We start from the raw sequence: 104,341 nt of genomic DNA on the forward strand, positions 1-104,341 counted from the left end.
AGAGAGTAAAAGTTGAAGGGCTGTGACATAAAAGTTGACAAGAGTTGAGATTCTGTTTAGTTCCCAAATTTTTTCCTTTTCGTCCCATCATATCAAATCTTTGGTCACATGCATAGAGCATTAAATATAGATAAAAAATAACTAATTATACAATTTGTATGTAATTTTCGAGACAAATCTTTTGAGCTTAACTAATCCATGATTGGACAGTAATTGTCAAAATAAAACAAAAATACTATAGTAGCCAAATAAAAAAAAATTACAAACTAAACAAGGCCTGAATCGGTAGAGCAGATTGGTTGAGAGTAATAAAGGGCCCATACAAAAAAATTGTATTGTAAGGCATGGACATGTGGTTTCTACAGGTAGTTTCCTAGGCTATGCAAACTATCACGTAGTTATGGCCCTGTTTAGATTGTAGATGAAATTTTTTTGGATGTCACATCGGATGTGTCGGAAGGATGTCGGGAGGGGTTTTTAGAAACTAATAAAAAAATAAATTACATAGCTCGTTAGGAAACTGCAAGACAAATCTATTAAGTATAATTAATCTATCATTAGCATATGTGGGTTACTGTAGCACTTAAGGCTAATCATGAAGTAACTAGGCTTAAAAGATCCGTCTCGCGATTTTTAACCAAACTGTGTAATTAGTTTATTTTTTATATACATTTAATGTTCCATGCATGTGTCCAAAGATTCGATGGGATGGATGAAAAAATTTTAGGTGGAAAACTAAACAGGGCCTAAATTGAGGCAACCCTAACCTCCTATACAACCTATATTAGAAGTAGAGGATTATATTAAATACATATACATGCCTATTGGTGTTAGAATAGGATGGGAAATAGATAGGCAAAATGGAGAAGCGTCGTACAACACTTAGGGGCCATGAATTACACTCGCTTGTCTAAAAAATCATAGCTGAAAGTACTATTTGCTGATTTGTTGTGAAAGAAAAACACTATTGAATGGGTGATAGATTTGACAGATAAGCTTAAAAGACATGACGTTTTACCCATTATACTTTTCTGATCACAAAATAAATAACTTTATGAAAATTTTTAGATAGATTAAGGAGATTGGCAAAAGATAGATTTGATAAACATTGTCCAATCATGGAGTAACTAGGCTTAAAAGATTCGTCTCGTAATTTACAGATAAAATGTGCAATTAATTATTTTTTTTATCTATATTTAATGCTCCATACATGTACCACAAAATTTGATGCGATGGAAAATCTTGTAAAATTTTGGGTTTTTGAGTGTATCTAAAGATATTATCGTTTGCACGCACCGTTATTTATTTTCATAAAGTTCCGGGCGCTAATGCAGAACCCACCTGCCAGTGGCTAAGTATGAGTTCCACGGGAATCTAATGACCCAAGTTCTTTTCTCACGCAAAATGTGGAAAACAAAAGGAAAAAAAAAATGGAGAGGGAATATTATGGGGGGAGAGGCCAAGGCCATGCGCAGGCGAGCACGAGGAGATAAAGGGCCCAGAGGAAAAGGCGAGAGCAAATCCAAACCAACCAATCCCAATATCCGCAGGCCTCCCTCTCCACTGGACCACATCCTCGCCTCTCCCACAACCCAGACTCGCATAGCTCCCCCTCTGCCAATCTCTGCAACATCATCGATTCCCCAGGCGAATAATTTACTCTGGACTTTTTGTCTTCAATCAGAGGAGGAGGGTAGATTGGATTGGTCAGATTATTCAATCTCCACTGCAGTCTCTCGGAAGAGAAGAGGCCAATCCAGCCCAGCCTTTCCGCAATTCCTGGAGAAATCCTCACTCAGTGCGTGAAGCAGCTTGATTCGCCTGCGCAACTCATAGAAGAGAGCCAGGAGCCCAGGAGCTTGTTCTTGGCTGCTTGACCGATTCTTGTGCTGCTGCGGATCTCGCCGGAGGGCCAAGAGCTTGTTCTTGTGTCGGGGAATTCTTGGTCAGCCGTGCCGGATAAGGGTGAGGGTGCCATGTCAGCATCGCAGTCCTCGATGAGCGGCGCCGCCGGGGAGCCGGGGATGCGGACGGTGGTCTGGTTCAGGCGAGACCTGCGCGTGGAGGACAACCCGGCGCTGGCGGCAGCCGCTCGGACGGCCGGAGAGGTCGTGCCGGCGTACGTGTGGGCGCCCGAGGAGGACGGGCCCTACTACCCCGGCAGGGTGTCCCGGTGGTGGCTCAGCCAAAGCCTCAAGCACCTGGACGCCTCGCTCCGCCGGCTCGGCGCCGGCCGCCTCGTCACCCGCCGCTCCAACGACGCTGTCGTCGCGCTGCTCGACCTCGTCCGCAGCACCGGCGCCACCCACCTCTTTTTCAACCACCTCTACGGTTCGATCCCTCTCACTCTGGATGTTGTTACGCCTTGCTACGTGTTGCAGCTGTTCTTGGCTTCTTGGTGCCACAGAGTATATGCAGATCTTCAGCTTGACTTCGTGTCAAAAATCGATTTTTATCCTGGTTTTCTAGCCTTGCTCTGTCTGGTTGAAGGGGATCCGGTCCTTCACGATCCAAATAGTAAAGCAGAGGATATATGTTTTCCTTTTAGAGAGAGGAGGATCTTTTCATGAACAGTTTTGCTTGTGTATATCTGCCATTAATGGATGTTTCATACCTTAACACCCTTACTCCACACGTAACCAACTCCAAGTTTAGCAATTAGCATCCTGCCTTACTAACTTTGGTCGCCGTCGCCCTCTTTAATTCCAAAAAGTCCTTGCACCCAGCCACTGGTATTTCACCAAACAACCTGCATCTTTCTTCTTTTGAGTTTTCTCCCAAGAACCATCGTAAAAAAAATAAAAAACTTGCTTTTAGCACCTTATCAACTGGGCCGGCTGAGACGAACGGTCTTGCGTTGCTCACCGATCGCTGTCTCGTGCCCGCCGTGCAGACCCGCTGTCGCTGGTCCGGGACCACCGCGTGAAGGAGCAGCTGACGGCCGAGGGCATCACTGTGCAGTCCTTCAACGCGGATCTGCTGTACGAGCCGTGGGAGGTCCTCGACGACGACGGCTGCCCCTTCACCATGTTCGCGCCATTCTGGAACAGGTGCCTGTGCATGCCGGACCCCGCCGCACCACTGCTGCCGCCCAAGAGGATCAATTCAGGTATCCCAAACGCATAGTAACCTACAGGATTCTGATGCTCATACTGTAGGGGACCCAGTCCTTGCAGATCAATCATTGCTTCGTTTGTTGAGCTTCACAGGTGACCTGTCGAGGTGTCCGTGGGACGAGCTGATCTTTGAAGACGAGTCCGAGAGGGGCAGCAACGCGCTGCTTGCGCGGGCGTGGTCACCAGGGTGGCAGAATGCTGACAAGGCACTGACGGCCTTCCTCAATGGTCCGCTGATGGACTACTCCGTGAACCGCAAGAAGGCCGACAGTGCCAGCACGTCCCTGTTGTCTCCGTACCTGCACTTCGGCGAGCTCAGCGTCCGCAAGGTCTTCCACCAGGTCCGGATGAAGCAGCTGATGTGGAGCAACGACGGTAACCACGCTGGCGAGGAGAGCTGCACCCTGTTCCTGCGCTCCATCGGCCTGCGGGAGTACTCGAGGTACCTCACCTTCAACCACCCCTGCAGCCACGAGAAGCCCCTTCTGTCGCACCTCAGGTTCTTCCCCTGGGTCGTCAATGAGGTGTACTTCAAGGTTTGGAGACAAGGGAGGACTGGCTACCCTCTCGTCGACGCTGGCATGAGGGAGCTCTGGGCCACCGGGTGGGTCCATGACCGGATACGTGTCGTCGTCTCTAGCTTCTTTGTCAAGGTACTCCAGCTGCCATGGCGCTGGGGGATGAAGTACTTCTGGGACACCTTGCTGGATGCTGACCTTGAGAGTGATGCACTAGGCTGGCAGTACATTTCTGGGTCTCTCCCTGATGGCCGTGAGCTTGACCGCATCGACAACCCTCAGGTACTTTAGGCCTTTCCTCTATTCAATCTTTTCACGGGTAATAAAGCAGCACCTTGATGAATTATATCAACTGAATTTTGCAATGTGTTCAGTTTGAAGGGTACAAGTTTGATCCGCACGGGGAGTACGTACGGCGATGGCTACCGGAGTTGGCGAGGCTGCCAACAGAATGGATACACCACCCCTGGGATGCACCTGAGTCTGTGCTTCAGGCTGCAGGAGTTGAGCTAGGCTCCAACTATCCACGCCCCATTGTTGAGTTAGATGCTGCCAATTCCAGGTTGCAGGATGCCCTGTCAGAGATGTGGGAGCTTGAGGCAGCCTCTCGTGCTGCGATGGAGAATGGAATGGAAGAAGGCCTTGGCGATTCCACAGATGAGCCGCTGATCGACTTCCCTCAGGAATTACGGATGGAAGTGGACCGACAACCGGCTCAACCTGCTATCCACACACCGGCAGTGGCTGGTCGGAGACGAGAAGATCAGATGGTGCCTAGCATGACTTCCTCATTCATTAGAGCTGAAACCGAACTCACTGCAGATTTTGGCAACACCAGTGAGGACAGTAGGCCAGAAGTCCCGTCAAACATTCATTTGCAGGCTCGGGCGGAGAGGGAAGAAACAGTTGACGGTGGCACTGGCAATACTGTCAGGATGAATGGCAACCATCAGCAGCAGAATCTTCAGAACAACATGCACCGTGTGCTAGGTATTGCTCCATCAGTTTCAGAGGCATCGAGCAGCTGGACGGGCAGGGAAGGTGGAGTGGTACCGGTCTGGTCACCTCCGGCAGCTTCGGGACATTCTGATCCTTATGCTGCCGATGAGGCTGACATTTCCAGTAGGAGTTATTTGGACAGGCATCCACAATCACATACGATGATGAACTGGAGTCAACTCTCTCAGTCATTGTGAGTTCAGTTGCACGGTAACTTACTTTTTCAGGAAAAAAGTGCATTGTCATAAATTTAAAATTTGCAGCTTATAGCAAAAAGTAGACAGTAGTTGTCTAAAGTCATTGTTAATGTGGCAGTTAAAATTAACTGACAACTTGAATTTGATGTGTAGTAGCTGAGTAGAACATTCCAAAGGCCTACTAATGATCCCTTTGTTACGAATCTCTTAATGCAGGACAACAGGGTGGGAAGTGGATAATTAGTGCTGTGAGTCCGGATTTTAATTGGTTAGGAGTTCAGCAGAGAGAATTATTTATATACATATGTAAACTATCGCATTTTGTTTGTCTATAGCCTTTCCTTGGTGTGCATGCAAGTCATCAATCATGCAGCTTCCTGGATGCAATAATGGTTATGTGAAGCTAGTTGTATAGAACCTTGTGGTATAGATTGCTAGGTGTCCACGAGATATGTATTATTCGTCAGATAAGAGTTTTCTAGCATCAGGTTCATTTTGTATTTGTATCTGGTTGTTGTCATATTGCAGTTTTTGGTGATGGGATAGTCAACATAGAGGTGTGTTCTCAGTTTGGTAGACATAGAACTTACCTGCTATCTGTGAGGACTCAAAGGGAACATCTTGGCAGTGAGATTGTGTGCCACTCTTGCCTGCTGCTACTTTGCCTCAATAAAGAAGTTACCTGAAACTTTTTCACAATGCACCGTGGTGAATTAATCAGGTGATATGAAAGACAATGTTAGTTTAGGATGACAAACAATGAGATTTACTAGAGGTAACATAAATGATTTACAAGGATTGCTGATAAGTAGAAAAACTACCAGATATACTACCGGAGGCAACATAGATAATTAAGCAATCGCATGGCAACCCCTCTACTCTACCATAAGCTGGGACAACGAGCAGATCATGGCATCATGCACATGATAGCTTTACCCTGGCCGGGTGGGAACCGTAGCAATCACAATTGACAAGCAAAACCATCTGAATTAGACGAGTCATTGCAGGATAAAACCAAAAACTAACATAGTGCAGGTTCTCAATGAGAAGGATTGAGCACACAATAATTGGTTTTTAGTTTCTGTCATCATAAAAATATATATTCAAAAGTCAGTCTAAATAACAATCCATGGAAGATACAACAGGTTCATCATGCTGTGCAAATACAGATAGCTGCACATGTAAATACTTCGTTAATACGAAACCTCCTTCAAGAAGTTACATGCAAGCATGTCAACTGCCTGCTGAAACTGATTCGAGGCTAGTGTCCTACTAATTTAATTCTATATATAGATCAGTAGATAATTGAAATATAGCTTCACAAACAGGCAACTCTTCAAGAATCACATCTGGCCCACTTGACGGTGCAAATTCCAGCCTTGTGGACAAGATGAGGTTAGCATTACATCCTGCTGATGATATTTCCCATCTCTGACAATTATGCACATCAATCTTTCTTCTTCCTATCAACATATGGATACTTCTGGTAGATGAATATGCTTGTTGCGACAAGTGGTAAAGCCATCAGGCAGTAGAGTGATGGTGGCTTCCCATCAAACACAAATTGTAGCAGTGCAGTTACAAGGAGAGCTGAGACTATAACAAAACCCTGTAAAAAAAAGTCCAGTTCCCAGATGTTAATGAAAGGCATGGCTGTTTTTCATTTAATGTAAGTTTAGGCACTTGCCTTTCTAACGCCACCTGCGTAAGTTGTGACAAGACCAACAAGAATTCCACCCACGGCATTCATTAATACCGGTACCTGAGGTAAAGAATGGTGATTAGAGACCCACACATCAATTGGCCTTGTTTAGTTCAACCCAAAAACCAAAAACTTTTCAAGATTTCCCGTCGCATCGAATCTTGTGTCACATGCATGGAGCATTAAATATAGACGAAAACAAAAACTAATTGCACAGTTTGCCTGTAAATCGTAATTAAGATGAATCTTTTGAGCCTAGTTAGTCTATAATTGTACAATAATTGCCAATTAAGAACAAAAGTGCTACAGTACCCAAAATCAACCCACACATCAATTGGCCTTGTTTAGTTCAACCCAAAAACCAAAAACTTTTCAAGATTTTCCGTCACATCGAATCTTGTGAGACATGCATGGGGCATTAAATATAGACGAAAACAAAAACTAATTGCACAGTTTGCCTGTAAATCGCAAGATGAATCTTTTGAGCCTAGTTAGTCTATAATTGGACAATAATTGACAAATAAAAACAAAGTGCTACAGTACCTAAAATAAAAAAAAATATCGGAACTAAACAAGGCCGAAGATCTATTACAGCTTTTGCTTCCATTTGTGTCGGATGTTACAGATGTACTTTTCAGTCAATGCAGGACATATCAGTGCCTTCAAAAGATTGGAATTAAAAATTGAAGCATATAGGGAGGCAATACCTATTTCAATAATTTGGTCCTTGAGAAAAAGTTAACTTGCACTACCTACTTGGCTATTTTAGACCAGTCAAGCAACAAATGCAAACATCAATATGGAAAAGCCTAATTATCAAGGCAAATGGCAAGGGTGCAATGCCAGGATATTATCCTGTCTTAACCATGAGCCATCAATAAAAAAATTGGAATGCCTAGATTAACTGCTAGCCTGCTAGACTGATGTGCTACCTTAACAACTCATTAATGTTCTAGGTTCTACATTAACAAAAAAAACTGAAAATTTATCTTATAGAGTTAATTACACAAAGCAGAAGATTGGAATTGCATACTGGAAATATTGTAACCAAGGTGTCCGGTGTTTTTCTCCATTTCAGTAATAGCATGTCATTGCAAATAGAAGTAGTTTGTTGCAAAGAACACTCGTTTTTTAGGTTACATTCCCGCCTGTTATATACATACATATATGAAAACACGACTGGCCAAAGGAACTACCCTACAATAACAGAAAGGTAATAAGACCCTTTGCCCCTGAGAGGATCCATTGATGGACCTCAGTCCCTACCATTTGCAGCAAGCACTCCATGGAAGGTGACCGGTGCTGAAGACAGCCATTCCTGTGGTTACGAATCGTCCATGCACCCAGGATGACCAGCGAGTTGAAGCTCATGTGTTTCTCGTTGCATACAAGGAGCTCTGATCAACGCCACAACTCTACAAAGTTGTCCATCGGCACAGCTGGCTGGTCTGGGAGGCTGAAGCAACTAAAGATGCAATGCCAGGCCTCAAGGGCAAGAACACACAGGTCATAAGTGCTAGACGTCCTCATCAACCTGATCACACATTGTGCAGCTTAATGGGTGTGGCATTCCTCTTCTGGTCTGCCTGTATGCAGTCAGGCACTCAAGCACCGGTCTAAGATGGCTACAAGAGGAAGAGCTTGCAGCGCGCAGGTGCCCAAGATTTCCAGACTTTTGGCAGGTTCAAAGAATGAGCCGTGGAAGAATGCCCAACATGTATTAAGACATAATCTGCTGCTCCCCAATTCTCTCTTTGCTGCAGATTAAGAGATTGAGCTGGTCAGCTCCGCTGTCCAGTCTCTGCTGCTGTAGCAGTAAGGCAATAGGCCACCTCTAGTGCATTAGTTGGTAGCTAATACATCAGCCATGTCTTGGTAGTGGGCTGATCTAAGCATTGTACTGCTAGTACTAGGAGTAGTTGCAGCTGTACTCAGCCATACCTTAGTGTACCTGGTAGAGGTACATGTAGTGTATATATACTATCTCAGTGCAATGGAAAAAGGCAGTTCAGTTGCCACATTCTGCAACTTTTACAGTGTGTGTGAGAGCTGAGCTCAACCCCTTCTTCTTGTTAGATAAGCCTAGTGCTAAAGCACTTGTATCTTACTTTTGCTGCATTTTACTTTCCTTGGCTTCCAAACCTAGTTGTAGGAATATGCTCAGCATCCCCTTTAGTGGTTAGAATATGCTGCAGCAAGTGGGGAAGCCCTCTGCCTATAAAAGCAGGGGCAGTGTCATTGTAACAAACCAAGTCATTGCATTTTCCTTTCAATCCAAGCGGCCAAGGGCCAAGCTGCCCTCTGGTAGTTCTAGATCTGAATCTGAGATCCAATCGGGCTAACAATCTGATACTGGAGCCATGAGAATTCTTGAGTGAGAGCTCTGTCCACCGCCAGTCAAGTCGAGAGGCAGCGCACCACCGCCACTGCTGCCGACGCGGTGATCAACTCCGGCAAAGGTGCAGGAGCCGGTGACCACGCGACACGCCTTGCCGCCGCTGCAGAGGCTGCACGAGGAGATGGAGCGGGAGCCGGAGCCAGCTGGAGGATCGCGTAGCCCGGCCGGGCACCACTGCCAGTCGCCATCACCAGATCGGTGTCATGGTCGGCGCGGCCGCTCCCTGGTGCTACAGACGGTCTACCGCGACTTCAGAGCGGCAACGCCGTGGTCGATGCTCACCAAGTCGAACTACCACGAGTGAAGCCTGCTAATCAAGGTCAAGTTGCAAGCTCGTCGGCTGTGGGAGGCGGTTCATGTCGGCGGTGTCGACTTTGATGACGATCGCCAGGCGCTAGAGGCATTGTGTGCCGCGTACCAACCAAGCTCACGGAGGAGATGGGCACGCAACGGCAACACCGACCTCATGGAGGAGAGCAGTGGAGAAATTCCTCTGTTGCGTGCCAAAGAGGTGCACAGATCGTCAATTCGATCGAGACGCTCCTCGACTTCGAGCAACTCACCGTCAAGGACGTCACCAGATGGCTCAAGGCGGTGGAAGACCGCAAGCAGGCACCGGACCCTAAGCAAGGCGCCGTCGAAGGCAAGCTTGAAAGCCCAGTTTTGGTAATTAATGACACCAAGTTGCTAATGCCTTGTGTTTAAGTGATTCGAGTTAGGCATAGCAACACATGTGATGAAGGTGCATGGTGGCATGGAAAGGTGGCCACATGATCACAAAGGGATGAAGCATGAGTGAAGATCATGGTGATAGACGAGGAGCAAAGTTATCAAGGCAAAGGTATAAACATAGGGTTTTACTTTTGCCGGTCTAAGATGAGTAGAGAAGTGATTGACCGGGTTTAGGATAGATAGCCGACTATCAAGAGGAAAAATCACGGTCATCTCTCGAATCAAGTGCTACTAGGTCCATATCTTGAGCATATGCATTAGGATCTAGTAAAGTGCTAACTTAACTCCTTTGGTGAAAATGTTTGTGAAATGCTAACACACGTGCACATGGTGGTTCACACTTGGTGGTGTATATTTTCTATTGCGCCGATGGGAAATTTGGAGAAGTCGCGGGAGTGTTTTCTCACTGAGAAACACTCACCGGACGCTGAGTGCGAAGGCACCGGACGCTGGCCTCAGCGTCCGGTGTGCTTGACCCTGCTAGGGTTGAGCACCGGACGCACTCTGAGAGCGTCCGGTGGTTAGCGTCCGGTGTGAGGGGTTTTTGCAACCCTCTCTGCGCACGAGTCCGGTGAGCACCGGACCGTCCGGTGCCCAGCGTCCGGTGAGGTCGCGAGTTTGACAAACTCTCTGCGCATGAGTCCGGTGTGCACCGGACGCGTCCGGTGTGGACTTGCAGAGCGTCCGGTGTGTTGCAGGTAGCCGTTAGGATCTGACACGCGAGATTCAAAGAGGACTCGTGGCCAACTCCAGTGCACCGGACGCAGGGGGTCGAGCGTCCGGTGCTCACTTAGTAGCGTCCGGTGACCTCGTTTTCAGCCCAGTGAAAACAACCAACGGCTAGTTTCTTTGAGGGGCTTATAAATAGAAGGTGGCCGGCTTTGGGAGGCTCTCTCTTGCACATTTGAATACTTGAGGCATACATTGAGCTAGAGAACACTCCCTCCACTCATCTCCTTGCTTGATTGCTCATCCTAGTGAGATTGAGTGAGATTCAAGTGCATTGCTTTGAGAGTTGCATTTAGTGGCACTTGATTCTTGAGTTTGCTGCGGATTTCTTGTTACTCTTGGGTGTTTCCCGACGCCCTAGACGGCTTGGAGCAGCGGTGGTGTTGAGCTCGTGCTTGGAGATTGTTTTGAGCCTCACCAAGTGATTTGTGAGGGGTTCTTGAGCCTTCCCCGCGGGAGATCGCAATTGGCTACTCTAGTGGATTGCTCGTGGCTTGGAGGATCCCCATCTTGTGAGTGGATGTGCGGCACCCGCTGAGGGTTTGGCTTTGGATTGCCAATTAGCTCGTGATCCATCAAGTGGGTGTATCGCCACAACGAGGACTAGCTTGCCGGGAGGCAAGTGAACCTCGGTAAAAAATCTTGTGTCATCTCTTGCCGAGAATTCTCTTATAATTGTGATTGATTGATTGGCTATATTTCTACTCTACAACGTCGGTATAACAATCACTCACCTCTCCTTTACTCTTGTGCATACCTTGCTAGTTGTTGTGCTTTAGTGTTTAGCCTTGTACTAGTTTTGTATAGGTGGCCTGCTTAGCTTAGTTAAGCTAGTGCTAGAATTGCTTCGCCATTTGTTTTATTAACTCACTTGCTTAGTGAAGTTTGTAGAAATTTTAAATAGGCTATTCACCCCCCCCTCTAGCCATTTGGACCTTTCAAAGCTGCTATACACGATGGAGCGGCTCCCATGTAGCATCACCAGAAAGTAGGGCCATCCGGAGCCTCCTGGAGGGCCTCCTTGGCACCGTCGTTGTCCACAACCGCCTCAGCGGGGAAATCATCAGCTTCGAGGAAGAAAAGCCGCTGGCAATGATGGCCGCGTACGTACGGCTCATCGCAGTTGAAGCACAGCCCCTGACGACGACGCTCAAGCATCTCGGTCAGTTTCAAGCGGTGAAACGGCTGCTGGGGTGCCAGCGCCGGAGCTTGCGGCAGGGCACGCAGCGTAGGCATGGCTGCGGCCAGGTCAGGAGCACACGCCTATGCATCCGGTGCAGGTAGTGCCAATGGCAGGCGCTGAGGAGGCCAAGCGGCTTGCTGGACATGGCGGCGAGATAGGACTGGATCCCAGCCAAAGAGGTTTGCGTCCCAGCGAAGGCATTGCTGACGATCACCGCAATCATCTATTCCAGCGTGAACACCGAGGACGAGGAAACTGCCGGCACAGTGGTGGAAGGAAGAGAACCTGACATTGATAGGACGAGGGGTCCTACCGGAGTTGCTGCGGAGGTTGTCGGGATGGAAAAGGGGAGGACGTGTTCTGTACTCTCGATGCCGGCGAGGAGCCGTAGCGGCGAGAACACTGCTGCTGCTGCTGCAGCCATAGTGCTCACGTGAGAGAGAGAGAGAGAGAGGGCAAGGACGGCTGGCTCCCAAGGGAAGCCAGCAACTTAATTGTTGCTTCTTGCTTAATTGTATCAATAGAGTTTACAGATATTTATGTCCCTTCTACTCCATCTATTTTGCTAAATAACCTATCTGGAACTAATATAAATTGCAAATACAAAGATAACTGAGCTAACAAAGATAACTGGGTTGGGCTATCAGCCCATTAATCATGGCGTCGTCTATCCTAGGCACTACCTAGCCATCTGTTGTACGTCGGCCATAACAGATCCCACCGATGATCAGTGCCCATGGTCCCCTCAAAGTAGACATAAACCACCTGGTGTTTTCCTCCTGGTTGGTCACCATCCGCCCGTCGGTGATCAGTTTGGCAATAAAGTTCTTCCTCTTGTGATACTGAGAATGCAATGGAAGAAGGCCATGTTCGCATCCCCTTCCCACAGGTTCGAGAGGTGTGACTGTAGCCATGTTATGGCACATCCCCAGCGAGTGCTGCTTGAGTTTTCGCCTAAGCCACTGCTCATCCAAGGATAAAGCGTCCTGGGCAATCGCTAGGTGTGGTACAGGATTTTTCTCACCATGCCAGCTGCAACTTGGGGCGTGCTTGGTTCCCAGGAGAGTTAGCTCGCCTCACCAGCGTTAGCCACGAGGAGCTTACCTGGCCAGGTGAGCCAATTTGGCTCGCTTGAGCTAGCAAGGGTTACAGCTTCCAAACCTCGCTGGCACAAGCTCCGAGAAAAGTTAGCTCGACATCCAAACGCATAGCTCGGTCGGTATCCTAGCTAGGCAAGGCGGCATAGTACTGAGCCAACAAACCAAGCATGCCCTTGATATTGCTCACTCAGCATTGACTCCAGCTCTGCAGCGCTCGTTCAGGCACTTGTATTTGATGAACGCTCAACCAGGCACAAACTATATGCTGGCTGTTCCCAAGAAGTCTTGATGGTGTCGATGAACCCATCAAGGCCAGTCCAGAAACTCTCCAAGTGGAACCAGCGTTTCATAGATAGGCTGTCGTGCAAGCCGAGTAGGTGATCTGACAACATTGTTGCCGCACTTTGTAAGAGACAGTTGGGGAAGATCACCTCCCAATCTGCCATGAAAAAATGCTCTGTCAAGGTGAACCGATGTCGGGGATGCACGCTTGTTGGACCAGGTATATCTTCTCCCAATGAGAGGAACCGCCTAAACCAGCCCATTGGACCAGGTATACACAGCATGCATGCTAGGGCTCCACAGAATCCAAATGATTTAACTGTTAAATCACATAACGGCATCCAATGTGTACATTTTAGCTATCCCAGTTCGTTTATTTTCTGAAACTAGATTTGTACAACTACAGTTAAGCACCAAATCTTTATGGGTCTTTAATGCACATAACAGACAACTTGGGTTATGTCCAGAGTTTACCCAACAGTGAGAGGGGTAAAAAACATAATGGAATAACAAAGAGTACTCACCACAGTCCAGAAAGTCCATTCATGGAAAAATCCATATTTCCTGATGGCCTCTCCATCTGGTGACCGATAGGTACTTGCTAACAAGCACATACTTCCAATAAATGACATCTCTATAGTCATCATGTAAGAGGTATGTTTTTTAACCTGAAGTATTAGTGAATATGTTAGCATTGACCATAAACTGCGTCCTGGAAAGTAAACATGGTACGAAAGTTTCCCTAAAAAAAAAAACAAGGTACGAAAGTCCAACCTGAGATGCCCACTGACACAATGAAGAAGCCAACCCAGACAGCATAGAAGCGACTGTAACTGGAATGATCCCATATAGCAAGATATAGTCAGAGCCACCACTCTTGGAACCTTTGCTAGTACTCTCCCCCACACTTAAAAGAACGGCAGCACCAATTAAGAGGGCCAATGCTAAAATTTGCCTGGAAGATTGCTTTTGCCTGCACGATGTTGCAATCAAACTAATGAGTGCTGGACTTACTATTACCAGACCTTTGTCTGTGATGTTGCAAAAGGAAAACAAACTACTGAGAGCTGGTAGTTGTTTAATCAGAGAGTAAATGGCGTGATATGGTGTGTGGAGAAGTTTTAAATGAACATAAAAGAGTCCCAACTTTCAGAGCAGGTACAATAATGGGCTTATAGCTAATGCTGATGTGGAGGAGAGAAGACAGGAGAGAGATGGTAGCTTGGCTCTCATGCAAGCACCAAATTGGGCACGGATACATAGGTAGTGGTGGGCCCAAATAGCAAGTGTTGTGAGGAGGAATAGGAAAGAGAAGGTGTCTTAGAGACAAGTATGAGACAACTTACTGTATAACTTGGCTCTAATCACTTGGCTTATAGTCAAGCACTTGGCTCTATTATTGACCTTGCTCTCATGTGGTAAGTGATCTGTAGTAGACTATAAGCGTAGCTCTGATTACTAACACGATCTACCCAAGAATTAGCTCCAAACCAAATCATTAGAAAACAGACTAAATAGACACAAAATTGACTACTTCCCTAATAGGCTAATTCTATATCATCCAGGCTCAAGGATGAAACTCCATACTGGGTTTTTTTTTTCACAACACATTAACCACTACTAGTTCTGCAAAATCCTTGAGGTCACCCCCCCCTCCCCCCCTCCCAGACACACACAATTTTTTATGGAAACTATGCTTATCTCTATTGAGCTAAAAAAAGGCATGTACGAGTAGGCTCATTGAATTATTAACCTTGTGGCTGATTTTTAAATATGTAGAGTTTTCATGTGGACTTCCACGTACTGAACAAATGTTGCAGGTAAATTTAAAGCACCAGACAAGTTTTAAGAAGTGCTGCTTTTCCATTAGGTGATTATCTTCTGGTCTCAGGCACAATATGGAAAGGATGAAATGGCTCCATAAGTATTCAATACTAAGGAAGTTCCAACTATAATACTTGCATTGATATTCTGGTAGTTATTTCTTCAGATGATCTTCAATCTGAATATTTTTAAGAAATTGAAATGCAAATAGGGACATACCCCAAAATAAGAAATGTGAAAAATGCTGTCCACAAAAGCTTAGTCTGGTTAAGGATTGAAAAGGTCAAGGAATCCAGATTCTTGTATGATACTTGCAGCAGACTATTTTGAAGGGCATAGATGGCAGCAGGCAGTCCAGACGCAGTCAGTGATCCAGTGAGAGTCCAGTTACTGAACTGTTTTCTTAGACTACCCTCTGCAATCAATAAAATGATTGCACAAATAACCTATACAGATGAAAAGGAAATCAGAAGCACCCAGGTGAAAAACATGTCATATTGATCATAATAAAAACTAGTACCAGACCTTTGCTGCTTCCGTTGCGAGAACTAGTGAGGTCACAATAGTATCTTGGCTGCAGTTGTAGAAACAACAAAGGGTTCAGTACATTCAAAATGGTACTTGATTCCCTTTCGTAATAGATAGCTGTGCAAAGAATGAAATTTCACAAAAAAAAAGATAACCTTGCATCTCAAAGGCATGATTGTGCATTGCTGAAAATTTTGGTATGAACTTATGCACTTTTCATGGGTTGGTTAAGGTATTACCAAAGCAGGGAACTATGTCCATCTGATTCATCTATACCATGGTCCAATCCAGTTCATCTATATCAGTGTCACATAGAGGAACCTATCTGCTTGATCTTAAAAAAGAAAATTTATTACCCTATCCAATTTATCAAGCAAATATCAAGTCTCAACTGACTAGAACAGTATAATATCCTAACAGAATAAACATTGATCAAATCTTTGTCCCTTTTTGGGGGGAACGAGGCAGGAGCTCTACCTATCAATCAAAAGGGGGCAAAGAAAACGTATACACCACTGTTGCAAACCTGATAAACATTCAGGTGAGAGCAGATAAACATCCAGGACCTGATGCTGAGAAAAGGAAGAAAATCGGAAACGTGCAATAGGGATTCTTAAGGTGCTACAGAAAGGGCGCTTCTACGTTTGTTAATGTTATCCACAGTGCGGAATGCCACTTCATCCGCATTGAGTGATGAATGTTCAAAGATGCATCTGTTTTTCTCTTTCCAAATATTCCACGTGATGTAGATTATGAACCCATTGATCTCATGACGTGAAGATTTTGGCGTGGCTTTGGAGGTTTCATGCAACCAACCTCCTGACGCGACGGTTTGCGAAGTCATCTGACATGATGTTCTGTGGGAGGTCCATGTAAGAATGGAGAGTACTCACACCCAAACAAAGTTTGAGAAAGGGCAGTTAAGGCAAAGGTGCAATGCCTTTTCTGGATCGGTGTGGCATACAGAACATGTGGGCTGGTGTGGCCAGCCCCTATTTGCAAGGTTGTCTGCTGTGAGAATTTTATTTTGGACTAGCGTCCAAGCAAAGAATTTGTACTTGTTTTTAGTCTTGGCCTTCCACACAAGGTTGGGATCAAACGGCAAGAAGGAACCCTTGAATTATGAAAGGTAGGCGTAAAATGATTTGGTCAATGTAGACTCCCTCGCAACTAACTGGGAGGATGGAGATTCTTTTGTAGGAGCGTGTCCAGGAGCCTGTCCAAAAGTGTCGAGGATGTTGTGAATGGTGTCCAATTCCAGCAGACTGGGTTGATGAAAATAGCTGCATCATCTGCGTATAGGGAAATGCGAAGATTGAGCTCTTGTGAGCCAATGGGAGTGGGCATAACTTGTTCTGAAGCTAGCTCAATCATGCGGTGAAGCGGATCAGCCGCTAGGATAAAGAGCCTCGGTGAGAGAGGGCTACCTTGTCGAATTCCCTTGCCAAGTGTAAAGCGTTCACTGGGGATGCCATTGAGGAGATCCCCGGAGGTTGCTGTTACGAAAAAAATAGAGATCCACTGCCACCATTTTAGGCCAAACCCGAGCCTTTGGAGAAGCTCAAGGAGATAACCCCAGTAAACTGAGTCGAAGGTTTTAGAGATGTCTAACTTTAGGAAGAGAGCAGGTGTTTTATGCGTGTATAGGCAACGGATTGCGTTCTGGACAAATAGAAAATTGTCCTGGATGCAATGCTTGTTTATGAAGGCACTTTGGCAGTTTGACACAACGTCCCGGAGGTGTGCTGCCAATCAGTTTGCAAGAAGTTTGGAGAAGATATTTGCAATGCTGTGCATAACAGCATAAGGCTAATGGGCAGTAATCTCCCTCATGCAGGGCGTCATTTTTATCCCCTGAAGGTGAACGGTGTGTGCTGTATTAACCATTCTGTCCTGAAGCTCCCAGGTCTCAGATTATGGAGGCAGCCAAAAGCTTCCGTGTCAAATCAAATGGATCCCAATTTCCCGTGAATAGCTGAAATGCTACTGCATAGGCTGCTCCCACACCTCCACAATGTGGATGTCTACAAAGGGGGCAACTAGAATTCGCTGTTCCGAGACACCAAAATTGTATCACATGCCTTGCTGAAATGAAAACAAATGGTCTGAAAAAAAAAGGAATCCGAGCACGAGCGGAAAAGCCGTCTACTGCTACAAATTCAACTAGGGAAGGCGCTCTGGCTGGCGCGTGCGAGGGATGGGTTTACCGGACAAAGCGCTTGGAGATGAGGGGCTGGGCGCCGTACTGCAGGGTGAGGAGCGCCAGGTAGAGCGCCACCTTGCGCCGGCTCGGCGCCGCCGCTGCCGCGGCCGCCGGAGTGGACGAGGAGCCCATCCGGACTCCGGCGCGCTCGCTCGGTCCCGATCCAAGCAACCAAAATGCGCCCGGCGCCCGGCGCCCGCTGCCCCTGTTTCGGAAACTTTTCCTTTCCTTGACCGAGCAGGCGAGCACGCTTTACTCGACCAAAAAATCCCGTGTTTCTGGTCTTGATTTGATTTTATGCGAAACAGGGAGGGGGGCAGGGAACCAGGACAGACGAGACGAGCAGACCGGCCAAGTCGCTCCCACGTTTGCGCGGCTGGGGGACAATGGGCTCCGTTGCATCGAAGGAGTTGGCTCGCGCGCAAAGGGTCTGTAGAAAATTTGGAAAGGAAACATAGATATAAATACCCAAATATTAGTTTTTTTTACAACATACTTACTCATCAAATATTAGTTGTACTCTCATCATCTTTTTAAAACTAAACTAACAAATGTGTCTACCTGTTCGGCTTGCTGAAAGTTGACTGATGCTAATGTATCGTGATATTCGCTCAAAAATAATGCTAAAGTAGTACTAAAAATATGACGTATATGTTTTTTGTTGCATAGTTACTGGAACGATTTAGGGCGTACAGTTTTATTCAAGATCGTTGTCTATTCCAAAAACACTCAAACTCATACCATCGTTTGACACATTTTAAATTTGACTTCATATCATCACTAGACGGTAGATACACATTGTTCTAACTCATATAAACACAAGTTATACAGAAGAGGGAGCAGTGTGAAAGCATTGTGAGAAGTAAAGAAAACGGATGGAAGAATCTTTTCATGGTTTAATACTCCCTCCAGGTTGGTGAAGGAAATCGTTTTGAACAAAATTTGAGTCAAGCATTGGGAATATAAATCATAAATAATTTTTGAGGTGTTGAGTTTGAAAATGTGAAACCATAAGAATAGATTTGTTTTGAAAAAAATACTTTCATAAAAATATACATGTATCATTTTTCAATAAATATTTTTATAAAAATTAGAAGTCAAATTATGCTTTGAAGATCGTGTTGTTGTCCAAAATAATTTTTTTACCAATATAGATATAGATATAGATATAGATATAGATATAGATATAGATATAGATATAGATATACCAAAACATTAACTTGTCTCTCACTAATTAGTTAGTTTGGTTGTCAAATTGCTTAATCTTCTAACGACACATAGATAGGTTAAAAAGACATGTGTGCATGTTATTGATTTTGGGTACACATTTGCGCAAGATGGTATACAGTTAAAAAAAGTAAGCATGAATAAATAGGGTTAAGTAATCCAAATTATATCTTATAATTTGAGATAGATTATAAACATTCAATACGTGTATCTTAGAACAGAGGGAGTACAATATTCATAACTCATTAGGTCCACAAAGCAGTAGGACAATAATAGAAAAGAGTTGGTCCCTAGCACCATGGATGCTGAAGATAGTTCATGGCCATGGTCCCGCAATTAGCACATTAGGGTTATCTAACCCTTAGGTAGATAAGTTTGACCGACCAACCAATGTTTAGTCTCATGCCAGACATTTGGTAGGATAGACTTATTCAATCCTCATTGGCTTGGTTTCCTACTAAATACTTCCATAACTACTTACATACCAGAGAAGCCTAGAGGGTGTTCCTCTCTCGGTCAATGTTGTTGGTATGGCAAAGACATAATAGTTGTGTCTAAACCTTAAGGGTAGCTCCGAGTATATAAGAGGAAAGAGTTAGCTAGCTTGGTAAGTGTAGGTGATGATATTAATGATCATTGTTAAAGTAATTGAATTGTGGTTATTGGAGATTGACAACAACAACTATTGGTTTCTTTGCAGACAGAGGGTAGAGCCACACCCATGGTTTTCTGTCGATGCGACATGGTCAAGGGCTTGGTGAGAATCGTTGCCAAAGCCCAAGAGCACTAGGATGGATTGGGAAGGGTGCTACGATTAACAAGATGAGTTGCTAGGCGTCCAACAAGGAGGAGAGTAGATAAGGTGTTGCCTTTTGAGAGAGAGAGAGAGAGGAAGGGATCTACAAAGTGGCTAGATGGGGCCTGGGTTCTCCATTGATCCTACCATCTCCTCCGTGTTGCCTCGCTCATCCACACTAAGTTTGGCTTTAAAGCTCAAGCGGTGAATGGAGGTTTGGTGGTGATGAACAACATTAGGTAGTAGGAAGCTTTTTAGAAGCATAGGGTCATGTTTTGGTGTAAAATGCACGTCAAGAAGACAAATCCACATACAAGACTATGACTTGATTGTGGCAATGACGACTAGCACAAGGTAGGCAGGTGAACAGGCAGCCTTTGAGGCAAAGTCTATGTCATGTGCAAGGGGGCAAACAAGCGAAGGAGCCAAATGTTGAGGATGGCAAAAATGACGATATCTCTATTGTATCTATGAGTTGATCTTGATCATTTGATGATCATAAAATCCAAAATGTCAGTAGAGTCCAGACCGTTCATAGGATATGTGTAGGAGAGGCTTGGACCCACTTATTGTTGGATGGAAGAGACAACGTTGTATCTATCATGTGTTTTGAATTAATCTAGCCCATTACATTTTTCCCAACATCAAAGAGCCTAACTTTCATCTTCCATCACTTCTAGAAGAGTCCTCGACATGTGTCCCCTTTCACCTAGAATTGTGACTAAGTCCATGTAAGATTCTTAATATTATTGGAATCCTACTCTGTGCAAGATCCACGTGTTGTTGCCTCTGGCTGGCTGCGCACTCGTGCGTGTGGGGGGGGGGCAAGAGAACAACCCCTGCTGTTGGCTTTTGGCCTTTGGCTGCGTAAGGTAGGGAGAGAGCTGACAAGGTGGTCCTCACCTTGGCTTTGGCGAGCACGCCACCGACAGAGAATGACGGAGCCAAACAAGGTTTGGGCGATGGTTGGGGGGAGGCGAGAGAACAAACCCTGTTGTTGGCTTTGGCTGCGTAAGGTAGAGAGAGAGCTTACAAGGTGGTCCTCCCCTTGGCTTTGGCGAGCACGCCACCGACGGAGAATGACGGAGCCAAACAAAATTTGGGCGATGGTAGGAGTGTAGCAGGAGAGAAGAAAGCTCTCTCTATTTCAAAATTATAAGTTATATTTTAGATACATAACTTTTATTAGAGCATCTACAAGAGACTCTTTGCATCCTCTTTCTAGGAATAGAGACTTTGATGAAAAATTACTCTTCAACAACTTATCTAAATGGTCATCTAAATATAGTCATATAAATATAGTCATCTTCTATTCCGAATTTTTCGCTAGCCAAATATAGAAGACGAGAATGACTAGAGTGAACATAAGATTTAGAAAAACTGTTGGAGAGTGAAAAGATAGAAAACGATTTTTACGCAAATAGCTCTCCAAATGATGATTTAGAGCATCTCCAAGAGATTAGCCAAAAATGCTAGCCAAATTTACTGATTTAGCTACTCTCTAAAATAGATTTGACAAAAAAATATTAGATTACTCCAACAGACTCTGCAAAAGGATGGCTAGTGAGGTAGGCTATCCAAAAGTAGAGAGCAAATATGGTGGGATAAAGAGCTACTAAATTTGAAGAGTCATTTACAAAGTCTGTTGGAGACGTTTTTCCTTCAATAATAGCCAAATATACCTTTAAAAAATGATTTGGCTAGTCTCTTGGAGATGCTTTTAGAGTGTGAAATTTAGAAAGGCCCTTGGAGACATTATGTTTGAATATACAGTGAAAACTATGTATTTAAAGAACTCGATAAACAACTTAAAGAGTTTGGAATGGAAGAAGTAGAAGTTATTAGGTCCCTCTATACGGCCTTTGGTAACTCAGACTAGATATACAATATAGACAATTAGCAGACTAACTTTTTCACATAAAACTAAGGCACAATATGAGGAAATGCGGTCCTATTGTCAAGTTAGAATCATGAAAACAAAATAAAATGATATATTGACCTGCCGACTAATCCTTTACAAGTAACTGCATCTAACAACAAACTAAATTTTTATATGTTTCTTTCCCACTTTCTTCCGAAAAAAGAAACTTTCATGTTGAAAATGTAAATCTACCTTATCAGTACGGAAAGCAAATCGCATGGACATCAAACCACCCAGGATCTCATGTCCACGCCATGGTCACACTCCATCGGAAGAGTCGGTCTTCTCATCTCCATTCCCACCAATGCGCTCGTAGAACAAGATGTAGCCATGATCCGTGTTGCCCGAATATTCACGAGAAGAGCCATAGAACGTCTGTAGGGTGGACTCCGGGATCATCTCGACATTGTCATCATCGAACGACAGCCAATGGTCATGGCTCTTGATCTTGGCTACGTAGTGCCCCTGGTTGGGGCCGCTACCCAGGTGGACCACCACGGCAAAGAGGGAGTACTCACAGTCAGCAACGGCATCACTGGAGCTGCTGCTGAGCTTAAGCTCCAAGGGGTACACTACTCGGTACGACAGCTTCTTGTTCCGGTTAAGCTGCTCGATGAACTTGAAGCGCTTTAGGTGGATCACCAATGTTTGTGGCACCTTTTTTATCTTCATTCTCTTCTCTGCTTCTTGCAAACTGCATGATGAGAAACCAAAATTTTGAATCACTTGTATTCCAATGTGACCATTACATATATTCTGTTGTGATCACGACAGAATAAATTCCTCAATATCATAGAAAAGGTGCAGGAAAAAAGTATAGAATAGCAGAAATTGCCAGATTACAAGGGATTGGCCTGTAATGCTTCTCTTCTAAGGAACAGAGTGGTTGCTTGGATGTTAGATCTGTTCTATAATTATCTGGATTTAAGTACTTGATGAACTTAATGAACAGAACAAGGATTGAAAATATTGACATGCCAATGAACCAAGGATTACACATTATCACAAGTTCACAACAAAGAGACACACCATTAGGAGACCAAAATGGCATCTAGCTTTGTTACCTGCAGCACTTGTCACAGAAGAACTTGTCATCCGCATTTAAAGTCTCAGTAGAAAAGAAATTCTTCAGGCAGCTTGTGAGTGAACTATTCTGTTCAATGTCAACGCTCAAGTCAAAAAATGTCTCATCCTTTGCGGTGATTGTCTCACACATTAAGCATCTGGTTTCATTGGTCAAAGTACCCTGCAAAGGCAAAAGGGTAACTGTGCGTGAAATCCTTATAACAAAAAGTGAGTGTGTGTGTGTGAAACTCGGCATCTTTTACAGTAAAGAAGAATGGCACCAGATTCAACTCAAACCTGGCTAGTCAGTTTAAAGCCACTTTTTTTCTAATTGAGTTAGATTCAGTTCTTTGTAAGAGTTACCTGAAAACTCTTATGTACCCATGTAACCAGTGGTTCTTTTCTAACTTCATCAACAGTTGCCCCATTTGAGACCTTTTCAGGAGACGTGGTCCCAGGAGAATCCTTTGCAGAACTAGACTCTTTTTCCAGAATATCAACAATTTCATTCAGTAAGAAATTCAAAAACTCATGGGCATCCTACAGAGTAGAACAGAAAAGCTACGTTACTTCTGGAAGGTTTATTCTTTTATCTCATCACAATATATGAAGAGAAGAGAATGTTTAGCCCTACAGTGAATTGGATCAAAGGAGATAATTTTTCAGTTAAGAACCATGTACCATGCAACAAGAGTAAAGCAGGTCACAATAATAGCTAGGGCCTGAGCTTGCATTACTGAATCATACTCCCTCCATTACCAATTATAGGTCGTTTGGCTTTTCTAGATACACAGTTTTTTAATATGTATATATCTAGGAGTATAGTAAAAGCTATGTGCCTAGAACTAGAAAAGCCAAAACAACCTATAGTTTGGGACAGAGTAAGTACTCCCTCCATCCCAAATTGTAAGTCATTCTAAGAATCTTGGAAAGTCAAATCATTTTCACGTTTGACCAAAATTATAGAGAGAAATACTAAGATTTATAACGTAAAGTGAGTATACTATGAAAATATAATTAAGGAAGAATCTAATGATATTTAGTTGGTATCATAATAATTATTATTTTATCATATAAATTTAGTCAAACTTAGAAAAGTTTGACTCTCCAAGATTCTTGAAATGACTTACAGTTTAGAATGGAGGGAGTACTAAATAAAACCTCAAGGCAGGAATAAGATAATCAGCATGAGCTTATGATGTGCTAATGTGATTGACCTGATGTGGGCCACTGTTAAACATCTGGAAGTTACCTGATGCATGTAGCCACGAAAATATTCATTTAGTTTCCTAACCATTTGAATGAAACGTTTTGGAGCAATAACACCAGTCTTTTTCTTTGATGCACTTATCTGCAAAAAATTATCAACCATTATTACTACAAAGAAGAATTGCAGAACTTTCATGTTAATGTGGCAAAATCATGCAGTACCAATCCGTACAATCATGCTCATGGATGCTTACGCTCTTGCTTTAGTTTCAATTTGCAACATTACAATGTAAAAATGTCCAGGTTTCTTTCTTTCTTCTAAGAACGCGCACGAGAGCTACGTGTCATTTGGTTGCAAAATATTCAGGTGCTCTAAACTAATCAGTTATAACTAATATACAAATGTAGCTTCAAGTGAGCTATTAAATAAGTTGAGTGAAGCAATGCAGAATTGTCAACAAGCGATACACAAAGTCAAGATCATGCAAACAACTAGTGTGTACTAACCATTTTGTACACTCTAAACTGTATGCAAGTCGTATCAATCATTTCTTAGAAATAGCAAGAAATCACAAATGGTTTATCAGTTATGGCTTGCAAAAATATTACACCACTTAACAATGCATGAACAACAGCAATGTACTGCAAATAACATTTTCTAGGTCCAAAGGAGAAAGAAGATTATCCAGAACCATTCTTATACAAACTCATTTCATAAAGCAACACTGCAACAGTACAACAAAGTAGTATATCAACTAAATGGGAGATTATATTTCTTCACCTGTGAAAAAAGATCTGCTAGGCAGGTCAACAAATTTTCTTCAGCATCTTCGAGATTTCTGTTTTTGCTATAGTATTCCAGCAACTGCTCCCGGAATGGAGCACAATAATACAGTGCCTGAAAAAAGTACATCAGTTATGCACCCCAAAATGTAGCACAAAGTCAGAATGAATGTGTAGTACCTAGAAGTTAAAACTAAATGGCAAAACAATTGTATGAATACTAATGCTTTGAAAAAAATAGACAATTTTTCTTTGGGTATAACTTTCTTAGTTTCATGAGCTAATCCTGCTCAGAAAATACCGAAGGTGATATCACGGTCTGCACAAAGTTAACAGCAGAAGGTCTGCATGCTGCCAAATAGCCAATACATGAACAGTCAACCATTGCTTTACTGCATCGTAATAATTTGCTTCTTCAAACTGTATTCAGATGACGCCATTTTTCTAAAACATCAGACAGCATCAATTGTATTCCTGAATATGTTTAATTCCCACTATATTTGGGAATATCACTAATCCACAAAAAGTAACATTTAACAGGCACGCGGTCTGACAAATAAAAAGCTGCCTGTGCCATTTCAAAACATGAGGGAGAAGACTTGAGGTGTTAGTTCATTGATCAATATGTCAGCAACATATATGATAATGTGGAGGACCACAAAAATGAATTGCAGCATTATTCGACTTTGATTTTTCGGAAGGTAGGTCAAAAACAATAATTACTTGCAACTTTAAAGGAATACCAGCTAGTCACACCTAAAACTTCAGAAGCATAACTAAAGTATGCCACCTATGATACCAAAATGCACTGGATTTGCTGTATATTTGCATCAAATTGCAGTAGCTCTTAATGCATAAGGCCTACCCATGATTCATCCATAAAGTAACTAACCAGGGCCCAGTTGCAGTATATACATTAGTCAATAGTAAGCATCCCATTGTTCCACTAAAAAAAATAAACATTACTAGTTTCCTTAACGAAGCATCCCAAACTTCTATAACGGTTTAGTTTGGCATATCCTCCCGTCTTCACACCTCATCAGTTCCAGATTCCATGGTTCCATGACACCATAAGATGAAAGCAATATTGTGAAAGAAACGACACAATCGTGAATGAACGAGGATCCTAAACTGTTGTTGTCTATTGAGGTACAGGCCATGAAGCTGATGAGTGACGACAATGACAAAATGCAACGCCAAAAATATAGCTGTTGTGAAACGCCCCTGTACACGTATTCGTGAGCATCATATAAGAAGCCACCAATCAGATTAAGCGCATAATACTGAATACGACAACACATGTCAATCATACCAGAATCCTGTTATCCACAATCCTATTACGAGATAAACACAAACATATTGATTGGCGTTGCCTCTGCTGGTCAGCCCCCAAGCGCCTAACGAATTCAATTCCACCTACTGGTCCCCTACATGCCACACTGCACCAAACTTTGGACAAACGGAATCATACACCTACCTCATCAAAAGCTAAAAAGAGGCCAGCACCCAAACGGTTCCTAAAACAACTACCAAACCAAAGATTCACCGAAATTCCAACCATAACAACAACGAAAACTAAACCGATTGCGACGGAGCACGCAGTGAACGAGTCAACACGACGACTAGCGCCTCCCCTCCCCTCCCCTCCCCTCCTATGCGGGGGATCAGTAGTCACCTCACCTGGAGGACGCTGTTGCAGTAGCAGGTGTTGCCGAAGTTCTCGAGCCCGAAGTAGCGCTCGCCCTCGGGGAACTGGTCGCCGAAGGCCCTTTCGAGCTTGGAGAGTCCGGAACCCATGACCGCCCACCGGTCAAACCACCCGGAGGCGGCGCTGGCGAGGGACCGGAGCCCCGACCCGGCCGCGGAGCGGTGCCTATCCGCGGCCGCCGCCGGCGGGGAGGCCGTTGGCGATCGCGCCAGCTTCGCCATGCTAGGGTTCCGCTTGCTTGGCCACGGGCGTGGAGATGGCGGTGGAGGAGCGGCGCTAGCTCTAGCGCGGGAGGCTGACTATGACTAGGCCAAAGCGGCAAAGCCCGACGGGGCGAAAGAGATCGAGATGGAGGGTGGGATGGACCGAAGGAGGGTGCTTCACTGCTTGAGGATGTCACTGCTGGGTCGCGAAGTCGCGATGGTTTTTTTTCCCCTGATGAGAGAAGGTTTGCTTCTGCGTGTGTATCTCTACCGTAGCTCATTTAAGGCTTGTTTGACTTGCAGATTGTGGTACCTCTTCTCTATCTTAGGTCGTGTTTAGGCCAGTCTCAATAGGGTTTCAGTAGAGTTTCATACACATTAAATGTGCTGATGTGGCGCTATATTAATGAAGAGAGATGATAAAAGTTTCATGGGAGTAGAGAGGGTTTCATCCCCATGAAACTCCTATGCATTGTTTCCAAAATATTGATGTGTTAGAAACTGTGTCATGAAACTCCCATTGAGGATGACCTAGTTCCTCAAGCAAAAAATTTTATGATACTGTAATACTTTCGTTTGTTTATGGTAATTATTGTCCAATCATATACTAACTAAGCTTAAAAAAATCGTCTCGTGAATTTCGACTAAACTGTGCAATTAGTTTTTATTTTCGTTTATATTTAATACATTATGCATGCGTCTAAAGATTCGATGTGATAGAGAATCTTAAAAAAATTTAGGTTTTGGGAGAGAAGTAAACAAGGCCTTATCACAATTCACAAGGAGTAAAAATTTGGATGGTTAGTTCTATGAAATTTTAAGGTGATATATGTGGATCCTTGAACTTGACTAACGACGTCCAGAAACTTGCAAAGTGGTCCCTGCGGTTTCTAAACTTGGCTAATTATGTTTCTCAACCTTAAACTTTATTTTGAGTCTTATCTGGGTCTAAACTATAAGCCACTCTACATGTTGATGTGGCAATGTTAACTGCAAGTTATACGTGGACCTAACACACAAAATATATCTATATTTTTTTGGAGGAGTTAAATTTACATGAATCCCTGAATTTGGCCAACAGTGTTACCACGATCCACAAATTGACTTATAGGTCCCACTAATATCCAATGGTTCCTTAGACTTTTGTCGAGATGATGGACATATGTAAAAGAAAATAGTCTACCTTTTCTCCTCAAACTTTCATGGCTTTTCCTTTCTCAACTTCAAAAAACGAGCAAACCGTCTCCCTCAACTTTTCAAATCACGCATTTTACCTCTTAGGGCAGTTTTGAAGGCGGTTTTACTATAGTGAATGGTGGTTTTGCTACTGTAATAGTGATTTTGCCTTTTTTTTCTTTTTTTATTTATTTTGACTAAAATTTTGAAATCACATAAAAATCATAAAATAGAAAATTTGTTGGACTTCACATGAGTAGATCTACACGGTGAACATATAATGTGGAATGCTTTAGTATAAATTTTTTGCTATGAAGGTTTTATCTTTTTCTTTTTTAAAAAAATTATTCCGGCTGAGTATTTGAAAAATCATAGTAAATAAAAAAACATAAAATGGAAAATATAATTTTGTTAGACTCCATATGAGCATATCTACAAAATGAACATATAATATCTACACTTCCCGAAATAATTAAAAAAAAGACAAAATCACTCTGTAATAAAACCACCATTCACTGTAGAAAACCGCTTTCGAAACTGTTTCAGGAAGTTAAAATGCACGGTTTAAAAAGTTAAAGAAAAGTGGTTTGCCTGATTTTTGATATTGATGGAAGAAAAGTAGAGTTTCATAAAAATTGAGGGAGGAAAAGTGGACTTTTTTCTATGTAAAATTGTCTTACACAACAAAGATCCAACAATACTTATAGGAGACGTTCCATGAAAGGGGAGTTGGGGCTGGGCCTAGTGTGTGCTACTGGGCTTGTTCTTGCTCTTTGCGAACGATGGACGGCTGGGCTGGGGCAATGCCGCGATGGACTGCTGGGCTGCCAGGGGTCGCACATAATTTTTGCCCGGTCCAAGCTGGCCAAAAATCACTGGGTACAACCGTACAAGAGGTCACGACAAAATAGTGGGTGTCCCGGGCCGATCCTGATGCGTACGTGATCGTAGCTTCGCCCCTGGTTAGTGGTTACTCCACCACATTATGGACCGGTGTAAGTTTTCATCCATCCCCACCCAAAAAATTTTTATCCATCCCATCAAATCTTTGGACACATACATGTAATATTAAATATAAATAAAAAATAAACTAATTACACAGTTTGGTTAAAAATCACAAGACAAATCTTTTAAGCCTACTTAGTCTATATTAGCCTTAAGTGCTACAGTAACCCACATATGCTAATGATAGATTAATTATGCTTAATAGGTTTGTCTTGCAGGTTCCAGACGAGTTATGTAATTTGTTTTTTTATTAGTGTCTAAAAACCTCTCACGACATCCTTCCGACATATCCGATGTGACACCCAAAATTTTTTCATCTCCAATCTAAACAGGCCCTTACAAAAAATTTTCAAAATTTGCTGTTACATCAAATCTTACGCTATATGTAAAAACTGTAATTTTTAGAGTTAGTCTAAGTGAAACTTTTAAAACTTTCACTAAATTTATAGAAAAAACATTAAGATTTATAGTACCAAATTAATATTATTAAATTTATCATAGAATATATTTTTATATAATACTCATTTTATGTTATAGATATTAGTACTCTTTTTTATAAAGTTGATCAAAGTTAAAAAATAGTTTGATCCACACGACTAGAACAAGGGGCTCGCATATTTTTTTCTCATAGGCACTAGAAAATCACTCGGTTCATGTGCATACATTAGGATGTGTCCGCCAAGTATTCTTGCCATGAAAACGTCGTTGGTAGTCCACATCAAAGGGTACACTTGTCAAGGGGTTCACGGCGCAATGGCAAAGACCATTGGTTGGGGGGCTCCCACCCAGGGTTCAAATCCTGGGTGCGGCACTTTATTCTGAATTTATTCTAAATTTATTCTAGGATTTTCCGGCGCTATGCATTAAGTGGTAGGCGACGTGCCCCTCGACAGCGAGGCGCCTGTGGTGACTTCGTGCAAACTCTTTTAAGTGGAGTATCAAGAGATAATAACAGTATGGATGTGAGTAGAACTGTACGAATTGGCCGATGTTAAGAAGACGACCTTTGTTACATGTACTCGTGGTACTTCCCGGTACTTAATTTCCCTCTTGAATTTTGCTGGCCGTTAGATGCGAAGATCAGTTGGTTGGCTTCTTTGTGGTGAAACCTACCCATTCGGGTTCAAGTTCCTAATTTAACATGGGGGCTCGCTTTTTTGGATTTAATGACACTATATTTTCAGTGGAAGGCTAGTAGGCAACATGCCCCTCGAGGCCTCGACAATCTACTCGGTTCTTCGGAGGTGCTCATAGAGGTAGGGTGTACGTGCATATGTTTATAGGGGTGAATGTGTACTCGTGTATGTAAACGCATGCATTTGTAACAGGGTTTCGCAAAAGAAATTGTTTGTCTATAATTTACGAGACAAATCTTCTGAGCCTAGTTAGTCTACAATTGAACAATAATTGTCATATACAAACGAAAAGTGCTCCAGTAGCCTAGGCCAAAAAGTTTTCACAAGAGAATTAAACAAGGCTAGAATTGTAGATGCTTGAGGCTTGTTTAGTTCCAATTTTTTTTTATTTTAAGTACTGTAGCATTTTGTTTTTTAGTTGGTACTTATTTTTTAATTATGGATTAGTTAGACTCAAAAGATTCATCTTGTGACAAGCAAACTGTGCAATTAGTTTTTTGTTTTCGTCTATATTTAATACTCTATGCATGTGTTGCAAGATTCGATGTGACAAAAAATCTTAAAAAGTTTTTAGGTTTGGGGTAACAGTTTATCTTTGCGTGCATGTACTGCTCCATGTTTATTCTAGATTACCCAAAACCAAAAAAATTTCGAAACTAAATAAGGCCTTATAAAAAAATTGGAATAGAAAATGACGAAAAAGTGGGATTAGTGAGCATATATAAGCTTTTATTTATTTGAAAAATAGTTCCACTATAAGTAACATCAGTGTTCACCATCATCCGACATCCACTGAGCTCAGCTCGCTATATATCTGTCCTCGCGCGCGCCGGGCCCGGAGGAGCACAGCAGCCAGGCCCCAGCTAGGCTTGCTTGCGAGAGTACCGACCGGCGGTGTCGACCAGGTTGCGAGAGCTAAGGACGACGGCAAGGGAAGATCGATGCACGGCGGCGGCGGCGGCGGCGACGGCTACAGCAGCGAGATCACCTTCACGGTGGTGAGGAGCTGCCTGATGGCGGCCTCCGGCGGGCTCATCTTCGGCTACGACATCAGCATCACAGGTCAGTGCATGCTTAAATCGCCGAGCTTTATTCTGCCCAGTTAATTTGTCGTCCGGCTATGGTTGATATTCGCCGAGAGCGATAGGTCGGGTGCAATGGATCGAGCGAGAGGATCTACTACCTGATCGAGGGCTGGGCGCAAACGGCCGAGCTTTGTCCCCAGCTTCTTGTCCGGCCGGCTAGCTGCTAGTTTGCCGAGTGATCCAAGGGAAACGGGCTAGGGAGAGGTTCTTCCACCTCAGGACATGCTCGTGTCGTGTGTGCTCAAGGCATCACGATGGATAGTATTGACGGAGGGCAATAACAATAACCAAGGCCCTGTCATTCTCGTCGGTCGTGCACCGATACTCTGTCCTGCTGTCTTGCTGTCGTATGTAGGAGGGAGTACTGTCTCGCTGTCTTGCTCTGCTAGCAGCTGTAGGCCTACGTCGTCTTTGACTCTTTCGCCTTGTCTAGATGTAAAAAGATTTTGGATCTTGCTACTGTAGCACTTTCGTCTATTTGTGGTAAATATTGTCCAATTATAGACTAACTAGGATTAAAAGATTCGTCTCGCGATTTATAGTTAAACTGTGCAATTAGTTTTATTTTCGTCTATATTTAATGCTTCATGCATGTGCCGAAAGATTCGATGTGACAGAGAATCTTAAAAACTTTTTGGTTTTGGAGTGAACTAAACAAGGCCTTTGTTGTTTTGCCACAAAGTCAGGAGGGTGTAAACCAATACTGTACTACTCTGCAAAGAGAGAGAGAATCGCATCACATGAAACTAATTAGAGCAACCTCAGCCCAAATCTCTAAATTAAACCCTTAAATTTTTATTTACATGTTATGATAAAAAAAGTAGGGGCTCAAATTAAGACCCAACTCCAACTCACCTCCTAAACAAGTAGGATAGGGGGTTCTAGATGTGAGGGGCTGAAACTATAATTTAGGAGGGCATAGAAAATGGGAGCCCAAGTAGGAGGTGGGTTGGAGTTGATTTTTTTATCAAGTCCCTAGATTTAGAATAGTGACTTGTTTAGGAGGTGGGTTGGAGTTGCTTACTCCGTCTGTCCCTAAAAGCTGCAACTTCTAGAGTTGTTCTAAATCAAACTTTTAAAACTTTGATCAAATTTATAGAAAAAAACGCTAAGATTTATAGTACCAAATTAATACCATTAGATTTATCATATAATATATTTTTATAAGATATTCATTTTATGTCATAAATATTGATGCTCTTTTCTATAAAGTTAGTCAAAGTTAAAAAAGTTTGACTGACATGGATTCTAGGAGTTGAAGCTTTCAGAGACGGAGGGAGTACATATGCATGAATTACTAAATATATACTATTTATAAAATTAAAACAACAGCTAAAGGATAAATTGTAAAACAAATCTTTTAAGCCGAATTAGTTTATAATTGAATACTAATTGTCAAATAAAATAAAAATACTACAGTACCCTAATATATGAGACAAGGGGCCCATGAGGGATATACTGTATACACTGTCAAAAGTGTCACCATGCATCTCAGATTAAGCAATAATGGTGTTCTTCTTTCACGACTCACACGGTCGTGCACTCCTGTCACCGTCTCAAGTTGCTGGGAAAAGAAGTTCCGACGAGCGCAGCACCCACGCGCACATATACATGTTCCAAAGTTCAATCGTTTGCCCATTCTGTTTTCTTAATTATAGTAGAAAAAAAAGGACCCGCGCGATGATAGTACCAACATAATATGGTCCGATACTTTTGCGCGAGTGCACATAATGATGGCTATAGAGGCGCTTTAAGTTGGTCTGGGATGCACTAAATTCATAGGATTGTTAGTGCACCTTTTAGAGCATCTTCAAGAGATTAGCCAAAAAGACTTACCAAATTTACTGATTTAGCTATTTTTTAAAATAGATTTAACAGAGTACTACAACAAACTCTATAAAGGATAGATAGTGAGGTAAGTAGAAAGCGAATAAGGTGGGATGAAGAGCTACTAAATTTGAAGAGTCATTTATAGAGTCTGTTGGAGATGGTTTTTCTTCAACAATAGCCAAATTTACCTTTAGAAATTGATTTAACTAATCTCTTGGAGATACTCTTATAGCGACTACGACTTCACGAAGATTTCTATATATGTTGACACATCAAGGCCTTATTATTATAAAACAAAGATATGAGATTATTGGTTGCTTTGGAGTCTCCTTACATTTGGAATTTGGATCATCTGATCTAAGAGCAACTTCACCATATCCCTATTTCCCTTTTCTTTAAAAATCTCTTATAGAAGTTTGAGAAAACTGAATTGTAAAGTATAGAGGATCGACATGAGTTTCAACGGGTAGAGTTAACCCCACCACTTTAATATAAAGGAGCCACATTTTAGTGGGGGAGAAATCTCCTCTTTCACCTCTCTCCTCTGTTTTCCTGTTTTTCATCCTTTGCTCTCTAACGCCGGAGGCCAGTAGTTGCGTAGGGCTCACCCGCGAGGCGCATCGGGGCGGACCGCTTGCATGGGGCACGACGACGCAGTGCAGGTGCACGACGCCTATGTCCCAGCTTGTCAGTTTGGACCTAAGACGTCAATGGAAGAGGAAGAAATAAGTAGGATTGAGAAAAAAATTTCTGCTTGTTCCCCTTTGTTTGAGGCAGAGGGAGCTGATTTTGAGGGATTGAGAAAAAGTTTCAAGAAAAAATCACAAAAGTAAATAATTACTACTATATCCTGCTATAGAGTGTTTTAGCTTCTTGGGGATGCCATTGCTAAATAGTTTACCTTTCTATTTAGTAGGTGTTTAAGACTGTTTCATAAGCTTCACCGTGGAGCAGGTCCATTTGTGGAGTACCATTTTAGATACTCTTATAACTACACATTTTTAGTGAAGCAGAGTTGCGTGGAGCTAAACTTGTTTGGCTAAAAAAAAATATGACCTAAAGCAGTCCCAAACATCCTTTAAAACCTTGTTTTGACATGCATAAGAATTTTTCTCTTCACCTCTAATAGATCCATTTAATTGGACACTACGTACATGATCCGTGAAATGTAATCAGTACGATCGCAGATCGTTATGAACTGTTTTGCATGGCATTTGATGATCAAGTGATTGAGCCTGCTTAATTGAGAATGGGATGGTGAATTTTCAGGTGGGTTGACGCAGATGGAGTCGTTCCTGAAGGCCTTCTTCCCCGACATCTTGGAGAAGATGAACAACGCGACTCAGGACGAGTACTGCATCTTCGACAGCCAGCTGCTCACCACATTTGTCTCGTCGCTGTACCTCGCCGGCATGTTCGCGTGCCTGGTCGCCGGCCACATCACCAGGAAGATTGGGCGGCGGAACTCTATGCTCATCGGGGCCTCGCTCTTCTTCGTCGGCTCCGTGCTCAACTGCACCGCCGTCAACGTGGCTATGCTCGTCATCGGCCGCGTCCTCCTCGGCTTCGCCGTGGGGTTCACGAACCAGTCCGCGCCGGTGTACCTGGCGGAGATCGCGCCGACGCGGTGCCGCGGGGCGTTCACCAGCATCTTCCACTTGTTCCTGAACGTGGGCATGTTCGCGGCCGACCTGGTGAACTACCGCGCCAACACCATCGCCGTGTGGGGCTGGCGGCTGTCCCTCGGCGTGGGCATCGTCCCGGCCACCGTCATCCTGGTGGGCGCGGCGTTCATCCCTGACTCGCCCAACAGCCTGGTGCTGCGCGGGAAGCCCGACGCCGCGCGCGCGTCGCTGCAGCGCATCCGCGGCGGGAGGTCCGCCGGCGTGGACGTGGAGCTCAAGGACATCATGCAGGCCGCGGAGGAGGACCGGCGGCACGAGTCCGGCGCGTTCCGGCGCATCGTCCGGCGCGAGTACCGGCCGCACCTGGTGATGGCCATCGCCATCCCGGTGTTCTTCGAGCTGACGGGCATGATCGTGGTGACGCTCTTCACGCCGCTGCTCTTCTACACCATCGGGTTCACGAGCCAGAAGGCGATCCTGGGGTCCATCATCACCGACGTGGTGAGCCTGGCGTCCATCGCCGCCGCCGCGGCGGCCGTGGACCGGGTCGGGCGGCGGTCGCTGTTCATGGTGGGCGGGGCCGTCCTGCTGGCGTGCCTGGTAGCCATGGCGTGGATCTTCGGCGCCGAGCCTGGCACCGACGACGGCGAGAAGGCGATTCCTACGCCGTGGCGGTGGTGGCGCTGGTGTGCCTGTTCACGGCCGGCTTCGGCGTGTCGTGGGGACCGCTCAAGTGGATCATCCCCAGCGAGATCTACCCGCTGGAGGTGAGGTCGGCGGGGCAGGGGATGAGCGAGGCCATCTCGCTGGCGCTCACCTTCGTGCAGACGCAGTCCTTCCTCAACATGCTCTGCAGCTTCAAGTACGGCGCCTTCGCGTACAACGCCGGCTGGGTGGTGGTCATGACCACCTTCATCTTCTTCTTCCTGCCGGAGACCAAGGGCGTGCCCATCGAGTCGCTCCGCGAGGTGTGGGCGCGCCACTGGTACTGGAAGCGCTTCGTCAAGCCGCCGCCGTCAGCGCCCAAAGTGGTGGATGGGCCTGAAGTTTGAACAGAGCGCGTTAACGTTAATGGTGAGCCGGCCCGTGGGCCCGCTCCGTGCCACCTCCAGTAGCTGCACAAATCGGCGCTGCATACGGTTGTTCCTTGACAGATTGGTCAGTGACGTAGTATCTGAAAATTGGGCTTATTGTCGATAATCCTGTAGCAACCATGCTAATGCTATCCATAACAGTTTGAATGAGCGCCACAGTTAGAAGAACAGCGACTAACCAAGCCCTACAGTTGCGATCTGCGAAGCCATCAGAAAAGAGCAGCAAAACTGTACAAAACCAGGCCAAGATAAAGAAGTGGGAAGAGAAATATTTACATCCACCAAACTAACCCACTCAAGTAACCAGAGTTAACACACACTCATCTAGCTACGCATTTTCCTCAGCTGAATCCCAATCATGACCAGATCCACAGTGCATAGTAGGCAAGAGTGGCGTTCTTCAGCCTGCATAGCACCAGCAGGAAGTACTGCATCTGGGCGAAGCAGACGCCCAGGTTCACAGCCATGGCCAGAACCTGTCCAGCCGAGTGAACCTTCCTACCAGGGAAGGTCCAGAAGAATGAACCCCATGACCAGCTGAGGCCGCAGGAGACAACACAAGTCAGGACGAACATCGCTGTTGTGTAACCCATCGGCATGCGAGTTCCACCACCAACTCCGATCTGAACTTCTAGGATCAATGGAATTGCGACCTTGCAGACAAAATTTCAACCATGAACAATGTCAGTTTGTTCCAAGAAAACATTTGGTATTCTAAAATTTTTAGTTTCATTAATTCTTCTTTCAGTTACCTGGCAAATTACCATCACGATGGCACTGATGGCGAACGTCACCTCCCTGCCAAGCTGTTTCACTGAAAGTGCAGATCCAAGAACTCCACAGGAGTTCACCAAAACCAGCACGATGTTACCGATCACTGCTGGGCTGCTCCTGGAACTTATGGCTCGGGACAGCATTGGCAAGAACAGAATGGTAACATTCACTCTGGTTAGCCGCAGGAAAACTTGCAAGGCTGCCAGGACTATCATGCATGCCAAGTATTGTTCATTCCTTGCCATGATCCTCCAAATTGCACTTGTGTCATGGCCAGTCCGTATCCACTGCCTGCTGAAGCTGAGCTTCTTGTGGGGGACATCAACAACCTTCAGACAAGCAGGGTAACAGATGCACTGAAGCGCTAGGACGACATAATCTCGCTTGCGCCCAAGGAAACTTGATAAGAAGCTCTGATCATTGCCCAGTTCATTATTGTCCATGACCAAAACTGATTCTCCACGGAGGTTAGCACTATGACTAAGGATGCATTGCCGACCACAAAAACGGTTCGGGGTCATAGTGCAGTCACAGAGCTTGGTGATTAGAACACCAATGCTGACAAAGAATGGCAAGGAGCCACACCAAGACAGTGAGTTCATAGCACTGGAAATCAGCGTGTGCTGCCAAGATGTCCAGTTAGAGATGTGTTAATAGCATGAATAAATTGAAATAAAGCAGTATACAAAGACTGCTCTCTTGAGTGCATTCAGCAACTGACCTGTACAACAGAAGTTCTGTTCAGTAACCACCTACGAATAAGAGCTCCGTAGCTGGTGGCAATACTCTGAATAGCAGAACCAGTACTGAAAAATGTACGATCGATCAACAGAACAGGAAGGTGCGCCATTTTGCGGGTGAGATGGCAGCCAACGGTAGAGTTGTTTAACGATATACCAAACATGTCCACATATTTCCTGTACAGAGAATTCAGCTCCAGTTTTGCTGTGGCAACACTAGGGAAGAACGCCATCACAGATGACTGCATTTTGAGAACACCTGCACGCCAAAGCAAATTATCAGGCCATGTGAGATAACAATAGAAAAGAGTGTGTACATGCTGAAGACTAGCAAATGTAGAGCTTAAAGTGTGTTTTCAACTTAACCTGATGACATTGCTAATCTTATAATTCGATCTAGATACTGAGTACCCGCTAACCTCCACAAACTACTTAGTATTCAGTTGCTTCTTGTGGGTTCCTTTGGCACCGATTACTGGAGATGATTCATAGGCATCTTGGACTAGCAGTGAGTTTAGAGAATTTGTAAGCAAAAAGTAATGGGTGGCGGTGTTGGTGTTAGATTAGATCTAACGTGATGTACGCTGGAAAGGAACATACAGATCTAATAAGTGGTATCAAAGATCTCAGCGGACAACTTGGATCCATCATAACAAAAAATTTGGAACTTGGAAGAGGAATTGCATGGTACTACTCTTACTGATGAGTGCAAGATACAGATTCCACTGAATATTCCCAGCACGTGGAAGATTCCTCCATCCAAACAATAATCGGTGCACTGGTCACTGAACGTGGGCCCTGCCCACGGTTAGGCTCACGTGACGCCCTCCCAGAAGCTAGTAGACGCCCGGCAAGCGTGCGTGTCTCCTTTTTCCAGCTGCAGACGGCGGACGCCGAGCAACACGAGCCACAAGTTGGAGATTCCCAGCAGCGTGCTGGCATTTTCCTATGCTGTGACGATTTCTTTTTTTTTTCTTTCAGAAAAATAAAAAAAAGGTAGCCCGGGCCCGGCTCCCATGGAGTTGGATCATGTGCTTGGCGCTTATGAAAGCGACACATGGAATGCGGTCGCGTGTGTGTGTATACGAGTGAGTACATCTCAAGGCACACTGTTCCATACTACTCGTTTATCGTCTATTCGTATGCGTTTATCAAGCTCTAGGAGAAAGAAAACGATACGTCTAAATGTCAATGAGGTCTCAGCCTCTCAGGTCAGGAAAATAGTGCAGTGCCTAGTCCTTGCAATTTCAGAAAGATCAATATGCCTTTGTCCCCAAAAAAAAAAAACATTGCGAAACCTGAACTTTGCCGAGACATGCATCAGAGGCAGAACGAAGACCGAAATGAAGGAGCCAATTCATGGCCTCATCCATGGAGACAGAACCCCATTCCGCTTCTAGACCGTTCATTGATGCGAATTGCGAATGCGACGCGCTGCGAGTTCGAACTACACGGCTTCCCCCAACTCGCTTTCGAATCGCGTGACATCACTGGCCTAGCCTAACCCCCCCTTTTTTGTTTTTGTTTTTGTCGTTGCAGGAGAATTCAAGATAAGGAGGGAGGGCTGGAGAAGGAAGGAGGAATTTCTGACCTGCTGCTGGCTGCTGCTTTGGTGGATGGGGATGGGGATGGAGAGAGTGTTCCGGAGAATACCGCAACAGTACCACTTCGCCCACTTGCTCTCCCTTTTGCTGCGGCCTTGATGCTCCGCGCCGCGGACTGCCGGCGGCGACTGCCCCTCACGCCGGCGGCGAGGTCTTGGAGGAAGTGTCGCCGCGCCAGAGAGCTTTGCCCGGCCCGCGGAAGACGGAAGAGCAGGGAAGGGGAGTGATCCAATCTGGCGAGTAGTGTGTGCCTGTCAGCAACAGCTGTGGTTGTGATCCTTATCAGGTAGTAGAGAACAAGAAGAGGCGAAGATTGAAGAGTCGAGGAGACGTACGACGGAAACGAGGCGTCAGCGCCTTTTCTTCTCGCCTGCCGTGCGCTTCTCTCGAGCTGGAAATATACTAGTAAGTGAGGTCGAGGCCGGTGGCGATCACAAGAAGTGTCAAGAACAAGAGAGGAGAAAGCGAGAGGAGAGCGAGACTGCGAGAGCATGCAAGTGGGGGCGAACCTGTGTGCTTCGCTTTTCTTTTTCTTCGGCGTCGTCCGGTATCGTGATGTGTGAATCCTCCCTCGGGTGCTCTGGTGCTGGCTGGTAACGTGATGTGGGCGCCGGTGGTGGGTAGAGCAGAGTAGCAGACGGCAGAGAGGAGCGACGAGGGGGAGGGTTTCGATGGGCGTGCCGAGGTAACAGCTGGGGGCCGCGGCGCCGGTGCGGTGCTGCCTCCTGCTGCCGGCGCCTACGTGTGGGCGTGCATGCGAGGCAGCAGCGTGCGCGACAGCGCAGGCGTTTTTTTTTTTTTTGGTAGCACACGGGGGCACGGCCGCGAGGCGGAGGGAGAGCGAGCGCCCCGCTCGCTTTGGCACCACGTTGGCCTTTGGGGGAGTTGGCTGTCCCGGCGGCCTGGCGGCTGGTGCGCGATGGCACAGGTAGATCAGGAATGACTCGGGTCTCGTTTACTTCCCAAAAAATTTTGCAAAATTTTTCAGATTTCCCATCACATCGAATCTTTAGACACATGCATGAAGTATTAAATATAGACAAAAATAAAAACTAATTACACAGTTTGGTCGAAATTGACGAGGCGAATCTTTTGAGCCTAGTTAGTTCATAAGAGCAACTCCAATGGTTTGGCAAACACAGTTGGCAAATCTTGTTTTTGGCAAAACATGGGAATTCTTCTCTCCAATGGTTTGGCAAAAGGGTTGGCAAATTTTGGGGAGTTGGCAAATTCGGGCTCAGTTGGCGGAAATATGCGCGCGTCTGCCCGCTTGGCATCGCGCCTCTCCCGCCTCCGCCGTCTCACTCCCGCGCCAGGAATTTTCACGGACTTCACGCGACCCCTTCCCTCGCTGCGAAGACGAAGGAAGCCGCCGCCGCCGTGGGGCACTAGCTCCTGCGCCGGCCTTCATCCGCGCGCGACGCCAGGCCACTACATCTGGTCCCTCTTCGCCAGGCCGTTCGCCGCCGGTGGCTCGTCTGCGTCAGGCCCCGCCGAGCCGCCGGACCTCCGGCGGTGCAAGTCGTTCTCGTGCGGCCGTGGCGGGGACGCTCTGGCCGCGGCAGCGGGGGCGGCTGTTGCCGCCAGGGCGGACGAGCCGCAGCGGCGTTCGTGTGACGTGCGGGGGCGCAGCACGCAGTGGGCGCTGTTCCATCAAGACGACCGTGACCGCGTCTGCGACGGCACGGCGTTCGCCACGTTCCCGGCCTCCTCATCGACCGTCGCGGCTGCGCTCGCCGTCGACGTGCATCCCCCACCGCAGGCACCGTGCATCCCTGACGATTTCCTGGACGAGGACATCCCAGTGATCATGGAGCCCGACGAGATAGTCCCGGTGATTGAGATGATGTTGGCTGATCGACGACCAAAGCAGATGTAGGAGATGAAACAAACAGTTGATCTGTTGGTTGATGTGGGCCTTTTTTTTAACATTTGCCAAGCCCAAATGCCAAACCTTTGGAGAAATAAATAAATTTCACTTGCCATATGTTCTAGGCACTTGGCAAATCACAAGATTTGCCAACTCTATTTTGCCAAACCATTGGAGTTGCTCTAATTGGACAATATTTGTCAAATATAAACGAAAAAGCTACAGTGTCGATTTTGCAAAATATTTTAGAACTAAACAAGGCCAGCCGCCTGTCTGTTAAAGCCGGGCTGCCGTGGAGATCACATCAGGATCAGGATCTGGCCTCGTTTACTTCCCTGAAAAATTTGCAAAAATTTGCAAAATTTTTCACATTCCCCGTCACATCGAATATTTAGACACATGCATGAAATATTAAATATAAACAAAAATAAAAACTAATTGTACAGTTTGGTCGAAATTGACGAGACGAATCTTTTAAGCCTAGTTAGTCCATGATTAGATAATATTTGTCAAATACAAACGAAAGTGCTACAGTGTCGATTTTCTAAAATTTTTCAGAACTAAACAAGGCCAAAGAAATATGTGCCCGCGCCATCTGACCGGGATCGTGTCATCTACGCGGAGCGAAGCAGCGGGGCGGGCCATCATGGGCTGGAAATCGGACTAATCTTGCTTCCGAGGCCCAACAAGTCTGAGTAGCCCAATAAGTTAGAATTACGCTATTAGCCATTGCAGGCTTGTAGGCACTAGGCACACGGCGCGTATTAGGCCCAATGAGATTTTACACCATGCTGTTCGGCACCACCTCATCACTTTTTCTTTTTCTTTTTGGGCCAAGAACCTTATCGCTTCCTTTAGAGCAACTTCAAGAGCCTCTCTAAATCCTTCATAAATACCAGGAATAGAGATTTTGGTAAAAATTTATCCTCCAACAGCTTATTTAAATGGTTATATAAATATAGCCATATCTTCTATTCCGGATTTCTCGCTAGCTAAAAATAAAAGACGAGAATGGCTTTATAGAGTGCGCACGAGAGATAAAAAAAGTTGTTGGAGAGTAAAAAAATATAAAAAATGAATTTTATGGAAATAGTTCTCTAAATGATGATTTAGAGAGTAAAATTTGCAAAGACTCTTGGCTATGCTCTTAACTTTACGAGACGCAAGAGTGGGTTAATCTGATACTAATAATAAAAAAAAATAAAAATAAGCAAAAATAAAGCCAATAGCACAGACTGAAACAAAAATGGAAACAAGACAAAGAAAAAGATAAACGAAGAAAACAATAACTATAAAAAAGGGCAAGTTAAGTTTCCGCAAAAATAGAGCAAGTTAAGAATCATCTCTTGCAAGAATAGAGCTAACAAGAGGATACTCCACGCGTTGTTGTGGTGAACTTGGATGAATTTGGATTGAATTGACTGCTTGTATTACTTACGCAAAATGTAAACTATCAAAAATAAATACTAATGGATGTTGTCATATACGGACATGGATAATTAAATTTATGTTGGTGGATGATTTAGCTAGCTAATGTAGATAGAATCAGCTACACACCAGCACAGCACTCATAAACTCTTGAGTACACCCAGATAAGACTATTGGAAACATTCATGTAAAAAGGATCTGAGGGCGGGTGGGAGAAGTCATAGTGTCGTACCCCTTCCAACACCACCGGTCAATCATCAAATTGTTACTCAACCTCTTGATTTCTTCCTCAAAACGTCTAGAAAAGTTGCTCTCTAAAAAAGGTATCTTGGCTTCTCAAAGGAGATATGGGACTATATGAGTCTCTTAGCGCATGTTTGGTTTAGAGATGAGGTGACATAAGATAATACTCATCCCTGATTTTTTAGATGGGATTGTCTAAAATAGTGTTTGATTGAATGGGATGAACCATCCATGTTTTTTTGTGAGTGATCGAGTCAAAATAAGATCAAGGAAGAATTTAACAACATTATCCAAAGTTATGTGGTCCCCAATTGTCACAAACGGGCTCCCATGGGCAGCCTCACATGCACCTCTCTTCTTCTCCTCTTTCATCTCATATACACCGCCCACCTGCCTGCTCGCTTGGCTGATAAGCAATATCTGAAAGTATTGTTCGCTAATTTATTATGAGAGAAAAACACATTTGATTAGCTGACAGATTCAACAAATAAACTCAAACGAACATGACACTCATCGGATCTTCCTTAAACCATGCCACTAATCAGATTCTGGCTTGCCACTAGATGCTTGGCAAGGGTTCGAAATTTGGGTCCTACTAGTGACCTCCCATGTATGTACATACCAATAACTTTGCTTTCCATTTAGATGAGATTTGTTTAGATTTCCATTTTTTATAAAAATAAAAAAACCATAAAGTTTCACAACATTCTGGCCATTTTAGTGTTTTCGCTATTTTCGTTCCTACTAGTCGCCTTGTGTATTCTATTATTGTTACCAGTAGGGCAAACCCTGCATGTGCTAGGATAGGAAGTGGCGAGCCGGTGCCGGAAGAAGTAGTGGTGCACATGCGAATAAGGCCTTGTTTAGTTCCAACTTTTTAAATTTTTTATTATATCGAATTTTGTGGCACATACATAGAGCATTAAATATAATATAAAAATAACTAATTACATAGTATGTCTCTAATTTGCGAGACGAATTTTTTAAACCTAATTAGTCCATGATTAAATAATATTTGTCAAATACAATTCGTTTGGCTGATAAGCCATGACAGAAAGTACTATTAACTAATTTATTGTAAGAAAAAAATACTGCTGGCTGATAAATTGGGCTGATAAGCTCAAAGAAGAGGAGAACTAAGGGCCTGTTTAGATTGGGAACGAAAATTTTTTGGGTGTCACATCGGATGTGTCGGAAGGATGTCGGGAGGGGTTTTTTAGAAACTAATAAAAAAACAAATTACATAGCTCGTCAGGAAACTGCAAGACAAATTTATTAAGCATAATTAATCTGTCATTAGCATATGTGGGTTACTGTAGCACTTAAGGCTAATTATGGAGTAACTAGGTTTAAAAGATTCGTCTCGCGATTCTTAACTAAACTGTGTAATTAGTTTATTTTTTTATCTACATTTAATGTTCTATACATGTGTCTAAAGATTCGATGAGATGGATGAAAAATTTTTGGGTAGGGAACTAAACAGAGCCTCCTTGGATGACGCCATGTTCGCACGGCCGGGGGCAGCGGATCCTGTACGATGGCTGCAACGCTCGGTAGAGCTTGTGCAAGGCTTGGCGGTTCCCGCGCTGTGGCTGAGGCGCTCGCGTGGTGGAGCTCCACTGCCGTGGTGGCGGCCGACGGTGCATGTGCGGTGGCCTAGCTCAGCTCGTGCAGAACAAGCCAACCAGCGGTGGTTGTGCAGAGGTGGTGGAGCTCGCTGACGAGGGGGCTCCTAAGCAAGCAGCCAAACATGGATAAGGTTGCTCTTAGCCGACCATCCAAACAGCCCTAGTGTATATGCGGTGGCAGATGTAGAACAGGATTAAAGGAGAGCTGATCTCTTTTTTTTTTTTGTCTATTTCTCTTCATTTTTCTTCTTTCCTCCACCCTCTCTTCTTCCTCACCCTCCTATATCTCCATTGATGCACCGGGTGTACCCCCAGCCCCCCAGATCCGCCCCTGTGTACTCCTTCCGTATAGAATTTAGATGTTATTTTGGACAAGTTTGGTCAAACATTGGGAATATAAATCATCAATAACTTTTAAGTTTAAGTTATTGAGTTTGCAAATGTGAAAATTATATTAACATATTTGTCTTGAAAAATATTTTCATAAAAATATACATATATTATTTTTTTTCTAAATGCTTCTATAAAAATAAGAGATCAAAATTGTGTTTGGGAGATCGTGTCACTGTCCTAAACGACATCTAAATCCTATACTGAGGGAGTATATGTATAGCAAGACTGGTATGTAATCAAAGTTGAATAATAAATATATAATATGACGTAGAAAACAACCAATTAATGAAATCATTGATCATCACTAACCAGATACTAACACGGTAGTTTATAATGAGAACCACGAACAACTGATCCACATTGCATGCATGACCAGGCTTACTTTGGACATTGACAACAGCGGACACACGACGAAAGCAATCAAACACTAAATAGTATCGACTCAGAGACTCCCTAGATCAATGACCACAGCCACCTTGCTTTTGACTCACAGCTGCCACAGGCCCACAACATTATTAACACGTACGTACACCACGCGTTCCAACAAGACTCAACAACTAGTGTGCACAACACTCGCTATGTAGCTCTGAATGGCGTATATATCCTTCTCAAGGTGCAAAGTTTGCGATAAATATTCCTGGCGAACATGTTTTACCGGAGTTCATCACTGTGCACGGTGATAGCATCTAGCAGCCTATCGTGCATTTGTATCTGCAAAGGATAATTCGTTACGAGATCATTAGTTCTTGTTGTCCTCACTTGTAAGAGCAACTCCAACAGATATGCTATTTATGTTATCTAGGCTACTTTTATATTTTTAGAGCAAAAATTAAAGTCCAACAGGTGTGCTATCTGATTTGCTAAAATAGCAAGTTTGCTATTCCTAAACTTTTGCTTGTCATATATAGCATGTCGTCCTCACTAGCTATCCTATACAAAGGCTGTTGTAGAACTTTATGTTTTGAGTGAGTTTTTTATTTTACACAATGGCTAAATCTTGTAGTTTAGAATATAATTTTACCTAGTCTCTTGGAGATGCTCTAATTACGGGCTTGAAGCATCTCGAGTAACTAAAAATGACGAAAAATGAGCTTTGTAGTTAGATGTAGGCATATCAAAAGAGAACAGGGTTTCCCGGCCCTGTTCGAATAGGGGAGTATACATCATTTGTCTCAAAAAAAAAAGAGAAAGTAATAGTCATCCAAATCCCCCCAATAAATAGTTTTACTATAGATTGAAAAACATTCCATAATTAGATATCATAAATGTTAGATTTGGCCAAACAGAAAATTAGTAGTTGACTACCTCGAAAACTATAGTTAAGTGCTCTTTCATCCTTAAATAAATTAATTCTTCGAATCCATGCAAGTAAATTTATCTTAAATTTGACTAACTTTATAAAAAATAGTAACAATATCTATGACATAAACTGAGTACATTATGAAAATGTATAGTAAATATATCTAATTATAATAATTTAATGTCATAAATCTTGATGGCTTTTTTCTATAAATCCGGCTAAATTTAAAAATCTTGACTTAAAATAACTCTAGAAATCTACTTACTTAATGACGGATGTGAACTTGGTTCCATGATTCGTAGAGCAATGGTAATATAGTTCAAATGCACATGGTCGATTTAATGCCTTTCCTGTTGCCTCTGAATTAAAGCTAAACTAAAAGCTTGCTAGTGAGTAGTGATACTAGTACTAGTATATCCATTGGTTGGAGGAAAAATAAACCTGACCTCTGAACGTTCCATAGCAGTCTGCAAGACAAAGTTAGCAAAACGGTCGCTGATGAGCTGCTGAAAGGTGCAGCCCCAGTGCTGGTGGTGGTGGCATCCAAGCAGCTCCCCGACGATCTCGTCGGCCTGCTCCGGGGAGAAGAGCTCCAGGCATAGCTGCACCACGTGGCTGCTGGCCATCTGCGTGGACAGGCTCACGTACCGGCCCCGGAACGCGGCGTGCAGGGAGGCCCTCGCCTGGGGCACGCACCTGAGCACGTGCTGCACCACGTAGTTCCTGCATGCACATGCCACACCGGCGACCCAAAACACACGATTAAACGGCGGCCGGCCGGAGAGCGACGATGATCACCGGCCGGACGGGCCTAATAATGGATGCGTAGAACGTATGGTTATTACCCGTAGGCATGCTCCGCGAGCGCAAAGCCGTCCCAGCACACGGCGTGTACGAGCGAGCTCCACATCTCCCCGTCGACGCCGGCCATGTCGATGCATTTGATCATCACGTGGCAGCCGTGCCGGCCGGTCACGGCACACGCGGTGGAGAGACATTGCCATGGCGACAGTGATGAACTGCATATGCATGCAGATCGATCATGCAGGTACATATATACATATCAGACCACACAATTGATGGATCATCAGAGCCGGCATGTATTGCAATGCATGTACTACTACTACCTGGTTATGGGCGGCAGCGAAGGTGTCGAGGCATCTCATGATGAGGCGGCTGCCGTCCATGTCTTCCATGAGGCCTTGTTTGGATGTTGTCGGATTCACCTCAATCCACATGTGTTGGAGTGGATTGGAGTGGAATTTAGTTCAAATTCCACTCAAATCCACCCCAACACATGTGGATTGATGTGAATCCGACTACATCCAAACAAGGCCTGAGGGAGAGCACGCCCCTCTCGCCGACGCGGGCGAGGGTCCTGGTGAAAAACTCTGCGTGACCGGGATTCCCAGCTATTCTGCCGATCAGCGCCTGAAGGATGTTGGACCTGTGAATTGATGGAGCAGAAGAACACATCAAAACGCAAAGAAATCAGAAACAGATCGATCCAGGAGCATGAGGAGTTTTTGAGATGATCCAGCAGCCTGAAATAATCTAGAGAAACTTAATAATGGACTACAGCAACAGAAGGTAGTAACTATAGCAACACGATCAGTCGTAATAACTGTGACTACTGTATGACATCTTACCCTTGATGGTTTCTTGCAACCGCGACGATCTGAGCGGGGGACGCGGCGTCGAGGATCTGGAGCACGCACGCCATATGGTCGTCAGTCAAGTGCTGCACCAACGCCTCGACGAGCGCGTGGCCGTCGGCGTGGACCATGAGCCTGAGGACATCGCCGGCGACCTCGTGGAGCACCTGCTGCGCGGCGGCGGCGCCGCCCTCCGCCACCATCCGGACCAGGAACCGGCAGCCGGGGGTGTTTCTGGCGACGCTACTCATGGCGCCCCTCACGTCCTCCAGCCTCCTCCCCACGTACAACTGGTCGGCGTTGCTGTTCAAGACGCCACGCCGAGGATGATTTTGCCCGTCGTCATCCTCAGTGCCGACCAGATCTTGCGGCTCCTGCAGGTTGTTCATAAACTCCGACAGCCGACGGCGGCCACCGTGAGCGAGGAGGCTGTCGACGCGGTCGCGGATGCTGAGAGATCGTAGTGAGTTGCCGATGAAGCTGTCGATTTGTTCCATGGACCACGGGAGAGGCGAGCTTGAACGCCTGCTGTTGGGTGCATGCGCATGATGGGGCGCGTAGTGCAAGCCAATGCCATCACCTAGGTGAGGCGAGGGGAAGCTTGCGCCGCCGCCGCCGCCGCCGTTGGCATAAGGGAAGGATGTTGTAGTACCACCGCCGCTGTGGCCGGTCACTAGCTCGTAGTAGCCCGGATCTACGTGTTGGTAATAAGTGGGCGCTATCGTCAAAGGCAAAGGCAAAGGCAAAGAGAATGTGCTGAACATGTTGTTATCGTCAAAGTTCGTTGGTAATAAGTGGGCGCTATAGCCATTATCATGCGCGGCGCGGCTACCGCCATGGCTGTCATAGCAGCTGTTGAAGTCTCCATGGCTTCCCTGCTTATGGCCGCTGGTGCTGCCGATCTCGTAGTCGTTGTCGACGATGACGGATTTCCCTTTGGCAGATCGATTCCCATCTGCCATGTTGGAGACAGAGGGGAAGCCCGACGCTTGTTCCATGCATGTTGAACGTATTTATGATCCTGTATGTATATGTATATAGGCATGGTGGTAGTCGTAGAGTGCATGGAGTTCATTTTACCTTTTATTCATGCCTTCGCGCACCCATATCAGCTGCGCTTGAAGAAGGGGCGAGTCCCACTCCGAGATGGGTCGCAGCCCCATTGCCACATGGTTCGAAGACAGCGAGATGCAGGTGAGAAGAAACTTCCGGATTGGATTTGTGGTTGTCGCCACTCGCCGCTGGCCCTGCCGTACATCGCCGGCATCTCCGTCGACGGTCAGGACTCAGGACGGAGTTGTCATCGAATTGGGGCGCTGGCTGGACGGCTGCCGCACGCGCCCGCACCTCGTCGCTTTGAATGGCGGAGCCACAGAGACGGACAGGTAATCCCGTCAAGGGCTCGACGACTTTCACCCGGCCGCCGGCGTCGTTCCTGCTGCCGCACTTCTCCACCCAGGACTGAGAAATCAACGGGTACACCACCATCCCCGCCGGGGAACAAGGCCGCCGAGAGCTCGAGATGTTGCTCTCCAATTTCTATTTGTTTTGCAATGAGACTGTACTGGATTTTGCACTTAGACGCTGTATTTTAGTTTTGGAGATAATTAGTTTTCTAATGAGACTCGCGTGTGGCGAGAGATTTCCGTCCGAAAAAAATTCCTATACGATTTGTTTCCTATTGTGTACAGTCGCAAAAAAAAAGAATTGGTTCCAATTTACCGTCTCAAAAAAAAATGCAAGCCACAGAGATTGAAAACAGGACCTCGCGTACTAAAGTCAACAAGGCAACCACTGCAGTGCAAGAATTCTTGTGCCCTGTACTTCTTCTTCTTGTTGTTGTTGTCTTGTTTAGTTCTAAAAATTTTTGCACAATGAACACTATAGCACTTTTGTTTATATTTAATAAATTTTATTTAATCATGGACTAAATAGGTTTAAAAATTCGTCTCGCAAATTATAGGTAAACTGTGTAATTAGTCATTATTTTTTATCTATATTTAATACTCCATGCATATGCCGCAATATTCGATACTAAAAAAGTTTGCAAAATTTTTTTGGAAACTAAACAAGGCCTTATATAAAAGTTTATTTTTTCACAAAGACAATGAATTTTGACCTCACTTGAAACATATGTAAAGTCGGCAAGATTATTTAAAAACTACTCCCTCCATCTAAAATACATGCATATCTTTTTTAAGGAGTCAAACTTTTAAAAGTTTGGTCAAATATACATATAAATGCATGTGTTCGTGATGAATCATAAATGTTATTAGATTGAGCATAGAATATACTCTTATATTAAACTTATTATTTATATGCTTCAGTCATATAAAAGCTAAAGAAGCTATAGTGTTTTTATTTTGAAACTGAGGGAGTAGATGCAAGTTTATAAACACTAATGAAGTTGTTCCCTGGTAGTAAACTAGTAATCTCTACAAAGCAAACAAGTTTTTAGATAGGCTCGACGACTTTATCAATACACATTAGGTCATCTCCAACAAATCGACTTTTAAGCAAGTGTTAAGCTCTTGCATATATTTTAAGGTTATGTGAAAGTGTCATATGGGGCTATTCATGTTAAAAGCTATACACTAGAGTTAGTACTATTAAAAAAGTAGTCTTAGCTAGTAGGTAGCTCTAACTTTTGCAAGGGCCCTTAAGCATTGGTGTTAACTTAAACATCTTGTGCACCTCTTAAGTATCATGTGCTCATGATAGGCTCGAGTGCTCAAGCACTTTATCAATACATATTAAGCGCGGGATTGAAACTCTTGTGAAACTTGCACTGAGACAACTAAACGACTCTAATAGTATGATTCCAAGTTTTTTTTGCTTTGAAACATGTAAATTTGATTGTCCCTTTAAAAATTTGTATATTGTGAACGAGTACAAAGTGGTAATCTAACGTGTAAAGTTTTCTTTATCATTCATGCTTCTCTGATAATGGACCTAGTGACCGACAAGCCTACCCGTAGCATTTGTAATTCGTGCATGCCATATGTTAGGAAAGTTACTAATCAGTTTTCTGTACTCCCGCGAGTATATGTACTCCCGGGCTGAGAGTACATGTACATCGAGGTCGTCTATATAGGCCTTGTTTAGATGCGAAAAGATTTTAGATTTCGCTACTGTAGTACTTTCGTTTGTTTGTAGTAAATATTGTTTAATTATAGACTAACTAGAATTAAAAGATTCGTCTCGTATTTATAGGTAAACTGTGCAATTAGTTTTTATTTTCGTCTATATTTAATGCTTCATGCATGTGTCAAAGATTCGATGTGACAGGAAATTTTAAAAAAAATTTAGTTTTCGGGGCGAAGGCCATAGTCACGCGGAGAAAGTAGCTAACGGCTGGGGGGGCGTTGGGTTGCGGCACGTTACACCTGTGCATAACGGGTTTGGATAAGAGGCCTCACATATATGTACGGGAATTGTTGCCACGTGTGTAAATATTATTTAATAATCATCGGAGAAGCGCCTAGCCGGATAACTGTGTACCGAGGAAAGCGAATCCAGAATTACGCTAGGTTGTCTATCAGGGAGGTGTGCACGTAAGCACGTTCGTCTATCTGCCTCCAGGTCCTAGTGTATCGAGATCTAGCATATTCATACTTTATTTTTACGTATGCATGTACTCGTACATGTTAGTATACACGTGAATCCGAGGAGCGCCTGTCCACATTAACGGGGAGCACATATATATAGACATGTTTGGACATATATGTATATTTGTACGTGTACATACTTCTAAGATGATTGAGTATATAAATATATTTTTCTTTACAAGAGAGTATATGCGTATGTACTTTTTTGACAAAAAATACAAAATGTTTTTAGAAAATGGTATGCACGTATGCATGATGTACTGCATACTTTTTTTATAAAAAAATAGGATTAATATATGGTGTGCTTATTTATTGGTAGTAAGTATGAATGTATACAGGTTTTAAAATTATGAGTGCATATTTTTTAAAAAATAAGTATATCTGCATACTGCTTTTGAAAGTACAAGTGTACATTAACCAAAAATCAACTAAACTCATCTGTACTTTGTACAAACAAAATCGATAAGCAAATCTAGCAGTCACCGTTTGTGGGATTTGTACCACAGATCCACATCTGTGCGAGATGTGAGCATCAACTCGTTTCTTTGGCCTCGATTTTCACCACAAAATACACTAAAGAAATATAGAGACGAAGCATCAGAATTCAGAAATAAAAAATAACTACACTGAGATCCAACAACAGGGGCATTACATGGTTAGTGACAGGCGAAGTTGCGGTGCCTTTTGCCGTACCTCAGGGACGAGGAGCTGTCACCATGGACACCACTGCCACCACGAAGAGCTGTCCCGGAGAAGCAGCTAGCCTCCGCTGCCTCCACGATAGACCAGATCCGGTAGGGGAAGGGGTCGCAGCCACCCGCTCGGCGGAGGCGCCGCACGCCGGTGACAGGAGAGGAGGGGCGCTAGGCAAGATGTGTGCGGGCGCTTGGAACAGGGGAGGAGCCCGGCCGCCAGATTGGACGTCGATCTCGGTCGCCGTTGTGGTGAGGATCCACCTCCGCTGGGATGGCCACCGCGCCAGGGCGCCGGCCGAGCGACAAACATTCCGTGGATGAGGACCGTATCTATAAAAATCTTTAAATGTGGTGACCCGGGTTCACTGTTCATCGTGCACTATTCACCCCACTATTTTGCTCACCCAATTCACTATTCATCCACAGTACCAACCCGTTAGCCAATAGTAACGGGTCTGTCACCACAAAAGTACCTACCTGTTAACTAACAGTAACGGTCGGTCACTGCACAGTACTACCCGTTAGCCTGCACAGGACCACCCCGTTATAGAACAGTACCGGAGTGCCAAGTCCACTGATCTGCATTACCGGGTTCGTCACTGTCACACACCCATATCCTGTAGTACCGGATTCTAAGAAAACCTGCCTGTGCGAAGCACGGGGACCCAGTCTGATATTAATAGAATCGTATATTAGATTATATTGTCGTTTTTTGTGAAATAGAATATATTGTCTAACGGGTAATGATATGTTAGTAAACCCGCTAAGGCAGCCATGTGCGGGAAAACATTCCATGGATGAGGACTGGCATCCAACGACGGTGGAATGGCCCATTAGCAGCGACGGCGCTCGGGACTCACTGAACGTCGCGTGCCTATCCTACCTAGCGGGAGTAAAAAGGAATTATCCTATATATAGGCTCGGGAGTAAAAAGTAATTACCCTAAACCCGAGCACACCTCTCTCTCCCTCCTCAATCGACCGTCACTCTTCCTCTCCCTCTCCTTCATCTCCTCCTTCTCCCTTCCTCCCAGATCCGATGAGAGGCCCACTCCCTCCTTGCCTTCCTCCCAAATCCGATGGCGGGCCTCCCCCTTCCTCCGCGACCACCTCTCTCCTTTCGGCACGTAGGTACCTCCCTCTCCATTGATGGCGGTGCAACTCCCTCTCCTTCATCTCCTCCTTCTCCCTTCCTCCCAGATCCGATGAGAGGCCCACTCCCTCCTTGCCTTCCTCCCAAATCCGATGGCGGGCCTCCCCCTTCCTCCGCGACCACCTCTCTCCTTTCGGCACGTAGGTACCTCCCTCTCCATTGATGGCGGTGCAAGGGTGGCTCTTGCTTGTAGATCATGCAGCCTAGTCGAGGCCAGATCTGGTGGATTAGGTGAGCAGCCCTCTCGCGGTGCTCATCCCTCTCAACAGCGACACAAAGTGGGTCTAGGGCGGCAGTGGGAGATTCGGTAGCGGCACGGTCATGGGAACCTCCTCTGACGGCAGATCTGCAATGGCAGCAGCGGCGATGGCCTGAGGCGATGGATCCATCGGCACACCTCCCTCCCCTCTCCCGCGCCCCTCTCGACACCGCTGTGCGACAGGCCTAGACTGACGATGGTAGATTCGGTGACGCTGTGGACATAAGGGCCTCCTCCAATGACAGAGTAGCGGGCCTAGGGCTACAATAGATCTGATGGCGCAAGGCCTAGGTCCTGGCCTGATTTAGCTTGTGGCTTTTTTAAATTGATTAACTGAGGCGGGCAGGACAAACACCTCCATAAAGTTGTGATTAACCATGACCATTGATTGGAGGCGGTTGCAATGTCCGCCTCCATTAACCCATTTTGACTGCCTCTATTAAGATTTATGTAGTAGTGAGAAGAGCGCATCTCCAAGAGTTTTGTAGTAAAAAATAACTCCTTGTTTTGATTATTTTTGACAAAATTTAGAAACTACAACAATTTGATAAAAAGAGCTACTTAAATTTAAAATAAAAAGTTATCAAATATCATCTTTTCCAATTTGTAAGTTTTTGCATTAGAGAGGAACACCGAATCCGCTTCCCACCTGACAAGTGATCGGAGTAAATTGCACGCATGAGTAAATTAAGAAAATAAAGGGTTCTACATGAAAAAATCTATATAACCAACAAAGAAACTATTAAATGAGATTTGGTTAGTTAGAAATACTTGAGGATTCCTAATGCAAAATCATTTAGAAAACTAATATAAGAAACTAATGGAGAGGGAAATAAAATGAGATTCCTACTTGTTTTGTTAACTCACTAAACTTATTGTTTGACAAGTTAATTATAGGAAACATCTGGGGTTGCTCCAATTGCATGAGAGAGGGGGCAGGGCTCTCTAGTCTCCACACGACTCCATCACAAAATTTAGAAAACAAGCAAAACTTTTCTCTCGAATAGACTCTTTAAGTCACTCTTCATCTTTTCCACTTTTTGAAAAGCACCCTTTTCGCTCTCCACTTTTTGGAGAGACTACATGGCTCTCTAAATGCAATGTATAGTTGTCTTCTCATAATTTTTTTCACAAAAGAAAACTTATGATAAGCTAATGGAATATTGAGAAGAAAATTTGGAGAGTCTTCTAAAGACATGGATATATACAAAGAGAATATTCGTTGAGTGGCTCTCTAAATAGAGAGATATATAGAGAGATCAAAACTTATAGAGGCTCTAGCTTATCATAATTTTTCTTGTGTGAAGAAAATCATGAGAAAATTACCATATATTGCATTTAAAGAAATATGTATCCTCTTCAAAAGTGGAGAGCGAAAATAGTGGTTTTAAAAAGAGAAAAAGATGAAGAATGATTTGGAGAATCTATTGAGATATTTTTTTTGGTTTATGTATTTTCTAAATTTTGTGATTAAAACGCTATGCAGAAAGTCTTTAAAGATTGGTAATGCTTAGTTAAGGATGTCCGGCCATTCGGACAGACCAATCTCTGCACATGTTACGAGTAATTAAAAAAGTGATGCGTAGTTAAGGGTTTGCACCATCCTCCGCTTCGAAGCGTGTGTGCATGCGTCTACTGGTTCATTTATGTGCATGTGCCGTGTGAGGCATACATGCGTGTGACTATAGAGTGGGCAGGCTGCCAGCTGCTTTTGCTGTTGGTTGAACCAGCCCGCTAGTACTAGCCGCATGTGTCTAGAGCCACAGGTATCCTTGTCGTGCCTGTCCTGCCTAATGTCTGGGCACTGTTGTGTTTTCTACGCCAGGCCAAGCTATCCCTACCGTGTTGCTGCTTTGGTCGATCGGGTTAGCCACTAGCGCGCAGAGGCACATCGACATGGTAGTTGAGGGCGTCTGCAGATAGCTAGCTAGATGAGGCAAAAAAAAATACTGTAGTGGAAAGTTATGTGAGCTGTAAAAGAGGTGTTTCTAGGAGATTATGCTAGATTAGCTATTTGGGAGTCGCTAGCTATTTGATCTCTCTCCTTGATAGCCAATGAAATTCTTTGTAGACTAGCTATTTGAGAACTATAGAGGACGCCCTGAGTGTTGGTCCAATTTTTTTCGTCACTTCAAGCCTGTTTTCTTTTTTTTTTAGTTTCACAGAGCTTGGAAAAAGGCCGTGTTACGGTCACCCTCCCTCAACCAAGAGATTCTTGACCTTTGACGCTCCATCGTTTCCTCTCTAGCCAAAACCTCATTTAACTTGGCCAGATCTCATGCTCCCTAGGTGTTAGCCCTCGATACAGGGTACCATTCCTCTCATTCTCAAGCTCTTTCCTCAATTCTTGCGGTTGTTTCTTCACCGACCCGAAGAAATCCCGGTCCTAGCGTTTTAGTGATGACTGCAATGAGGAGAGAGCATCAACAACACTTGACAGGTCACCATCTTCTGGTCTAGGGTCCCAAGACTGATTAACAAAGTCCCGGTACTGTCCATGCGACACTTGACAGGTCACTTCAAGCCTATTTTTTGTGTTTTAGATGCAGTACTATATTTTATCAGGATGTTGTATATTTTGCAATGACTATATACTATATTGCAAGTGTATGTTTCAAATATTTCAGTTGTTTTAAATCTTATACTCTTATAAAGCAAAACATACAATTTGTCCAACTAGGCAATACACATTCTAACATATTTATATTTCTTCTTTATACCCGCAACAACGCGCGGGGAATCTTCCTAGTGTGTCTTAATTTTTTATCTAGATGTTGCAAGTGTTGTAATGGCTATACAAGTGTGTAGCAAGTGTATGTTTCAAACATTCCAGCTGTTTCAAACATATGTTACAAGTGTTTCATCTAGATATTGTATATGTTGCAGTGGCTATATATGTATGTTGCAAATGTGTTTTTTAAATGTTTCAACTGTTTCATATGGATGTTGCATGTTTTCATCTGGATGTTGTATATGTTGCAACGACTATACATGTATATTGCAAGTGTATGTTGCAAATATTTCACCTATTTTAGATGTATGTTGTAATTGTTTTATCTCAATGTTATATGTATTGCAGTGATTATACACATATTATGCACACATATATTTCAATTGTTTCACCTGGTTTTCAGCATGTTTATTGTAGCAAGTGTTGCTCCCCACATGCTCCAACCAGGCCAACCCGCAACAGACATAGAACCAGGCGCCCTTGCACCACTAGGCGGCTTGGTCTCCACGGGGTACTGTAGCATGCAGTCTGAGTCAACACGAATAGGAGAAACCTCAATATATATGGACCAAGTAGTCCATATACATGGGGCCTACATAAGTAGTCTATAGTTATTATTATTTTCTCACAATGTTCAGCCAACAAAGTAGTCTATAAAGTAGGTTCCACTAGAGATTAAAAATTATTCTTTCCAACCATCTCATGTATCATGACAAGAGAGAGAGAGCATGGAGAGAGAAAATAACATTTCTTTTTTGCTTATGGGTAGTCCATAGGGCTATGAGTACTTTTATTATAAACTGCTATATGGACTACCTACGTAATATTTCAGCTAGCTGATAGATAGTATTTTATTCCCTATGGACTGCTTTGCTGCTATATTGTGGTTGCTTTAACACAGAATCAGAAGGCCCTGCACCACTAGGCTTGGTCCCCACGTACTGTCTTGGGACAATATGGGTAATGCCTTGTCCTCCTGCCCTCTCTCGCATGTAGTTGGGCGAGCTCATGCGCACACAAGTGTAGGATCAACATCAACACAGTCGGGGCATTAGAAGCAGCAAGTGCAGCAGTAGCACACGCGTAGCAGAACAACGTGGGGCGGTGCAGCAGCAACACGCGTGCAACAGAACAGTGCGGGGCGTGAAGCCTGTTGGCAATAGCAGCAGCGTGCGAGCGGGGCGGCAGGAACAATTTTCACAAGTCCAAATAAACTAGTAGGGACATGCCGAGTTGATTGATTTGGACGAAGACGGGAAGCAGGCATCGGCGTCCAGACACGTCTCGTACGCCGGACATCCGGACGCTAGGATAGCCGTTTAAAGATGTTATAAAGAGATTTTAAGAGTTGCTCTTTGTATGCAATTTCAGCCAGAGATCGAGTTTCCCTGACTGTAGTCTTAGGCCTTATTTAGTTGAGGAGGTGAAAAGTTTTTGGGTACCGTAGAACTTTCATTTTTATTTGACAATTATTATTCAACTATGGATTAACTAAGCTTAAAAGATTCGTATCGTAAATTACAGGTAATTGTGCAATTAGTTATTTCTTTTATCTATATTTAATGTTTTATGTATGTGCTACAAGATTCGATGTGATATAAAATCTTGAAAAGTTTTTAGGTTTTATGGTGATCTAAATAAGGCCTTAACATCGGACACCAAACTGATTTCAGCCAGGGAGAAAAAAAAATCAACCAGAGGTTTCGCCATGACGAATAATGACTGCGGCAAAGAGCATACTCCGTAGGCCGCAGCTTTTCTTTAATCGGCACTCCGGCGAAGAGACGCGCGAAATGTGAACCCGGCGCCAGCATGCATGGCAGCATTTGGAAGGACGGACGGGGGCAGGCATGTCGGGTGGCTGATCGATTCCCATCTGCCATGTTGGAGACAGAGGGGAAGCTCAACGCTTGTTGTATACATATGTCCAACCATATAAAAATTGATGATCGCCCAAATAAATTGCTGCACGTCCATACACGGTACAGAAACTCGTATCTTCTGTGGCCGTGCCGACTCAGTAGCATAGCACATGTGATGAGAAAGACGACGGCAGTACTGTCCTGCCATGGATAGTGGAATTGGAACTGGAACTCTCGAGTCTCGACGATCGACGAGTCTCCATGTGAGTATCGTGCAAGTCTTGGGTAAGTAAGCCAGAAAAGCTAGCGAGCTACAACCTCACCTGAGCAGCAAGATTCGGTGGACGCACGTTATTGCAGGCTAGCATGATCGTGGATGATAATATATATAAACGCGCTACTCTCTAATTTTCTATAAGAGAAAAATACTGCTAGATAGTTAGTAATTTCGTTAGATAAAATCAAACAAATATATTTTGCTTGCGATCAGATATTTATAAACAGTGCAAGTCTGATCTGAGGCCGTGTTTAGTTGATGAAGAAAAAAATTTCACGACACATGTGTATGAAGCACTAAATATAGACGAAAACAAAAACTAATTTCACAGTTTGCCTGTAAATCACGAGACAAATTTTTTAATCATAGTTAGTTCATAATTGAACAATATTTGCCACAAACAAACGAAAGTCCTACATTAGTGAAATTCAAAAAAAAAATCGCATGTAAACAAGGCCTTATTTGTTTTTTCTGCTTCATTCAGTTCGAGATGTGTCGGATGTCAGCGATGACGTAATCTCGGTGTCTATGTTTGCAGCCGTTGGAGAGGAGGTCGTCGTAATCGATTTCCGCGCCCCGCCGGCCGCCGCACCAACGTGTTTGGCCGACGTCAGCTGCTTGCGTTACCAACGTGACACGGTGCCATCTATAATTAAGTTAAAGAGAGATAGATTTGGTTTAATTATATGACAAAGTAAACAAATATCAAACGCGCACATGCAACGTCGTACCGCTGCCGAACCACGTGACTTGCACACAAAACTAAGCTAGGCTGATCGGCGAGCTGCTGGTAAGGTTTCTTGGTGTCGAATACGTGCAAAATAAAGTATTTTGTAGCCGGACCCAAACCCCAGCAACCAGACCGGCACCACCATCAAACGGCAAGTGCACAAACCCACCTGACACTTTTGTCAATTAATTAATTAATTATATTACGTGCGTCCTGCCCTTGATGGCTCTTAAATCTAGCCATTTAATTGGATTTGATAGCACCCCTAATCACGGTGCTTCCTAATAGCTCCATCATCGGACGTTGAATATATAGCTTGACGAGGCTTATTGGCATGAGCTGCACCTGCTGCTCGCAGACCACAGAAGCAATGCACGTAGTCGCCAATCTTGACGAGGAGGCTGCAGTACCCCATCTCGGCACCGCTGGAGCGCCTCCGCCACCAGAAGCCTTGCGGCATCGGTTCCCCAGTGGTGGCAGGCACAAGCCGAAGATTGGGACATCCAGCTGATTACCTCGACGTGGTTTCCATCCCCCGGTAAGCAACGGCGTCGCCGTTGCCGAAGGTCGTCCTGGTTCCATCCGCCGGTGAAGCCGCGTAGGGTCTGTGCGTGTCACCCGATCATCTCCATACAAGCCAGCGGCGGCGTGCGGCTGCTGCTCGTTCGTCACCCGCGCGACGACGACCCTCCAACCACCGATGACGGCCGCACGGACCTCGATGTCCGCATCACCGATGACGGCAGACATCATCATGGAAAGGAAGAAGCCCGAATGTGCGTGGTACACATACCCGACGGCATCATGCTGGTTAACAAAGCTCGAGCAGGGCGTCCTCTCAGCCATCACGGAGGGCTAGTGCACGTACAGGACCGGGTGCATAACGTGATGACGTAGCTTGTACCGATGTTATATATAGTAAATTAAATTTGATCATAGTTCAAGATTCTCGTAAATACTTGTATTTATAGTTTATATATATGTGTGTGTGGATTCTCACCTTAGCATTCTAGCTACCTCTACTTTTCGGCGGTGAGTTATATCTATCAACACAACAAGCCCCATATTTTGTAACTTAATCAATCTTAAACCGTACACTACTATAGAAATCTTTTCCAAAACGATTATTTTTGGTTTTCCAAGGCGACTAAAGGTAACCGCTACAAACGAAAGGTCACCTAACGGAGGCGGGCGCTTTAGAATTCCCACCTTAGTTAGTCGGTAAAAAAACAAAATACACAAGCCCACCAGCGAGTCATTCTTGAGCCCACCAATGAGCCCGGATCTGCTGCGCCCATTTTGTAAACCGTAGATCCAGATTCACAGCCGTGCACCGTTGGATCCACCGGAAGAGAGGGGCGACCTGGGGAGGGAGGGGGAGGCCGCCACCCGCTGCCCTAGATCTATGAGCCTGAATGCCGGATCCATAATCCATGACACCGGATCCATGAGCCCCGCCACTAGATCAAATCCATGGCCGGAGAAGGAACGACGGCTATGGATTTGCAAAGAAAAAGGGACGAGTGAGGATGAGAGGAAGAGAGAGAGAGATAAGACAAATATAGGAGGGGCCGACGATGTACCTCATGACCGTGTTACCGCTGCTCCACGCCCTGCGCTCGCCACCCCGCGTGCTAATAAGGTGCTCACTGTCTCGCCTGCTGCCGTAGCCGCTAGCCGAGGGTGTAGATCCACCACGAGCTGCTGCCGGTAGGAGTGGAGATGGAGAGGGAGGCCAGCGGGAGTGGAGAGAGAGAGGGGGATAGGGTGTTCGAAGTGAGAGAGAGAGAGAGGGTGGCCGGAGTGGGAGGGAGAGGTGGCCACGTCGGGAGGAGAGGGGTGCCGTGGGGTCGGGGGAATAGGGGGAGCAAGGGCGTGAGGAAGGTGAGAGAGGGAGGCGGCTGACAAAGTGATGGAGTGGTGGAGGCAAACCAGAAGTCAGGCTTATATAGTTGAAGACAGAAATTAGGCCTCGATGGGCTAGGCTGGGTCTGCTGGGCCTAGGCCATTTTTGGAGACATGCCTTGTAATTTGCTCGCCACCGTAAAATGATTTACCGAGCCAGAAACCTTAAGTCAACCGCCTCAAAAATAGGATATTAATCGAGACAGACGTCTTAAGGTGTCTGCCTCGGTCGATTTTATGATTTGTCCATATGTGATCACCTCGATAAATAAAGAATATCCACCTCCGTTAATCGCAGACATTAACCGAGATGGGTAAAATGGGCGCCCGCCTCGGTTAAGTTTTGGGGTGTGTCACTTAAAACCAATCATGTAGTAGTGCTGGCCAATAGTTCTTTTTACGATAGTGGTATAGTGTTGATTTTTAGAGTGAAGGACAATGCCAGAACCACAGATTAGAGACTCTAGTAAATAGTTACTAGAGACTCTAAAAATACATCACTTATATTACGACTCATATGTGAGCACATCAGTAATGCGTAAAAACACATCTAAGACATCAATGACACGCATTAAACAAACACGTCTTTGATGGCCCTACATTAGGGACTCTTATAGACGAAACATGTCTTTGATGACACTTCATCAGAGACTCTGATAACTAATAAAACACATCTCTAACACAATATAGGAGGCCTCTATGTTGGCAAAGCATTTGTTCCCGTTTTGTAGGACACACAAAGTAGTGCCATGGTAACACCAACTACTTACTTCTCATAGTCAGATAAGTCGCCCCATGATCAGTGCACCCGTAAAAGAATGGCCATTAACATATTTTTCAAACACCACCTAGCGTATTCATAGGGTACTCAAATTTTCCCATGGAAATGAATATTCCATTGGATAGGGCTTGTATGAGGAAATGTGTAAGCGAATTGATTCAGATGTTATGTTAGGCAAACTTTCAAAGCAAACTGTAAAGGATTTTCTAAATGGAATTCAGAAATTACTTCAATAAAAATCACCATCCAATTATTCATCAGATAGCTGACCTCTAAGTGGAGCATGATTTAATAATTCTGGAATGATTAACTCTATAATATTAGTGAATCTCAATGCTAAAATTTGTTACTTGCTAGATTCTAATATGACTAGATGGGAAAGACATCAATGCAAATGATAAGGAAGCTAATGTAGTTCCAACACTAGTATACATTCCACTAGAGAAGAGGTCTCAACACCACAACTACTTCAAATCCATAATGGATGTCATGCGAGCGAGTGCACTATATATTTTGTATAGCTTCCAGTCAATGGTGTGGAATAAACCTATAAAGAATTCAATAGCGATGGGTGCAAAGCTGGCACGTATTTCAAAGGAGGCACGACCAAAGATCTCGACACCAATGTCAATGTGCTTATTGAGGGCTAAGCGCACCCCTCCACCGTGTGACCAAGCACCGACGCCCCTATAGCAACCTTGTCACCCATCTCATACCCCTAGATCTCTCCTCTTGAGGCAAATGTCAGACTGCCTCCTTGCTTGATGCAACATTGGATAGGCTCTCTACTCATCGTCCGAGCCTCCCACCTCGCTGGATCCGCAGAGGGTCATTCCTAGACCTACTCTCCGGTCAGGCTACCTCAATACTTGATACGATTTCCGAGGAGTCGATGGGGAGGGGCGAGGGCGAATAGGGGAGGTGGATGGATGAATAGGGGCCATGGAAATAGAGAAGGAAGAGGGGAGATGGCAACGATGGAGTAGGTGCAGCCGAGGGGGATGGGACGAGGGGGTGAGAGAGAGGACCAAGGGGTGGTGGGGTTCTAGATACGAGTCCAAACTTAATGGGTCATCACAATTTTTTTGTCCAAGATGTTATAGTGGAGACGCACTTTATTCACATCCTTTGTATTCATAGACTCATTTAGTTGGAAAGTCTCTGATGTCTTGTAATTGGTGATGTGTTTTGATTACTGGCCATAGACGACACCTAATTAGATATGCGTTCAATTTACCCGCATCTATAATGTTGTAATTGTAACACCCTAGTCTATTAGTAGCATATAGTAGTTGGCCCACTATCGGCAATAGTTGTTAGACTTAGTATCACCTTGGAAGTTTAGGAGAGTGAATGCCAGCTTATAATCCTTGTTACTTCAAACATTGTACCATCAGGTTAGCACTTTTAAGTGAAAAGCAAGAACAAATGTACAAGAAAGTCGATGCGCGTATGCGGACCCGTTTCATGTAAGGAGTTGGGCCGTAAGCAGAGAGTTTGTACACGGGTTAATATGCAAGCCAAGCCTTAATATATGCAACCAATGAGACACATAGCTCTGTTTGATTGATAGAGCTTGGTAGAGAGCAGTAAAAAGATACGCTTGTCAGAGAAGCTGCACAAATAAACGATACCGCACCCTGGCCATACATGAACAGCTGCAGGGTGTGGCCTCAAGCCAATCACACGTTTCTGTTTTTGTTTTCTTGGCCGCCGCAAGTCCTGCAGTAACCCAAAAGTCCGACAGTTCCCTTTGGGCGCATACTCCTATTTGCGAGAGCCAACCCGAGCATGTGCTAGTACTACAAATGTATCCTAGGGCAGTAGGGCTACCATGCACGCGCTCCATTTCCGAGACGACGGCCACGTCCTTTGGCCACCGTCACGGGTCGCTGCGGCGGAGCCACGCCACGAGTCGCGACATCAACCCCATGCATGACTCTCGGATCTTTTTGCTTTCGTAACATTTTCGTTTTTATTTGATAAATATTGTCTAATCATAAATTAACTAGGATCAAAAGATTCGTCTCGTAATTTATAGACAAACTGTGTAATTAGTTTTTATTTTCGTCTATATTTAATGCTTCATACATGTTACGTAAGATTCGATGTGACGGAGAATCTTGAAAACTTTTTAAATTTCGGATTGCACTAAACATGGTCTCAGTTTCTGATCGCCCGCCGGTGCGTCGAACCATTTGCCTGTCGTCCTATATATATATCTAGCTAGATCGATCATCCGTGTCAGGACTCGATCTGCAGGAGACGCCGCCGCGCGCCGACTATAGAGTACAAGCAGAAGCAGAGTGTGCTTGATTAGTTCCTTGCTACTAGTTCTGTACTACTCTTCTGGCTTATATATATATATATATATACACATATATATATATATGAATCACGGCATCCACGGTCGGAGGTATCCTTTCTCTGAGTCGGCAATGGAGCACGACGTCGCCCACGGTGGTGGCGGCGGCGCTGTCCCCGCAGGCGAAGAAGCGTTCGAGGTGGCTCATCATCAGGAGGTGGAGCAGCAGGAGGAGTTCAGCGACTCTGAGTCGGGGTCCGAGCCCATCGAGATCTCCGACCTGAAGCGCCGCATGTGGAAGGACCAGATGCTGCTCAGCAAGCTGGAGGGGCGCGCGGGTGTCTTCAGGGCCGGCGGCGGGGCGGCGGGCCCGTCGTCCAGCAGGCCGCTTGCGCCACCGTCGTCGACGGCGAGCGCGGACGGGGCGGAGGAGGAGGAGGAGGAGGAGAACCCCGAGATGCGGTGCCGGCGCAAGGCGATGCTCCGCGCGCAGGACGGCGTGCTCCGCCACATGCTCAAGATGATGGAGGCCTGCAACGCGCGCGGGTTCGTGTACGGCGTCATCGACGAGGCCGGCGAGCCCATGTCCGGGTCCTCCGACAGCCTCCGCGGGTGGTGGAAGGACAACGTGAGCTTCGACCGGTCCGGGCCCATGGCGCTGACGGCCCCGGCCGGCGAGAGCCCGCCGGGCGTCGCGTCGTGCCTCCACCGGCTCCAGGACATCCAGGACAGCACGCTGGGGTCCGTGCTCTCGGCGCTCATCCAGCACTGCGTGCCGCCGCAGCGGAGCTTCCCGCTGGAGCGCGGGCTGGCGCCGCCGTGGTGGCCGACCGGGGAGGAGGCCTGGTGGGGCTCCCAGGGCGAGGTCCAGGCGCACCAGGGCGTGCCGCCGTACCGGAAGCCGCACGACCTCAAGAAGGCGTGGAAGATCTCGCTGCTGAGCGCGGTGATCAAGCACATGAGCCCGCGCTTCGACCAGATGCGCAAGCTCGTGTGGCAGTCCAAGCGCCTGCAGCAGAAGATGAGCGCCAAGGAGACGGAGACGTGGTCCAAGATCCTGCGCCAGGAGGAGACGCTCAGCCGCCGCCTCAAGACCGCGCTCAAGATCACGCCCCTCGACGGCGACGGCGACGAGGAGCACGGCAGCAGCAGGGACGACCAGAACGACGGCCTGGAGGACGTAGTCCGCGGTGTGCATGACAAGCGCAAGCGCGAGCTGATCAGCACAGTAGACAACGGCGGGGAGGCGCTGGTGGCCGGCCTGCTCGTGGCGGATGTTCACCTTAGCCCGATGGACGAGCTCCTGAAGCGTTACTACTACGGCTGCGTGCCTGATCAGCAAGAAGGCGCCGTCGCGCCGGATCAGAACGAAGAAGCTGGCGTCATGATGATGCCTCTGGGAGAGCTGGACCTGGACCTGTGCGGCGTCGTCGACGAGGTGCCGCCGGACGTGCTGTTCGATCTCATCGCGAGCTGGTCGGGAGCGGACGAGGACGACGCGTTCCGCCTGATGCAGGACTGAGCACAGTGACTCAGCTTCAGCGTGTTGGGCCACGCGTCGCCGCGCGATAGGCCTGCTTGGGCGGGAGGAACGACGTGGCGCGTGGATGGCGTGGATGGCTAGTCAAACTGTCAAAGTGCGTCTAGGTACTCTGCTTTGTTTGCGTTCATGTTCTTCTGGAGCTTATCGCAATGGGGGCCTGTGACTGTGAGACGTCTGTGACGTCAGCTGAGTAGTAGGCTATACTAGTTTTTTACTTTTATAAGCTAGTAGACTACTCCTATACTACTATAGCTTGATGAGTGAGTAATCGAAAAGGACAAACCGTGCGCGTGCTCCCGGAAACGTTAATGGGGGCAAATTCATGACGGGCACATCCTATCTCAAATTGAGCCTTGTTTAGTTCACCTCGAAATTTTAGAAAAATTTCAAGATTTTCTGTCACATTAAATCTTATAGTACAGTACATACATGAAGTATTAAATATGTAAGAAAACAAAAACTAATTATATAGTTTATCTTAATTTACGAGACGAATCTTTTGAGCCTAGTTAGTTTATAATTGGACAATATTTGCCACAAACAAATGAAAATGTTACAGTATCAAAATTCAAAATCTTTTCCGAACTAAACAATGCCTTGCTAAAGTTGAATCGCATAAATTCAACAGAAGATCTTGGTTAAAACATTATGCACATACTGTTTTCGGTCACAACACAAATGATGTTCAACTGTCCCGAGTAAAAGAAAATAATAATAAAAAACATTCGCTATGCACGGCCTATACCAAAATTAGGGCAGATATTTTTTTTAAAAAAAATAATGTTCGGTTTCTAACCAAATCAAAATTTGACCTGAAATATGCGCTAAGGCGTTTTCTCAAAAAAAAAAAAATTGACCTATACCAAAATCTGGAGCGTGGTCACGAATGTTTTTAGGGTAGCCATGCTAAATTTTGTTAAGGTTATGAGTATGACATTGACATGTATAAGGTTCATAATATGTCATAGTTTTTTTTTTCGTGTAATCATTGTGAGATCTTGTTTTCTACATAAAAACACAAAGAATATATGGTGAAAACAGATAAATATTAAGTAGATATTAGCATTTGAAGCTTGATTATCTAAATATCATGAATTACATGCATTCAGTGATCGATTGATATCTCCAGCTTTTCAAAGTGGCGGGCACTTGACATACGGTTCAAAAGACTTGTCCATGTTTGGCGCTATGCCCCCTCTCAGAATCGATTTTAATGTGATCTGGATTTCGCGGTTTGAAGAATTTGTGCGTTTGACAATCCATTGTCCTAAAAACTAATCCTTGGTATACAGTGCTTCGGTCGTTAGTCACCACTCACCACAAGCTGCAATCCCCAGTGACAGCTATTATACCAGAACTTCTGAGATTTCTCTATAGACTTCGGAAACTCCGGATCGGTGCTGAAAACTATGAGAAGGATGGCTGCTTGATGGATCACATGATAGCCTGAAATTTATTCTATTTTCTAGTGTGCTGTTTTTTATAAGGTAGAAAAAAGTGTTGTTGGGTTACGAAGAGCAATTCTCATGGCCGACAATTGGACTATTGGGGTGTCTTTTGGGGCGAAAACACTCACGCCTTGTTTGTTTGACTGAAAAGTCATGACTAAAAGTAATATTCGCTAATTTATTGTGAGAGAAAAACATAGCTAAATAACTGATAGATTCTGCAGATAAACTCAAACGAATATGGTGAGATTGGTCTTTCTTTTATCCAGGACCTAGAAGGCCCGAGCAAACCCCAACATCCCTATCTTCAATCTTCACATTGTAGTACATGATACTACAAAGACGCCACCACCAGCTCACACGCCCATGCCACTACAGCGGCGTACACGACTGCCACCAAAGCCTACCACATAACGGACGTCTTCCTCTCCAACCACCACATCATCTCATACGCGAGGATCGGACTCCTCAACGCCACACGGAGGGTGTTCCGTGAAATGCCGCGCCGAAACCTCGTCTCCCGGTTCGCTCTCATCTCTGGCCGCGCTTAGATAGGAAGGCCGAAGCTGGCGCTGGACCTCTTCGCGCGGATGGGAGACGAGCAGCCAAACGAGCATAGCTATGCCAACATGACACGCTCCTGCACCGCCCTGCATGTGCCGGCGACCGGCGCACAGGTGCACACACACACGCTGTCAAGAGCGGGTTCCTTAGCGCGTCCTTCATGGCCAAATCAATCGTGTCCATGTACATGAAGTGTGGTTGCTACAAGGCAAAGTATGACGTCTTTAGGTCGCTCTCGGAGCCCAACCTCGTATCGCACAACGCCATGATCGCCGGTCTAGCGGCGAGCTCCCAACCAGAGATGGGTTTGGATGTGTTTAGGCTTATGAAGCTGCACGAGATGCGTCCTAATAGGTTCTTGTACGTTGTTGCTCTTGTAATCTGTAGCAAATTGGAGGATTCTAGCATTGGAGCAGCCTTGCATTGTGACACGATCAAGGTTGGGCTGGACGTGACCACTTTTGTGGGCAATGTCATCTTGGGCATGTACTCCAAACATGGTACCATCATGGCGGCAGAGCAGGTGTTCTTGTCCGTGGAAGATAAGGATGTTGTCACTTGGAACACCTACATTGTTGCACACTCCTAGCTTGGTGACTACATGGAAGCTCTCAAGCTTTTCAAGGACATGGTGGATGCAAGCGTTTGCCCTGACAACTTTACGTTCGCCAGCGTGCTAGCTGCTTGTAGGGAGCACTCTCTGTTCTATCATGGTCGTGAAGTTCATGGCCACCTCATTAGAAGCAGGGACGATTTTGATGTTGTTGTGAGCAATGCAATCATGAGCATGTACACAAGTGTGATCAGAACGTGTTTGTGCTCATGTATTCAATCGCTCGACGGATCACAACTTGCTTTCTTGGAACACACTAATCTCTGTGTTCGACAAACAAGGCCATGCCAAGGAAGCCATCGATGCCTTTTGAGCAGATGAAGGAAACTGGGACAGTTCCACACTCGATCACATTCGCTGGCCTTCTAGCCGCTTGTAGCCATGCCATATTGGTCAACCAAAGCATGGAGTATTTCAGCTCCACAGGCCAAACATACGGTGTCTCACAGAGAGCCAAGCACTTCTCTTGTGCCATCGGTTTCTAGGTAGAGCTAGGAGGTTGAAGGGCGCTGAGGAACATGTCTAGGCCTGGGCAGCCTGCTCTCCATTTACAGGGTCAATGGAGACACGGACGTCGGCGGCAGGGTCGTTGAGAGATTGGTGGCGCTTGTGCTGCTGTCGCACCTATACGCATTGGGCAAGAGGTAGGATGGTGTTGTTGAGGCTTGGCAGATGCTCAAGGATGGCATGGCAAAGAAGGAAGACACTGGCTATAGCATGGTTAGTTTGAGATAAGTGATGATGCATGCCATGCCTCCTGTGTTAGACAATTAGGGAAGCTTAGTACTCAAGCATTTCACGCATTGTGCTGATTGCTGAAGAGCTATCTCATGTTGCTGATACCGGTAGCTGGCAGAGATATGATGGTCATGGCCAGGACCACCGAGTGGCGCCATGGACGAGCGATTGCAAGAAGCTAACGGCCCGTGGCAAGACAATCATGTTGGCACTGGTCGCCCCCGCCCTGGTCTCTAGCTATAGAGGTTTTGGTGTAGTGTCAGACAGAGGTATTTGAGTTGTGAACCATTTGTGCCCCCAAATTATTATCCACTCCACCAAGTCGACGGATTGAACGCAACCATGATGGTATCAGTGCTAAAAAGGGACCCTCTGGAACACGACAAATTAAAACAAGTTCTTGCAGCTTGGATTGGAAGCGTTGATCTGTTTGAAGATCTTGTTGTTCCTGGTCATCTAGATAGCCTAGCTCATCAGGATGAGAATCTCCATAAAGAAAATTGGTGGTTGATTTTGGCCCTTAAGTTCTCCAAATTAGAAAAGAGGTCTCTGCTTGAATCCACATTCAGGTGAATAGACCTCCAGCATTCCTGCATGAAAGTGCATCAAAGGAACAAATGTTCCACCATTCCTTCAACGTGTTCATTGCAAAGGACACAATTGTAAGTTTCCATCTCTATTCTCCTTCTTCTAAGCGGAACTTTGGTGCTTAATCTGTCTTTTAGCAACAATCAAAAAAATGACATGGTGTTTGTTCTAACATGAACTCTTCAAAATCTATTTGAAGGCTGGGTGGATGAGGTAGTATCCACTAAGCTATTCATAGGCTTTTCTTGAGGAGAAGCTTTTAGAACCCCAAGAATATGTCCATTGTTCAAATGATTGAGAAACCTATGTTGCCTCTAAGAAATTCTGCAGATGATTGAGCTAGGAAAGAGCTTCCACCAAGAGTGGCAGGTGAAATAGATCATGAAGGCTAGAGATGCTTTTACCTTAGCAAAGGTAATGAGTTTCTTCCTTGAGAAAAAAGTATAATTTAGAAAAACTGAACTTGGGCACCATTCCATTCCAAAGGTCGTCCTAGAACAAGAAAGATTTTCCATCCTATATGATGACACTGGCCAAACCAGTAAACTTGTCAAGCAATTTTACAATGTCTCGCTACCAAAAGGAATCTTTATCTGCAGTTGGTGGCAGCCTTCCATTCTGATAGTATTTTCCCTAAATTAGATTAACCCGTAGCAAGCCTTCTCTATTAAGATATTTATGGAGAAATTTGAGAAGCGGAGCTTCATTTTGTGCTCTTAGATTTAGGACCCCTAGACCTCCATGGTTCATTCTTGTCCCTGCAAACCATGGGCTAGGCAACTTTTGCCTATTTATTTGAATTTGGGTCAGCACCTCTCCGGAGACCGTGCTTCCTATATTTGTCTATCTGATCCAGCACTGTAATATGAAGCTTGAAGGTACACATTGAGAAGGCTACAATCATAGAGTTAGTGAGTTGGAGCGTTCCAGCCTGGTTGAGAAGTAGGAAAGTGGCAATGAGTCTCCTCTCACATTATAACAAGAGAGATGTAAACAGAGAAGAGTAAGGTAAGGTGGGATTGATTGGCAGAAAATAAATGTGGGAGAGAAAAATTTCAAATATTAAAATTGATATGCTCTCCTTATGTGTTACTATTAAAGTAGTTTTTTCGCAAGTTTAGGGGATAGTCTACTTGTGTATATTCCGAACTGGCCTGTTATTTCAGCAATGTATTACAAGATCACGTCATGTTGGACGGAATCATTAAAATAGTGACATAATATACTAGCAAGGTAAGTTTTTTTTATGATTGAGGCCTTGTTTAGTTTTCAAAAAATTTCAAGATTACTCGTCACATCGAATTTTTGGACACATGTATGAAGCACTAAATATAGATAAAAAATAACTAATTGTATAGTTTATCTGTAATTTGTAAAATAAATCTTTTAAATTTAGTTAGTACATAATTAGACAATAGTTATCAAATACAAACAAAAATATTATAGTAGCTAAAGCTAAAAAAAATTTTCACGAACCAAACAAGCCGCGGTAACAAATGGCGCCGGTAAAAACTAGCAGCGTTGTGTTGTGAGCTCTCGCTCACGGAGCGGAAGGTCCAGAAGCCAAAACTGGGCCGCCGGAAGCGCCAAAGCGGGCCAGGCCGCCGTCAGGTCCAGGAAGTCCACTCCGCGTAGTGTAGCGGTGTACGCCGTTCGTACGCAAAGTCGTCCGCCTCTGGCTCTGCCTCTGATCCCTCCTACCTCTCCTGGATTCCACCAACCCGTGTCCACTGTCCACCCACCGGTCACCACCTCGCCGGCCCGCCCCTCTCCGTGCCGTCCTCAGCATTCGCCCGCTCCACCTTGCGTGCCTGCCTCTACTACCTGCTGACACGCCGCCGGCGGGTCGTCCTCGCCCGACGCCACGGGGCTACCCCGGGAACCAGGATCGTCTGCCGCTGTCTGCTCGCCCCTTCCTGCTCCTCCAGCTCCATCGGAGATCCGTCCTGGCGTTTCCTCCCGGTAAGCCCGACCACGGTCAGCAGCTCAGCATTGAATCGTCGCCTGATTCATGGAAAAGGAGTTCTGGGTCCCGCGCGGATCATCTATTAATTTGTAATTTATTCTGGAATCGATGAATTAGCCGTTTTGTTTAGGTTTGGGCAGAACATGTGCCGTGCGCTGTCAAATTCGAGCCTTCTGCTATTATTAGATGGCTCATGAATTTTAGGACCGTCGGTGGATTTTCATTTTCTTTGGGGGAGATGGGGATTTTGAAGTCAAATTCATGGTCCTGCTTGAGATTTTTTTTGGGTTAGTGTCCCTACATAGGGGTAGAGATAGGCGATAAGATGAAGTATATATGCTATTGATAGTTTTTCTTACTTTAATGTTGCCCAAGCTAACATTCCATATGATTACAATCTCATTCCTGGTTATTGGTGTGTGTGGAATTTCCACTTATTGTCTGAGTAATGACCAATAGAGTTGGAGCCTAGGGCCCATGATGCCAGTGGGAAATCTGTGAATACACATTGTGTGGCAGTGATGTTGACTTTCTCAAAAACTTGGTTGCAGGATGTGTTCATTTTCAAGTATTTGCTCAGCTCTGTTAGAAATCCATTTTATGGTGCTTTGAAATGTTTGTGGCATATTAATCACATTTTTAGACTTGTGCTCTGTCACTATATATCTCGGACTTATATTGAAGCTCATAGAGTTCCTATTTTCAATTCCAGTTTCAGCACCTATTGATGGATTAGAGATGTAAGACTGCTTCAACTATTTGGTTTGAAGAAAACAAGTTCAGATGGGCTCCATTCTAAGTGCGGCAAATACTACGGCTAAGTCTATGGATCATCATGAGACATCTGGGACATATCCTAATAAGAGGGTGAAGGTATCTACTTATGAGTATGGGTCAAACCCAAGGATTATCCCGACTCTTCCTGATGAGATCTCACTCCAGATTCTGGCAAGGTTACCACGGATTCATTACCTTAACTTGAAGATGGTTTCTCAAGCTTGGAAGGCAGCAATCATTGGTTCTGAACTTTCCCAGCTGAGGAAAGAGCTTGGCGTAAGTGAAGAATGGTTGTATGTACTGACAAAGGTTGAGGCAAACAAACTCCATTGGTATGCCCTCGATCCAGTGTTTCAGAAATGGCAGAGGTTGCCACCGATGCCTTCTTTCGTCAATGAGGAGGAATCCAATAGGACGGCATCTTCTGGGTTCCGGATGTGGAATGTTGTGGGATCAAGCATTAAGATTGCTGATTTCGTGAGGGGCTTGTTTTGGCGCAGGAACAGTTTGGACCAGATGCCCTTTTGTGGTTGTTCAGTGGGTGTTGCTGATGGTTACTTGTATGTCATTGGGGGGTTTTCCAAAGCTGTTGCCCTGAATTGCGTTTGGAGATACGACCCTTTTCTCAATTTGTGGCAGGAAGTGAGCCCAATGATCACTGGGCGGGCTTTCTGCAAGGCAACATTTTTGAATGGCAAGTTATATGTGGTTGGTGGAGTCAGTAGGGGTCGGAATGGCCTGCTTCCTCTGCGTTCAGCTGAGGCGTTTGATCCCAAAACTGGACTGTGGAGTGAGCTACCAGAAATGCCTTTCGCAAAAGCGCAGGTACTCCCCACAGCCTTCTTGGTCGATGTGCTGAAGCCTATCGCCACAGGGATGGCACCCTACAACGGGAAGCTGTATGTTCCTCAGAGCTTGTACTCATGGCCGTTCTTTTTTGACATTGGAGGTGAGATCTATGACCCAGACCTGAATGCTTGGTCAACGATGCCTGATGGTCTCGGCGACGGATGGCCAGCAAGACAGGCAGGCACGAAATTGGGTATTGTGATCGATGACAAACTTTACACCCTGGAGCCTTCCGGCTCTTTGGACAGTGGTCAGATAAAAAGATACAACTCCGAAGAGGACACATGGGTAACTATCTTGCCACAAGTCCCGGTTAATGACTTCACTGATGCAGAGGCCCCTTATTTACTCGCCGGTCTCCATGGAAGGCTCCATGTTATAACAAAGGCGGCAAACAACACTCTTCAAGTTATGCAGGCTGTAGTACAGAATAACTCGGATAACGCGGTATCTGGAGAAAATGTGGTATGGACCACTGTGGCTTCTAGGAACTTTGGGACGGCTGAGCTTGTCAGCTGCCAGGTTCTAGATGTTTAAAATGTGGGTCACAAGTTACACTTTGTAGAGCATATAGTATATCATAGACCATCGTTTTAACCAACAAATATATAGTTTTTTTTCCCTTTTGTCTGTGTGTGTGTGGAGCAAGCGTTTAATTTGATGTGGAGAGAGATCAATTACAGATATGTGTAACTGTATAAGTTAACTCAGTTGCTGGGAGTCTGGGACACAGTGTGTATAGACATACATCGACATGTTAATGTACAGTGATCAATTTTAGTTTCATTTTAACATGTTTCTGATCCTGAACTTTCTGGGAGATCCTTTTAACATATTGTATACATAGCTTATCCAAGTATCCATGCCAACATGTGGCAGAATCCCCCTGTGACTTCCGGTTCCAGCTTAACTTTCGCTTGAGCTTATCATCCGAATTTACCCAGCGTTTTTCTCTCACAACAAATCAACCAATAGTACTTTCTACCATGGTTTATCAGTCAAATGAGTTGATGTCGACCCGTAATGTCCGGCAAGCATGAGAGCATGGTGTGCACACAGATCCGGATCTGCCAGCAAGCATGGCGTTAGAAAGTGCCAATTCTTCCATTCATTCTCTGACGAGCAAAGCAAGCCGCGTCAGCTGTCTCAACGTGCGTACCAAATGCAACGGACGGCCGGCACTTGTCGCTTGTTCACTCTGGCTGGTCGGTGCAATGGAAGTCCACGCGCACGCAGCGTCAGCAGAAAATTGGGGGCGAATTGCTCTCGGTTGCCGGCGTTGTGGGACGAACACACGTCTCGATGGCGTCCACAACTTTTTGTTACTACTCGCTTCAAACGCCGCCGGTCGAATGTCATACATATGACGATTAGAACGATGCCTCCAGGTGAGTATGTGCCGCAATGCGTGAGACTGTGAGAGGCGTACTTCGATTGTAGGAATTTTATAGGAATCGTGTTGGAATTTTATAGGAATCAATTTAATTTCTCATAGAAAAAAAAATACAGGTTTCATGCTCCCGTCGGGCGGCACAAATTGGAAGCTTTCGCAGAGGTCAAACTGCGAGTTTTCAGAACCTGCCGTGTCCTGTTGATCTCACGCCAGTGGTGTTTGATTAGGATTGGTAAAGTTTAACAGGTACTATAGCATTTTCGTTTTGTTTGATAATTAGTGTCCAATTGTATATGAATTAATTAGACTTAAAAGATTTATTTCACAAATTATTCTTTAACTGTGTTTTTAGTTTCGTAAATAATCTATATTTAATAATCGTCTAAACTCTTCTGCACACACAAATCCTGTCAGAACAGTTGCAGTCTGCAGAGCAAGCTATATATACACTTCCATTTCGTCTTATCTGCAAGTCTGCAAGCTCCTCGTCTTCAACAATTCTTGCTTAGCCTCATCACGTACGGCGGGCGACCGGTCGGCAATGGAGACGGAGCGCACACAGTTCAATATGACCTGAGTCCATCAAGAAGAAGCTCCAGTGGTCTCACTAGATGCAGCCGCTTTGTGGTGTACCTTTTCACGACAACAGTGACCTTCTTCTCTACAGGGGCTGCACCACCCTTTCTACTATCTCTTCTCGGCGGCCTCCATGCGCCGGATCTTCTCCTTGTTTTTTCTTCTTCTCCCGTGCTCAGATAAACAAGCTTGCATGTGCGCTTCTCGTGAGGAGATAAGTGTGTAATAGTCGTAGCATAGACTTGGTTTGGTTTGAAAAGGTTTGAATTTGAACTCCGAAAGGTCTTTTGCAAAATGAAAAAAGAATAAAACTCTCTTCCTCCCTCTCATGGGCCCAATCTGGCTAGCCCATCTCCTCCCACCCGTGCCCTCACTCCCTCCTTACCTGGGCCGCAACCCATCTCAGCGGTGGAAAACAGCCCACTGTGCCTCTCTCTTGCAGTCGCTGACGGCTCGGTCCCGCTTGTCATCCCCTTCCTCCGTCTTCCCCAATCTCCTCCACCTTTCCATCCATGGCAGAGCCGGCACCGGGCCGTAGAGGCGACCATGTGCGCCCTCTCCTTCCCCATCCCGTCGAGTCCGGCATCACCGCCTCCATCCCCTCCCCTCCCCTCCCCTTCCCTTCCCTTCCTTTTTTCCGTTCGGTCAGTGGCGAGAATCGTGCCCGCCATTGCCGGCATGGACACTGAGCTTCAATCCGCGGCATTCCTCGCCTCTCTACCTATATAAGCGTAGCCCGGGCTTATTGTATCCTTTTTTTTCCACCAGACCACCTGATGTCGCCCTGTTTCCCCCACTGCAGCGCCACCATCCGCCGCCGCCGCCGAGGCCATTGCCAGAGCTCGGCTGTCACGGTCGATCTCCCGGGTTAGATCGCCTCCGCCTCAGTTTCGCCCTCATTTGGATGCGCATGAGAACGACGCTCAGTCCTTGTCATAGGTTGATTCGACATAGATTAAAAATTGGCATACCTTTTGTATGGAGGTGGTCCATGTTGACCCTTTTATATAGATATGATAGCACTCCTTCATCACATGATTGATAAGGCGACACTATAGACTAGAAAAAGGTGTATGATTATTTTTAGTCCCACTATTACTAGTCCACGATGAATTGCATAAAATCTGTGTTATCTTCGTTAATGCTTGCGAGCTAGTGTGATACATATATTTTTGTTGTCAATTTCTCCTTTATGAATTTTTTCAGTCTTTCTCTTTGGTATAAATACGGAACACCGCATACATAGTCTTATTCCTCTGTAACATTGAACTATTTCATAAGAGGTTGCCAAATCAAAATATGATCAACAATAATAAATGTCATATTGATATTTTCTTGTCAACTGAAAGCTAAGATTTAAATATGTACTTTAGAAATTGTTTGTATATAAGGGGGGCATATGTCCCTCTTTGGCCCTAAGGAAGTTTCATCCCTGTCCTTAGGTGCTCTCAGCTTGGGAGGGTCGTGTCCTAGTCCTTAGGTGCTCTGAGCTTGGGAGGGATGAACGACCCTAAGCTCCTTTGCTTGTCGGGTTAATTTTGATGTCCAACCCACTTTCCCTCATTTTACAGGTCTCTCTTTTTTTACGTATAAGCTTTTTTTTCTTTATGCGTGATGCATCTACTCATTTGTTATTTAGCACATAATAAAGGAATGATGTATATTTTTAGTCGTGCATCAGAAATTGACGCTACCACTTAAGATGAGATCTAGTTAAGTGTGCCTTTTGGTAATTTGTTTGGCGGTAGCGTCTGTGCCGGCTGCCGTGTTTGAAGCCACCAACATAGGAAATTTACATATACCTTCAACTGCATCCTATACCTTCAACTGCATCCCTTGGCTCATTGTCGTAAGAGCTATGGTGATGTTGACATCCCCTACCTATCCCTTTATATTGGTTCGATTTGCTTTGGGTTCAAGCTCACCTGTCAAGACAACAATCATCTGGCTTCCACTAATAGACTCGTTTTTTGTAAAATAATACTAGTATGTAGGTCACAACATCTCTGATAACTTTGTTGAATCTCCCTCATGGTTTTCAACATAACAAACTGTCCACGTGTGTATACCTATAATGTGTCCTAGGAGGCCATTGTCAAAGGTGTTATTGTTGACGGGATTATTCATCGTGGATAACAATATTCATTGAATTGAATCTCATTTGCTTATAATTACCCAGCTCTGTCAGTTATTATAGAAAAATAATCTTCTAGATTTACAGAGTAATTATGTATCTTTGAAAAATAGTCGGAAACCCTACATTTACACATGAATTGCCCATAGATGCTATTAAAAAGTAATTGAAATACCATTATACATGCTTATAAATTTATCACTTTGATGATATTATTGATATATATAAAAAAGAACTTACTCAAAGTAGACCTGAAAATGGTTCACACCATCACGTGGCTAGACCACATATACACATACATATAATGAGCCATGAGCATATGGAATTTTCATGGTTTAACAATTATGAGTCGCGCGTATATGTTGACCACAGGTTTAACAATTATGGCAAGGCACGGCTGAAAATTTTACGCACCTTTTCTCCTTGTCATTTCACATAAATTACATTTAATAACAAATGAAATTAACAGCGCGATGAACGTGAGGCTAGTTATATGCCCGGTCGTCAAGAAAGAAGAAGAAAGTAAATTACATGGTCGTAGACAAAGCCAAATAAACAGCATTTCATCGATCCGCCGTCCTGTCTCAACATACTGATTGCACGGCGATCATAGAGCTGAACATTCAAGAAGAGGCTTCATGACCAGTCTCTATCGCTGCCGGCGAAGCGGCAGCTTTGGGATGCACCTGCTTCTTCTTTATGAGCCCGAACAGTCCTCTGCCTCCCCTGCTGCTGCCGCCGCAGCTGCTCGCGGCCATCTTCTCCGTGGAGCTCTGCTTGCTCTTCTTCTCCTCGGTGGCCTCCAAGCGCCGGATCTTCTCCTTGTACGCGTTCTTGACCACGTACGCCTCTACAAAGTTCCTCCCATCATGGACGCCATCCCAAATGACCTGCACATCCTCCTCTCCTAATGAAACTTTTCCTCTGCAACTGAACTGCCTATTCATCTTCTTCTCGATTAGGCTGACAGAAGTAGCTCAGCCATGGTTTAGATCAAAAAGTTTTTAGATATTAATTATTATTATTTTTATCTATATTTAATATTCTATGCATGTGCCACAAAATTCAATGTAACGAGAATCTTGAAAAAATTTTAGATTTTAAGGTGAACTAAACAAGACCAGCTGTGTGCTTCATGTGAGTTTGCGGAGAAGGAGTTGAGGTGTGCCCCCGCTCTTCTAGGGTGTCCACAGTGAAAATTTGTAAATAGCTAGCTAGATGATGTATAGAAATCTTTCCCTAATATATAATTGTGAAAATTTTATTCCACCAGATATCTTTCTGTCTAGCTATCCAGTCTGTATAGGCTTCAGTCGGCTTGCGCACGCGGCTGTTGTAGCGCTTGACCTCCAACTCGTGGCTCTGCGCCCGCGGGTGGTGGTCGTCCTGGTGGCCGGCCATCGGTGTGTTAGGGAGAGGAGTGGGTGATGGGCCCTCACCCCTCAGGATGACATGATGGGCCCTAAAAATATTATTGTGGGAGGAGATCGTTATTAGCAGGGATGAAACTAGCGATGGGGCTAGGGGGCTCTAGCCCCCCCTACCGCTGCTAGACCACTGGAGCCCCTAGCTTTCTAATTTTAGACACGAATTTATAAGGTAGGGTGGATTGAGACCTTTATTTTTTTTAATATATTTTATGAATTTCATCGTTGATCGATGTTTTTAATATAAGACTACTTTAAGCTAATATATTTTTCTACTGTGAGGGTTATAGTAGAGTTAAGTCGACGTAGCACTTTTGTTTAACCCTCCTCTCCTAATTTTTTTTTCTAGCTTCGTACCTGATTATTAGATTGATGATTTGAGTGAGAACGATGACGCGGTTTGTTTTATTGATTGATGGGGAGGGCTATATCATCATTGGAATACGCACTAAGTTTTATAGGGTAAATAAACTTGTATAGCAATGAAAACAACTGTGCTTTATTTTTAGTATTAAAATAGGGTAGGTAGCTATTATTGTCCACTGTTTGACATTTTCTCTAAACCAGTTTGACTTAATTTATTTATAGGGAAATCATCAAAACGTAAAAGGACGGCTCTTGTTTTAGAGATCGCACTGCCTGTAGCTGCTGTGCTCGCCGGTGCCATACTGCTGTTGCTGAGGAGAAATAGGAATAGAGGACCACCTCTACCAGGTACGCTTAAAAAACCATTTATTCCAAATGTTTATTTGCACCCGCAACACACATCTTAGGATTACTAGATTAATTATGGAGTTTTTATTATCCAAACCAAAAATAATTATTATTCAATAGAAATCTTTTATTTTATTCTCTATTGCAACGCACAGGCATATTTGCTAGTAATAAATAATAAGTAAAATTTTTACAGCGCTTGGAAATTATGAGAGCCCTCCGTTTTGTCAGATCCGATGGTTTAAAAATAGGATGAACTAGATGAAAGGAACTCAAATTTTGGGCCGGAACCAAAAAAATAAGCGGGCCCATAACTAGCTTCTAATTATTTTGGAGGGTATAACGATATTTTAATGTCTTAGAAGCTGCTTCTCTAAATTAGAAAAAAAAAGAGTTGCTTCTCTGAATAAATAAATAAAAAGTTGCTTCTCATCTCAGCACATCGAATGTTCTTCCCCAGCTCAGTGGACTTTGATAGCCAAGGTGTGTTAGGTAGCCTGAAGAAAAATTGCTAAGGGTGTAGCAAGCCTAAGACATATCATGTTGGGTAGAGAATAGAGATAGGGGCGAATCCAACAGTGGAGCAGGGGAGGGAGGCTTAAGCCCCCCTACTGTCGTAGATCCTATGGAGCTCCGTAGAGTCCCTCTAAGATTTCTTTTGCTAAGATTGCTTTGAAAGAAAATAGGCTAGAGGTTGAAAATGATAATAAACTCTAATAGTTTCAGCCCCCTAAACTTTCACTCTAGATCTACCACTAGGTAGATATCCTGATTTCTTGTTTCGTCTAGGCCCACTTCAAGCGCCAGGAAAGTGCCTCGAGAATCGGAGACAGGGCGCGGCCGACACGGGCATGGACAAGAGGACCGTTGTGAGCGCGGGGGATAGGGGCAGGGTCGCCGTGAGTGCAGTCTGGGACCGAGTCAGGGCCTTGCAGAGGCGGACGCGGATGGGAGCTTCACGCTGTTCTTCTGGGTTCAATTGGTCTCTTCGTTTTGAGGGATGAATGCAACCCTATTCACAACTGAGTTGGACCCAGTTCACTACTCTCTAAATCAAACAGCAGGCCATATAGGTTAAACCTGAAATATTACAGTCCAACCCCCAATCCAAACATACGGTGAGTTTCCGTAGACTAGGCAGTCAAAATGGAACGCGTCAACAGGCGCGCGAGGCAAAACCTCCGGGGTTGCAACCAAACCCCTCGGTCGAGGAATTGGCTAGATTTTCTCCTGCACAAAACCATAGTCAACACACTGCACTTCCCCTTCCCGTAACTTTTTAAGACTTCGCTCGATCCATCTTATCCATGCTTGAAACACGCACGTAGGCATGCCAAGAATCATCAATTTGATTTTTGCTTTCTGCTGAGATTACCAATGTGTAATCGTCTGAAGTCAATGAAGTTGGCGGCCACGAGATCTAGCCAGCTGGTGTTTAAAATATGGACTAGTACTCATCCTTGTTGCGTCCAGAACAACCGCTTGTGTGCGTTATGGGACACGTACACATCTATTAGTCGCGTCCGCAGCTTATCTTTTCTTAATTATTAGAACGTGCGGAGAATGTGAGATGAGAATATATATAGTTCAATTACAGCGACCAAAAAGCGCGTGAGATGGCTTTGGTTTGCTGAGAGGGAAAGAATTTTCTTTTTTTTTTTTCAAGCTCCGCTTGGCCGGCACGGATCGAAATGGGAGCTTTCACTTTCAAGCCCCGCTTGGCCGGCAGGGATCGAAATGGAAGCTTGCGGAGGTCAAAATGGGAGAGTTCTGGAACCACTTTCCTATTCCCATGTTGGTCTCAAGCCGGTCTGGACATCATAGTTTTTAGCCACATCATTATCCTTGTTTGCTGGCTGCTCTCCTGAGTACTCTACTGATCAGGAGACTGGAGACAGACCAAGCCATTTCAGTGTGCTCGGAGCCATCAAAAGCTGAATCACCAGAATTAAGGTCTGCATAACTTGGACGTTAATATGACAAGTATCTAATTATCGCGTTACATTACACCAGGGAAAACAGTATTCTAGCTGAAGTTATGGACTTATCACTTATGGCTTGGGCGCTTGGCCAATGCCGTTTTTGCCATTTCACGTAATATAACTTGCACTGAGTAACCAATGAAACAACATGATCGACATCAAGCGAGAAACACGCTGGATCGATCGTCAATCAACAAAGAAAGAAGGAACGAAGACTACACAAACCTAGAAGCACTACTACTTGCGTCGTAGTAATTGCAAGCAGGCGTTTTCCACCAATCCGTGCGCCGACCGAACGTCTGGCAATGGCGACAGCAAATTTATCAAGAAGAGGCTTCTTCTTCTTCTTCTTCAGTGCTCCTGGTCTCCATGGGCGACGCGGCCGCTGCTTTTGGGTGCACCTTCTTCTTCAGGAGCCCAAACAGGCCTCCTCCTCCTCCTCCTCCCCTGCCGCCGCCGCCCGAGACCTTCTTCTCCGCCGCGGAGCCCAGCTTGCCCTTCTTCGTCTCCTCGGCGGCCTCCATGCGCCGGAGCTTCTCCTTGTACGCGTTCTTGAGCACGTACGCCTCCACAAAGTCTCCTCCCATCATCATGGACGCCATCGCGCGCGATCTCTTTAGCAAGCTGTGTCTTCCTCCTCGAGTCCTCGGATCCTCTGCTCTGCTCTGCTCAAATAAAGCTGTCTGAAGTAGCTCAGCTGCTTGCGTTGATTGCTCTCGGTGACTTGCGAGCTGGCTTGAGCAGTTGAGCTGCGTCCCGCTGCTTTTATAGCCGCTACGCTAGCTACGGCAACGGCGGTGGGCGGAGCAGGGGGGCCGTAGAGCCGTAGACTTGGCACGCAAGCTGAAAGCTAGGAAAGGAAACTGCCTGAGGCCGGAGAATCTCGGTCCCCGCATGCTGAAAACGAGCTGCGCTACCCAACCCCCCCCCCCCCCCCCCCAACCGAATTTCCGCGATGTCACGCGTGACACACCAGCCGGCACCGGGCCCAAAAGTCTCCCTTGCAAGATATTGTAGCATATTTATAACTATAATAATTAATATCTAATTATATACAAGATATTATAGTACATTTATAACTATAATAATTAATATCTAATCATAGACTAATTAGGTTTAAAACATTTATCTCGCAAAATACATGCAAACTATATAATTAATTATTTTTAAATTTATATTTAATATTTCATACATGTGTCTAAATATTTGATGTGATAGGATAAAATTTTTTTGAGTAGGAACTAAACAAGGCCCAAGTTGCAATGCAATGTGCCAATGCCAAGGTCGTCAGCCCCACTGCCATCCATCATTATTAGCGCCCACGGGGCAAGACCATGACACAGGATGTAGAGGACCGGAGGTGGCAACAGGCATGATGGGAGTGGGATGGCGGTAGGATCTTGTGTGTGCCGCGAGTGGATCCCGTGCGCAAGCGCTAGTTGCGTGATCACGACGAGGAGACGAGGAAACTAGGTGGATTAGTTTGTTTTCACGGTTTCACGGCGGCTAGGGTTTTGTTATGGACCTCCTCAACCAAAGCACATTTACAATAGTCTTATAGTTTGGGGATACAATCTAAGAAGAATGGAAGGAAACTAGATAGGGAAAGCAAGGATCAAAGGTAGGAAAGGCAAAAACTGCTACAGGGACAGGTTAGGAACAAAGGACTCGAGAAGGAAGACGACTTCGACAATGTCTATTCGATATCCTTTCCTGATGGTCGCCCTGATTTTTTATTATTCTGCTCCTATCCCGGCTAAGGCACCTAGAAGCCCATCACACGGCCCAGCTTGAAAGCCCATCCAATGGTTCAATCCATGACATTACCTTCCGCTTGAAACACGGTTTGCCCCCAAGCCGCTCTTAAATTGTCTCAATGGGAGGTTCATCCTATTTCAAGACGTGAGAGCATTGATAACTATGAATTAAACAACTTAGTGAAGAGTTTTATTTCACCGTTTCAAAGGTTAGCCGCAACATTTAATTATTATATTGTGCGGTGATCAAATATGCCAAGACAAATTTGTAGACTAATTATGCATGTTCGGTTTATTCAGTTAGCACTTGGCACCAACAAACTATTAAACTAAAATGCTCTGATCAAGCATCAGTAGGCTGAAACTCTAAATGAAAGAGTTGGTCGTTGAACTAGTTGGAAGAAGAACTAACATCTTTTGAGAAATCACATGCTACCGAGTTCGATTAGCTCCGCAGTTAGAGGCTCATAACTTCATAGATACAAGCAGTCATAGCTTCGCATATGCAAAAATTTGGCATCTTGATCCTTTCATTAAGAAACCTAGAGATGATATCCTAATGGAGAAGGAGCAAAACTAGATGCCTAAGTAGTAGTTCGGGAAACTAAGGCTTGGGTTGCTATAGTAGGGCAAGAACCTCTTGAAACACCAGACCCTTGAGAGAAGTTGTGAGAGGAGCATCGACCACAGTGCTCCTTCCGATCATGCTACTTCTTGTGACAATCCTTCTTCTCGTGAGCATAGAGCTTGATATAGCTACACTGGACACTGGAAGGTGCCCCCACCACCACTAGAGAGGACTAAGATGGAGGTGAGGAGACTTGCGAGGAAGGTGTGGCTGTCTAGACAAAGGGTTGCGACAGAACATGACTCACACCCTTAGCTTAAAGACTGTCTTTGTCTCATAGCTCAGGCTGAGAGCGATTTGCAGGAATGATGAGTCAGCAATTGCGCCCGGACAGTCTCAAACTCAGGGCAAAGCTGAGAGAGAAACTCGTGAAGGCGAAGTGTGTCTCTATCTAAGTACCATCACCATAAAACTCAGCGCACAACCCATCAAAACAATGCTAGACTTCTGTCATCTGATGGTGGAAGTCCTCAATTATAGAATCAAGCTGATGAAGCGTCTAGGCCTCCTCAACAACCGAAAGGTACATCGTTTGATTATGGATCTCATAAGTGTGATGAAGATGGTCCCACATAATGTGTGAGGTGGCAAAGCCTCTGAGGGACAATGAGAGATCGCTCTCCATGTTCGCAAGTAAGATGGGCTTAGCACATTTTTCTTCATGCGGCCAGGTCTCATAGTCATAGACAATTAGACCGATAGCTTTCCATCTCAACCTCAAATGCCTCAAGTGATTCACTCTTAGCATTGCAACATCCAATGTGTATGTGGGCGGCGTCGGGAAAACAGGACGTGAAGGACAGATCCACTCCCCATGAGATAGCCCCATAGTTGTTGGCATCCATGTGGATCTCTATAGGAAACACAAACTCTCTCCAATTTGTGCCATTGAAAATGATAGGGCACCGCGGGACAAGAATAGCACTGGGTCACCTAGGAGACACCGTGGAAGGAGACAAGTAGTTTTTTCTTTTCTTTATTTTTTAAAAATAAAAGATACAGAGATGGGAAACCAGAAACCACATAATTAGTCGCACGTGGAGAAGCGCACAATACCACTAGGGCAATAGGTCACACAAGCAATAGAGAGCACAGACCTAGAGGCGAACAGGCAGGCCACTGGGTGGGTGAGCAGACTCCGAGTGGGTGGGAGCCACGCAAGCGTGTATGGGTGATGCTGGTGGTTTGGGGTGTCGGGGGCTCGAGGGTGTGGTTGTCCGACGTGTGTGCATGGGTAGGGGGCCACGCGGACGTGTTGCGGCTCAGTGAGGCCAATAGAGTTGACGGGGTGTCGATGGCTCAGCAGAAGAAGGTGAGAACAGAAACCCTAGCTTGATACCATGTTAGAGTGGCCAATTAATTGTATTTCAAGACCTAAAGGTGCAAATATATATTGCCTCTATCTTGTGCGTTCTATGAATTTTAAGATAATTTAAAAGAATATTCAAATAATATATGTATCTATAGATTATTTCAATTATAGAGTTTCTTCTCAAATCGTGCCTTCCTTTTTAACAAACTTTGTCAAATCAAAACATAGCATAGAATGTATTGTATTTCAACATAAATTTTAGAAGTTACAATACACTCTATTTCAGTATAGAGGGAGAAAGTGTGTACATATGTAAAGAACCCGTCCAAATAGAGACAAAATACATATACATCTAACATGGACCATGCAGTGGCGGAGCCAAGGGGGGGTTGGTAGGGCCATGGCCCCCCCTAACATGTGTCAACAAAATTTTTTTACTAGTATAAATTAATAATTTTTATTTATATTAAGAGAGAAATATAACAATATTGTCATATATACTTATTAGAACCCGTCCAAATAGAGACAAAATACATATACATCTAACATGGACCATGCAGTGGCGGAGCCAAGGGGGGGCTGGTAGGGCCATGGCCCCCCCTAACATGTGTCAACAAAATTTTTTTACTAGTATAAATTAATAATTTTTATTTATATTAAGAGAGAAATATAACAATATTGTCATATATACTTATTAATATAATCTAGATAATAAAATCATACTTCCTCTGTTCTAAATTATAAGTCATTCCAAAAAACATAGAGAGTCAAAGTATCCCAAATTTGACCAAATTTATATGATACAATAATAATATTTATGATACAATAAGTACCATTAGGTTCTTCATTAGTTTTATTTTTTTGTAGTATATCTATTTGCGACATAAATCTTTATAATTCTTTATATAATTTTTGGTCAAACTTAAGATACTTTGATTCTCTAAGATTCTTAGAATGATTTATAATTTGGGATGGAGGAAGTACAAATGACTAGATAATACAATGAAGCAACTTAGAAAAACTGAGACGTTGATCTTAAGGTTTACGAAATTATCTCAAACATCTCGCTATTAAGGGTTTATCGTCTACCACCAAAATAATAACACATTTGATCTTAAAATACATATAGTGTGAGCACTTATATCAAGTCTTAATTAAGCTAGATGGTCACTAATTGTGCTCAGTTTTGATAAGTTGAATTTTTTGGTTGGCCCCTCCTATGTATAATTTCTAGCTCCGCTATTGGGACCATGTTTTTCTTGTTAAGAAGAATAATTTGTATTTTTCGAGAGAATGTTCAGAGCACGTTCTAAGAACAGTGAGAATATATAGTTCAATTATAGAGACAAAAAAAAGCGAGAGACGGCTTTGGTTTGCAGAAGGGGAAATATTTTTTTTTTCAAGCTGGGATCGAAATGGAATTATATGGACTGCAGAGGTCAAAATGGGAGAGTTCTGGCCCCGTCGAAGCCGGCCTGAACAAGCCATATCATTATCCTTGTTTCCTCAGTTATGATGGTCACTAGACTGAAGACAGACCGAGTCATTTTATTAGTGTGGTCGGAGCCATCAGCTGAGTTTAAGTCTGCATAACTTGGACGATAGTATGAAAAATATTTAACTATCGCATTCGGTAATGATATCTATAAGACGTCCGTCCGTCCGGAGGTTGCTGTTCACTCATTTTATTGCCCTCCACGCCTTCTTATCCACTCATTTTTTTCATCCCCACTCTTCTCTCACATCTCGCACCACATCTCGCACCATGCGGCCGCACTTTCTGCCATGCGCGAGCCGCTCCTCCCTCCTTTTCTCCCTCCCTCCCCGCTGCGACCCACACGTCCTCCATGCCGCCGGAGTAGAGCACGACGGTGGCAGCTTTCAGTGAGCGGCGCAACTTCCTTCCTCCCTGCTCTTTCTCCCTCGCTCTCGTGACCTCCATACATCTGGAGATGGAGACAACGACGCGGCTCCGACGAGGTAGGTGGGGAGAGATTTGGATCCGAAGCCTTTCTCTCCCTTTTTCTTCTCTCCTCTTGTGGATCTGGATCTGAGCCCTCCTCTGCTCCTCCTCCACCTCTTGCTCCTCCTGCTCTTCCTCTGGATCTAGATCTACGGGATATTGTGTTGGCCAGGGTTTCGGCGAGTTCTTGGGATTCAGTGCTCTTACGTGTTGTAATGGTGTTCTCTGATTTTTTGCAGTATATTTTTCAGGTGATGTTGCAGTAGGATAGGGTCCCGTCGAGCTCTCGGGTTCAGATCTCGTCATTGTTGCAATGGTTCTATCTAGACGTTGCAGTAGGTTTTAGTCGTTGTTGCAGTTTTGTGTTTTGAGATGTTGTTTCAGTTGCTTCAGTCTGCATGTTGTAGTAGTTTGTTTTATGTTGTTACAACATTTGTTCGGTGTTGTTGTAGTACTATGTCCATGGTGTTTTAGTTGCTTCATCCGATGCTTTAATCTGCACTGTTGTATTAGTTGTTGCATATTGTTGCAACAGTTGGTCGATGTTGTTGTAATACTATGTCTATGGTGTTTCGGCTGCTCCGTGCAATGCTTCAACTTATGCTGTTGTATTAGTTGTTACATATTGTTGCAACAGCCGTTCTTTGTTGTTGTAATATTATATTTATGGTGTTTTAGCTGTTCTATCCAATACTTCAATCTGTATGTTGTAGCAGTTGTTTGCATGTTGTTGCAGCAGTTGTTCTTGTTTGTTGTAATACGATGTTTATGATGTTTCAGCTACTTCAACTTGTTTGTTGTAGCAGTATGTCAGGTGTTGTTGCACTATTATACATATTGTGTTGCAGCGTTAAGTATGGGGATAGGTTGTAGGGACGAGTTAGCGGCAGACGGATCTGCTAGGGACCGACAAAGCGAGGGGCAGAGCGGATCCCATGCTCGTGGGTGCGGAGGATGGGCTCCTTGCGTGGGAAACGGACAAAGTGCGGTCCTCTGTGTGGGGCGAGCGGGGCAGAGGTAAGTTGGTTGGGAGGGAGCGGATAAGAAACGGTCTTTCAGGCGGGACGAGTGGGGCAGAGGTGAGTTGGTTAGAGGCGGATGGAGTTTTCTTTTTTTTTTCTTTTCTGTGGCGCGGGTGGGGGGGCTCGGCGTCCGGACGCGTTGTTAGCGCCGGACGTCCGGGCGCTAGCAGTTCCGCGTATCGCATTACATATAGGGAAAACAATATTCCAGCTTTAGTTAATTACATATTTATATATTATGGCTTGGGCGCTTCGCCAATGCCGTCTTGCCATTTCACGTAATATAATTTACAATTACACCGAGTAACCAATGAAAACAACATGAGGCCAAGCGAGTATTAACACGCCGGATCGTCAACAAAGGAAGAATTAAAGAATGAAGACTACACAAAATCCTCTACTTGCGTAATTGCAGGCAGGCCTCGTGTGATCGAGAAGAAGAAAAAAGCAGGCCTCGTGCGAATTTGTTGGACGGACACAGAGCTGAATCAAGAAGAGGTTGCTTCTTCAGCGCTGGTGGTCTCCATGGGAGACGCGGCCGCCGCTTTTGGGTGCACCTTCTTCTTAAGGAGCCCAAACAGGCCTCCTCCTCCCCTGCTTCCGCCGCCCGAGACCTTCTTCTCCGCCACGGGGCCCAGCTTGCCCTTCTTCGTCTCCTCGGCGGCCTCCATGCGCCGGAGTTTCTCCTTGTACGCGTTCTTGAGCACGTACGCCTCCACCAAGTCTCCTCCCATCATCATGGACGCCATCGCAATCTCTTAGCAAGTTGTCTTTCTCCTTGTAAGCTGCCTGAAGTAGCTCTGCTCTGTTCTGCTGCACGCTCTCCGTGACTTGCGAGCTGGCTTGAGCTGCGCCCCGCTTCTTTTATAGCCACTACGTACGCTAGGGCGGGCGGTGCGCGGAGCACGGGCCGTAGACTTTGGCACGCAAGCTGAAAGGTAGGAAAACTGCCAGAGCGACGGAGAATCTCGGTATTACTTGGGCCGCGCGGAAGCGATCGCCGGCCTCATCCGCATGCTGAAAACGAGCTGCGCTACGTACCCGCTGCGAGTGGAGCCAAATTAACCCCCCCCCACACACCCAACCGAATTTCCGCGATGTCACGCGTGACGCACCGGCACCGCAGGCCCAAAAGTCTCCCGTGCAATGCCACGGTCGTCGTCTCGTCGATCGGTCCCCGCTACACCTACCCAGTCCATCACCGCCCGCGGGGCGCGAGACCACCGCGCGACGTGATGCGGACGCCCGGAGGCGGCGGCAGGCTGCGCGTGCCGCGAGTGGAGGATCCCCGTCCCGTGCGCGGGCGCCAGTCTCGCGATCGCGACGGGGGACGGGGGAGCTGGGCGGGTTTACTTTGTTTTCACGGTTCGTTCGGCTGGAGGTCTCGTTCGGGGGCTACTGCGGGGCCTCACACGGTCACGGATATCGACTCGCCGCTCACGGGCAGGCCAGCCAGCATGCGATGACTACGCGTGAGTTTCGGGGGAAATTGTGCAAAATGCCGGCCGGTGAGAGAGTCCGTCCCGGCTGGCGGTCGAACGAAGAAGAATAATAATTAATGGTTCGTTCAGTCGTCAGTGGAGGAACGAAGAAAGAAACAACGTTGTGGAAGCTGCTCTCGGGCACCGCCGTTGTTCAGCTCTGCTAGACGTACGTATACCGCTGCCGCCTGCTCCCCGTGGTGGACTAGCTTGTTCGTTATTGAACGCGTGCGCGCTGCCGGCGGCCCAAGCGTCAAACGTGCACGTGACTTTTTGGTTCACGAGTGCAAACTACCTTTTGGCTTTATATATAATGTGATGTGATGAAGTTATTCCAAGCCAAATTATTCTGTATGTATCATAAATATTGTTGTTCTTCACTAGAAAGTTGATTAATAAACTTTTTTTTTTGAAATCGTGCCTTAGCACGTGTTGCTTTAAGGGAAAAAGGAGTTTGAGTACAAGCACGTAAAGACCCATGATGAGATACCATAGGCTAACGGCCAAACACACTAACACAGAGCACCGGCTTTAACGGTGGAGCTTGACCGGTGTACTAAGGGATAGAACTAATCCGCTAAAAGAGAGAGGGAGAGGGGGACACTCTAGGAGACGAGGTGAACGAGCGGCGAGAGGAGCCGGTAGCCTGCAGCAACCCACGACTCCATCTCTTCCTGGATGCGCTTTAGAAGCAAGGAGCATGAGCGTGAGGCGCCGTCGAACGTCCGCCTGTTGCGCTCCTTCCAGATCTCCCAAGTGACCAAAAGGACAATGAAGTCGAATGGCTTGCGCACGTCTACATGAATGACGTTACTTGTCCCCAGCCACCAGTCCGCGAGAGTGTCGTCCATGCCCGGGGCATGCTGCTGAAGGTTTGCGAAGCTCAGCAGGCGGAACCAAACCTCTCTACTGTAGACACAAGCGAGGAGGAGGTGGTCGGAAGTCTCGTCCTGCTGTCCACACAGAGAACAGGACGTCGTCTGCTGGAGTCCATGACGTGCCCATCTAGCTGACTTCTATTAGTTGATTTGTGTTTTAAGACAGAGGGAATAGTGGCTTCTGATCTACATGAGTCTACATGATCGCTCAAGATCCCAAGAGAATTAGGCGCTAATATCCAATGGGAATTAGGGATACTTCATGCTGCCTTGCACTCTGCAAAAAATCAATGGCGAGAGGGACCATCCAAACAAATGTGATATGCCTACACCATGGAGTCGATACAACATGTTGTTTTGTCTCAATCGTATAGTAGTACCACAACTATAGATGGCAAGATGGACGGTTTGAGAAGCATGTTTGTGTCCGCCCATGGTCTCACTCTAAGGCCTAGGCGGGGACTATGATGCATACTCGATGAGCTTGTTGGACACATGCAAGCATGGTGGGCACTGTCGCTTCATTGGGATTGGAGGTGGAATAGCTAGGTCGTCGAGAGTAGAGGGGATATGGTGAATCTAGAGGCAATCGACGTCGAGGATCTATACATAGTCAACGTGATGAGCCTTCATGATATCACATTGTGGGAGTGCCGATGGAGAGGGCAAGGAGCAATGAGGAGAGTGAAGGGGCGGGAGCAGCGATGGTTAGAGTGGGTATGCGGAGGAGATGGAGGATAGCAGGGGAATGGAAAGTGAGTGGTGTAGTTATGAGGGGAGAATGAAGATATGCGAGAATCTGGAGTGACTAGAAGTGAGATGGGAAGAGAGTGCAAAACGAGGAAGGAAGTGACATCGACAGGAGAGGTTTAAGAGGGGGTGGGCGAACTTTGGCTAGGGTTCACTGCTGGTGTCCAACAAACTTTTATTTGCGGTTGTGGGCCTAGAGATGGTAATGGGTATATACGCGTCAAATAGTGTCATCCTTACAATACTTGTACCAATTACCTATTTCGCACATGTAGTAAAAGAATTTATCCATACCCGTACACACATGGTTAAAAATACTCGACCCGCTACAAACAGAAAAACTTGAATATATTATATTATTAAAAATCATATATCATAAATTATTTGTGAATAGGGATCAACAATTGTATAACATGGTCACAAAAATTCACTAATCAATAGTATAATAATCATAGATATATTGGATATGTGTGTGTGTGTAAATTTTGTAATAACAATGAAGACATGTATTGCTAAAATGGGTATAAATTACCCGTGAGTACACGAGTATAGGTAGTATGTTCCTATACACGCATGGCCATACCTGCTTACTTGACGGGTATTTTTATCTATTACATACTCACGGATGAAGTAACCAAACGTGTCGTATAGTCGGGTTTCGAGTATTCATTGCCGTTCTATAGGGGCTTACTAGGTCGCCTCATAAATGGACCGTTGTGGCTCATAAATAGTAGTGGTCGGACCAAAGTAACGGGCCGCGTACCAGCCTAGGCCTGATGCCTTTTGGCCATCTATACACAATCCACTACCTCCAATATATAAGCAATATAAACTGATTTACCGACGATTATGGGTGATTGGTTGTGAGTCTCACCACTATCATTTGTTACTGAATTAGTAGGTAAGTCGTAAGTTCACCGATAAACTAGGTGACGTCCATTGTCATTGAACAAGTCAACAAACAGTTCAAAGAATAAGTATTTCTGATTACAAAGCCTTTAATCAATAAGTGAATAGCAAATGATACATTTAACTTTGGACCATCTTTTCTGGTGGTGTGTTTGAGAGAGAGAGAACAATTATAACAGTGCTGCTTACATATACATACCAGCAAAGGTACAAATTACATGTATAGAGTCGTTAAAAAAAATTACATGTATAGTGGTTTCTCATAGTTGATGGCAGAGCTCTCTTGTTATTTTGAGTTCCAGAATCAATCAGTGTTTCCCTCATGCCAGACTCTTGATGCCTAACGGTATAACCTTTCCGTAATCATTCTTATTGCGCCCTTCTGTGCTACTATAAATATATTTTGAGTGGCTCTTCTCTAGGAGCTTGATTATATGCTCCTCCAGATCCTCATCTTTGTTGCACCTTCGAATGGTATTGCTTTCGCCATTTGAGATAATGACGACCTCCTCTTTGTACGTTGCAAGAAGATTGGCCACAACAACGTTCATCCTGTACTTGTTTAGAGCCATTTCTGCTTTCTGAACTAGAATATCTGAATCCGTCTCCAGCTGAATGGCATTTATTTAAAAGAAGTTGGATAAAGGGTTAATATTGAGTAGAAACCTAATAGCGTGTTTGGCATGAGATATTTTCTCTCCTGTGCCGTGATGGCGTGGTATCATCATTCTACACAAAACTCACCTTGAAGGATATACAGAAGGCCAACGGGGCCCATTGGTTTCGCAGAACTGAAAGCATTTTTGGAACTTGACTGAGCTTCATATCCAGTGGGCCTCCGGCTGACTGAATCTTATGTTTTTCCTGCACAATAGTCAAATTCCCTACGAATCATGTTAGGCACTTCGCAGTAAAGCATGATAAAACATGCTGGATGAAGCGTTTAACTCAACCAGACAACGCATCTCCTACTGTACATCATACCATGCTATCCCATGGAACATAAAAGTCAGACACAGCTGCAGCGAGATAGAACATCCCGTGGAGACCCACAGAACTCATAGATGTAGCCACCATCTTCAGTAACTGTAATCATGTGTCGTGCAATGCTGTTCAAGTTACCTTATTCCCATGTGACTCAAATAAATAAAAAGCAAATTTGCAAGACCTGAAGATATTCAAATATCGTAGTGAATGGGAGTTTCAGCAGCGAGCCTCCTTCAATAGCCTGTGACAAGTTCACCTCTCAGTCAAGGTCATCAGCACATCTGTATGCCACAGTCGAATACCCGTTTCAAATGTCATACCTTGCGATAATCCCCAATTGCTTTCTTTACCACTGTTGCTTGGGACTCGACCACTGATTAAACAAATATATAAGAGATTTTAACACAGTAAGGAGGTAATTTTATTCTTTTATTTTTCATCTGTCCTAGAAGCTGTATATTACCAACCTTGAACCTTCAAATCTGTTGTGACATCAAAGAACTGGAGAAATGAATCATCAGGCAGGAACCTAGAGAAAGGTTGGCAACTCCCTCTGCATTCATGCGCAACATAATGTATTTTAGGTGAAGAATAATCTTTTTTGCATTATTTGTATACTGAACATTCGAGAAAACTGGGAGAGGAAAAGTAAAAGTTGTTGGATTGTTTTGAAAGGAAGCAGCTGCTATAGCTTTGCGGATTACCGCCGATGGACGAAAATGACCGCATAGCCAGCCTTTAAGAAATACCTGTATCACCAGAAAAAAAAACGGAAATGAGTACTTGAGAGTACTTACTGTTCATCAAACTTGTAATGGACAGAGACTATATATACTAACAGTGCATTTCTGAGACAGCTATCAAGTCCAACAAGGTATCACATGGCACACCATATGTTCAGTAAAGAAATTCAGTGGAAATTTATCCAACATGCCAGAAAACCAACAACTGGCCACTCACTGATCCAGGCCATTTTTCTAGCCTCTCATTTTTCTAACTTCAGTGTAGTACACGCACTACACGCTTACGGGACAAGCTCATAAGGAGCACAGTACTACCTAGTTACTATTCCCATCAATGTAGCACACTTGATCTATAAGTAAAAATAGATGTTTTGTCGAAAGGGAAAGTTATGAATTATGATCGTGGTTGAACGGAGCGTCTGGTATGTGTTGAAACAGAATACGGGAAAGATCATGGCGCACGAGAGCACGAAGAGCAACTGAAGAGGTGGGTGAGGTGAGGGCAAAAGGAAATTTTACTCGGTGGACGCGGCGCCGCGGTGGCCGGAGCTGAAGTTGTCGATGTAGCGCACGCATCGCTGCTCCAGCGGCACCGTCGTCCCGCCCGACGTGACGCAAACGATCCGCCGCCGCCCGCCGCCCTCTGCGCGCACATTGCAAGACAGGCCGCACGGGTTAGCTAGCGTGCGGTCAAAGGCTCGTCCCTACACAGTCGCGCACACACAGCCCCTCAGGTGTTCGACGAAAAGCCCCGCGCGCGTTCCAGGGCAGCGAGGGCGCGGCTACCTGATGAGGCGTGCGAATTGCGGGCAACGAACTCCTGCAGGTTGGCGGCGATAGCGCTGGCGTCGCGCAGCGGGGGCGAGGTGGCGAAGAAGGATTCCGGATCTCCCGCCGCGACCATTGTGGATTGTGGATTGCGCTGGGGGTTCACTCGCGGGGTTTGGACCGCGGGTGGTTCGCTGATGGAAGAACGACGAGAGGGGCAGGAGAGTATTTAAAGAAGCGGAGACGATTAGGGGAGTGTGCGGTGCATTAAGGTCTGTTTAGCATTTTTCACATGGTAAAACCATGTATGTACGGTGTTGGCCTGGCAGCCGTTTGTTTTGTTGTGGAACTGTCTATAGGGCTCTCCCGACATTTCTTTGTAGCTTCCTCCTCCTCCAGAAGCACCGCCACCGCACCACCCATCGCCTTGCCTGCGGTGCTGGGCCACAACCATGGAGCTCTCGTAAAATCCTACCACCTGTGCATCTTCTGTCTTTCCCTCCCCCCCCCCCCCCCCCTCTCCCGCGTCATGGCCAAGGGCGCCCTCGCCCCATTGCCACGTCATCTCCTATGTCACTGAAACCTTAGGTAACCACTGCTCTCCTGCCGTCCTCACTGTTTGGCCAACTTGCCTCCCCCCTCCCCCCCCTCCCCCGAGCTCCTTCTAAGCCCCCTAGAGTTGGAGAAGAAGAGAAGATAACATTTCTCTTTATTTGTCTCTTCGGATATTAAGTTAGGAGCACTATTTGTTTTGATGGCAAACATATGAAATCTCCTTCTGAAATTGCGTGAATTATTTGCTCTTATTTCATACGGAGTGGACATTCCGAAGACAAGGTCACTTCATTTCCATCGGTGACCTAGAGGGATGAGGGTAGAGCCATGATTGAGAACTACAGCAACTTATGGTGGTCGGTTTTTGTTTCAACATTGCTAGCTTGAGGGCTTTCGCATGTTCTGTCTTCTATGGCATTTGAGATTTGACTTTACAAAGTTACATGTAGTCTTATCTAAGGTACTGCACTCGTTGGTCTTCGGTGGTATCGTTGTTGTGTTTGTATGATCAGAAATGCTAGCCTATCTTGTTTCTCTCTTATGTAGACTTGAATTCCCTGTAATTTCGTTACTTTTGATAATGAAATTCAAGTTTTTAATTTCATGGTGAAAAAAAGTCGGCTAGAGTTGCTCACTTTTATGTTTTTACCATTGCTCTCCAATGGAGACCTAAGCAGGCGTTCGAGTTTTGGTTCGTAACACCCAAACTTACTGGATACCAAGATTAAAGTTTAGTTATCTAGAATTTAATCCTTGATAATCCAAATAGATGGATGAGTTTCTAGTCCACACACTATCAACTAGTTCACTAGTTGGTAAAGTAAGACTAAAGTGGGATTATTCATAGAGATTAGTCCATACATTTAAACAATAGAGATTACTCACTAACAATTAGTTCAAGCAACTAGTTAGCCAAATTGCTTTATGAGGCTTGATAATAAACATGTTGATAATCACACCTTTGGTACAATGATCGACCAACTACTTATCATGCTATATTTTCTCAGGTTGTGTATGAGTAGGTGCATGCATTCGATTTAATGTTCCTCTAATAGCTTCATCTCAAATTACATTATATTGTAGGGGAGGACGAGAGGTGGTAGGATGAACAAATCTGGGACAGTCTTCAAAGCGTGCATTGCTCATCATTATTGGCACTACATGGATGCCCCGAAGCGTTTTTTCAAGATTATGATTGGTGATTTCAAAAGTGGAGTGGTAAGACATTCTCCCTCATCCTGTTCGTTGCAATCTTGTGCACAGATATATATTTTTTTATTTTCACAATATCTTTTAGTTTGATGGGAAACCAAATCTTCCATTTCTGAGTCTTTGGTGAACACTTTATCCTCTAATCACATGTGCTCCCAGAGTCCCAGTCCCAGTTCCCTTAAAATTAATGATGTGGAAAAGGATTCCTTGAAATTAATGATGTAGAAAAGGCGACCGCACTATGGTGAACGGGCACATCCCCAGCGAGGGGATCTGGGTCCAAATACAGACACAACAGTGACAGCGTGCGACGGGGGAAGGGTTATAGATTTCATTCATTTTGTTTCGTTGTGCCATTCGGACTCTTCTTAGTTACAGTACTTACTCCAAAGGTGTACGTAAAAGAGAAAAAAAAAACCTGGTAAAAGGGTGTAAAATGCATGGTAGCGTTGACAGTCACTGACTGGACACTGTGTGTTGCTGTCGTTGACATGAGATGAGATTGGAAAGAACCAGAGGAGAATGTCTGTAAAGCTGGTATCGGAGAGGATGAAATTTTTGGCGGACATTTTGGCGAGCAAAGCAAACGAATGTTTCGACAACATCCCTGAAGATGTCCAATACATGATTAAAGAATTAGACAAAATGTAACATAGATGCTCATAATACGACAAATAGCTCTATTATGCCTTGTTACATGAAAAAATATTTCCGAACTATAATTTTTGTTTTTAGAAACATCCTAAAATTAAACCGTAGCGTTAGCACGGGTATTATACTAGTACTAGTAAACTAACTGGAGGAAACAACAAAACGACCGTGACAACTATAACAACAACAATACTATATGACTATAAACAAGAAAGAAAGAGACATTCTATACTCCAATCAGCTTGAAAATGAGGAAAAATCCCTTTGGCGAATCTCTATTGTCCAATCTCAATCAAATGATCATAATTGCTTCTTTCATCCACTCCAATAACATATCATTATTGTACCTGCTATAGCTTTTTTAAGGATATATAGCAGCACTATGTTGTTGTGCGTTGATATGGATCCGGCATGTAAGGATCCATGGGGTTATGTCCACATATCATTTGTATTCCACGAGACCTATTTGTTTTAGTGGCGCAGAAACTATGATCTATACTCTTATTGCCGGTTCTTCAAAGGGGGAAAAAAAAAGCTGCAAGGTGTTAATTATATGCCCTTGATATGACAAGTCTATGGGATCAACTTGCATTGTGATCTCTAATTCGTGTAACTGGACGACCTCCTCTATTTTTGTATGATCTTCAAAGGGTTCCGATCAAGCCTTTGTGTAGAAGTGTTCCTTACATATTCCCTTTTATATCACTGGCAGATGATACTAAAACCTATAGTAGCATACTAGCACGTGCCCCCCTAATAACTGAACCTTGCATTTGCCTATATCTTATAGGCTTCCAAAGACGAGGTGACTTGATTCTGACACAGCTCGCATGATTTTGACTCATGGCAGCGACGGAGCTCGGACGGTAATACTAGTCATGAATCACAAATCAGCAAATGAAAATAACCGCAGCTAGCTAGTACTCATGTCCGATATGTCTTGTAACAGAACCGACCAAATTATAAGAGATTAAGCCTAATAGTGACCATTTGCATAGTCAAACTATCACGCTTAAGCCCATATAATCCCGGTAGTCCGTGAAATCTCGAAGGATTTCAAACCACACATCACATAAACAGCCAAGATCGTAATAAGTTTAACGGTCGCCATCCACAATCACATCCAGATTACAACGTTCATAAATACATCGGAGTGCTTAAAGTTATTACAAACCAAGTTCTTCAAGTAGCGGAAGCTTCATAGTTCGAAAATACAACACACGCGATAAGTCTGATACAGTGCCATAGTTCGGTCATTCCCACAAAAGCAAAAGAAGAGACGGAGTGACCATCGCCCTTGGTCTAGTCATCACCCATAGCTGGGTACAGACAGAGGATGCAATAACCATAGTACATTTGGCCATCTGCAAAACAACATGGGAATAGAACCCTGAGTACGAGAAGGTACTCAGCTAGACTTACCCGTCATAAACTTAAAATAAAGACTCATCAAGGATCATGAAGGCTATTTAGTGGGGTAGCTGACAACCATTTTGCAAGGACCGCAAGATTTTATTACCCGAACCTACATAAATCTTTTCTTCTTTTAATCTGCTCAAGTTGAAAGTATCATTATCTATTATCTATGTTTGCTCCTGTGCTATTACAAGCAAGTATGAGACTATGATAGTACCTCATCACAGCAGTCATAAACCGTTTCATTATAACCCAAGTGTTCCATAGTCCTTACTACGAGGACGAAGCTCATGTCAAGTGCTCACTATCCAGGAGCGATGGCGATTCGAATCGATTTCTAACCAGCTGGCGACTTTATTCCCCACACAAACCACACTCACTGATCAAGCGAGCTACAGGTCACCGTGTTGCACTATCCAGGACCAATTCGCGGGTTCGACAGGCACCGCCCGTACCCGAGGACCGTTCCGGCGACCGAGGTATCCAAGGTATACCAAGGTTGCGCGCCGCGCCCTCGTCGTTCTCTTCGACCATCACCAATACAGCGCGTACATCGGGCCGATTCCCGGCCCGGATAGTGCTCAGGCTTCGCGGTCGGAACGACTTATCCTTCCAGCTAAATGTGGGGCATGCGTTCAACATGACAAGAGGGCCGTCAACGATCGGTCCTTAATCGACACAGGCAGGGGCACTATGGGCAACCCACCATAAGACCCTGCCCGGTCTCCAATTACTTTCCACACTTGGTTATTTCTTTCCCCAGCAACCACTGCTTTAATCAAGCCGGTATCCACCTATATCTCGCAGGTGACAGGACATCACCCGACTTCTACCGGACTAAGCAAGCTAAGCATAGACTCCGCACCTATCTACATAGGACAAGGTAGATAACGAGTAGGGATAACAAGGAGTACATATGCAGCAACGGCATCAGACAACTCCTATCACTTAATATGCAATATAGTAGAATAAGTATAGCACTTTATATAAGTTAGCGAGAATAGGGAGACTTAGAATGCTCCGGGGCTTGCCTTTCTCAAACGTGCTGGGTCGGTGATCCGGGCACTCTTGCAGTTCCTCTCCGGGCTCTTGTGCTTCCGGAGGTTCCTGCTCCTGAAGCTCCTCGGGTTCCTCGGGTCCCACTCCGTTCTCCTGCGAGCCTGTATGATGCATATATGCTCATGAGTGGAGTGCGAGATGCCCGAGTGGATGCTTATATGAGAGAGTACCAAAAGAGTCATGTTATGATGCATAGGTAATGCACTTGATCATGCTTATTACAAGGTAGTCAACATCATCCAAGAATAAACAATTGAATCAAACATCTATTACATTCTCTTCTATAATTATTTTTCAAATGACATCAGCAACCTACATGATGCTTCAAAGATACACCAAGCCCAACTTAATCCATTCAACCCATATACACAACCATTCATAGTTTTCTTTATTCATTTCTAAGCCCATTAAAAATGACATGCAATTCTGTTCATCAATAAATTCCAGAAAAATTACAGGAGACTACTAGCTAATCATAAAGTCTACTGTAAATTTTTCATAATTTTTGGTTACTTATTTTGAGCCACAAAAATCACAAGATTAATGGATAAGGCAAGTATAATCACCCTACTGTGGTATAAATGTTAAACAACAGATTTCATATTTTTACAATTTGTCTAATATCATAAGAAACATCCACAAAATTTTCCAGATTTATTGCATGACCCATTTAATTATTAAAAATCATAAAGCACTGCCATGCAAGCATTTAAATTACCATAAATTCATTTATACACCAAATAATATGTAACAATATTTTCTCAGTGAGTAATCACACATGCAGAGCCAGCAAAACAAGTTTCACATTTTTCTGAGCCATATTTCATTCACTATGCATTTTCCAAGTTTAACAAAAACATGGATTAATTATACTTACACAGAAAAGTTACTCAAACATGACATGCAATCATACTAGGACATAGATCTGGAAATAAGGAACACACCAAAATTTATTTCACCATTTTTGGAGCTATATTCATCAAGATATGGATTTTTGAACATTTAAATCATTTTCTGGAAAAACTTTTAAAACGGAAAACCACCTAAAACGCTAAACGCACCCGGATCCGTTCCCTCGGAGTCACTGACAGGCGGGACACGCGAGTCAGAGGACCCCACCTGTCATCCACCCCGGGACCCCGCGGCCAAAGATCGGCCGGAATCTCGCCGCCGGTGAGGTTTCCGGCGACACCGTGAGCACCTACGGCTTCGCGCGAACGAGACGAGTCCAGCCGTACCCTCCTTGGCACCGGACGAGCACCGGAACTACCTCGCCGTCGTGAATGGCGGACGCGGCGGCGCTGCTCGCCGTGGTCCGGCCGTTTCACGGCGGTAGAGCGCGAGCCACTAACGGGAAAAGGTGCGCGAGGTCACGGCGGACCCAAAGCACCTACGAGCGCAAGCAGAGACAGAGAGGAGGGGGAGTATCGCGCGAGCCGAGAGGTCGCCGGAGCTCCGACTTACTCCGGTGAGCTCTAGCGGACACGCAGGGCTTACCAAGCGCGGAAGAGCGCGAGCACGCGACGCGGAAGGACGAGGCGGAGCCGGTGGTGGTCGCGAAGGGGAAGAAGAGGGCCGGAGCTGGCCGGGAGAGGAGCTCCGAGCCGTCGGCGGCTATGGCGTGCGGCGGAGCGGCGAGCGCTGCGCGAGAGCGAGAGAGAGAGAGAGGGAGAGCTGAGGGGCGCAAATGGGAGCGGGGGCGGAGGCGAGCGCGACCGGGGGCACCTGGTGGCCGACCAGGGCGTCTCCACGCCGTCGCATGCCCGCCACGCGGCGGCCGAGCCCTGCCGACGTGCCACGGCGTCGCGGCGAGCGCTGTCCGCGCGCGGACGCGGGCGCGAGCGCGGGGAAGGGGGAGGGGAGAGCGCGGGCGGGCCGAGCCGGCTTCGGCCAGTGGACCAGAAGCGAGGCCGCGGCCTGCTAGCGCCCCCTTTCTCCTTTTTTTCCATTTTTTTTTTAATTTCTTTTCTCAAATTCTCTCATAAATTCATTTGGACCAATTTAAAATCATTTTCACCTCTTGCTCCCAAAAACAAAGTTGTTCCAAAGCAAAAACCCTACCACTTTGCTTTAACAAGCAAGACCAAATTCCAAGCAGAATTTGAATTACAAGTTAAACTCAGTTCTAGGTTTCAAATAAATTCTTTTTGGGTATTTTTGTATAAATTCCATTTTCTCAATTTCCATAGCTCCAAAAATTGCACAAAAATATTCTAAATTCTTTTCACACATGAATCAACCAAATTTGAATTTTTCACAATTTTAGAAGCAAGCATCATATTTTAAACATATTTAGAACACATGAGATGATGCACATAAAATCATAATTTGGCAAGAGTGTCATGCTCATGATGCTTATGCTTGATGGAATGCTTATGCATGGCTTTGGTGAGACTAAGTGCATGCTTAACACCTAGGGTGTTACAGCCCTTCCCCCCTTAGGGAAATCTCGTCCCGAGATTTTGGGTTACTAACCATTTCTTATGAAACTTTGGGTAAACTGTTTTTAAGTAATCCTCTGTTTCCCAGGTGGCATCCCTATCGTCATGATGACTCCACACCACCTTGTATGTTCTGACAATTCTGTTTCGGGTTACTCGCTCCTTGGTATCCACGATTCCCACTGGCTGCTCTTTATACTCTAAGTCTGCTTTTATCTTGATCCCTCGGGGTTCAATTCTTTGCTCAGGCACTTTCAAACATTTCCGTAGTTGCGACACATGGAAGACCGGAAAGATCGAGCTCATCTCTTCAGGTAACTGAATCTTATAAGCCACTGGGCCTTTCCTCTCTAGCACTTGGTACGGTCCCACATATCTGGGTGCAAGCTTGCTTCGAACTCGGAAACGTTGAACTTTCTTCATTGGTGTAACCTTGAGGTACACATAGTCACCTATGTTGAATTCAAGTGGCCTTCTTCTCTTATCAGCATAACTCTTCTGTCGTGACTGTGCTGCTTGCATATGTTGTTGTATAATCTGCACCTTTTTCTCGGCATCATTCACAAAGTCGATACCATAGTATCTCCTTTCACCAGGTTCCACCCAGTTTAATGGAGTTCGACATCTCCGCCCATACAAAGCTTCGAACGGGGCCATCTTGATGCTCTCTTGATAACTATTATTGTATGAGAACTCAGCCAGAGGTAACCATGATTCCCATGATCCCTTGGATGATAGCACACAGGCCCTCAACATATCTTCCAACACTTGATTTAACCTCTCGGTTTGACCTGAAGTCTGGGGATGATACGCCGTGCTTCTTATCAGACTGGTCCCCAAGCTCTTATGCATGCGCTCCCAGAAGTGAGCAGTGAACTGCGGTCCTCTATCCGATATGATAGTTTTGGGAATACCATGCAATTTGACGATCTCAGCCATATATATATCAGCATACTCAGGAGGTCTGTATGTGTTCTTGACTGGAATGAAATGAGCCGACTTGGTTAATCGATCTATGATTACCCAAATCGAGTCATTCCCCTTCCTGGTTGTCGGTAAGCCGGTGACAAAGTCCATACTGACCTCTTCCCATTTCCACTCCGGGACTGATAACGGTTGCAACAGACCTGCAGGTTTCATGTGGATGGCCTTAACTCTGCAACACGTGTCACAACGGGCCACATAAGCTGCTATTTCTTTCTTCATCTTGGTCCACCAAAAGTGGGGCCTTAAATCTTGATACATTTTGCTGCTGCCAGGATGAATAGACAGCTTAGAGAGATGGGCTTCATCCATGATGCGATTTTTCAACTCCCGATCTTTCGGGACCACTAACCGTTGTTGAAACCACAGTACTCCCTTCTCATCAACCCGAAACTGAGTCTTTGGGTCATCTTTGATCTTCTCTTTGATGTGGAAAATACCCTTGTCTGTTTTCTGACCTTCAATGACTTGACTCTCGAGTGAACAACTGAGTTGTATATGACATAAAACCTCAGGATGCATAAGATTGAACCCATCTTCAAACAACGGTTGAACCATTTGATAGTGCGGTTTGCGACTCAAAGCATCTGCGACCACATTAGCTTTGCCTGGATGATAGTGAACTTCCAGGTCATAGTCCTTGATTAGCTCTAACCACCGTCGTTGCCTCATATTCAGCTCGGACTGCGTGAAGATGTACTTCAAACTCTTGTGATCAGTGTAAATGTGACACTTATTTCCTAGCAGATAATGTCTCCAGATCTTCAAAGCATGCACCACAGCTGCTAACTCAAGATCGTGCGTGGGATAGTTGACTTCATGCTTTCTCAACTGTCGGGAAGCATAAGCTATCACCCTGCCATCTTGCATCAACACACACCCCAGGCCACTTTTCGATGCGTCACAAAACACATCAAAAGGCTTCTCTATATTAGGTTGTGCCAGAACGGGAGCAGTGGTTAGCAACTTTCGCAAGGTGCGGAAGGCTAACTCACACCCCTCCGTCCAGACGAACTTATGATCCTTTTGTAGCAAACTTGTCATTGGCTTAGCAATCTTGGAGAAGTCAGGTATGAAACGACGATAATACCCGGCCAGACCAAGAAAACTTCTAACTTCCGAGACAGAAGTTGGTGCCTTCCAGTCCATGACTTCCTGCACTTTTGATGGATCCACGGCAATCCCTTCTTCAGACAAAATATGCCCTAGGAACGGAACTTTCCTTAACCAGAATTCACACTTGCTGAACTTGGCATATAACTGATGCTCTCGTAATCGTGTCAGCACGATTCTTAGATGTTCGGTGTGATCTTGCTCATTTTCTGAATACACCAGGATATCGTCGATAAACACCACAACAAACTTATCCAATTCCGGCATAAAGACTGAATTCATCAGATACATAAAGTATGCAGGAGCATTTGTCAACCCAAAGGACATGACAAGATACTCGTACAACCCATATCTGGTGGAAAAAGCAGTCTTCGGGATATCTTGCGGACGAATCTTGATTTGGTGATACCCGGATCTCAAATCTATTTTAGAGAACACTCTTGCCTTGGACAACTGATCAAACAGGATATCAATCCTTGGCAAGGGATACTTATTTTTGATTGTCACTGCATTGAGTGGACGATAGTCCACGCACATGCGCAACGACTGATCCTTCTTTTTCACAAACAACGCTGGACAACCCCATTCCGACGAGCTGGGCCGGATGAACCCTTTTTCCAATAATTCCTTCAGTTGTTTCTTCAATTCTGCAAGTTCATTTGGGGGCATCCGATACGGCCTTCTAGATATTGGTGCTGTACCTGGTATCAACTCGATCGCAAACTCTACCTCCCTATCTGGGGGAAGTCCTGGTAAATCCTCAGGAAATACATCCGGGAACTCACGTACCACGGGTATGTGTTCTAGAGGGACTACCTGCACTGCACATGAAAGACTGGCGAAGTCCAACCGTCTAGGTAGCTTGACCTGAAGCACCCCCTTTCCTTGCGGGTCTCTAAGGGAAAGAGTTCTATTCCCGGTATCTATAACCGCGCCCCAATCAGTCATTTTGTTCATCCCAATGATGACATCCAAAACCAGTCCTGGCATGACCACAAGGTTTACACGGAACCTCCGACCACTGATATCCAAGGTAACTCCTGTTACCGTTTTATTAGTCAACACATCTGCCCCGGCTGAGCTGAT

General features: G+C 45.0%; 11 protein-coding genes, 1 long non-coding RNA gene and 2 pseudogenes across 20 annotated transcripts; 6 read left to right on the top strand and 8 right to left on the bottom strand.

Annotated features, from left to right (window-relative positions):
- Nucleotides 1,464-5,529, top strand: LOC110435145 (cryptochrome-1-like). 2 transcript variants are annotated; one of them, XM_021460557.1, is made up of 5 exons: nt 1,464-2,331; nt 2,894-3,109; nt 3,210-3,916; nt 4,009-4,843; nt 5,047-5,529. In XM_021460557.1, exons 1-4 carry the CDS (start codon nt 1,977-1,979, stop codon nt 4,828-4,830), a joined length of 2,100 nt encoding a protein of 699 aa, XP_021316232.1. In that variant the 5' UTR covers nt 1,464-1,976; the 3' UTR covers nt 4,831-4,843; nt 5,047-5,529. The 2 variants fall into 2 exon arrangements, with proteins under 2 accessions (XP_021316232.1, XP_021316231.1); XM_021460556.1 differs by having other exon boundaries at nt 1,465-2,331; nt 4,009-4,826.
- LOC8068936 (CMP-sialic acid transporter 5) lies at nt 5,883-17,894 on the bottom strand. Of its 3 annotated transcripts, none has more exons than XM_021460559.1 (7): nt 17,516-17,894; nt 15,306-15,354; nt 15,096-15,226; nt 13,731-13,929; nt 13,481-13,624; nt 6,518-6,592; nt 5,883-6,439 (listed from the first exon to the last, which is right to left on the bottom strand). In XM_021460559.1, exons 1-7 carry the CDS (start codon nt 17,641-17,643, stop codon nt 6,278-6,280), a joined length of 888 nt encoding a protein of 295 aa, XP_021316234.1. In that variant the 5' UTR covers nt 17,644-17,894; the 3' UTR covers nt 5,883-6,277. The 3 variants fall into 3 exon arrangements, with proteins under 3 accessions (XP_021316234.1, XP_021316235.1, XP_002454047.1); XM_021460560.1 differs by having other exon boundaries at nt 6,532-6,592; nt 15,000-15,226; XM_002454002.2 differs by having other exon boundaries at nt 15,000-15,226.
- LOC110435146 lies at nt 8,811-11,866 on the top strand. The gene is made up of 2 exons (XM_021460561.1): nt 8,811-9,580; nt 11,338-11,866. Exons 1-2 carry the CDS (start codon nt 9,397-9,399, stop codon nt 11,673-11,675), a joined length of 522 nt encoding a protein of 173 aa, XP_021316236.1. The 5' UTR covers nt 8,811-9,396; the 3' UTR covers nt 11,676-11,866.
- LOC8072619 (ubiquitin carboxyl-terminal hydrolase 3) lies at nt 21,440-26,846 on the bottom strand. Its single transcript, XM_002454003.2, has 6 exons — nt 26,193-26,846; nt 24,511-24,627; nt 23,773-23,871; nt 22,884-23,060; nt 22,520-22,701; nt 21,440-22,149 (listed from the first exon to the last, which is right to left on the bottom strand). The coding sequence occupies exons 1-6, from the start codon at nt 26,439-26,441 to the stop codon at nt 21,714-21,716; spliced, it is 1,260 nt and encodes a 419-aa protein (XP_002454048.1). The 5' UTR covers nt 26,442-26,846; the 3' UTR covers nt 21,440-21,713.
- LOC8072620 lies at nt 30,581-35,365 on the top strand (annotated as a pseudogene).
- LOC8068937 (sugar transport protein 5) lies at nt 35,550-39,313 on the bottom strand. Of its 6 annotated transcripts, none has more exons than XM_021458231.1 (6): nt 39,002-39,313; nt 38,828-38,883; nt 38,480-38,725; nt 36,870-37,147; nt 36,127-36,771; nt 35,550-36,027 (listed from the first exon to the last, which is right to left on the bottom strand). In XM_021458231.1, exons 4-6 carry the CDS (start codon nt 37,134-37,136, stop codon nt 35,731-35,733), a joined length of 1,209 nt encoding a protein of 402 aa, XP_021313906.1. In that variant the 5' UTR covers nt 37,137-37,147; nt 38,480-38,725; nt 38,828-38,883; nt 39,002-39,313; the 3' UTR covers nt 35,550-35,730. The 6 variants fall into 6 exon arrangements, with proteins under 6 accessions (XP_021313906.1, XP_021313904.1, XP_021313905.1 ...); XM_021458229.1 differs by having other exon boundaries at nt 38,480-38,743; XM_021458230.1 differs by having other exon boundaries at nt 38,480-38,756.
- LOC110434820 (putative pumilio homolog 7, chloroplastic) lies at nt 44,706-47,971 on the bottom strand. Its single transcript, XM_021459557.1, has 5 exons — nt 47,004-47,971; nt 46,691-46,801; nt 46,200-46,373; nt 45,801-46,077; nt 44,706-44,765 (listed from the first exon to the last, which is right to left on the bottom strand). Exons 1-5 carry the CDS (start codon nt 47,969-47,971, stop codon nt 44,706-44,708), a joined length of 1,590 nt encoding a protein of 529 aa, XP_021315232.1.
- Nucleotides 63,173-65,026, top strand: LOC8068938 (putative ETHYLENE INSENSITIVE 3-like 4 protein). The gene has a single exon (XM_002452280.2). The coding sequence runs from the start codon at nt 63,400-63,402 to the stop codon at nt 64,834-64,836; it is 1,437 nt and encodes a 478-aa protein (XP_002452325.1). The 5' UTR covers nt 63,173-63,399; the 3' UTR covers nt 64,837-65,026.
- On the top strand, nt 70,489-73,203 carry LOC8068941 (F-box/kelch-repeat protein At1g22040). The gene is made up of 2 exons (XM_002452283.2): nt 70,489-70,770; nt 71,487-73,203. The coding sequence occupies exon 2, from the start codon at nt 71,558-71,560 to the stop codon at nt 72,935-72,937; it is 1,380 nt and encodes a 459-aa protein (XP_002452328.1). The 5' UTR covers nt 70,489-70,770; nt 71,487-71,557; the 3' UTR covers nt 72,938-73,203.
- On the bottom strand, nt 77,127-77,383 carry LOC8068942 (annotated as a pseudogene).
- LOC8072622 lies at nt 80,584-81,380 on the bottom strand. Its single transcript, XM_002454006.2, has one exon. The coding sequence runs from the start codon at nt 81,226-81,228 to the stop codon at nt 80,950-80,952; it is 279 nt and encodes a 92-aa protein (XP_002454051.1). The 5' UTR covers nt 81,229-81,380; the 3' UTR covers nt 80,584-80,949.
- On the top strand, nt 86,183-86,840 carry LOC110434331. The gene is made up of 2 exons (XR_002451760.1): nt 86,183-86,303; nt 86,538-86,840. It is a non-coding gene; the product is annotated as an uncharacterized LOC110434331 (long non-coding RNA).
- On the bottom strand, nt 87,581-88,161 carry LOC8072623. The gene has a single exon (XM_002454007.2). It carries the CDS (start codon nt 88,055-88,057, stop codon nt 87,797-87,799), a length of 261 nt encoding a protein of 86 aa, XP_002454052.1. The 5' UTR covers nt 88,058-88,161; the 3' UTR covers nt 87,581-87,796.
- On the bottom strand, nt 91,396-94,046 carry LOC8072624 (phosphopantothenate--cysteine ligase 1). The gene is made up of 9 exons (XM_002454008.2): nt 93,843-94,046; nt 93,576-93,699; nt 93,018-93,062; nt 92,781-92,866; nt 92,634-92,686; nt 92,495-92,554; nt 92,311-92,412; nt 92,071-92,190; nt 91,396-91,937 (listed from the first exon to the last, which is right to left on the bottom strand). Exons 1-9 carry the CDS (start codon nt 93,958-93,960, stop codon nt 91,647-91,649), a joined length of 999 nt encoding a protein of 332 aa, XP_002454053.1. The 5' UTR covers nt 93,961-94,046; the 3' UTR covers nt 91,396-91,646.

This window comes from Sorghum bicolor, chromosome 4 (genome assembly GCF_000003195.3).
Source record: "Sorghum bicolor cultivar BTx623 chromosome 4, Sorghum_bicolor_NCBIv3, whole genome shotgun sequence".
Classification (NCBI taxonomy): Eukaryota; Viridiplantae; Streptophyta; class Magnoliopsida; order Poales; family Poaceae; genus Sorghum; species Sorghum bicolor.

Excerpts from the sequence above, each read along its gene's own strand:
- LOC8072619 (XM_002454003.2), bottom strand. The coding sequence starts at position 26,441 with ATGGCGAAGCTGGCGCGATCGCCAACGGCCTCCCCGCCGGCGGCGGCC. Across the intron at positions 24,628-26,192 it reads ACTGCAACAGCGTCCTCCAG|GCACTGTATTATTGTGCTCC; the intron begins GTGAGGTGACTA and ends TACTTTTTTCAG. Across the intron at positions 23,872-24,510 it reads TAGCAGATCTTTTTTCACAG|ATAAGTGCATCAAAGAAAAA; the intron begins GTGAAGAAATAT and ends AATTTTTTGCAG.
- LOC8068937 (XM_021458228.1), bottom strand. Across the intron at positions 36,772-36,869 it reads ACAGAACTTCTGTTGTACAG|CACACGCTGATTTCCAGTGC; the intron begins GTCAGTTGCTGA and ends ACATCTTGGCAG. Across the intron at positions 36,028-36,126 it reads TCGTGATGGTAATTTGCCAG|GTCGCAATTCCATTGATCCT; the intron begins GTAACTGAAAGA and ends TTTGTCTGCAAG.
- LOC8068938 (XM_002452280.2), top strand. The coding sequence starts at position 63,400 with ATGAATCACGGCATCCACGGTCGGAGGTATCCTTTCTCTGAGTCGGCA.
- LOC8072622 (XM_002454006.2), bottom strand. The coding sequence starts at position 81,228 with ATGGCGTCCATGATGATGGGAGGAGACTTTGTGGAGGCGTACGTGCTC.
- LOC110435146 (XM_021460561.1), top strand. The coding sequence starts at position 9,397 with ATGGAGGAGAGCAGTGGAGAAATTCCTCTGTTGCGTGCCAAAGAGGTG. Across the intron at positions 9,581-11,337 it reads GGCGCCGTCGAAGGCAAGCT|GCTATACACGATGGAGCGGC; the intron begins TGAAAGCCCAGT and ends CCTTTCAAAGCT.
- LOC8072623 (XM_002454007.2), bottom strand. The coding sequence starts at position 88,057 with ATGGCGTCCATGATGATGGGAGGAGACTTGGTGGAGGCGTACGTGCTC.
- LOC8072624 (XM_002454008.2), bottom strand. The coding sequence starts at position 93,960 with ATGGTCGCGGCGGGAGATCCGGAATCCTTCTTCGCCACCTCGCCCCCG. Across the intron at positions 93,700-93,842 it reads CAATTCGCACGCCTCATCAG|AGGGCGGCGGGCGGCGGCGG; the intron begins GTAGCCGCGCCC and ends ATGTGCGCGCAG. Across the intron at positions 92,413-92,494 it reads CGATATTTGAATATCTTCAG|TTACTGAAGATGGTGGCTAC; the intron begins GTCTTGCAAATT and ends ACATGATTACAG.
- LOC8068936 (XM_002454002.2), bottom strand. The coding sequence starts at position 17,643 with ATGGGCTCCTCGTCCACTCCGGCGGCCGCGGCAGCGGCGGCGCCGAGC. Across the intron at positions 15,227-15,305 it reads TCGCAACGGAAGCAGCAAAG|GTTATTTGTGCAATCATTTT; the intron begins GTCTGGTACTAG and ends TCATCTGTATAG. Across the intron at positions 6,440-6,517 it reads ACGCAGGTGGCGTTAGAAAG|GGTTTTGTTATAGTCTCAGC; the intron begins GCAAGTGCCTAA and ends TTTTTTTTACAG.
- LOC8068941 (XM_002452283.2), top strand. The coding sequence starts at position 71,558 with ATGGGCTCCATTCTAAGTGCGGCAAATACTACGGCTAAGTCTATGGAT.
- LOC110434820 (XM_021459557.1), bottom strand. The coding sequence starts at position 47,971 with ATGGCAGATGGGAATCGATCTGCCAAAGGGAAATCCGTCATCGTCGAC. Across the intron at positions 46,802-47,003 it reads GTTGCAAGAAACCATCAAGG|GTCCAACATCCTTCAGGCGC; the intron begins GTAAGATGTCAT and ends ATCAATTCACAG. Across the intron at positions 44,766-45,800 it reads CTGCTATGGAACGTTCAGAG|ATACAAATGCACGATAGGCT; the intron begins GTCAGGTTTATT and ends TATCCTTTGCAG.
- LOC110435145 (XM_021460556.1), top strand. The coding sequence starts at position 1,977 with ATGTCAGCATCGCAGTCCTCGATGAGCGGCGCCGCCGGGGAGCCGGGG. Across the intron at positions 2,332-2,893 it reads CTTTTTCAACCACCTCTACG|ACCCGCTGTCGCTGGTCCGG; the intron begins GTTCGATCCCTC and ends CCCGCCGTGCAG. Across the intron at positions 4,827-5,046 it reads AGTCAACTCTCTCAGTCATT|GACAACAGGGTGGGAAGTGG; the intron begins GTGAGTTCAGTT and ends CTCTTAATGCAG.